General features: G+C 40.5%; 1 protein-coding gene across 1 annotated transcript; it reads left to right on the plus strand.

Annotated features, from left to right (window-relative positions):
• Window positions 1–27482: 27482 nt before the first annotated feature.
• On the plus strand, window positions 27483–107385 carry WDR44 (WD repeat domain 44). The gene is made up of 20 exons (XM_030304953.2): window positions 27483–27948; window positions 55882–55915; window positions 62565–62639; window positions 67358–67994; window positions 68487–68617; window positions 69954–70049; window positions 72159–72295; window positions 73330–73413; window positions 76805–76911; window positions 77885–78036; window positions 80262–80400; window positions 81743–81807; window positions 92277–92390; window positions 96229–96351; window positions 100377–100568; window positions 100751–100852; window positions 101073–101188; window positions 102046–102173; window positions 103183–103317; window positions 106252–107385. The coding sequence occupies exons 1-20, from the start codon at window positions 27872–27874 to the stop codon at window positions 106344–106346; spliced, it is 2739 nt and encodes a 912-aa protein (XP_030160813.1). The 5' UTR covers window positions 27483–27871; the 3' UTR covers window positions 106347–107385.
• Window positions 107386–142010: the final 34625 nt, after the last annotated feature.

A 142010-nucleotide genomic window follows, 5' to 3' on the forward strand; every position in this document is an offset into this window, starting at 1 on the left:
CTGTTTCCTCTACCAGAAATGTCTCTTCTCCTTCTCCTTTTCCATCTAAAAAAATTATACCCGTACTTCAGAGTTCAGCTCAAATGTCAACCTTTCTGACTCAGCATAAAGCAGAAATAATCATTTCCTCCTCCAAGCTACTGTATTTCTTAATACATATAGTTCTTTTATTTAAAGTTTATTTCTTGGGGTGCCTGGATGGCTCAGTCGGTTAAGTGTCCAACTTCGGCTCAGGTCATGATCTCATGGTTCATGAGTTCAAGCCCCACATCAGGCTCTGTGCTGACAGCTCCGAGCCTGGAGTCTGCTTCAGATTCTGGGTCTCTCTCTCTCTCTCTCTCTCTCTCTCTCTCTGCCCCTCCGCAACTCATGCTCTGTCTCTCTCTCTCTAAAAAATAAATAAAAACATCTAAAAAGATTTTAAGTTTATTTCTTGTTTTTAGTAATCTCTACTCCCAATATTGGACTCAAACCCACGACCCCCAGATCAAGAGTCACATGCACTGAGTGCCTGGCACCTCTGAGTCAGCCAGGCACCTCTGTACATATAATTCTTATAGCATCTACTACATGGTACCGTCGTTGGTTGAATTTAAGAACCATTACCCACTATTTGTGAATTCCTCAAGAGCAGGAACTTCATCTTATTTGCATCTGTATCTCCAATTAGATACCTAAATATTGAAGACCCTAATTAGTAGTTTGTTAAATTAGATTGAAGGGAGGGATAACAGTAAGAATAGAAAGGAGGAGGTATGTGTTATAACAATGGGTAAAGACCAAATCAAGAGAAATTTCTGAACAAAAGTAGTGAGAGGGAAGAAAGGAGTTTGCAGAAAATCGAGGATGATTAAGGTTTTGAACCTGAATGGCTAGAACACTTGAGTCATTTGAACCCAAATAACAGAAATAAAGAAAAAGCGCTAGGGATGGGTTTGGGCAGGTTTGGGCAATCAGGATGTACTTTGATTTTGGACATGCTAAGCTCAAGGTCCCAGGAAATATCCAGGGCACCTGGGTGGCTCAGGTGGTTAAGCATCTGACTTGATCTCAGGGCCCATGATGGGCATAGAGCTTACTTAAAAATAATACTGGGGGGCGCCTGGGTGGCGCAGTCGGTTAAGCGTCCGACTTCAGCCAGGTCACGATCTCGCGGTCCGTGAGTTCGAGCCCCGCGTCAGGCTCTGGGCTGATGGCTCGGAGCCTGGAGCCTGTTTCCGATTCTGTGTCTCCCTCTCTCTCTGCCCCTCCCCCGTTCATGCTCTGTCTCTCTCTGTCCCAAAAATAAATAAACGTTGAAAAAAAAAAATAATACTAGGGGCATCTGGGTGGCTCAGTTGGTTAAATATCTGACTCTGGATTTCAGCTGAGGTCATGATCACACAGTTTGTGAGATCGAGCCCCACATCAGTCTCCACGCTGATAGCACGGAGCCTGCTTGGGATTCTTTCTCCTCTCTCTCTGTCCCTCTCTCCCACTGACTTGTGCTCTCTCTCTCTCTCTCTCAAAATAAATATTTATTTAAAAATAATAAAAATACCTCAAAAATTAAAAATAGGACTTCCCTACAACCCAGCAATAGCACTACTAGGAATTTATCCAAAGGATACAGGAGTGCTGATGTATAGGGGCACATGTACCCCAATGTTTATAGCAGCACTTTCAACAGTAGCCAAATTGTGGAAAGAGCCTAAATGTCCATCAAGTGATGAATGGATAAAGAAGATGTGGCTTATATATACATTGGAATACTACTTGGCAATGAGAAAGAATGAAATCTGGCCATTTGCAGCAACGTGGATGGAGCCGGAAGGTATTATGCTGAGTGAAATAAGCTAGTCAGAGAAGGACAGATATCCTATGTTTTCACTCATATGTGGATCTTGAGAAACTGAACAGAAGACCATGGGGGAAGGGAAGGGGAAAAAATAGTTTCAAACAGAAAGGGAGGAAGGCAAACCATAAGAGACTCTTGAATGCAGAGAACAAACTGAGGGCTGATGGGGAGGGGGGCAGGGGAGGCGGGAAATGGGTGATGGCCATTGAGGCGGGCACTTGTTGGGACGAGCACTGGGTGTTGTATGGAAGCGATGAACCACGGGAATCTACCCCAAAAACAAGAGCACGCTGTACACACTGTATGTTAGCCAATTTGACAATAAATTATACTAAATAAATAAATAATAATTTATGAATTTATTATTTATAATTAATTTTCAATACTTTTAAATAAAGAAAAATAATTTAAAAATAAAATGCAAGAAATGCAAGCTTAACAGGATTAAGTGACAAGGAAAAAAAATATCCATTTCCACCCCATTTATCTAAATAAAAAATTAAAAGAAGGAAAAAGATTAGTGCTAAATATTGGAAAGAGACAACTTATTTGTTGACAATATGATGACCTAACTTGAAAAGTACAACATAAAAACTAATAAAATTTCGGGAGTCAAGATAAAAGATGAATACACAAAAATCAATTTCTTTCAGTATAATAATAACTAGAAAATGCAATGAAAAAACATATTCTTGACAATAACAAAACTATAAAATGCTTAGAAAAACTGTGCAACACAGATATCAAGAAAACCATAAAGGGGCACCTGGATAGCTCAGTTGGTTAAGCATCTGACTTCGGTTCAGGTCATGATCTCACAGTTGGTGGGTTTGAGCCCCGCGTCCGGCTCTGTGCTGACAGCTCAGAGCCTGGTGCCTGCTTCAGATTCTGTGTCTGTCTTTCTGCCCCTCCCCTGCTCATGTTCTGTCTCTCTCTCTCTCTCTCTCTCTCTCTCTCTCAAATATAAATAAACATTAAAACATTTTTAAAAAGGGGCGCCTGGGTGGCTCAGTCCCTTAAGCGGCCGACTTCGGCTCAGGTCATGATCTCACAGTCCATGAGTTCGAGCCCCACGTCGGGATCTGTGCTGACAGCTCAGAGAGAGCCTGAAGCCTGCTCCTGTTTCTGTGTCTCCCTCTCTCTCTGCCCCTCCCCCATTCACACTCTCTCTCTGCCTTTCAAAAATGAATGTTAAAAAAAATGTTTTTTTTAATTAAAAAAAAAAGAAATAGGAAAAGCTTTCTAATGCAACTAACAAAACAAAGGGGCTATAAAGTGAACAATAACAAAAAAAAAAAAAACCCTATAGTGGCTCTTGGGTAAGTCAGTTGGTAGAGCATATGGCTCTTGATCTCAGGGTCATGAGTTTGAGCACCACATTGGGTGTCAAAATTACATTTAGAAAATGTTTTTTTAAATAAGTCTGACTGCAAACAAATTTAAAATTCTATAAGAACTGACAGAATAAACAAAAATCAAGTATTGTTATTAAAAAAACTAATAAATGCAAATGGGAGAAAATATATTTACAAATTAAAGGATTAAAATACTTAAAAAATATTTTTCTCAAAGCAATAGGAAAAGATCATCCAAGAGAAAATAGTCAAACAGGTAATTCAAAGATGAGAATGGGTGCCTGGGTGCCTCAATCAGTTAAGGGTCTGACACTTGATTTCAGCTCAGGTCATGATCTCAAGGTCATGAGATTGAGCCCCACGTGGGGCTCCAAGCTGGCCGTGGAACCTACTTAATATTCTCTCTCTCTCCCTCTGCCCCTGTCCCCCAGTCACCCTCTCCCTCTACAAAAAATTAAAAAGAATAAAAAGAAACAAAAAAGGGGCACCTGGGTGGCTCAGTCAGTTAAGCATCTGACTCTTGATTTTGGCTGAGGCCATGATCTCACCGTTTGTGACTTGAAGCCCCACCTGGGACTCTGTCAAGACAGCACAGAGACTGATTGGGATTCTCTCTCTCTCTCTCTCTCTCTCTCGCTCTCGCTCTCTCTCTCTCTCTCTCTTTCTGCTCCTCCTCACTCACTCTCTCTCTCTCTCTCAAAATAAATAAACTTGAAAAAAGAAAATAAACAAATTTGGGGGCACCTGGGTGGCTCAGTCGGTTAAGCATCCAACTTCAGCTCAGTTCATGATCTCATGGTTCGTGAGTTCGAGCCCTGAGTCGGGCTATGTGCTGACAGCTCAGAGCCTGTAGCCTGCTACGGATTCTGTGTCTCCCTCTCGCTCTCTGTCCCTGTCCCTCCCCTGCTTATGCTCTGTTTCTCTTTCTCAAAAATAAACAAACATTAAACAAAAAAAGAAAATAAAATTTAAAAAAAGAAAAAAGAAAAAAGAAAAGAAAGAAAACAATCAAATGCTTGTTAATATTCAGTGGTACAGATGAGGGTGTGGAGAAATGGACTCTTTTATTTTGAAGTTTATTTATTTATTTTGAGAGAGAGAAAGCACATACCCAAGCAGGGAAAGGGCAGAGAGAGGGGGACAGAGGATCTGAAGCCTAAACATCTTTAAAAAAAAAAAGAAAGAAAGAAAAGGAAAAGAAAAAAAGAAACCAACATGCAGATCAGTATTTTTGGTATGGTTTTGTGCTCACTTCAGTAGCACATATATTATACTAAAAATGGCACGACTTTATTTATTTAAAAAAAAAATAGGGGCACCTGGCTGGCTCAGTCAGTAGAGCATGAGACTCTTGACCTTGGGGTTGTGAGTTTGAGCCCCTTGTTGTGTGTACAGATTACCAAAAAATAAAATCTGTGTAATTATTTTTTTAGTTAAAAAATTTTTTTTCCTTAAAAATAAAATCTTAAGACTGGGTGCCTGGGTGGCTGAGTTGGTTAAACGTCCAACTTTAGCTCAGGTCATGATCTCGAGATTTGTGGGCTCGAGCCCCACATCAGGCTCTGTGCTGACAGCTCAGAGCCTGGTGCCTGCTTCCAATTCTGTCTCCCTCTTTGCCCCTCCCTCATCATGTTCTGTGTGTGTGTCTCTCTCTCTCAAAAGTAAATAAACGTTACAAAAAAATTAAAAGAATAAAATCTTAAGAAATAAAAATTTAAAAACTATATGTTTGTTTATAGACAGAAATAAATAACATGTACATAAATGTTAAATATATGGTTTTTTTGAATATTTATTTTTGAGAGAGAGAGGAAAAGAAAGAGCATGCAGGGAAGAGGCAGAGAGAGAGGGAGACAGAGGATCCCAAGTGCGCTCCATGCTAGCAGCAGAGAGCCACATGCGGGGCTCAGACTCATGAAGGGTGAGACCACGAGCTGAGCCGAAGTTGGATGCGTAACCGACTGAGCCACCCTGGTGTCCCTCTGTATGCTTTTATTAAACTGTTTTCTGTTTTTTATTTTTTGTTTTTTGTTTTTTTGAGAGAGAGAGTACAAGCAGGGGACGGGCAGGGAGAGAGGGAGAGAGAGAGAATCCCAAGCAGGCTCTGCAGTGTCAGCTTGGAGCCTGATGCAGGGCTGGAACCCACGAACCGTAAGATCAGGACCTGAATCTCAGTCGGATGATTAACCAACTGAGCCACATGGGCACCCCCCTATATATGGTGCTTTTCCATATGCTTTTTTTCTATATGTTTTTCCTTCAAAATATTTTTCTATGCTTTTATCTATAGGTACAAATATATGCTTTTTATATGCTTTTATATATGTATAAAGATAAAATACATATATATGATATATGCATTTAGGTACTAAAAAACATATTAAAAAACCATCTATGTGTACACGTATAATAATAAAATACGTACACATATATAAAACTGTTTTGAAGGAAACTGTAAACTGTTGTGGTCCCCTCTTGTTGGGGCAGGTGACCAGGGAGCAGCTGGAGGAAGGCTAACAATTATAACATTTAACTTCTGCATTATTTGAATCTTCATAAGCATGTATCTGAAAATATCTTGCATAGTTGTGATATAAAATGTTCATGCGTGCATAGCTGGTGGGGAAATTTTTACCAAAAACATATATCTGATAATGCTTCATTTAGTATAGCTTTGACCGGGACCTCTTTCAAGAGTAATCCAGATTCGTTTTGTCAAAGCAGATTGTGGATAACATGGGCTCACAATCACAAAATGGTATTATCTCTGACTCCACTTCCTCTGCTCTGCAGAAGTTATAAATAACCCTTCTTAAGTTCTTCCCAGATACTTCTGGCAGTACATCCCCAGAGGCCATGTCACATATGCTCTGTAAATGAGTCTGCTTTGCTGCCGTGTGGCTGCCATTTTTCTCCAGTAACGATGTCTCCTGTTTCTTCCGTGCCCAAGAGTGGCTCGTGTGCTCAGAATGCCCACGAAGGCTGATGTCTGAGCTGATGAGCTGATGTCTGAGCTGGAGGCCCCTATGCTGGTTGTCAAAGACACTGACGGTACCGTCGCCAAAAGAGCTCCCGTCCTCAAGAATGCCACTGCCAATGCCGCTGGCACCGTCGCCATCATCTCGACACATCTCTTGCCCTCACCCCTATGTCCCATTTGTCTATAAGTCATACGGATTCAACCTCTAAGACATATCTCAAATATGCCGGCTTTTTTTTTCCAGGTCCACTATTATTATCCTGACTCAGGCCACCACCGTATCTTTATTTCTGTTATTGCAAATACCCTACTGACTGGTCTCCCCGTTTCCATTCTTATGCCCATCCAATATATTTTCCACAACTGTAGTAAGAATGATCCTTTAAAATATAAATTAGGTTTATGGGGCACCTGGGTGGCTCAGTTGGTTAAGCGTCCGACTTCAGCTCAGGTGATGATCTTGCTTTGTGGGTTCGAGCCCCACGTTGGGCTCTGGGCTGATGGTTCAGAGCCTTGAACCTGCTTCAGATTCTGTGTCCCCCTCTCTCTCTGCCCCTCCTCTGCTTATGCTCTGTCTCTCAAAAATAAATAATTTTTTTTAAAAAAACAACAATATATGTTAGGTTTTATCAATTCCTTGCTCATAACCATTCAGTGACTTTCCATCATGCTTAGATTAAAATTCAGACTTAAGGGGCACCTGGGTGGCTTAGTCGGTTAAGCGTCCAACTCTTTTTTTTTTCAATATATGAAATTTATTGTCAAATTGGTTTCCATACAACACCCAGTGCTCATCCCAAAAGGTGCCCTCCTCAATACCCATCACCCACCCTCCCCTCCCTCCCACCCCCCATCCACCCTCAGTTTGTTCTCAGTTTTTAAGAGTCTCTTATGCTTTGGCTCTCTCCCTCTCTAACCTCTTTTTTTTTTCTTTCCCCTCCCCCATGGGTTTCTGTTAAGTTTCTCAGGATCCACATAAGAGTGAAACCATATGGTATCTGTCTTTCTCTGTATGGCTTATTTCACTTAGCATCACACTCTCCAGTTCCATCCACGTAAGCGTCCAACTCTTGATTTCTGTTCAGGTCATGGTCTCATGGTTCATGAGTTCAAGCCCTACATCGGTCTCTGTGCGATCAGCTTGGGATTCTCTCCCTCTCTCTCTCTCTCTCTCTCTCTCTCTCTCTCTCAAAATAAGTAAATAAACTTAAGAAAATATTCAGACTTAACAATAACAAACAAAAAAATTCAGACTTTACTATGGCTGACTAGATTGTACATGATCTGGCTCCCGACTATCATTAGAACCTCATCTTGTGCCGCTCTTGCCCTCAGTCAATCTGGTCCAGCCACACTGCCTCCTTTCTGTTCCTCAAACATGCCAAGCTTCTCCTGCCTTTGGGTCATTATAGTTGCCATTGCCCCTGCCTAGAATGTTCTTCTCCCTGTATTTCATATGGCTGCCTCCTTCTTGTCATTCACACATTACTTTAAATGTCCCCTCTGCAAAGAGCAACCTCCCTGACCTACCAAATCAAATAGACACTCATTCTCTATTATACCACTCTATTTTAATATCTTGCATAGTGCTTCTCACCACCTGACATTTTGTTAATCCATCCCCACCAACAAAACTACTAGAATCCATGATCCCAGAGAGAAAGAACCTTGTCAGTCCTGTTCGCCACTGTATCCGTAGCACCTAGACTAGTGTCTAGTTCCTAGTACAGGCTCTCAATAAAATTTTGCTGGAGGAATTACGATCACCAATACTGCCAGTGGCGTTGCCAATGCCAAAGCTGTTAACTCCTCACGTTCTTACTATCCTACGGAGTTTTATTTTTTTCTAAGATTTTATTTTTTTACGTACTCCCTACACCCGACGTGGGGCTCGAACTTACAACCTCAAGATCAAGCGTTGCATGCTCTACCAACTGACCAGCCAGGCGCCCCCTATCCTACTGAGTTTTAGAGGACACTATTATTTTAGCTTTTACTCTTTTGTAGCTCCTTAGACCCAGGTCTCCAGTATGGCGATTCAGACATGGCCACAGGTAGGACTCCCTGGGGGCTGAACCCAGGGGCAATTTGATTGGTAGACCCATGTGGCATCCAGCACCCAGAACCGCTCCTCCTCTCCTGCTTCAGCCGAGATTCTTGACTCAACCCTGTGTATCAATATGCTCTCATCTTCCAGGGCAGCACTTCTCAATCTTGGCTGCATGAAGAATTACCCGAGGAAGTTTAATAAATATCAACGCCTGTCCGGGTATCACCCTCAGTTTCTGATTAATTGGTCTGGGATGCATCGTGGGCATCAGAATTGTTTTTTAAGCACTCCAAGTGATTCTGATGTGCAGCCAAAGGTGACAACCGCTGCTGTAGAATTATTTCACGGTGCCTGGGTGGCTCAGTTGGTTAAGCGTCTGACTTGGGCTCAGGTCATCATCTCGCAGTTCACCGGTTCAAGCCCTGCATTGGGCTCTGTGCTGACAGCTCAGAGCCTGGAGTCTGCTTTGGATTCTGTGTCTCCCTCTCTCTCTGCCCCTCTCCCACTCATGCTCTGTCTCTCTCTCTCTCTCTGAAATAAATAAAAACACTAAAAAAATAAAAAATAAATTATTTCATGGAGGACCCTCTGATTTCTCACCTAAATAGATTCCTGGTAGGAAACCACAAGTCCTTTGACTCTCTCCAAATTAGGGCAAATAACTTCAGGCTCCATCTGAGACCCTTGCTGCATAGATGTACCACCAGGCACTAATACTGGAATCTTCCTACGAGAATATTTTGAGCAAACCAGGGTTCTGGATATCCATTTCACGATCACATTAATTGAAGCGACACACTTTTTAAAAATGTAGTGTGTGCAGGGCACCTGGGTGGCTCAGTCAGTTAAGCGTCCAACTCTTGGTTTCAGATCAGGTCATGATCTTGTGGTTTGTGAGTTCGAGCCCCGCATTGGGCTCTCTGATATCAGCACAGAGCCCGCTTGGGATCCTCTGTCCCCGTTTCTTTCTGCCCCTCCCCCATTAGCACTGTCTCAGTCTCTCTCAGGATAAATGAATAAACTTTAAAAAAATGATAATAATAAAAATAATAAAACCAAAAAGCTGACCACAATCATGACAGTCCCCTGCTTAAAACACTTCAGTGGCTCCATGGATAATAAATATCTCTTGAGGGCCTCTTAAGACCTGGTGCTTGCCTACTTTTTCAAACACATCCTTCGTAGCCCCTTCTCTACACACTAAGATCTGACGTCTCCAACCTTGCAGGTCCCCTATCTGTGCCTTGGCAAGTGCTATTTTCTCTGCCTATAAGGCCTTCCTCTTCTTTCTAACCTGGTGAACTACACAATCTTCAAAATTCAGCTACAGAGTTTCCTCTCTTTTCCGGGTATCTGGACATCAGAATGGTTCACGGTTCTCCGGGTGATTCTGATCTGTATCCAAGGTTGCGAACCACTTCTACCATATATCTCTAACGCTACTCTGTGTTTCAACCAGTTTTTTGCGTATTTGTCCTCCTTTCTAAACTCTAAGGTCTTTGAGGGAATAAACCATGTCTTACTCAATTTAATCCTATGGAGAATAAATGAATGAGTGAATAAATCTTATCAGGAATGTAAAAACAACAAGTTTCCATTAATGTTTTTGTTTAAGTAGGCTTCTCTCCCAATGTGGGGCTTGAACTCATGACCCTGAGTTCAAGAGTTACATGCTCTAGGGGGGCGCCTGGGTGGCGCAGTCAGTTAAGCGTCCGACTTCAGCCAGGTCACGATCTCGTGGTCCGTGAGTTCGAGCCCCGCGTCAGGCTCTGGGCTGATGGCTCAGGGCCTGGAGCCTGTTTCCGATTCTGTGTCTCCCTCTCTCTCTGCCCTTCCCCCGTTCATGCTCTGTCTCTCTCTGTCCCCAAAAAAATAAATAAACGTTGAAAAAAAAATTAAAAAAAAAAAAAGAGTTACATGCTCTAGGGGCGCCTGGGTGGCTCAGCTGGTTGAGCATCCGACTCTTGGTTTCAGCTCAGGTCATGATCTCAGGGTTTGTGAGTTCAAGCCCCATGTCAGGCTCACAGAGCCTGCTTGGGATTTCTTTCTCCCTCTCTCTCTGCCCCTCCCCGACTTGCTCACTCGCTCTCTCTCTCTCTCTCAAAAACTAAATAAACATAAAAAATTTAAAAAAATAGAGCTGCATGCTCTACCAATCCCCTCCATTAATATTTTTGTTATAACCACATACAGTTCTCTTTTGTAAAAATATGATGCAGGGGCGCCTAGGTGGCTCAGTCGCTTAGGTGTCCAACTCTTGACTTTGGCTCAGGTCATGATCTCAAGGTGCAGAGCCTGCTTGGGATTCTCTGTCTCCCTCTCTCTCTCTCTGCCCTTCCCCTGCTCATGCTCTCTCTCTCTCTCTCAAAAATAAACAAACTTAAAAATATATATTTAAAATATGTTGCAACGTTACCTTGTAAGCGTGCAAGAATTGTCTTGCTGATGTGGACTAACTATTGTTACTTGCGTAAAGAATGTGATTGTCCTCACTAAAAACTACCTCAACCTGCTGAAAGATAGAGCCATAATAACTCTAGCTCCCTGAAATAATGTATTATAAAACCATTGTAGGTAAATTAATAAATCTCTTCAGAGGATATTTATAATTCTAGCTAGTCCTATTTTGTGGGGATAGATTTACTACTGGCATATGCAGCAACATTCCAAGACACAGAGTGCAATGAAGCCACCTAAAATTTTCTTTTTTAGATAGAACTTGATCCTGGGACCAAGGACAATTTATCCCCAGAGCAGCTTCCCTAGATGCCTTCACTACGCCATCACATTCTTATCAACAGCTGCTGAGCTAAAAAGTCCCGAGGACAGCTCAGCCAACCCAGCCCAAAGAACCTGAAGATATTTCTGGGATTAGAAGATAGTTGAGAGACCATGGAAATAGAAGACATCTGTTGATGTCATTCCACAACAAAGAAGATACCAGAAAACTTGGGCCTTTACCCCAGGTAGGGGTGCCTACCCATGATTTGGAGGTCTCTGGCCATGGGGAAATGTGAAGGTCTGACCTGAGCTGGGTCTTAATCTGCACCCTGCATTGACAGGGGTGTCCTATTAAAGGACCCTCTCAACTCCTTTCACCTTACCTGACATACATAGGGTATTTATGGACCAGGACCATTATCCCTTTCTGAGCGAACAGGGACCTGAATATTTGATAAGGCCATCATATACGCAGAAGCGTAATCTAAAGCAACCGATGGCCTGAAGGCTCATTGTTCCTTCAGCTCTAGTCTCAGGATGACTGCTTGGAGACAAAAATGGCAAACATTCTTCCTCTTCTCAGGACTTAAAGGGTGAGCATCTTGTTCTTCAACCGAAAGGTCTACTGGGGTTGCTGATGGGATGAAATGCACCCGGATGCCTTCTAGCTGGGGTCCTCCTTTCTCTACTGACCAGCTCCCTTGGTCTATTCCAGACACAAGTAAACTTAAAGCACTAAGAGGAAGATCAGGGGGAAAGCGATTTACATTTGTAGCGATGGAAAAGTATTGCTCAACTTTGCAACAGCTTGAACTACTGACTAGGTCCTTCCAGTAGTCATGGTAACATTCCCTAGAGTCCAGAGGATTCACAATAGTCAGTAGACCCTGACCTTGCAGTCTAGTTTTTCTAATTAATTTTCCCTACTTTCACCTCCCAATCTCAGATTACAATATAAGCTCTTTGGTCTTTTGAGAAGCAAAGTCCTTTGTTATCTGGCCTTCAACAGACATGGTTTTGGGCTTTGGGAGTGAAACAGCACTAATTTCCTGACCACCTTTCAACACCCACAGGGCTTAGTTTCCTTCTGGCTGCTCCCAGGATGTCCTGTTTCTATCTCCTCCTCCCTGCTTGTGACAGAGGCCCTGATCCCACATTGTTCCAATCCCTGAGCTCAGGATTATAGCATCCTAAATGGTCTGCAGTTTCTGTCTGTTTTCTCTCTCCAGGCTGACTCCCTGGCTGCTGTGCCATCCAGTTTCCATCATATATTTTTACTCAGCTCTTTTTTTTAAATTTTTTAAAAAGTTTTATTTATATTTGAGAGGCAGAAAGAGAGAGACAGAGCATGACAAGGGAAGGGGCGGAGAGAGAAGGAGACACAGAATCCGAAGCAGGCTCCAGGCTCCGAGCTGTCAGCACAGAGCCCGACGCGGGGCTCGAACTCACGGGCCGCGAGATCATGACCTGAGCCGAAGTTGGACGCTCAACCGACTGAGCCACCAAGGGGCCCCTGAAATTTTTATTTTTAAAATCAGTTTCAATCAGATCAAACCTCCACACTTGCTAGGCAGGGAGAATGGATGCTCACTTTCCACCCAAACAGTGATTGATCCCCTTTCTGCAATTCTCCAGTGCAGAAAGCGTCCTCTTCAGGACCTGTCGCTGGTAGTAGTTACAACACACTACCCGATTCAGGACCTCAAACATCCTTATTTTTTTCAAAGACACTCTAAATCTGGGGGGTGCCTGGGTAGCTCAGTCAGTGAAGCGTCTCACTCTTGATTTTTGCTCAGGTCCTGATCTCACGGTTTGTGGGATCGAGCCTGGCGTCAGGTCCTGCACTGACAGTGCGAAGCCTGCTTGGGATTTTCTCTCTCCCTCTCCCTTTCTGCCCCTCCCCTGCTGACACACACTCTCTCTTAAAATAAATAAATAAACTTTAAAAAAAAAAAGACACTATAAGTCTGGTAACAACACATTCACCGCAACAACTATATAACAGCCTAATCAATATAAACCCAAAGGCAAAGCTCCTGTACAGTTTCACTTTTTGCCTGAAAGACTGCCTCCATGACAATTCTACCAGAACTTAATCCACCTAGCCAAATCCCTATCTTTCTTTTTGTAATTTTTTTAATTTATTTTTTTAAAGTAATCTCTTCACCCAAGTGGGGTTCGAACTCACAACCCCGAGATCCAGAGTCACGTGCTCCACTGACAAAGCCAGCCGGGCGCCTCATCAAATCGCTGTCTTTCTGTGCAGCAGAATTGAACTGAGGTATCATAGCAGCAGAGATGACCGAAGAAATACTTCCAGTATAGCACATCTTAAAATGATAGATGAGAAAGAAACAGAGAGAAAGAGAGAGGGGACAGATAGACAGTTTCCTTTTAAATGCAGGGCTGATGGTTGAGATGGTGGGAAAACAAGAGCCAGTAGGAATATGTCAGTGCTAATCCAGAGGAAAAAAAAGGAAGCTCTAAAGCTGGCATTTACCTTGGGATAGCTACTGGTTCTTAGCAACACTAGGGAATAGTTTTAATGGGCCAATCAAGGGCAAGGGACAAAAGAAACAAATCCAGGGGTCGAGGCTAGGTTATAAGTTGAATCAGGTACACAGCATCTCCCTCCTTCTCTGCTCAAAGTCACATCCCTAAAGATGACGCCTTTAATGGATGAACAGGGCCAAAAAAAACAAAAAACAAAAAACAAAACAACAAAAAAAAACACTACCCAGAGGCAGATGATAGAGATATGTGCTTGTCTTGGTTTGTGCTCTGCTGGGTAGAGAAGAAGAAGGAGAAGGAGAAGGAGGAGGGGGAGGGGGAGAGGGAGGGGGACAGGGAGGAGAAGGTGGAGAAGGAGGAGGAGGAGACGAAGAAGAAAAAGGAGAAGAAGAAAAAGAGAGAGAGAGAGAGAGAGAGAAATTCCCTTTAGACATCATAACCTCAAACCTGTACTCAGGCATGCTTGGGTCCAGAATTCACATTACCTATATGGCCAAAACACCTCATACCAGAAATTTAGCTTAAAATAGGTCTGTATTGGCAGTATGGTTGACCCTTGAACAACACAGGTTTTAATTCCATGGGTCCTTGGGGCACTTGGGTGGCTTAGTTAAGTGACCGACTTCAGCTCAGGTCATGATCTCATGGTCTGTGAGTTCAAGCCCCGCATTGGGCTCTGTACTGACAGGTGAGTCTGGAGCCTGCTTCAGGTTCTGTGTCTCCTTCTCTCTCTCTGGCCCTCCCCTGCTCGTATTCTGTCTCCCTCTCTCCCCAAAATAAATAAACGTTAATTGCATGGGTCCACTTACATGCAGATTTCTTCAATAAATACAGTATAGTACTATAAATGTACTTTTCTTCCTTATGATTTTCTTTTTCTTTTTTTTTTTTTTCTTTTTGCAAGCTCTATGCCCAATGTGGGACTTGAATTCACAACCCCAAGATCAAGAGTCACATGCTCAACCTACTGAGCCAGGCAGGTGCTTCTCTTCTGATTTCCTTAACATTTTCTTTTCTCTAATTTACTTGACTGTAAAATACAGTATATGAGACATGTAACATACGAGATATGTGTTAATCAGCTGTTTATGGTATCAGTAAGACTTCTGTTTGACAGCAAATTATTAGTTCACTTTTTGGGGAGTCAAAAGTCATACAGAGTTTTGACCGCAGAGGGGGTTGGCATCCCTAACCCCCACGTTGTTCAAGGGCCAAATGGATTTCCAAGTTACTAGTAGGAGTAAGTGCACCTCTTTTCTGGAAGAATTCACTTCAAACCCAGATCTCAAAGAATCTCCAAAGAGAAGGTTACAATAAAGGTGTGCTCACAAATAAATATCACATACACACAAGGACAAAAATGAAGGACACGTTAAAACATATAAAGGATATAATGAGAGGGGCGCCTCAGTGACTCAGTCGGTTAAGTGTCCGACTCTTGATTTCAACTCAGGTCATGATCTCACGGTTCCCAAGTTCAAGATCCATGTCAGGCTCTGCACTAACAGTGCGGAGCCCCCTTAGGATTTTCTCTCTCTCTCTCTCTCTTCCCCTCCCTTCCTTATGCTGTCTCTGTCTCTCTCAAAATAAATAAATAAATGACTTAAAAAAAATAAAGGATATAATGAGAAGGGCCAAAATGCATCTAATGGGAGTTCTAGAAGGAAATATTAGACAATAAGAGAGAGGGGGTGCCTGGATTGCTCAGTGGGTAGAACATGTGACTCTTGACCTTGGGGTTGTGAGTTCAGGCCCCCGTTGGGTATAGAGATTTTTTTTTAGATTATTTTTTAAAGATTAAAAAAAAGCAGAAGAGAGACAATATATAATAGATAATGGCTGAGCACATTCCACAATTAGTGAAATAAACAAACCCTCAGATTTAGGCCACATTTACGTAGCAACCTTCCTCTGTCTACTAAACTGAATAGGATAAGGCCAACCCTTCATTTACCTATGTGAGGTACCCAGTCATGTCTCATCCCCAAAAGGAGCAAAGGACAATTAGTGGAGTTGCTTGAATAAGCCTCATGTGTTTTTGTTTGTTTGTTTGTGTTTGTGTTGTTTTCTTTTTTTCAGAATGCTAGAACTGAGATTATGTATAGTCAACGTGACCGTTCCTTCAGAGTCCGAAGTGATATCTGGTAGGTGAGCTCTGTTAATTCTAACTCTGCAATTTCCAAAAGGAAAAGCAGAAATAAAAGTATGTATTTTGGTGAGATATACTAGTGAAAGCATACATTGAAAAGCCAGGTTCAGGGGCACCTGGGTGGCTCAGTCGGTTAGGTGTTCGACTCTTGATTTAGGCTCAAGACATGATCTCACAGTTCTTAGGTTCCAGCCCCGCATTGGGGCTCCAAAGTGACAGCGTGGAGCCTGCTTGGGATTCTCTCTCTCCCTCTCTCTGCTCCTCCTGTGCACTCTCTCTCTCTCTCTCTCAAAAATAAACTTAAAAAAAAAAAAAAAGCCAGCTTCACCTAAGTTCAAATTCTGACCCTGCTACTGTGCTTCAGGTCTCCACCTATAAAATAAAAATAAAAGCACAGTGGGTGCGGAGGTTGGAAAATTGAATGATTGAGATAAAATGTTAATTGCTAGCCAGAACATTGGTACAGAACAAATGACTATTCTCTTTTCACCCCCCATTTCTCTTCTTAGGTCATGACTTTCAAACTTTTTACCCAAGACCGAGGCCAGATCAAACATTAGTTTTTGTGGGTCTTTTTTTTTTTTTTTTACTTTTTTTTCTTTCTTTCTTTTTTTTTTAAATGTAAGCTCTACCCCCAACATAGAGCTTCCACTCACAACCCTGAGATCAAGAGTTGCATGCTCCACAGATAACCTGTTTAAAATTATCTACTCTTGACAAAATGATCATTTGGGGTATAAAACTTTGTTAGAAAATTTGAAAAGCTAAAATTATATCTACTGTTTCTCAACCTAAACATCTATGTGGGCAAACTGGGTCTAAGGATTGAAGAGATAATGACAAACCAGAACAGCCAGCCAATGAGACTCAGGTGGACAGGAGAACTGAAGCAGGCGAAAGGATGTGGCAGGGCAAGCTAGACTTGAAGTCCATAACTTAGCACTAGTCAGGGAACATAGGAAGACTGTGGTCAAGGCTTCTCCAAAACTAGAAAAGGCTGATGTCCAGAAGTTTAGGCTTCAAAGATAAGGAACGTAAGCAAAAGCCGTAAATGAAAAGCTAGAGATTTAGTTATTCAGAGGCTGAGCAATGACCAGGGGAAGCCCCATTCCCAGATGATCTAGGTCACATATGCCAGATTCCAGGAGCAGGGTACTGAAGCTATAAGTCAGAGCTCAGATCAAGAGCGTAGATGACAGGATGAATAGCCCAACCCAGAAGGACTAGGCCATACCATTGTTAACCCACTACATGGCACAATGCCTGGTGCACAGTAAGCCCTTAATAAATACTTGTTGAGTGAATGAATGGATGATCAAGCAACCACAGTGAAGTCTGATAACAATACTGGGAGGTCAGTAGTAAGAGTAACATTGAAACTAAGCCCAAATTCTGAATGCAAGCAGGTTCGTGCGATGGTAAAAGACCAGAGAAGCAGGGGATCAGACAGTCCCTAACGCCACATGGGTAGCAGGATTACTAGGCTCTGGATACTTTGCAAATGGAGTTGAATCTGGGGTGTGGTCTGTCTGTGAGTGTATGTGAAGCAAGATATTTCTTTCATATTTTAAATGCATGTTAAGTTACTTTTTCTAAATTCACTGTTTTTCTCTTCTGTTAAATTATACCTTAATGTTCATTCCAGTGTTACATTTATTCCCAAGTACACTCAAACCTTTCAGAAAGCAAACAAGCATCTGTTGATGAATTATACTTGTTTTACCATGACCTACTTAGATCTGTCCTTTTTTTTTTTTTTTTTTTTTAAGATATTATTTTCGGGTGCCTGGGTGGCTCAGTCGGTTGAGCGTCCGGCTTCGGCTCAGGTCATGATCTCACAGCTCGTGAGTTCGAGCCCCGCGTCGGGCTCTGTGCTGACAGCTCAGAGCCTGGAGCCTGCTTCGAATTCTGTGTCTCCCTCTCTCTCTGCTCCTCCCCTGCTCATGCTCTGTCTCTCTCTCTCTCCTTCAGAAATAAATAAAAACACTAAAAAAAAAGATATTACTTTCAAGTGATCTCTACACCCAATCGTGGGGCTCAAACTTACAACCAAAATCGAGTCACATGCCCCACCGACTGAGCCAGCCAGGCGCCCCTTCCCTGTGATAGTTTTTATTACTTCATAACAAATTACCCACAAATTAGTGGCTTTAAAAAATACAAATTCCGGTTGTTGGCAGAGTTCAGTCCCCTGGACCACAAGACCGAGGTCTCTGATTCCTCACGGACTATCAGCAGGGGACCATTCTCAGTTCCTAGAGGCCACATTCCACACCTCATACGCAGTTCACAGCCTGTTTGCCTTCCTCCAGGCCAGCCTGAGTGCCTTTCTCTGACTTCCTCTTCCCCACCAGCCAGAGAAAACTCTGCCTTTACAGGGCTCATGTGATGAGGTCAAATCCACCTGTATAATCTCCCCTATCTTAGGGTCAACTGATTTTGGACTTTAATGAAATCTGCCAAATCCCTTCCCAGCGGCACCTAGATTAGTGTTGAATTGAGTAACTGGGAGGGACGGTGAGTACACTAGAAGCTAGGAAATCTTGGGGTCTATCTTAAATTTCTGCCTACTACAACTCCCAATGTTGAGATGTACTCATTTCGATTAAGAATAGCATTACAAAATGAAAAAAAAAAAAGAAAAGAAAAGAAATGTCAACCAATTGCTTTAATTTTTTTGTTGCCATATTATGGTTTCAGACACTTCACTCTTTAACATGGCTCAGTTGCTACAGGGTAGTAAAACTACAGCAAACTCTGGGGAGATAATGAATAAAATAAAAGTGTGACCTTAGACTCAAATCTTGACCACTAAATGTGAGCTGTGAAACGTTGGGCAAGTTGCTCAACTCGTCTAAACCTGTTTCCATGCTTAGAAAATAGTATATTCCTCATATGTTATAATGATTAAGTGAAATAATATATTCAAAGCCCTTAATAAGGTACCTAGCAGTAACTTAATGATAGCAATTATTGTTATTTTATTATCATTGAATGATATAAGAGATGTGAAGCTGTCTCAGAAAGTATAAAGAGCTATTCTAATGTAATATATTATTACTAGGTACACACACAAAGAGCATACCGTTAGACAAGTGTTCCATATATAGGTGGACATGTTTAGTATGTATACCTATTATCCCATATTTAATTAACATACATTTGTGCATTTGAAATTCCCATTTGTTTTTGTCTCTGAACACATTTAGTGTAAATACATCAGTGTCTATTCTCAAAATAAAAAATATAAAGAGGACTGATAACCATCTTTAAATAGATTAAAAGGTTGTATATGGATTTAGTAGCCAGAATTATAATCAGTGGATGTAAATTACAAATGCAGATTTGGGGTGGGGGTGGGGGGCGCCTGGCTGGCTGAGTCAGAAGAGCATGCGACTCTTGATCTCAGGGTTGTGAGTTCGAGCCCCACGCTGAGTATAAAGATTACTTAAATAAATAAAACTTAAAAAAAAAAAAGAAATGCAGATGCAGATTTGGGCTAAATGCAATGAAGAAATTTGTTAACATTCATCAAAAAGCGGATGAGGTAGGGGAGCCTGGCCAGCTCAGTCAGTAGAACATACAACTCTTGATCTTGGGGTCATGAGTTTGAGCCTCATGTTCAGCAGAGATTAGTTAACAAATAAAATAAAGTAAAAACAATAGTTAAAAAAAAAAAAAAAAGTGTATCGGGTAAATAGTAAGCGCCAGGTCCCTGAATGACCATTTATCAGGGAAACTTCTAAAAGGAATTCATATATCAGAAGTGCAGTTTGGACTCGTGACCTTTAAAGTCCCTTCTAATTGTAAGAGTCCATGAAATTTTAGTTGTTGCTGTTGAGTGTGTATGTGTACCTGCACACGTGTGTATTAGCCTGATGACTGATATTGTTATACAAATGTTTGCCATTCAATTCAGTGTTAGCAATTAAAAATATATGTAAAAGGAGCACCTGGGTGGCTCAGTCGGTTAAGCGTCTGACTTCGGCTCAGTTCATGATCTCGTGGTTCATGAGTTCGAGCCCTGAGTCGGGCTCTGTGCTGACAGCTCAGAGCCTGGAGCCTGCTTTGGATTCTGTGTGTGTGTCTCTCTCTCTGCCCCTCCCTCCTCATGCTCTGTCTCTCTCAAAAATAAACGTTAAAAAATTTTTTTTAAATATATGTAATGTCACAGGAGAAAAACAAAAATATCTCTAGTTTTTGAGCTGAAATAATTTTTTGAAGCATAAAGTTCATATGTCTTTATTTATCCCTGTTTAGATCAGGCCATATATATTGCTTATTGTTTTGCAAAACAAAATCACGGTTAGTTCATAAGTGAACCTCTAATATTATCCTTTCCTCTAGAAGCTTCACATCAGTCCATCATTTCATAGTTACTTTGGAAATTCCCATTACCATTCTCTGTGTGTCAGGCCTGCAGTGCAAAAAAATAGTACTTTTTATTGGTAGATTAACTACATTTCAAGATTTCCTTTGTGGGTATTTTGTCCAAGTTCAGCTTCTTAGTGGTACTTACTGAAATGTTCCAGAAGCTAACAATAGGCCCGGGACTCGTACTCATGTACCATATAGGGAATGAATCTCAGGTCTTTATTTTGTATTTAAGTCTACCTTGTATATGATTGGTTATATATTTTCTTTTACTATTCTCTCTCATTTAAATTTTTTTTTTAACGTTTATTTATTTTTGAGACAGAGAGAGACAGAGCATGAACAGGGGAGGAGCAGAGAGAGAGGGAGACACAGAATCTGAAACAGGCTCCAGGCTCCGAGCTGTCAGCACAGAGCCCGACGCGGGGCTTGAACTCACGGACCGTGAGATCATGACCTGAGCCGAAGTCGGACGCTTAACCGACCAAGCCACCCAGGTGCCCCTATTCTCTCTCATTTAAAAAGTAATATGGGATGCCTGGCTGGCTCAGCTGGTGGAGCATGTGACTCTGGATCTCAGGATTGTGAGTTCAAGCCCCCCTTTGGGTATAGAGATTAGTTAAAAATAAAATCTAGAAGCACCTGGGTGGCTCAGTTGGTTAAGCATCTAACTTCAGTTTAGGTCATGATCTCACTGTCTGTGAGTTCGAGCCCTAGAGTCTGGCTCTGTACTGACAGCTCAGAGCCTGGAGCCTACTTCTGATTCTGTGTCTCCCTCTCTCTCTGCCCCTCTCCCACTCACACTCTGTCTCTCTCTCAAAAATAAACATTAAATTTTTTTTAAATAAAATCTAAAAAAATAAAAAAATTACAGAAAAAGTAGTACATATTCACTGTAGAAAACTCAATCATCATATGAAGGTACAAATAAGGCACACACCTCATTATTTTAATCAGCAGCCAAACACAATCACCATCAATCATTTGTGAACATTCTTCCAGAATTCTCTGTGCTTATATACACATATACACAGATAAATGATTTTACATAAATGGGATTATTCCACATGCAGTATTTCATAACATCTGTTTTCATTTAACACATCGTGAGCTTTTGTCATGTCGAAGAGTACAGAGACTGAACCATTAACAACTGGGGTTAGCACATTGTTCCTGTCTGCTGGTAACTCTCTTTCGGACAAAAACAACCATGGCATATTCTATGTGGTCCTGGAATACTCACAGTAGTCTCTCCCCACTTGGTGTGTAGCAGGGAATTGGCTGACCCAGGCCTCACAAAGAAGAGTTCTCCTTGTCCTTAGCTAGAGGAATCTCCTGAGGCCAATCAACATCATCTCTCAGATTTAATATAGGACCGCAGGGGAAAAGAAAGTCTCGCTTCCTTTGGGATTGACAATTATTAAGACATTATAAACCAGAGCTGCCTGCAGCCCTCTTCACTGACTTCAAGAAGGAAGCTGTCTGCGACAGGAAAGTTGAAGCCAGTGCACAAAAAGCAGCAGAGATCAGCAAAGATGAGAGATGGACGTAAGAGAGAAGTGATATATTGGACCCTGGATCCAGCCACGCCGAAAGCTACTTCATCTGGACTACAGTTAGTGCTGCTAGGCGGTGACATATGCTTTCCTCACAATCACTTACTGCACAAAGTTGTTCAATAAAAACCCCAGGGTTTACGTGGAAAATGAGGCTACGAGTACAACATTCAAAAACTTTAGATATAGAGATGTTAAATTACTATATTGTACGCCTGAAGCTAACATAGCACTGTATGTCAACTGTATTCAAATAAAAAAGTTTTTTAAAAACCATACCAAGAAAATACTATGTGTTTATGAAAACAGAATAATACCTAACTACTCTTTAAACCACCCCCCAAAAGCCAAAAAAATAAAAACAAAAACTGTTGTCAGTGACATGCACGCAAAAAGATACAAACCTAATAAAAATGGTAGCAGTTTTACGCCTATTAAATGATCACAAAAGAAATACTGAAATAAATATGGCACTTTATTTTATTTTTTTTTTAAGTTTATTTATTTGAGAGAGACAGAGCAGGGTGGGGGTGGGGTAGAGAGAGAAGGAGGCAGAGAATCCCAAGCAGGCTCCTCAGTGCCAGCCCAGAGCCGGATGCGGGGCTGGAACCCACGAAACCGCGAGATCACAACCTGAGCCAAACCCAGGAGTCAGATGCTGAACCGACTGAGCCACCCAGGTGCCCCTATGGCACTCTATTTTAAAAAAGGCCTGAGGTTTGCTTCGTGCGGAAATGGGTCGGGGCTTGTGAGTTCTTGTGAAGTGATAGGAGAGCGATCTGAAATCAGACCCTGACAGAAAGTCGTAACACTTTGATATGGATGGGTGGGACTCAAACACATCCGACGAGCTGAAGCAGATGGCAGTTGTCTGAGGTACGTGCGTGTGTATTTTGCGCATTCCTATGTGACTTGATTCAGCTGGGTGTAGTTTTCTGCTTTCACCTAGTGCTCCTGGCTGGCAGAATCACACGTAAGGAAATGCAAAATGCACCTTATGCTCAAATTGCTCTCTAATATATTAATCACAAAGGAACAGACAAGTGGTAGAGCAGTCTGTATTTGATTGTGCAAATGAATAAATTCCCTTTTTGTGTTTCAGATAATCCCAGTTAGTTTTATTCCAGCGTCCCGAACAGTAATACGTGCATGGCTACTTAGTATTCTATTACATAATAATAACACAATTTAAATCCTGAACAGGCTTTTCTGCATCTCTTAACAAATTTCAGACCAGCTTTCTCTACTTTCAGCTCTTGTGTGCTCAGAGGTCGAAAATTCATTTTAATATTAAGACAAACAAAACATTATTAAGAAGGTGGTATGGGCCTAAAAAATATATAAAGAGTCCAAAGCCAAATAGAATTTTTTTTTAATATTTACCATCATAATCTGGAACACAGCTGACCTCTCAAACATAATTGAAGGTTGATGATTACAGAATTTCATCTTGCCCCTGAGAAATTTTGACCAGTTTCAGAATGATTTTCTTTGATGGATTCTGACACTTCAAAATCCATAAAAACTCTCATGGAGATTATAATATTAAATCAGTTCACATCAATATTGTTTCTCAAATCATCTAACCCTGTATATAAATCATCTAACCCTGTATATAAAAGGTTTTTCCCTGGGGCTCCCGGGTGGCTCAGTCGGTTGAGCATCTGACTTCAGCTCAGGTTATGAGCTAACGGGTTGTGGGTTTGAGTCTCACGTTGGGCTCTGTGGTGACAGCTCAGAGCCTGGAGCCTGCTTCAGAGTCTCTCTCTCTCTCTCTCTCTCTCTCTCTCTCTCTCTCTCTTTCTGCCCCTCCCCCACTCCGTCTCCCCCCAACCTCAAAAATAAATAAGCATTACAATATTTTTTAATTAAAAAATAATAAAGAAATGTTAAAAAAAATTAAAGGAAAAAAGTTTTTCCCTGAGTTATCACTTTAGCTCTTGTTTGTAACAAAAGTCTATGCCCATGACAGTCTGGTCACTGATATTCCCAGTGATTACCCTTGAGGTTGCAGAAAAATTGGCCCCAAGTACACTGCCAGTTTGTATTATTCTTGCCAAGAGAAGAGAGTAAGCATCCCACAGACAAAGTGCTCCATACACTGGTTTGGGAACTCTCACCTCTGGAACTCCTAAGTAGAGTTTATGCTGTACAGAAAAGGAGGCATGAAAAGTTTCCACTAGGCCTGTGTAGTTTTTAAAGTCACTAGGAACGAGCCAGGTGGGAAAAGGTTTTATCCTCATTCTTATCTGTATATATGATTTTGTGGCATTATACAATTCCGTCGTGAAACAAATTCAAATAACCATTTAATACGCGTGTGTTTTCAGTTCTGAGATACCTTAGAAAATAGTATCCCATGGACCAAAGGTAGGCACAATTTTCTGCAAGGAGCCTAATCGGAAATATTTTAGGCTTTGTAGGCCATACAGTCTCTGTCCCAACTACTCAACTCCACCCTAAAAGCAGACAGACAGTACAGAGACAAATGAGCCTGGCTGTGTTCCAATAAAACTTTACAGTAGCCCTCCTTTATCCATGGGGGCTATGTTCTAGCCCTGGACCCTGCCGTGCCTGAAGCTACACATAGTCCCAAACCCTATATATACTATGTTTTTCCCTATCCATACATACCTATGAAAAGTACAATTTATAGGGCCACCTGAGTGGCTCAAGCATCTGGCTCTTGATTTCAGCTCAGGTCACAATCTTACGGATCATGAGTTCGAGCCCCATGTTAGGCTCTGTGCTGACAGCATGGAGCCTACTTGGGATTCTCTCTCTCTCTCTCTCTCTCTCTCTCTCTCTCTGCTTCCCCTCTGCCTGCTCTCTCTCTCTCTCAAAATAAGTAAAAATAAACTTTAAAAAAGTATAAATTAGGCACAGTAAAATATTAACAATAACTAATAATAAAATAGGATAATTGTAACAACATACTGTAATAAAACTTATGTGAATACGGTCTATCTCAAAATATGCTGTTGTACTGTACTCACCCCTTTTTGTGGTGACATGAAATGACAAAATGCCTGTGTGATGAAATAGAGTGAGGTAAATGATGTAGGTATTCTGATGTACCGTTAGAAGATACGTCAGGAGGACCATCTGCTTCTGAACCACAGTTGATCTCGGGCAACTGAAGCTGCAGAAAGCGAAATAACGATAAGGGGGAATTGCTGTGTTTGCAAAAACAGACGGTGGGACAGATTTGTCCAGTGCACCATAATTTGCGAACTCCTGCTTTGGACCAACAGCCTTCAATTTTTTTTAACGGCTCCTTGGGGCAGTCTCTGGCACCTCAGGGAAGGCCATGCAGGCAGGGACCTGGACTACTCCTGCTTCAACTGGAGCAGTTATTATTTTTATGAGAAGTACACTTTTGCATGGAATTAAGTTTGATGAAAAAGTTTCATTTCTAGGAGTGCCTGGGTGGCTCAGTCAGTTGAGAGCCCAACTCTTGATTTCAACTCAGGTCATAAGCTCATGGTTTGTGACATGGAGTCCCACGTTGGGCTTCGTGCGGACAGCAGAGCCTGCTTGGGATTCTCTCCCTCGCTCTCTCTCTCTCTGCCCCTCCACCCCTATCAAAATGGATAAATAAACTTAAAAAAAAATAAGTTTCAGTTCTAATAAGGAGAAAAGCCTTAAAACTACTGCCTTGTACTAGACCTAAAATCTGCTGCTTTAAAACTTTAGATGATTCAGCCAAAACATCTCTTAAAATTATGACACGTGGGGCTGGGGAGGAGGGGAGAGGAGGGGCTTGGCTGGCTCAGTTGGTGGAGGGTGTGACTCTTGATCTCAAGGTGGTGAGTTGGAGCCCCCAGCTGGGTGTAGAAATTGCTTCAAATCTTATAAAAATATTGTGACATGCAGTACACATGTGTTTTCGTGTTACCAGAAATTCACTTTCTCACATAACTGATAAAAAGCATTTAAACCGACAACTTTAATACCTCTAAGAATGTTATCACCTAATCATTTCTCCACTCTTGACTTTTTCGAAGTATAATGTTAAGGTACCTTAAAAGGTCCAAGAGAGAGAGAGAGAAAAAGAAGGTCCAAGAGAGGTGATATGGTAAAATGGTGTGGTGAAAAAAGATACCAAATTAGGAATCCATATTTGGATCCATTGCTAGATTGTGAGCTCCTGGAAGACAGGAACTAAATTGTCTTCATCCTTTTTTTTTTTTTTTTAAGTAATCTCTGCACCCAAGGTGGGGCTCAAAGTCATGACCCCAAGATCAAGAGCCACATGCTCTACCGACAGAGCCAACCAGGCACCCCAACGCCAAACTTAATTTTTAAGGCAAACATAAATTCACTATTAGATGACTAGGAAGAGAATAAATTCAGGTAGTTTATTTACTTTTATCTTTCCAAACTCCATAAGGAAAAAAGCGTATCTTTCCTAGTGAGCAACAAAAGAAAAAGTATTCGGAGATACAGTTTTCTATCCGGGAAGTTAACATGTTTAAAACACATAAAAGCTAATAATTACTAGATCGTGACAAAAGTCACATCCTCACAAGGACCCAGAAATCCCTTGTCTGCAATTTTGAAATCCAAAAAGCTCTGGAAACTAAAAATTTTGTTTTGTAGTTTTAGTAACTTATTTGATAGTCTAATTGATCTAACCTAAACTTATTTGGCCGTAGTTTCTGACCTGAACTGAATGAGGCTATTTACTGGTATTCCTTTACCCCGTATCAATAATCATGTGGCTTACGGCAAAAAATATTACTGTATTTGAATATGCAGTGTTTCCCCGAACTCCCTGGGACGTTACAGAAGTGACAGTGTATGGCATTCGGTTTTACTCAAGTAAGGCAGGCAACGCCAGGTCTTTTCCTGGTTGCATTACAAACAGAAATTTAGAACCCCATTCTAGACTCTAAGGGCATGCACCCAGACCCAATCCGGTCTTTCCCGGGTGCCATCTTGAGCAGTTAGCTGAGCCTGTGCTAACAGGTCTGAGAGCCTTCCTGTCGTGACATCAATGGGAAACAAATGTGTTTCAGCGCTCTTAGAGAAGAAAGTCAATGTTTTCACTTTGGTGGTCAATGACCCGTTAAGAAAGACCACCTTGGTCTGTGAAAAAATACTTTTCTATTTTCATCGCTGGACATTGGGCAATCGAGGGTCAGAATGGAGCTACTAGCTCTTAGCTTTGCAACGGTCTCTGTTCAATATATATTTACCACTTGACTGATGCACACCTTGGCCAGTCTGTAAGAATTTCTCTCACGTTAAGTGTGGGTGGCAACAAATATTCGGAGAGAAAGAGTAACTGGAGGCCTTACGTCGGCGCAGCTCCAGCAACAAATCCATCATTACTCCACGAAACTGGCACACTCCCCAAGTAGCTCTCATGGACCCCACCCTCTGGCCGGCAGGGTCGTATCTAGGGATCTCAATTAGAAATCTTGTAGTACCTAGGGCAGGTTATTTCCGAAACGCTAGAGGTGATGGACTTGCCTATGTCCTAGAGGTGGTGGGATATCCTGGGCTTGGATACCTTAAGACGACGTAAATGCTGATGACACAATGCCAGCGTCTCCCGACAGCATTTCCTCACAAGGGAAAAAAAAGGACTCAACACCACCCCTCTGAAGATGCCCGTCTTTGCATCTGCCGAGTTAGGGGACGAGTCGATCTGTACGACCCCACCCACGTCGGGCGCTCTCCCTCAGAACCGAGGCACCACGCCGCCCCTGCGCAGGTTCTCGGCTCCTCCCTTCAGGAGGCTCTTCTCCGCCCCCCTCCGCTACTTCCGGCCCTCGCCGAACGCGCTCAACGCGCTTGCGCCGTTTTGATAGGCCTCTCGGGTGGAAGAAATCTGAGCGCCGCCGCTCTGGAACCGCCCCCGCCTTCTCTTCGCCCCGCCCACGCTTTCACCGGCCCCTCCCGAAATCTCGCGAGGTTAGGTGCGCGTCCGTATTTTGCGGGCAACTGGCTCTCCCAGCTGCTGTAATTGCTGCTGCGGGAGAAATTGGAGCTGCTGTCGTCGGCGAGCCCGCCCTCCCCCACAGAGAGCCACCGCCTCTTCTCTCGCTCTCCTTGTACACCTATCGCCGGGAGCGGCGGCAGCAACAGTCCCTGGACCCACCGCCGCCTACTCAGGCTGCCGCTCGGCCGGTCATCCTCGCAGCCCGGCAGCTGACGGCGGCCCCTTGCCCCTCACCGGCTCCTCACTCTAGATAGTCCGCTCCGTCCCTGTCCTCGCCCGGGACCCACCTCCCCACGGTCTCGCCGGGGTGGAGGACGACGAGGAGGAGACGAAAGTCACCCTCCCTCCAGGCGGCGTCGGCCCCCTCACCCGCGGGTGTGTCCTATAAATGGCGTCGGAAAGCGACACCGAGGAATTCTTTGATGCCCCCGAAGATGTGCACCTAGGGGGCGGCGACCCTGTGGGGTAAGTCACTGGAGCTACGGCCCAGAAGCCGGGCGCTCCAGTCCCCCAGCTTCCCCCGTGCCTCCCCACCGCACCCCTCCCGGGTCCCGCTGTGTCCGCCACCGCTGCTCCTCGGTGTCTCGCTCGGGCACTTCAGAGGGACTCGGGGGAGGGGGAATCGCCCACCTCGGCCAAACCCCCTCCATTCCCTGGGCGAGCGGTCCCTGGGGCTACGGAGCCCCTTTCTCGTCTCGTCCGGCTTTCTTCGAGGTGGGACAGTTTACGTGCCCGAGAGCCGGCGATCTGTATTGGTGGGGTTCCGCGCTTTACCTTTGAAACATCCGTTTTGGCCTTGGGGACCACAGATTAAAGGAGAAATTGCATTTCTCGTTTGTTTTTTTCTGGTGCCGCTAACTTGCCTGTTCGTTTCAGAGGTGGCCGTAACTGTTCGCCGTCCTCTTTTCGTTGCCCAGAAAGAGAAGGAGCGGGGGGAAGGTTGGGTATTTACTTCGGGGAGTCCTCTAGCTGATGTACTCTAGATCAACAGTGTTTTATTAAAATAGCACCTTACGGCGAGGCAAAGGAAATCGAAGACGAGGTCCTTCCCATTCGGGAGAACGCTGTCTTAAAAGGGGAGCCGGACGCAATTGTACACAACCGGCTACAGAGATACAAACAAGTGCTGAGTAATCTGGTGGTTGGAAGGAGAGCCACAGCTTTGTGTTATTTATCTAATTCTGCAAGATGTTTTAGTGATGATTAGTATGGGAGATTCTGAGTAAGGAAGTGCAGTAGTTGGAATGCTCCGCTTGCCTGGGACTTGCTCTTACCCACTCCTCCTCTTCTCAAAGTTGAAACGGGATTTAAAGCTATTTCGCCGAACTCTTCTGCGGGCTTGTGTGGAAGTAGAGGCAGGGAAATATATTTTCGTGCTGTAAGAACTTGAGAATTGGTGAACTTCGTATGTTAGTGTAAGTAGACGCTGTATGGTTACAGGCGTTGATCTGCCTTCAATTCTCAAGCTTACCCCCATGGAAGAAATACCATGTTTGCTGCAAATCAAGTTATTTGTACTTTCTAGAAGACATTCGAAAGCCTAATATATATTATATATGATATATACCCAAAGAGTTACAGCACGAAAATCAGAAATGTTCATTGGTAGGTCGCAGATGTGTTTCCACCAACCTTCCTATCACTATTAAAAGATTTTTGGGTGGCAGTGGCCAATCTTGAGATGGCACGGAGTCTCCTTCAAGTTCAGTATCTGAAACAAGCTCATCGCTAGACAGTGGAGGATTGAAAATACTTTTGGATTTCCAAATACATTGGATACCCTCAAAATTCTGTTTTTGTGCTTTTCCCCTCAAAGTAAGGAACTGTTGATTTAGGTTAAATGACAGACCTTTTGAATGTGTGTGGAGTGGGGGGAGGAAATAACAATCTATGTATATGATTGTAATCAATTTAGAAATATGTGAGTATTGTTTCTTTTCAATGAACGAAACATTTAATTTTGAAGGACAGTTATATCAGGAGTGTATATTATCTAGCTTAGTACCTGGCACAAAGGAAGAACTCAAATGTCCATTCCCTTCTCCTTCCTTTCTTGGAGTTAACAAATTTAACTTCACACGGTGCTTACTTTGGGAGGAAGTATGCAGAACTTGGAGCTGTTTAACTTATTTGAACCCAGTGAGTCATCTTGATAGAATTAATAGAATCACTTCTTGCCTCTTGGGATAATAGAGCTTCTCAAGCACTTTGATCCTTCTGTAGTAGGTGAAAAGTAAAAACGTCTTTTGGGATCCGCCCTTCTAATTTTGACTCTATAACCTGTCCAAATATTCAACGTGTTGAGCTGTATGGATAAAACTATGGTGTCAGTCTGTGAATTGCACGGTTTCATTCTGTATTCGTGGGGGAAATTTGGAAGAGAATTAGACTCATCTGGAGAATTGAATCTGAAAAGAACTAGCAGTACTGGGAGGACTGAAAAAGGTTGGCATCATTAACATTTCCTCTATCCTTTGTGACAGGTTTTGTCTTTTGCATAACGTACTGTGAAGGGATTTGGCCGGGTAACTAACAACCTAGAAATGCAGTGAGAAATCTTGATTTGTGGAAACAGATGGTGTCACTGGATATCTGGTTATCAGAAATGCCTTCTGTCCCTTGATAGGAATTGGAGTGGCACACCGTGCAAACTCTAAGAGGTTAACAGACTGAGTTTGCAAACTAAGAAATGTTCCTTGCTGTTGGGTGTGCCACAGTACACAGACCATTTCATGAAATTTAGTGAACTGATTAGGCAGTCGAGAGTTATCTCATATGTTTTGTTAATCAGAATCCAAATACACAGTCCGTTTCCTAAAATTGATTTATTTCTTCTGTTCCCCTCCAGTGGTATCTTCAACTTTGTTGTTCTAGTCTTGGAAAGCAAATTTAGTAAGTTAAAAATCAGCCCTGCTTTTTAATAGACAGACTTCATTCTAGTCCAGCCTACTTTTCCACAGTGGCAGATCATCTCCGCTTGCCCAGCTTTGCAATATGCACCACATTTGTAAAGCTTTCTTTTGAGTGATATTTTAGCTCAGGTTTCCTTGTTCTCTCTTTTTATATATGAGGAACCTTAGGCTTCAGAGAGGTTAATGAATTGGCCTATGAGACACACAGCTTTGTAAGTGACAGCTAGGATTTGAAGCCAGTTCTTCAGACTCCTAGTCCAGTATTTTTTTTTTTTTTTTTTTTTTTGCAGTATATCATAGCTGCCTCACATTGTGTGTGTGTGTGTGTGTGTGTGTGTGTGTGTCTGTGTCTGTCTGTCTGTCTGTCTAGAGGCGGGGGTGGGGCGGGGATATCTTCTTCTAAGAGATTCTGGAGTAAATTGCTTTAGGACCAGCTTGCTGAATTGAACTGATGCATCTGTTTAAAAGCAGCAGCCTGCTTTTTGGTTCTCTTGACTAGAAATTTCCACTTTCTCTTTCAGGAATGTGTATTTTGTTGTATCAGATAAGAATTTAATAAGATCCTAGCATGTTACAGGTAGAAGGGGCATACAGTTAACTTTCTTCATATAAAATATTGTGAAAACCAAAGCCTAAAGAGGGGAAATGACTTGTCCAAGGTGCCACAGCAAATTAATGTCAATGAGGACTGGAATCCAGGTCAGTCTCACAGTCTAGCTTTCTTTTTGCTACTACGCTGTCTTTTGATAAAGCAGGAAAGGGAGGAGGAAGTGAGGTATAGTAGAAAAAAAGCCCTGGACTCTGAGTCATTTCATTTCCTCATCTTTAAATTGAGATTACACTCTGAGAACTCCTCCAACTCTAAAAGTCTGTCATCGTGTTGAGGTTTAATAGTGTGCTTTTATTGATAAGCTTTTTTTCTTGGGAAATCTTTCCATGATTTTTTAAAAAAGTTTTTAGTTTAGCAGACTTGATGATATTTGGTACATGATTCAAGACCCATTGATTTTAAGTTAAATGTTTACTGGGTAAATTATATATAAGATGAATGCTCCTGCTAGTTTGTGTGGATTATACATACATACACATACTAAAGGCTGGCAGTGAGAACATGTTATGAAAATAAATGTGACATTTTGAGCATTCTTTCTTTATTTTTTTTTTTTAATGGCAACCAAAATATTTTTGAGGCCTTGGAAGGAAGGATAGAATGGTTGACATTTTTAGAATAGGAAAGGATCAGAGATCATTCAGTCCAGCCCTCCCATTTAACTGTGAAAGAGAAAAGGAGGCTCAGTGAGGGAAGGCAACACATGCTAATTAGTAGCAGACTTGAAACTAGAACCCAAGTCTCCTGATTCCTCATTTATACCATGTTGCCTTGTCTGTGGAAGGAGGGAAAATACTGCTAGCTATCCCTGCTCTAGGTTACTGGCCCTTACCCTGTTAGTGGGATCTTAAGATGGTCTGTCTCCCTTGATTCTGTTTTTTCATGCCCTGCTGTCAGAGGACATTGACTGTTCTGTCTAGGATTCTAACTTTTGCCCACTAATTTTCTCCAAATCAGGATGAAAACAGGTGGCAGAAAGGTTGATCTAAGAACAGTGGTTGTTATTTAGTTCAGTTTCAGGAGTCTAGTTAGGAAGAAAGAAAAAAAAAAAGGAATCTAGTTAGTATTAACCCCAGTCTATCTTCTTTTTTTTTTTTTTTTTTTTTTTTTAGAGAGAGAGAGAGAGTGAAGGGGAGAGGGGTAGAGCGAGAGAGCGAGAGCGAGAGCGAGAGAGAATCTTAAGCAGACTCCACACTCAGCTCAGAGTCCGATGTGGAGCTCTATCCCAGGACCCTGGGATCATGACCTGTGTCAAAATCAAGAGTTGGACACTCAACTAATTGAGCCACCCAGGTGACCCTTTTTTTTTTTTTTTTTCTTTTTTAAAGTAGGCTCCTTGCCCAATGTGGGGCTTGAACTCAGGACCCTGGGATCAAGAGTTGCATGCTCTACCAGCTGAACCAGGCAGGAGCCCCACCAGTCTATCATTTTAGATTGAAGTAATGGTGAAATCTTGATTTTTAAATGATGAGAACTGAGATCAAACTGTCCTGAAGAATAGTTCAGTCTAAAAGCAACAAGTTGCATAGCTGCCTTTGTTGAAACGCAGCTTCTCACTTTACTTAAGCATCAGAAACATTTCTTTCTGAGAGAAAATTGATACAAGTTTCAATAAAAAAATTTGTGCAGTATGGGTTACTTTAGGAAAGATTCCTTAAAAATGGCTGTTCATGGGTTGGCATTTAATCAGATTATATTTATAAATCATGGATTATATTTGATTGCTTTTGACTTTGTGGGTTGATAGAAATATATTTGTAAATGCTGTTTATCACACCCACGTAACATTATATTGAGGTGGGGAGGGGGACCTACATATAAGGTAAATTCAGGCTCTAAATTTAGTGGCCTCCAACTATCAATTGGTGACTCATGGAGGTAGAACAGTCTGTATTAGTATGGCAATTTGGGGACTCAATTTGAATCTGTACAAACTCCTATTAACTGAAAACTTTACTCCGTTCTTGTGATAACTGCATAAAATAGGGTAGATAAAATTTGATTTTTAAAATCTTGAAAGCCTACATACTTGTAGGATGGTGACAATTCAGTTGTAGCCCTACAGAACAGAAAATGATTTCTAATTATTGGTATTTGAGACCTAAGTGTGTAACCTATACACTCCACAACCATCCATGTGTTCTCTTCATTGTTTTAACTTTAGATAAAGTCGAGTGAATTTGCTAGGAAAGCCCCTTGAAGACACTGTTTGTTTCCTCCTCATACTCTGCCCACAATTCTGGTAATTACTTCCGGGGTAGTGTAGGTGGAGGAAGGGTTTGGTTGATGGGGGTAGTGGTGATTGAGGTAGAGGTAGTGAATAGAGACCCAAGTTAAAAGGCTGCTTCCTGGAGTATAGATAACTGAGATAAGACAAAGCACACCAGTTACTATGGTTTTACATTCACACCTACATAGTGGGAATTAAATAATCCTTTTTGTAAGAGATTAATATCCCATAAGAAATAACCTCAAACAAAATTTAAAGTAACAAAAATTGTAGGTACTTTATGATATCCTCCTGACGTCTAAATTGAATTGATAAATAACCTACATTTCTGTTTTCTACCCAGAGTTAAACTGATTTCTACAAACGTTCACAAAGTCTGTTCCCCTCTAGCTGTCTGTCAAATTATGCAGCTAAACAGCTAAACCTTTAATTGGGTGCTTTCCTTACTCTTCAGAGCAGAACCCTATTCTTCAAACTGAGCGGTCTTTGTGTTAGTTTGTCATCTCGTGATTCAAAATTGAAGAAAAAGCACGTGAGACATAGTGTGGGCCTCATACCTGATGGCAATCCCAATGTTTTCCCCAGTCAGTATACAAATTTATCTTGGTTACCATAGCAACCAGCCTATCAGTTATTCTTCTAGCTCTTTTGCCTTCTCTCAGCTACTAGGATTACCATATAATCAGGTTCTGCTAAAGCTCTTCAGGTCTTAGCATTTTATTACCAGCTGCAGCTGTCTGGCAGTTTACAGTTTGGCATTACAACAGGGTCAATTAGTTTTAAGTCCACAAAACCTTTTTGTCTCCAAACATTTTAAGCATACAGAATTTAACAAGAATGCATTTAGGGAACGGTTCCTCATACTCCTGTTCTCAGTTCCATTGTTAGTCATTGTCTTGAAGATTGAGTACATTGCACAACTGACATCCGATGGCCATCCTTTTGTGATACAAGCTAGAATAAATTTCAAGATCAAGAGTGACCATTTAAGAAATGTATTTGTAAATGTGATTTTAGACTTGGTATCATCACACACTAAATGAAGTGACCCAAAAGCACCTTGATTTATCAGCAGCTACCAAATAAGTAATCTGGCTTCTAACAAAAATGATCTCTGTACGTTGTAGAAAGAATGTTTAGCCCTTATATTAATTCATTCTAATTTGAGAAAAATTGTTTAGAAATTTAATAGGAAGGGTTATCTTTCCTTTGCAGCCTTGGAATAAACAGGAAAATTCTGAAAGGTAAAGACTGAATTATTATATGGGTCTTTATAATAGAAGTCTTCATATTTACTTGACAAGTACATTTTTTATCTCTTAAAAACCTCAGAATTCATGAAAATAAAATAGTTTTGAACCATAAGACTTTACTTGTCTTGCTAAAAATAAGGATATTGAAGGGGCGCCTGGTTGGCTCAGTCAATAGAGCATGCAACTCTTAATCTTGGGGTCGTGAGTTGCAGCCCCACATTGGGCATAGAGTTTACTTTGAAAAAGAAGAAGCAGCAGCGGGGAGGGGTGTGCCTGGATGACTCAGTCAGGTGAGCGACCGACTCTTGATCTCAGCTCAGGTTTTGATCTCAGGGTTGTGAGTTCAAGCCCCAGGCTCAATGCTGGGTATGGACCCTACTTAAAACAAAAATAAACAAAAAAATATATTGAAGAAATATTTAGGATATATAAACTGCTGGTATTTGTGTTAGTGTTTGTCTTTGGTGCTCATGCTTGTTAATATTGTAGGGTGTAGTAGTGACTTCTAAATATGCACAATTAATCTCTGACATTAAGTGACATAATCACTATGATTTAGTAAATAGTATCCATTTCCATACATAACGATAAATAATCTTTTAAAAATCAAAGTAGAATTTTAGTCTTAAGATTTTTTGTGTGTGTGTGTGTGTGTGTGGGTGGCTCCTGGGTGGCTCAGTCAGTTGAGTGTACGACTTTGGCTCAGGTCATGGTCTCACAGATCGTGAGTTCGAGCCCTGCGTCAGGCTCTGTCAGAGCCTGGAGCCTGCTTCGGATTCTATTTCTCCCTCTCTCTTTGCCCCTTCCCCGCTCATGCGTTCTCTCTCTCTCTCTGTCCCTCTGTCTCAAAAATAAATAAACATTAAAAAAAATTTTTTTTTAATTTAAAAAAAGATTTTTTTTTTTTTTTTACTTTTCAAAGTGTGTTTATCTTTTTATTTTTTTTTTTTTAGAGAGAGTGCGCGTGCGTGTGTGTGTGCACGGAGGAGGAGAGAGAAAATCTTAAGCAGGCAACACTGGGCTCAATCCCATGATCCTGGGATCATGACCTGAGCCAAAATCAAGAGTTGGACGCTCAACCTACGGAGCCACCCAGACGTCCCAAGTGTTTATCTTGTTAAATAAAAGATTATTTTGTAAGACTGTAAGTTTATGAAATGATTAAATCTTCCTGGTTTGAATTTTTATTGAAATTGTGATTAGAACGGTTTCATTTTAAGACTTGTGTATCCTAATCAAAACTGTGGTTAAATTCTGCTAATGCTCCAAGGAGAACTTTATTTTAGTTGCACAAATAGATTTAGGGGCAGTGAAAGGTTTACTTTCTCCATGGGGCCCCAATCCTTAACATTTTTAGAAAGAAGGAGGTGGGCAGGGGGGAGAGAAAATGTGTTGTTGTTTTTTTTTTTTTTAAAAAGGCCAAGCGTGAAGCATAAAATTTTTGGAAGCTTCTGACAGAAAATTTTAACAATACTTTCCAGTAGGCAGCCTGTACAGAGCAAGCCATACCTGTATAAAACCTACTTGACCATTACTAATTGTCACAGACTATTCCAGTACAAATTCATTGAACTGTGGGCATTCTTACAGGTCAGACTTTCTAGAGAACCAGTAAATAGAATGTAGAGCTGTATTCAAACCCACTGGTTACTAAATAGGCTCAAAAGAAGAGGTGGGAGTGTTTTTTCTGGCATTGCTCTTGAACTGGAAAAACTAGCCATGGATGAACTTAATATCCATAGTTCTCTTTTAAATTTGTTCCTGAAAGTCTGTTTAAATTGACTGAGGAGAATCCTCAGGGAGACTGAGGGAATCCTCTTTCTGGTTATTAACAGTACTATTAACAATTTGTGTGTTTTTTAAAAAATCTCCTTTAAAATACACTTATCTACTCATGTCAAACTGAAATGGCAGGTTGTTTGAACATTTCTGCAGGCTCAATTCTACTCCACTTACTCCCAGCTGTCTCCTTCCTCGATTACCCAATGTCATCAGTACAGAGATTCAATAACTTATTGTCTGTCCCTTAAAACTGAGAAGGGACCATGATGGCTGAAATATAATGGGTGTATCTTTGAGAACAAGCAAGGGAAAGATTGGTTAAATTGGATATTGTAAATACATTGGTAAGTGGGATTGGTTAGCATCGCAGGTGAGGGTAGTTCATTGGGTTAGTGGAAGGTAAGTGAGCAGAATGAATAAATAGGTAGCTTGATAAAACTAGTACCTTTGTGGGGTGCCCGGCTGGCTCAGTCGGAGGAGCATACGACTCTTGATCTTGAGGTTCTGAGTTTGAGCCCCACATTGGGTGTAGAGATTACTAAAAAAAAAATAATAATAAACAAAAAAAAAAAAACAACCCCACTAACACCTTTGTGAGTGAAAGTGAGTAGGTTTGTCAATATTTTGCAATTGGTATTTTGACTTTCTTGGATTGGCTTTAGAGATTGTGGCTAATGACTGAGATCAGTTGTTTTTCCTTTAAGTGAACTTTACTATCCCTCTTTTGTTCCACGTCATAGCTCTTAGCTATTGACTTCTAACCTTTGCCTTATTTCCCAGTATAGAGAGATGTCCACAGCTGATGTGTAGTAGTGAAAGAAAGGTCTAGATGGTGATAGGATGGTGAGTAGGCATGCTCTGTGGTGTTCCACTTCTCTTCACATTTTCTTCTACTTTTGAACTTCCTGGTTCTCTCAAATCTGTACTCCCACCCCCACACCAGTTCCTATTAAGAGCAAAGAGGGAGGAAATGGAGGGGGCTGAGGCAAGGACAGTGGTTTGGATTTATGGAACCCTTGTAACTTGAGGACGCCCTGTACTCAGCAAATATTAAATGTTAACAGTGAAGCCTTAGGAGGTGTTTCCAGTTATCCCATAGCCATATCGATTCCTTGTTACCAACTGTTTCTTCCAGGGATGAATATGTTCACAGCAAGAAAGAAGTATTATGTTGTTACTTGTAAAGAATGGTAATGCCATACTCTCTACCAATGTCGGGCATTAGTTTTCAAAGTACTTTTGGTTACATTATCTCTTCTGATTATCCTGCAGTTCTGTGAAACAGAAGGACAATTTTTGTGAGACAGGTAGGACAATTATTACCCTAATTTTGCAAATAAAACTCATCTCAGGGTAGATAAGGGCCAGCCAGCAAAAGTGGAGCTTTACCACTTTGTGGTAATTAAGATGATGGTTTTGAACGAAGACATAAAACATTAGGTTTTGCCCTACTTTTCTTTTCTAAACTATAAACATTTGTGATGTTAAGTTTTAAATGTGAATTATTAGAATGATGAGACTAACTCTTCTGCTGTTTGGGTATGTATAATTCATTTAAAACAATGAAAAGTATATATATAATTTTTTTAAATGTTTATTTACTTTTGAGAGAGATAGAGTGCGAGTGGAGGAGGGGCAGAAAGGGAGGGAGACACAGAATCAGAAGCAGGCTCCAGGCTCTGAGCCCTAGGCATAGAGCCCGATGGGGCCTCGAACTCACAAACCATGACCTGAGCCAAAGTCAGATGCTTAACCGACTGAGCCACCCCGGCGCCACTACAAAGTATATTTTTAATGTTTATTTATTTTGAGAGAGACAGAGCCAGTGTGAGTAGGGGAGGGGCAGAGAGAGAGACTCTGAAGCAGGCTCCATGCTCAGAAGGTAGGCTGCTGCGGAGCTTGATCCCACCACCTGGGAAATCATGACCTGAGCCGAAATCAAGAGTTAGAGGCTTAACTGACTGAGACACCTAGGCGTCCCCCCAAAAGCAATATATATATTTTAAGTTTATTTGTTTATTTTGAAAGAGAGAAAGAGCCAGTATGAGAGGGGCAGGGAGAGAGAGAATCCCAAACAGGCTCCATGCTCAGCCCAGAGCCTGACTCGGGGCTCAATCTCACGAATTGGGAGATCATGACCTGAACCGAAATCAAGAGTCGAACACTTAAGCAACTGAGCCACCCAGGCGCCCCAAAAAGCAGTATTTTTAATGTTCTTTTTAAGCGCTGATGGAATTGATTATGGTTACAGTAGCTAGGTCAGAAAATGACCTTGCTACTGAAAGCGCTGGAATCCCAGATACTGCTACTGCATTTCAAAGGGTATGTTCTTTGTTCCTAAGGGAAAACCCCTCAAGATGTGAGCCAGTGCTGATGGGGCTTCTGTGTTCTGTGCCTCATCAAAACGTCTTGATCCTGGATTTTTTTTTCCTGTATTTGTTTTGTAGATTGTTGTCAGTTGTTTATTTAGGCCACGGTTTTGTGGCTTTCTTTCTTTCTTTCTTTCTTTTTCTTCTCCTTTTTTTTTTTTTTTTTAGCATAACTGATTCATATTTTTGGCTACAAGCCACTAATTGGAAACACCATGTTTTGTTTTGTTTTTCTTCCCCTTCAAAGGTGTGTTTTAGCAGTCACAATGAATGCATGTGGTAGTTATTAATATTTTCCACCTAATCAAACCTCTTCTGGCTGTCAAATTAATGGGAAAAATGCATTCATAGTAGCTAAGTAATTACAAAAACTACATTGTCAGTAATTACTATTTAGGCTATAAATAAGATTGAATAGCCTTTTTTATAATCAATAATAAACTTGCCACTCAGAATGTTTTACATAGGTAAGCATTCTAGGTAATTTGAGATTTTTCTAGAGTGTTTATCAAGTATTTAATACATATTTCATTAAAGAATGCAGAAGTAGAAATTCAGATACGTAAAGCATGGTAATCAAATTTATAAAATAAAATGCTTGGGATGCCTGGCTGGCTCAGTCGGTTAAGCGTCCAACTTCAGCTCAGGTCATGATCTCACGGTTCTTGGGTTCGAGCCCCAAGTCAGGCTCTGTGCTTGCTGACAGCTTCGGATTCTGTGTCTTTCTCTCTGCCCCTCCCCCACTCACACCCTGTCTCTCTGTCTCTCAAAAGTGAATAAATGTTAAAAAAATTTTTTAAATAGGGGCGCCTGGGTGGCGCAGTTGGTTAAGCGTCCGACTTCAGCCAGGTCACGATCTCGCGGTCCGTGAGTTCGAGCCCCGCGTCAGGCTCTGGGCTGATGGCTCAGAGCCTGGAGCCTGTTTCCGATTCTGTGTCTCCCTCTCTCTCTGCCCCTCCCCCGTTCATGCTCTGTCTCTCTCTGTCCCAAAAAAATAAATAAAATTTGAAAAAAAAAAATTTTTTTAAATAAAATGCTTAATATTAAATGTACAGAAATATGTTCATTTTTCTATTATTCATGATATGGAGGGAGAACATGAATAATTAAAAGCTACCACTTATACCAAAACCTCAGTTCAGTCATTAGTTTACAACTTCCTTTCCCATCAAACCTTTTATCACAGCAGTAATTTTTTTTTTTAATTTTAAAAATAAATGGTTTGCTTTGATTTATTTTTTTGTTTGTTTTGTTCCTCTGCCCATCTTTGGTGTTGAGCAGTAAACTCAGAAGGAGAAAAGCAAAGGATCTCAAAGTCTGAGTAATCAGTTCACTGATTATAGAATTTATTTATGTAAAGTTTTTAAAGAGGGGGTTGTGACAGATTCTTCAGAGCTCTAATTTTTATATAGGGTGACCTTAGAAGTTATTGGCATTTACTTTTTTTTTTTTAAGTAAGCTCGATGCCCACCATTCAACTTGAACTCATGACTCCGAGATCAAGAGTCCCATGCTCCACCTACTGAGCCAGCCAGGCACCCGGGGCATTTACTTTTTAAGATTAGTACACTATAGGGTGTTTTAGATAATTTACAGAATCATATTAGCACATTAACTTGATAACACTTCTGATACAGCCTGTAGTCCAACCTCTTGTTTACTTTTTAAAAAATAAGTTAAAAGTGATTTAGCATGACTGCATTAGTATTGACTTCTCCAGGCAGTCATAAATTTAGTTACCTGTTTCTGTTATGATTTTACTAAAAATTACTTTTTTTTTTTTTTTAAGCAGCCTCCACGCTGGGCATAGAGCCCATCACAGCGCATGAACTCACGACCCTGAGATCAAGACATGAGCTGAGATCAAGAGTCAGACGCTTAATAGACTAAGCCACCCAGGCGCCCCTAAAAATTACTTTTTTTTCCTAGTTGAATTTAGAGAGAGAGAGCAAGAGAGGGGGGCAGAAGCAGAGAGAGAGAGAGAATTTCAAGCAGGGTCCACACTCAGTGAGGGAGCCTGACACAGGGCTTGATCTCACAACTGCAAGATCATGATCTGAGCCAAAATCAAGAGTCAGATGCTTAACCGACTGAGCCACCCAGGCACCCTTTACAAATTACTTTAAGTCATTAATAGATATGATTTTTAACTAACCCCCTTTAATAAATTGGGACATTGTGAAATAGATGTCTTCTCCTGGAGTTATTGTTTTAATGTGGGTATTTATTGAATGGCTGTAAATGTGCAAAGTAGAATGTTTTTAGTTTAGAATTTTTGAGCGGGCCCAGGGAATGGATATGCTTTTCTGTTATTTTTGTCAGTAAATAGATTATCAAGATATTCCTTCAGGAATATGGCATAAAACTACATAAATTATGTAAATCAATTTTGAAAAATCAAGTTGTCATTTTAGACAATACACACAGTTGCTTAAGAGTCTATTTTTAAAGTTTGTAATTACTTTATATGTGACTAGATTTATATTTCTTCATGAGGTTTTATTTTATTAAAGATCATTTATAAATAGTGCCACAAAACTTGCTTTCAAAAAACAGCCATTGTGCCAAATTTTTCACCATCTATTCCCATTAATGTCATTGACAAAATAGTTATTAGGTATTTTAGATACATTGTTCTTGGCTTTCATAGTATTTAAAACATAAAATGGCCTTTCAAAGAATACTAGAAGTAGTAATTCACATCTTGAGGGATTCAGTTAATTCCTTATTTGATAATTATAAGTACGTTCTTGGCTTTTTATTAATCTTGTTAATAAGTCAGTATTACCATGTATCTAGGGAAATATGAATGAGTCCTATTTTCAACTGCCTAGTGAAAACATGACATGATAGGTTATACTAGGAAAATAAGACTTGTGATTGCTTAGCACTTATGTTTTTCCTGCTATTCCTAGGCTTTTCAGGTTTAGTTGGGATTGTCACTTTTGGTAGTAGCCAACTTAAAATAGAGCTCTGAGAATGGATGTGATACTGTCATAAATGATTTGATTTTGAAAAGCTAGCAAATGATTCTCTCTTAGATCCTATTTCTTTAATTTGAGGACTGTTGTTAGTTCAAGGTGTTACTTGACTTCCACTTTCTATGGGTGACTTCATTACTTCACATATGATTAATAAAATGTCCCATAAGAATGTAACTAATAAAATCCGTAAATACACTTCAATACCAACGAACAGTATTGCATACCAAATTTTAAAAACTATGCACTTAGAGCAAGATTTAAAAAATAAAACAGGGGGTGCCTGGGTAGCTCAGTCGGTTAACAGCGACCAACTTCAGCTCAGGTCACGATCTCGTGGTCCGTGAGTTCGAGCCCCGCATCCGGCTCTGGGCTGATGGCTCAGAGCCTGGAGCCTGCTTCCGATTCTGTGTCTCCCTCTCTCTCTGCCCCTCCCCGTTCATGCTCTGTCTCTCTCTGTCTCAAAAATAAAATAAAAACGTTAAAAAAAAATTTTTTTAAATAAAACAGTATCTTATCTAAATTTGAACTGTTTTCCATTTTTGTTCAACCTGGGGTTTGGGTTTTGTTTTAGTTTTTGGCTTTGTGTTTGATGTTGTTTTTCTGCCTGGCCTTAGTGGGTAGAAAATCTTTATGTCAGGGTGTTTTAATCACCAGAACCCTTCTGATTCATAATTTAGATTTAGCACTTTCGTGTTGATCTCAGTTTCCCCTAAGCAAACTATTTCCTATTCAGTTGACTGGGCTTTAGAAAGCAAAACTCTTCTGATTACCTGCTTACTCTAATGACCGGCTAAGGCCTTATCTATGCTCATATCCTGTTCACCTCAAGGGCCTTAGATTCTCTAGCACCTTCTTTGTACAGGAAAGCTGTTCTCTGTTCTGTGGATTCAGTTTCTTGACAAACTGTTGAGCCTCATCTTTTTCGTTTTCCTGATGGCAAAGGCAAAAAAAAGAAAAAAAAGAGGAGGATAAAAACAAAATCAAGCTATAGAGTAATTCTCTGTTGGCCCCTGGTAGTCACCTTGCTAGAAGAACAGTGTTTTCCAGGCTAGCAGCTTTATTCCAGCTGACTGACTCTACTCCCTCCTTCTATGTCGTTGCCTCTTTTTACCCTTTAGGAGCCTGTCAGGAATTTTGCAACCTGACAAGAGGCTTCTTCAGAGCCAACCACCTTTTTTTTCTCAGAGCCTAAAAAAAGGTGCGTCCTCTTACTGACAGAAAAATACTTCGTTCGTCTGTTTTTCTGTGTGCTGCCAAATTGTTTTGGTATATTCTTTTCACCCAGTACAGTAAGAAGTCTGGAAACACGAATGTGAAGTGTGAGATTGCTTTTAATACTCTGTGTACTTTAGGAGGTGGGTCTTTGAGCTCCTCGTTGTTCAGTTGACCGTGAAGCAGGTGGCAGATGTAGGTTTAGTTTGCACTCTTCTTCCTGCCTGCTCTCAGAAGGCTTACAGATTGTGTTTGTTTGTTTTTCAGATAACCCTCAGGTAAGAGGTAAAGAAACACCAAGCCCAAAAGGCAGAAGGATCTGTCTGTAGCTAAAGGGTGAGACACTAGAGGTAGGATGGTTTATGGGATCTGGCTCTTTGAAACCATACAAACGCAGTGTTCTTTTCTAAAGTAGACTTAAGCACTTGCTACGTGATTTTAAGGCCTGATTACCCTAAAGCCATAGCACACGAGTGATGAAGATTTAAGTTGAAAATTGGAAAAGGTGATCCAGTGATTGGAGAGAAACCACTTGCTGCAGCTCTGATAAACCAAGACTCCTATACAGTCAGACATTTCAATACCTGGTTCCAAAAGATGAGCTTTGTGGTTAGTAAGCCAGGCAAAAGAGTGCATGTTACTAGCTTCTGTTTGGGGAATCTAATCTATGTAGGTTCTTAATACACACCTGTATTGATTGCATCTGAAATATTTCTGGTATCCCTTTTTGTAAAGTGAAGCGTGTCCTGAAGTGGTTTTGTGTATATGGTAACTGAATCCCTTTATTTATTTAAAAGAAAGTTTTTGAATGTTTATTTTGGAGAGGGAGAGAGCGAGAATGAGGATCTGAAGCAGGCTCTGTGCTGACAGCAGGGAGCCCGATGCGGGGCTGAACTCACAAACCGTTAGATCATGACCTGAACCAAACTGGGACGCTTAAACGACTGAACTACCCAAATGCCCCTCTTTATGTATTTTGAAAGGTTTTATTTTTTAAAGTAATCTCTGCACCCAACATGGGGCTCAAACTCATGACCCCTAGATCAAGAATCACATGCTCCACCCACCGAGCTACCCAGGTGCCCCTTGAATCCCTTTTTAATGACAACATCATTTTAATTGATATTTATCTAGAAAGTTGGCTTGATGTTTATTTAACCTATATAGGTTAACCTCATTTTGAACATACTGAGGACAGCTTACAAATGATATGAATATGTTTACATAATGGTTATAAGTCAATTTACATATCTAGAGAATTTGGTTTTTTGGAGAGGGGACAGTCCAAGCCAACATAATTAAGCTATTAATATACCTTCCTATTCTTCACCGAGTGTTTTTGAAAAATGTACTTAACTGCATATATGCAGTGGTATTTGCATTTGGGCATACACACTGAACGCACTGTCTGGGAAAGCTTTGAATTCACACATGTGCAAATTATTTTTTTTCTGGTCAGTGAACACTGTTGAATACTTAGATGAATGTTTATACAATGACATTGGCCATGCAGTTCTTCCCGCTTTGTCCCTTTATCACATAGCAACAGATCATAGGATTAATTGTCCACTTAATTAACTTGGGTGTGGGGTAGGGTTGCCTGATAAAATACAGGACTCCCAGTGAAATTCCAATTTTAGATAAGCATTTAATATTGAAAGTGTATTTGTTGTTTATCTGAAATTGGAATTTAACTGGGCAGCCTGTACTTCTGGTTGCTAAATCTGGCATCCCTTGGTGGGGGAGAAGCAGAAGACTGGTGGGTATGGGCACACTTAGGAGACTTAAATACAACTGGAGTGTGCAGTGATAAAAGGTAGCCTTTACTCTGACAGGAATACTAAGATTTTTGAGTGCAATGTTTAGGGTCCAACACTTTTTTCTTTGGAAGTGCATCAGTGAAAACAAAGCTCAGAAATAACAAAACTTAACAATACATTGTTCAGGGATACCTTATCTTTTTAAAATGATAAAGTAAGGGAACAATAAATCAAATCTGGGCTACCGGTTCCCTTTAAGAGAAAGGCAGCAGATGGAATAGGGCAACACAGTAGCTGTCCTAGTCTTCATGCTATTCTCATTGTCAGGTAAGATGGTGAATCACAGTTCATTTTGTTTGTTATGCTTCATAGTTACATGTATGTGCTGCATATCAAATATAAAATATCAGTTTAAGAGTTAAAATATAGGTTGCAATGAAAACATCAGACTACCTGCAAAGTTTCACTGCCTGTACTTACCAAAATAAATCCCAGATCCCCCAAATAAAGAGGTATTTATTTCTTCCTTGTCTTCATCAGGTTAGCATCCTTAGTTCTGTATATCATTCTACTTGGTTTCTAGAACATTCACCAAATTGGTTTTTCTCTTGCAGATATGTTCTCTTTCATCAGTGTTCCTCTTCAAATGTGTTCTTATCGGTGAGAAGTAGAGCAGAATCAAACCACTCCCCTTGCCCTGGCCATAATAGTTCCTCAGATTACACCAGCTATTTCAGCAGCCATATCACAGCCTTTGCTGTGTCTGAGCAATCAACAGAAATACCTAAATGTTTTTACGTTGTTTGCTGTTAAGTTGTATATCCCCAATCATTCATTTTATATTTATCCCCACTCCATTGCATTCTGTTAAGACTGGCTTATTGTTGTAAACTCTTAAAATATTTGTGGGTGCTGTCAGCTAGTATATTCTCTATGCTTCCCAACTTTGTGTCATCTGCCAATTAGGTAGATATGCCAGCAGTGTCCACATTCAAGACATTAATAAGAATAAGTAGGATAGGGGCACCTGACTGGCTCAGTCATAGAGGGTGTGACTCTTGATCTTGGAGTTATAAGTTCGAGCCTCACATTGGGTGTAGAGATTACTTAAAAATAAAAAATAAAAAAAATCTTAAAAAAATAAAATAAGTAGGATAGAGTACAGTAGAAATTATTTGATAGTTCCTTATGGTTTTTTATTGATGCATTAATCAGCATACTTTGAGTAATGTTCAATCAGTTACAAACCCACCTAAGTGTATTCTAGCTTAACATCTCCTTGTTACTATCCTTGTCTAAAAGGATATTATTGTGAGGGACCTGGCTGGCTCAGTCAGTGGAGCATGTGACTCTTGATCTCAAAGTTGTGAGTTTGAGGCTCACTTGGGTGTAGAGATGACTTAAAAATAAAATCTTTGGGGTGCCTGGGTGGGTCAGTTGGTTAAATGTTTGACTTCGGCTCAGGTCATGATCTCGCAGTTTGTGGGTTCGAGCCCCGCGTTGGGCGCCACACCGACAGCTCAGAGCCTGGAGCCTACTTCAGATTCTGTGTCTCCCTCTCTCTCTGCCCCTCCCCTGCTCATGCTCTGCCTCTCTCTCACAAATAAAAATAAGTAAATAAAAAATCTTTTTTTTTTTAAAGAGGATATCGGTGAGAATATTATAAAATTGAGTGCTTAAATCCAAATTTTTTTCACGTGTGTACAGTATTCCCTTTATATTCTAAGCCAGTTACCCTATCAAAAAAAGCAATTAGGTTAATCTTGTATGACAGGCTTTCTGTGAATGCTTACTGACTCTTTTTTTAAAACTAGGTTTTTGTTTTTGTTTCTTTTTTAGGTTTGTTTATTATTTATTTTGAGGGAGAGAGCACATGTGCAAGCAGGAGAGAGGGAGACAGAGCTTGATCTCAGAAACTGTGAGATCATGACCTGAGCTGAAATCCAGAGTCTGGACACTTAACCCACTGAGCCACCTAAGGTGTCCTGAATGCTTACTGACTCTTAATGATTATCTTACCCATGCCTAGGGCCCTTAAACCATTTAACAGTGTGCTTAAGAATTTTGCTTGGAAATGGGGTGCCTGGGTGGCTTAGTCTGTTAAGTGTGCAACTTCGGCTCAGGTCATGATTTCGCAGTTTGTGAGTTCGAGCCACACGTCGGGCTCTGTGCTGCCTGCTCACAACCTGGAGCCTGCTTCCAATTCTGTGTCTCCATCTCCCTCTCTCAGCCCCTACCCTGCTCACGTTCTGTCTCTCTCTCAAAAATAAACAAACATTAAAAAAAAATTTTTTTTTTTTTGCTTGGGATTGACATCAAGCAAATCTGCTTATAGTTTTTAGCATTTACCTGCTTTCCATTATTGACTATTGAGTGTTTTTCTCATTTTCCTCTTCTATCCTACCTGATTCTTTAAAGGCTTTAGGTAGGGAGGAAGCTGTGTACATTCTTAGGGTATGCTGGGATATAATTTGTCTGGGACGGGAGAACTGAACTCATTTAGATTATCTAGGTACTTTTATCTCCTTGAATGCTTTGGGATTCAGTTTCCTCATTACAATTTGTTTTTCCTTTTCTGGTTTGACTATCGGTAATCTTCACTAGAAAAAAAAGAATTGGAGCAGCCTTTTATATTATACTATTTGTCTACATGTAAACAGACCCGCACCTTTTGTTGTTCTTGTTCTGAATATAAATTAAAATAAAGGAAAGCTGTGTCTGGAATTTTTTTTAATCCGAGCACATTCTAAGCACCAGTCTTTCTGATATTGTTCTTATAGGTGTTTGCAGTTTTCTTTGGGTATGTGCGCATTCCATCCCTCCAGCCTCTTGTGAAGGTTTTGCTTTAAAATATTTTTTATGATGTGACATGGTGGAGATGCAACCAACAAAATTCAGACCATGAGAATTTCTACAGGATGGACGACCTCATTTCTTTGTTTGCTGTTGTTTGTTTGGGTGTTTTTTTAAAGACTATATTTTTAAAGCAGTTACAGGTTCGCAGCCAAATTGAAAGGAAGGTACAGAGATTCCCCATTTACCTCCTCCCGTGCACACATGCAGAGCCTCCCACATTACCAGCATCCTCTGCCAGAGTGGTACACTTGTTACCCATTGAGGAGTCTACATTGACGCATCATAATCACCCATGCATAGTCCGTAGTTTGCCATAGAGTTCACACTTGGTGTTGTACATTCTACTGGTTTGGACAAATGTAGGACGGGTATCCCCCATTACAGTATCATACTGAATAGTTTCACTGCCCTAAAAATCCTCTTCAGGATGAATAAACTGGTTCTTCAACACATGAATAGCAAGAAATAAAAGAGATTGAAGGGGAACCTACTGATTGAGAGAGACGTAGCAACTGATTGTAACACGTGAACCTTATTTGGATATTAATTGAAATGAACCAACTGTAAAAAATACTTGAGACAATCTGGGCAGTATGAATTGTGTATCAAAGTATGAATCATGACTGTGTATAATAAGGTATTGTTAAATTGGTAATAGTGTTGTGGTTATGTCTTAAAAAATATCTTTTTTAGATACGTATGACATTTTTATGGGTAAAAATAAAACAATTTCTGGGATTTGCTTCAAAATAATATGGCAAGGGTGTGGAGGGAAGAGTATTGATATTGATCATTATTGAACATGGGTGATATGTTGTACATGTGGGTTCATAATATTATTCTCCCAATTTTGTGTATGTTTGAAATGGCCACAATTAAAAGTTGGAAAAACTCCCCCAGAATATATTTTTATGGCCACAGTCCTTGTTACTAGCAGATTCAGGACTAAAACACAGATCTCCTGATTCCAGCTCTCAGTTTTTGTTTGTTTTTTTTTTCTTTTTACTATGTAGCTAAGCTTAATAGTCCTTCTACTTCCAAATTGATGTCATGTTGCCCTTTCAGTCTCTGGGATCCCCAAATCTTCCCTGGGAAATTTGTGGTGGTATTTTAGGTACTCAAGGCTTTAATAAATGGCCAGTTTTACTTGATTGGCTACCTACCCATGTGAAACCATGAAGGGTTTTTAGAATTATTAGGGTGAGTTCACAGGCTGCATGAGTTGTTAAAATCCGAAAAGAGACTTGAGTCCAAGTCCTAACTAAGTAGGCCTTTGATCTTAGCTTAAGCTCTAGGAGGGTGGGGATCCTGTCGGCCTTGTTCACTGTTTTACACGTAGTGCCTAGCACAATGCTGGTACATGGTAAGCAGTAGGTAAAGGTTGAATGAATGGATTCATTTAACCATTCATTTAACCTTATTTAGCTTCTTTTCCTCACATGTGAAATGAGATTGTTGGTCTAAATGGTTGGTTTGTTTTTTGTTTTTAAGATTTTATTTTTAAGTAATCTCTACACCCAACGTGGGACTTGAACTTACACAACCCGGAGATCAAGAGTCGCATGCTCTACCCACTGAGCCAGCCAGGTGCCCCGGTCTAAATGGTTCTTAAGCTTCCTTCAAACACTTAAAAAAATTATTCTTCCTTTCTGATTTTTTAAAGTCCTTTTAGAATTTTGAGAGGGATTACTGTAAATTTTTTTGATGCTAGGTAACATCAATAGATAGGATACTCACTTCCGACACCTGTGACAGAAAACCCCACAGTTATGGGGCATCCAGATCTCTTGAAAATAGCCTAGTGCTATGCATTTTCTGTGAGATTGAGTTTGTTTTTTTAAAGTAAATGAGTACTGTTCTCGACATTACCAGAGAGTCAGGTTTAGCAAGTTCCAAAGTCAAGCTAAGAGGGTTAATAAAACGTGTTGCTTGCGTATTTGTTAGCGTTCACTGAAATTGTATTGAATGCAGTATTATTTTGTCAGAGTTTTGTGCTTCCTGTGGAAACTTGGTGGGCAACCTTTTAGGTAAGTTGCGGTTATTGTCATCAGATCCAAATCCAGGACCTACCTTTGGATCAGTGAACTTATTATTCTAATGAAATTTTGCTTGAGGTATGTGAAGGCTATCGCTGGATCAGGTCAGAGTGTATAAAAGAAAAACAATTCGTATACTGTCTTGCAGAATCCACAAAGCAATGTTTTGAAGCCACGTAAATTTTAAAAATAATGAATGTTGTGCAGACATTAAAATGAATTGGTTCTGAACACAAATACCCTAGCTGCAAAAGGAAAACTAATTAAAATGCTAAATGGATAGGGACTCTGAGAAAGCATCTGTCACACATTATTTTATATTCAAACATGAGCTTTGTTAGTATAAACTCAACATAACGAGTACATGAAAATAACTGTCTTTTAGAAACTAAGGTATAATGAATTAAGATATTCTATCTGGGGGCGCCTGGGTGGCGCAGTCGGTTAAGCGTCCGACTTCAGCCAGGTCACGATCTCGCGGTCCAGGAGTTCGAGCCCCGCGTCAGGTTCTGGGCTGATGGCTCAGAGCCTGGAGCCTGTTTCTGATTCTGTGTCTCCCTCTCTCTCTGCCCCTCCCCCGTTCATGCTCTGTCTCTCTCTGTCCCAAAAATAAATAAACGTTGAAAAAAAAAAAAAAAAAGATATTCTATCTGTATTGTAAGTTACTGAAGTACAAATTTGAAAATTGCTTTTATATTCAAAACCTGAGTGGAAACCACACTAAAAATAATTTTAATATTTGATCTGTAAGCCGTATAGGGTGTTTTTTTTTTTTTTAGCAGAATACCGATACTTTTTTAAAGCAGATTGTATTTTGAAGCTGTTTTAGAAATTGCTTGTTTTTCATGTTTAATAGTACAATTGGTAGACATGTTTTCAGTTTCAGAAACTGCTGCAAAAATCAAAGATTTTCTGTGTTTGTAACTAGTATTCGTATGTTGGAAGTTTTTCTTACACTATTAGGTAATCAAGGAAGTTTAGCCCTTTATATTTTTGCTCAACTTCATAAGAAGCACGTTTATTATTTGAATTAAGCTTTGCCAGATATTTAAATGTGTTGAAAATATTTCATTTAAAAATACCCTACAATAAAAACTTTTCAAATGAAAAAATGAACTTTTGAAGCTCTCATTTTGGTTTCTTAAGTTTTATTTAAGTGGGGTATACCACCAATACTTAAATATGTCTACCTGTTACTTCAGAGTTTCTTTTCTTTTCTTCCTCTTTTTTTTTTTTTTTTTTTTTTTTTTTTTAAAGTAGGCTCTATACCTTAACATGGAGCTTGAACTCCTGACCCTGAGATTGAGAGTTGCATGTTTTACCTACTGAGCCAGCCAGGTGCCCCATTTCAGAGTTTCTTCAAAATTTCTCTTGTGTGGGGTGCAATAAAAGTTATTTTATGTAGGCATTTGGACTTTTTCTGGGAAAAATTACTGACCTTAACCTGTAAACAGGAGGAATCTAATTTGCTATAATTAGTATCTACAGAAATCTTGAAGGACTATTTTTCTACTTAACTACGTGTATCAAAGTATTACTGGGCATTTCAGGATGTATGTGTGTTGGATTATGTCAGTGTTTCCTACAATTTTTCTCAATTTAAGGGATATCAGAGATATAAAATTTAGATCATTAATCATGGTATAAATTAACACCTTCACTCTCAAACTAATGAAGGGTCTTAAAATTTTCTAAAATTATGGGAAGTCTAAAAACTCATGCTTAAAGGTCATGTAGCTAGTTGGTTGGGAAAACCTAGAATAGAACTTAATTTTCTTGACCTCTAGATGCCCATTTCTCCTGTCTCCAAACTTGAACATGAATAGTTGTTTTCTTTAGGCACATAATCACCTTGAAATAGTATAATGTTCTTATCTCTACTTTGAAGTCAGAGACTGAGAAACAGAGAAGACTTGAGTGGTTGTCCAGGGATACCAAAGATTAGTGACACCTTGCTTACCTGACAGCCACTTCTTTGGTAATAGATTCTCCAGTACAGCTGAAAATAAGAAATAATCACTTAAACAGCCCCTGACCAATCAAACAATGTGCCATGAAGTCCACAGTAAAGTCGTGTAAAAATTTTTTCACGGGAGACTTTTACTGAGAATCTCTGGATTCTTCCTTTACCGTACAATTCCATTTTTAAAAACCTGGTTTCCCAGCTCAACGCAGATTAGAAGCAAAAATTAGAAAGGGAGGGAAGCTTTTAAAGACAGGCACATGGCCAACTGGAAGAAGTGACCAATTAAAGTGACCACTTAAATTGAGGAAAGTGATGCAAAAATTGAGGAAAGTGATGTAAAACACAGACATTCCAGGCATAATAGCCTGGGGTCCTGTAGTGTGAAGGCAAATAAATTCCCTGCAAATAAATGTCTCTGGAGGGCATTACTATATTAAAACATAGTGTGGTATTTGAGCATAATTACTCCAGGTCAGTAAGAAAGGGAAAATTGTATATCCTTTGTTTAAGAAGGTATTTGCAAGGGAAAGATTACTGGAAGGGCAAGGCTTAGCCTATAATGTACTTATTTACAAGCTGCTTTTGAAATGGAAATTCAAAAATAATTAAAATACTTTCAGAAGTTTGGCACTAAAAGAGAAGCTTCATCACTCTTGAACTTTTATATATGGAGCATTTCATTATTTTATTCCCTAGCAGTGCCAAATCAATTAGGTGTTAATTGTAGTTGTTAAAGGCAGATCAGGATTCAGAGCCTTTGACTTAGTCTAGTCCAACCCAAGAAGCAGCACTAATTGCCTTTACTTTGGTGTTCATAGCGCCAATTATAGTATTTTCATAATCATCATCTTTTAAGACCTTGCCCGGAAACGAGGCAATATTGCAAAGTATTTGAGAGAGTGGGCTCTTAGAGTCAGACTGCCTGGGGTCAGATTCTGGCCCTACAATTTACTAGCAGTGCAATTTAGGTGACCTAATCTGACCCAAGCCTCAAATGTTTTGTTGTGTATAATAGGGAACGTAATAACACTACCTCATAGGAAAGTTGTGAGGACAAAAGAAGTTAAAACTAAGTCAAGTCTTAGCAAGGTTTTGGGCACATGCTTAATAAAAGATGGCCATTGTTTCGTTATTATTATAATGCCCCATTAGGAATACTTCCTGTGGGAATACTAAATTATGATTTACTGTTTCTTAGGGTGAAACGCATTGTTCCTTTCTCATCTTGGTACATGATACAAATCATACACGTTGTTTTAGCCAACTTTACAAATTATAAATACGCTTTCACTTTTTACTAGATGCCAGTGTTCTATAAATGGATCAAAAAAATGTGTCACAAAAGAATCCTGGTCATATAGGCTACCCCTATTAAAGACAATTTTAGGCTTGATTAGCCTAGAAGAAGCTGTTTTACTGCCTATCAAGATCATAACAACTTTGTAACATTTAAAATATGTCTCAAACATGACTGTCTTTTGTTATTAGTTTTTTGTTTAATGCCATCACAAAATCTAAGCCGGATCCCATTTTAATCACCAGCTCAATATAATCTGGTTTTTCTCGTATTCCCTGTTGGTAGGTGGACTGGAATTTGACAGCCTGTAGGGTATCTTTTCTGTGTTTAAGAAATTGGTCTCAGTCTCCCCACTACCAACAGACTGCCAAAGTACCTTAGAGAAACTTGCTGAAGGTCCTCATTTGTGAATTTCGATGAAGCAATTCGAAGCTGCTGAAGAAACTACCACTTACTGTGTGTGCCCCATGTGCTCTCATTTAATGCTTACAGAAAGGTCTATGAAGTAGAGTGCTTTTACCCTGTTTTACAGAGGAGATTGAGGCTTGGACAAATTAAGTGATTTCATCAAGATCACACATAGAGTAAATGGTAGGAAGAATATTTAATTTAAGCAGGGGCCATATGCTTGAAAGCTCTTGCTCTTTTCACTATGTCCCCTTAGCTCTCAAAAATAATAAATTTTATAGTTTGTACATGCATAGGTAAAGCCCTGTTAGCACCAATCTAGAATATTTCCATGTGTGTCAACAATTAGTCCATAATTTAGACCCTGTGAATCAATAGCCAAAAAGTGCCCTTTATTAAATGTTACATACAAGAGATAAATGTAGTTCCCCATTCTGTGTGTGTTTTTCTTTTTTTGACAGCTAAAAAAAAAAACTGGTCAGGGGCGCCTGAGTGGCTCAGTTGATTAAGCGTCTTTTTTCTTTTTTTTTAATTTTTAAATGTTTCTTTATTTTGACAGAGAGCGAGCAGGGGAGGGACAGAGAGAGAGGGAGACACAAAATCATGACCTGAGCCAAAATCAAGAATCAAACACTTTTTTTTTTTCTTTTCTTTTTTTAAATCAGAGTAGCTTTGGTCCTAATCACCCCTGGATAAAGAGTATTTTGTTATATAGCAGTACTGTATAGGTATGCCAGGGAAGCCAAGTAATTGGGAATATATTTTTCATTTCTGCAAATTGTCCTTTGTCAACATGAAATTATATTGTCTGGGCACTATATGGTTAAATGGTCAGCACTATTTTATATAGCTACCTTTTGTTTTGTTTTGTTTTGTTTTGTTTTAGAGAGAGAGAACATGAGCCAGGGAAAGGGGCAGAGGGTGAAAGAGTCTTAAGCAGGCTCTATGCTCTCGATGTGGGGTTCGATCCCATGACCCTGGGATTATAACTTGAGCCGAAATCAAGAGTCAGATGCTTAACCGACTGTGCAGCCCAGGTGCCCCTACTACCTTTTTGTTTTTTAAACGAGCTTTAAAAACCTCCTAAACTAGAATTATGTTTTTATTCATCTTCATATCTGTAGTCCCTGGTACATAGTAGATATTCCATAAGTGTTTGTTGAATAAAGGGTAAGTAAGACCAAAATAATTAAGTGACCAAAATAATTTTTTTATCACACTAAGTTTTGATTAGAAGTTCAAGATTGCTACAGCAAATATGGATTACTCAGTTTGCCATTTGAAGAGCATGGTAGTTGAACTTGATGCTTCTCTTGGTTTATCCCCTAAATATGTGACTTTGGGGAAACTCATTTAACCTCTGGGCACCTCTGTTTCTTTATCTGTAAAAAGAGGCGATCTGATTTGATAATGTTGAAGATGCCTTTCAAAATAAAGTATCATCTGTAATCATTACATTTTACAAAAAAGTTTTAGAAATGACGTATTAATATTCATTTAAAAGTGTTTCTTACTGGGGCACCTGGGTGGCTCAGTTGGTTAAGAGTCTGACTTTGGCCTAGGTCATGATCTTGCCCTTCCCAAGTTCACCCCGCATCCGGCTCTGTGCTGACAGCTCAGAGCCTGGAGCCTGCTTCAGATTCTGTGTCTCCTTCTCTCTCTGCCCCTCCCCCACTCACACTCTGTCTCTCTCTCAAAAATAAACACTAAAAAAATTTTTTGAAAAAAAGGAATAGTTTTGCTCTAGTAGATAAATGAGCTACAAACAAAAATGGGTACCTCTCTTCAAAAGCAGAGTAACTGTCTAATGCGTATCAAACTTTCCATCTACACTACAAATCAAAGAACTGCAATTAAGATGATAATGAGATACTTTCCTTGTCAAATTTGTAAAGATTTTCAAAATAACACTCATTTTTGGCGGGGGTATTAAGAAACAGGCACTCAGAGCAGTGAGAGTATAAACTGGTACAACTGTTCTGAAGGGCGCTTTGAAAGTTTCTCAAAATGCTGAAAAATATGTATACTTTTGACCTGCAATTCCACTTTTAGAAAATTTATTTTAAGGAAATTTATCATGGGGGCACCTGGGTGGCTCAGTCGGTTAAGCATCCAGCTCTTGATTTCGACTCCAGTCATGATCTCACAGTTCTGTGGGATCATCAGGCTCCGTGCTGACGGCATAGAGCCTGCTTGGGATTCTCTCTCTCTCAAAATAAATACACTTAAAAAAAATTATCATGGAAGAGCACACAATTTTATTTATGAAGGATGCTTATTTTAAAGTTTATTTATTTATTTTGAAAGAGAAGGAGGGAGGGAGAGAATCCTAAAAGTGCGCTCTGTGCAGAGCTGGATATAGGGCTCGAACTCACGAACCACGAGATCATTACCTGAGCCAAAACCAAGAGACGCTTAACCGACTGAGCCACCCAGGTGCCCCAATTTTATTTACAAGGATGTTTGTTATAGTATTATACATCATATGTATATGGGAAGACAAAAGGTACATACTCAAATCCCTAGATCGTAGGATTAGAGGTCACTTTAATTTTCTTCTCTCTTTTTTATGTTTTCTACATTTTCTATGTGCACAGAAGACTTTTTTCAATCACAAAGTATATAAGTGTTTTAAAATGTGGGCTTGTCTTTAATAAGTGTATAGATGTATTTCCCTTCTTGCCTCCACTATTCAATACCTCCTTCCTTTTATTTCTATACAGGTCTCCAGGAAAGGTTGGGATTTCAACATTAAAGGTAAGCTGTGTTTTCTGAGAATTCTATTTCTACAAATTGTGTATACTTTTCACTCATTTTTCTATTTTATGTAAATTTTCTTGCTTTTCTGTTGCTTATTATTTTTGTTAAATAGTATTGTCACTGTATCTTACTAGGTGTGGTTGGGTGCTCTAGAAATAACAAATATTGTGCTATGAGGAAAAGGATTGTACGTTTTTTAGATTTCCACTAATTTCCATTTGTTTTATAATGTTTAGAATAAAAGAACACTATAAAATACGTGTGTGTTAATTGAAAAAGTAATACTTGCATGACAAAAATGTGGAATAACCAAAATACTTTTATACTTCTTATGGGCACATGCATTGGTATCATCATTATATATAAAAAGCAATCCCAGCTTTATATCCAAGCAAAGAAGTTTGGTGTTGAGACATTATGAGATACTGTGCCAATGAGAGCCATTTTAAGGCCAAGAACATCACCCAACAGAACTATTTATGTCAAAGAGTACATACTGTTTGTGTATGTGTATGTATGTATGTATATATAATCTCAAATGTGCCGAATTTTTTTTTTTCTACCAGTATTCTTACCTTCTATTTATACACGTTGGATACCGATCTTTTTGATAATTGTGGCATGTTCATGTGGCATCCTCTACAGCAGTAGATATGAATGAATTCATTACGTACAATGCCATGGATGAATTCAGCACCATAGCGTTGAGTGGGGGAAAAGAACAAGTCACAGTAAGATACATACAGTAATACTCCATTTATATTAAGTTCAAAACCATGTAAAATTAAAGAATATATTCTTTAAAGATACAAACATAGTAAAACTATAAAGAACAGCAAGGGAATAATAAACACAAAGTTTGAAGGTATCAGTCATCTCTCAGGGAGAAAGAATGTAATGAAGATGGAGAAGGGTATTTAAGAGATTGGAAGCTAATGGTAATGTTCTTTTTCTTAAACTGAATGCTTAAGGAGAATTAGTTCTTCTATTTTATAAAAATTTACTTGTATTTGATAAAAACAATTTTTAAAAATAATGCGTGGACATGGTGAAAATTTGTCTAGTACAAAAAGTAGATGGTTGAAAATGTAGCTTCCCTCCCATTCCTCATCCGCCACTTCCCAATCCCCATATCCAGAGACAATTGCTGTTTATGCTTGTAGGTTTTAAGAGCCACTTAGCTCTAAGATGTTTTTAGGTTGTAACAAACAGGTTTGGGAAATTTACTTTATCTCAGTAATTATAGATTGTGCTTAACTTGAATAAAGTTAGAAAATATACATATTTAGTAAATAAACATGCAGTTGGATAGTGTTCGTTTTTACTTTTCACTTTGAAATAATTATAGATACAAGAAGCTGCAAACATAGTACAGAGAACTCCTGTGTATCTTTCACCCATTTCACCCAGTGGTTATATCTTAATTATAGTACAATATCTCAATTATAGTACAATATCAAAACCAGAAATTTGACATTGGTACGATATGAGTGTATAGTTCTGCTTCAGTTTATTATATATGTATATTTGTGTAACTGCCACCACAGAATGGAGGTCTATTTCATCACCGCAAAGCTCTCCCTTGAGCTATGTACCCTTTTATAAAAGTCACACCCGCCATCTACCTCAAATCATCCCTAACCTCAGGCAGCCCGTAAGCTCTTTTCCATTTCTGTAATGTTGTCATTTGAGAATGTCCTATAACTTCATATAGTGTGTGACTTTTTGAGATTGGCTCAAAGGATTGAGATCCAAGTCGTTGCGTGTTATCAACGGTTTATTCCTTTGTATTGTTAAATGGTAGTCTGTGGTGTGAATGTACTCTATTGAATGCATATCATGTATAGCAGCATACCTATTGATATTTTAAGCAATCCAAAGAAAATTTTGATGATTTGTAGAATCAAAATAGATGATTTTTGATGATTTGTAGAATAGAATAAACTTGAAGTGCCACAACGAGTTTGGAAGGGGAAGGGAAGATAGAACAATCATGAGAGCACAGGTACCTGGTGTATCAGGGAAAAGTTTCAGGGAAGAGGTAGAACTTGTGCCTGGCTTTGAAAATTGGGAGAAATCTGCATAGGCAGAGAAAAACTGGGAAAGCATTGTATGTTAGGCAGTAGCATGAGCTCATCACGATGCAAAGGTATAGAATTTGCTGGGAGCATTGAAAGACTGGCGTGACCCATGTAAACGTTTCAGTGGTAAAATGATGGAGAAGTAAAGTGGGACCAGATTTCGATCAACCTTGAATGTCAGGTTAAGAACTCTGGGCTTTAAGGGGCGCCTGGGTGGCGCAGCCGGTTAAAGCGTCCGACTTCAGCCAGGTCACGATCTTGCGGTCCGTGAGTTCGAGCCCCGCATCAGGCTCTGGGCTGATGGCTCAGAGCCTGGAGCCTGTTTCCGATTCTGTGTCTCCCTCTCTCTCTGCCCCTCCCCCGTTCATGCTCTGTCTCTCTCTGTCCCAAAAATAAATAAACGTTGAAAAAAAAAAAAAGAGAAAGAATCTAGCTTTAAAAAAAAAAAAAAAAAGAACTCTGGGCTTTAAAATTTTGAAGCAAGACATTTTAAAAGTCAGGTTTTATACGTCTTACACTTGTGCTCTTCAGAGTTTTGTTTTGTTTTGTTTTGTTTTTTTATGGAGCAATTAATGGAAAGATAAGTGGTGGAAGGGTGGGAGACAGTTTGGAGGGAAGAGACTAAGTGCAGAGAGCTGTTAAGAGGCAGTTAGAATGTCAAGACTTGAGACTTGGACAAAGGGATCACATTGATAGGAATCGGTGGATGGACATGACCACTATTTAAGAGTTGTTTCTTGTTTTTTTGTTTGTTTTTGTTTTTTAACTTTTCTCAGCAAAAAAGAGTAGAGATCACATCTCTAAAACGTTTTTTTAAAATTTCATTTTTGGGGCACCTGGCTGGCTCAGTCGGAAGAGCATGGGACTCTTGATCTCAGGGTCTTGAGTTTGAGCCCCACGTTGAGGGTAGAAATTACTAAAATAAAAAAAAAAAGGCAATAAGTAAATTTTTAAAAATAAATAAAATTTCACTTTAGTCACTGTTAATACCTTCCCATTCCTCACTACTAAAAACTAGAAGTGACCTGAATTTTTTAATAACTAGCATTTTTATTTTATTTTATTTTTTAATGAGTTTTTGTAAGTTTGATTAAACATTCTCTACACCCAACACGGGGCTTGAACTCAGAGCCCTGAGATCAAGAGCTGCATGCTCCACCAACTAAGCCAGCCAGATGCCTCAATAACTAACATTTTTAGCTTACTCTTCTTTAGTAAATAATAATGAAGATTTCCTTCAGCGTAGATTACTTTTGTACAAATGATTTGTGAAAATGATTAGTCTTTTGTTGGATGTGCTTATTAAAATTAAAAGCTCTAGTCATAGAACTGAATACTGTGAGGAGGGTCCACGCAGCTCTCTAATATCCAACAGACGTGGAGGGAAACCGTGGTGTGAATGGCTAGAAATTGAATGATCTACCATACCTTTTAAGGACGTGTGTTTCTGAGGTTGTGATCGGCAGGGGTTCAAGAAACCACCTAATGGTGGGAAGCTGGGATTTAGTAGGCCCTGTGCTTTAGTAATGGGGCAGGCCCATCTCCAGAAGGAGGTGATAAGTGAGGAGTGTGTGCAGTCTAAGCTGGTGTTGGTTGTCTGCAGGCACATTTTTGGCTTCCATTGTTTCATCTCCCAAGCCTGATCAAGATGCTAGGGGAAGGACCTGGACCTTACACACCACTGAGAGTCATAGATGACTATATAAACCCCAAATTAGGTTTTACTGAGAAATCTTCTGATTAACTTCTCTGGAGATTAGATCCTCTGGTAGGTGCCATATCACTCCATTAAACTTGTGACTTAATCACAGTTTACCTTATAGAGGTTGATACCTTTCAAAGGTTCAAAGTCCAGGAGAGTTTTGTTAAAGCCAAGTAAGATAGAAGTGCAATCGCTGCTTAGCTTGGCAGTTTTTTTTTTTGTGTTTGTTTTTGAGAGTGGGGTGGAGCAGAGAGAGAGAGGGGGACAGAGGATCCAAAGCAGGCTCTGTAGTGCCAGGAGAGAGCCCAATGCAGGACTCGAACTCATGACCTGAGATCATGACCTGAGCCAAAGTCGGACACGTAACCAACTGAGCCACCCAGGTGCCCCACTGCTTGGCAGTTTTGATCAGTGTGAGAATGTTAATCTGTGACCCTTGTAAATACTTAATTAAAACAAATTAAATCGAGGTACAGGAATTATGAGTGTGTATTTTTGCTTTGGTTAACTTAGGAAACATACCCATGGGATTATGTTGTGCAGTGCTTCCGATTTTCCTATTAATAAACAATTATTGGAGGATAATTGGATAAATATACTTAATTCATACGACAGCTGAAGGTGTTTCTCTAATATTCATTAACTGTTCTTAATGACCATCAGCTTTCAAGTATTCTCTCTCCCTGGTCTTGTCAAGATTATCTTACTAATTGGTTTTGATTAGAGTTGTTCTTTTTTAGTTTAAAACCAGGATTTGATTAAAGGATATGTAAACTTAAGATATGTGTATTTACTGAAGAAAAGCCAGAGGCATGTGTTATTCAGCATTCATTTAGCAAATGGTTACTTTTGCCCAGCACTCTTTTAGGTACTGGCTGTGCAGTGGTAGACAGAAAAAGTCTCTGTTCTCATAGAGCTTACGTTTTAGTGGGGCAGGGAAGAGACAAAAAAAATAAATAAACAAACAAGTAAACAAGGTTGTTGCAGATGGTGATAACTGCAATGAAGAAACAGAAAATATGATAATGTGATAGAAAGTTAAGCAGGTAAGGCTATTTTAAGGTGGTTAGGGAAAGCGTTTTTTGTTTGTTTGTTTGTTTGTTTGTTTGTTTGTTTTAATGTAGGCTTCAGACCCAGCGCAGAGAGTCCTCTGTAAGGCTTGAACTCATGACCCTGAGATCAAGACCTGAGATGAGATCAAGAGTCAGACAGATGCTTAACCAACTGAGCCACCCAGGCACCCTTTTCTAAAAACACTTGAGCTATCGCTCTAAGGATGGTAAAGAACCATCCAGTTGGCCAAAATGTAATTGTGGGGTTGTGGTGGACAAGGGAGGTGAGAAATATAGATGTCAAAGATGTAGGCCCTCATGGGTTGTGATAGTTTGGGTTTTACCTGACACTTAAAATTCCATGAAACAGCCTTTAAGCTTGAAGATATCAGAAGTTCTACATAAATTTCTCTAGCACATTAAATCTTCAGCATTATATTGATCTGGAGTAATTTTATCACGGCACCGATCATGATCATATCCTAATACTTGTATAAGTGCTACCTTGATACTTACATACATCCTTATGTGCCTTAGGTTGCTTATCTGTCAAAAATGGTTATAGTGACCTTTTTTAACTCTATGTTGTGTATAAAAATTATGAAAAGTTTTTTTTCTTAGTGTTGTTAGTAGCACTCAAATTGCTATACTTTTGTAAATGTAGTGACAATTTAGGATGGAGATAAATACTATGCTACATTTGCAAATGTACGATTGTCTTGTTTTACCAGAATTTTTTTCCAGCAGAAAAACTGTATCCATTTCTACCGTCTCTGACCTCCCAAATATATATATATATGTACGTATGTGTATATGAATGTATACGTAGATATATATGTATTTTTGGTGGGTTTAATTTTTTTCATCTCTTACTGTTTGGGGGGACTTGATTTAACTTCTTGTCTTGATTGCTTTCATCTAAAACATGTAGAGCTTTTAAGAAAACTATTCTCTGAATGTGGTTTTCTGCATTATGTACTTTTATATTTATGCATATTTATGGAGCAATACTCTGGGAAAAAGAACAATTCTGACTCAACCCTTTGTTTAAATCCTGAAACCTTTTAAGCTTCAGAGGTACTTGGTAGTTCTTATCTTCCGGTATGGTTTTTAATGTTAAAAAGAGGGGCACTTTTAAAGGAAAATATCTGATTGCTGTACAAAAATAGAAAATTGCTGATTGGTAACCTTACACAAATCAGATTGTCCCAGTTGACATAAAATCTCTGGGCCGTCTTCAGTATACAAACATCTAAGCTCTATGGGCCTTTGCTTTATCAATGCTGTATTTTCTAATTTGTACCCATCTTAAAAAGAATTTTAATGTTTTTAAATTTATTTTTGAGGGAGAGAGAGAGAGAGAGAGGGAGACAGACGATCCGAAGTGGGCTCCACGCTAAAGAACAGAGAGCCCGAGGGGCGCCTGGGTGGCGCAGTCGGTTAAGCGTCCGACTTCAGCCAGGTCACGATCTCGCGGTCCGGGAGTTCGAGCCCCGCGTCGGGCTCTGGGCTGACGGCTCGGAGCCTGGAGCCTGTTTCCGATTCTGTGTCTCCCTCTCTCTCTGCCCCTCCCCCGTTCATGCTCTGTCTCTCTCTGTCCCAAAAATAAATAAACGTTGAAAAAAAAAAATTTAAAAAAAAAAAAAAAAAAGAACAGAGAGCCCGATGTGGGGCTTGAACCCACACACTGTGAGATTATGACCTGAGCTGAAGTTGGCCGCTTAACCGACTGAGCCACTCAGGCGCCCCTTAAACAGAATTTTAAAGAAAGGAAGTCATCATTTGGTCTCTGCTTTTTCTTTTTAATGTAGGAAACTGAGAACACTGCATACAAAATTGGAAATGAGTCTCCTGTACAAGAATTGAAACAAGATGTGTCTAAAAAGGTTAGTAAGATATAATGTCAGTATTAGTTTAACAGATATTCTATTTATATGATATATTTAAAGTGGAAAAGTTTTCTATATTCTTTTAGTATAGTGCTGTGTACTTGCTGGATGTTCAGTAAATGTTCTTTGAATCTTGAGTTTCTGATTGAAGACACATCAGGCTTTTTAGAGGTCATTTTATAATCGAACTAATCAATAATTTTTCCTTGAGACTATTTAGAAAAATGTAATGTGTTTTTATTTTTTATGCTTGTATTTGTATTAGAATAAGCTGTTCTTAGAGGCCATTATCAGAACAACTATTCTTTTTTTTTTTTTTAAGTTTATTTATTTTGAGAGAGAGAGAGATCGGGGGAGGGGCAGAGGGTGAGGTAGAGAGAGAACCCGCGCTGTCAGCACAGAGCCCAACGCAGGGCTCCATCTCACAAAGCATGAGATCGTGACCTGAGCCGAGATCAAGAGTTGGACGCTTAACTGACTGAGCCCCCCAGGCGCCCCAGAACAGCTCTTCTTGAGGTTACTACCAAGAGGTAAAGGTATTGAAACGCTCAGTGCAACAAATCCTGATGTCTTTATGAGTTAGAGGTTATAAGAAATCATTACTCTGATAGTGCCTTCAATACCTTTTATAGAATTGATGCTTTAAAGCTTCAGAGTTTGGGGGCGCCTGGGTGGCTCAGTCGGTTGAGCATCTTACTTCAGCTCAGGTCATTATCTCACAGTCTGTGAGTTCAAGCCCCACATCAGGCTTTATGCTGACAGCCCAGGCTGGAGCCTGCTTCTAATTCTGTGTCTCCCTCTCTCTGTACCCTTCCCTGCTTGTGCTCTGTCTCTCTCCCATAAATAAATAAACAGTAAAAAAAAAAAAAAAAAGAAAAGAAAAGAAAAGCTTCAGAGTTTGGTTTACTAGAAGGGACAGAACACAAGATAAAAATTTTGACCACGGGTAGTTCACAGTATCAGGATAAAACCCAAGGAGAAAGGATGCTGTGTGTTTGTTCAGTTATGTTACTTTGAGTATTTTCTGTGCCCCTGGCCCCGTTCTAGCCAGTGGGTTTCTGGAGACCAGCAAAATGACACATTCTCTATCCCAGAGTTTCTCAACAGTGACACTTTGGGCTGAATAATTTTTTTTTTTTTTTTTTTGTAGTAGGCTTCACGCCCAGCGTGGAGCCCAACACAGGGCTTGAACTCACAACCTTAAGATCAAGACCTGAGCTGAGATCAAGATGCTTAACTGCCTAAGCCACCCAGGCGCCCCTAGGCTGAATAATTCTTTGTTGCAGAGGGAAGGGGAGACTATTCTATGCGTTGTAGGATATTTAGCAGCATTCCTGGCTTCTACCCACTAGATATCAATAGATTCCTCCCTACCCCCACTCCATCACAACAATTAAAAATGTCTTACAAACATCACCAAATGTCTGGGGAAGAGTGTGGGGGCAAAATCACCCCCCAGTGAAGATCCATTGTTCTACCCTTATGGAATTTATAAATTTAATGGACTCCATATTTCAATAGTGATCATACTTCCCCCCTTAAAAGGAATTTTTTTGGGAGAAACGTATTGTGTATCAGCATAAGTAAGATATGAGCAATACCCTTTTTTTTCTGTTTAAATCAGAAATTGTCCACAGTTCTACATTGTAACAAACAGCCATCTTAATTTTTCAGCATTCCTTTCTGGTTCTCACCCATTTGCATGCCTTTTTTTTTTTTTTTACCTAATTGTAGTGTAGATAGAATTTTATATTTTACCTTTTCCTCTTGCCATTATTACTTTTCATCATATTTCATCACACAGTCTTAATACTCAGTTTTTATTTCATGTGTCAGTTTCTATCAAGCAAATATATTACAATGTATCTAGCCCATTTTTATTGTTGAAAACTTGGAACGTTTCTGTGTTTTCCACTAGTTTTCTTTTCCTTTTTAAGAATTTTTTCTTAGGATGCAAATGGGTAACTAATAGTGGCCAAAAAATGATTTTTAAGTAGTTTAGAAACTTAGAAACTGAAAAACATAGTAAACACTGGAGAGGTTGAGTGAGGCTCAAGACTAGGTCTCACTTTTTAAGCTCTAGTTTTTTCGATCAATTTAGGTATCACATATGAATGATAAAGGCTGTGGGATACACACTGCTCCAGGCACGACACAATCCCTGTCCCCAGTAGTTTACATTTTAGTAGAGGAAATTAGATAAACACAAAACTGAATGTAAAAAGTGTTCAAGTAGACTTACAAACTATTATAAGAACAGAAAGGGAGACTTTACTTCCTGCTTGAGGATAGGAATGAGGAAGACTTCATGGAGGAAGTAACATCTAAGCTGGTTCTCGATGAATGAATAAGATTTGGGCAGGCAAAGATGGGAGTTGAAAGTCATAACCAAAGGCATGGAGAAACGTGCAGCATGTTTGCAGATGAGAATAGAGACCAAAGTCCCGGCCAAATTATGGGAATGCCTCTTATGTCATACTAACACATCTGGTTTCTATTGTACAGTCTCTGGAAAAGCAGTGAGTTTTTTGAAGCAGGGAGGTGATAGGAAGCCAACAGTTGCCTTAGCACGATCATCTCCATTGTTGGTCTTAATCCTCACTGTTCTCTGGGTCTTTCCCCTATTTGCTACCTCCTGAAGCAGAGCTTGGGACTGTTAGTAGGTGCTATGGGGGCATATCAGGAGGAAGACAACACGGGCTTTATTTTTCAAGAGCTACTTGTCTGCCATGGAGAAAGTATTTATGTAGAGCTAACCCATATACCACCTTGTGTTTATATTATAGTTCACACTGTAGTGAACGGTAAGAAGGGTAGAGTTCAGTCAAGGGAGAAATTGTTCTCATATAAGGGATTAGAGAAGACCTGTGATTTTTAACCTTGTTTTAACCCCTCTTCTGGTGTCAGTCTTTCCATTTTGCATAGTGATTATTTCAGACCTTTACAGTCATCTCACATTCACTGTGCCCACTTATATCCTTCTCACTTTCAGCAGATAAGCTGCTTCATGTACACATTAGAGACTAAGAAGCCTGGGGGCGCCTGGGTGGCTCAGTAGGTTAAGTGTCCGACTTCGGCTCAGGTCATGATCTCACAGCTCATGAGTTCGAGCCCCGCGTCGGGCTCTGTGCTGACAGCTCGGAGCCTGGAGCCTGCTTCACATTCTGTGTCTCTCCCTCTCTCTCTGCCCCTCCCGTGCTTGCTCTTTTTCTCTCTCTCTCTCTCTCTCAAAAATAAACATTAGAAAAAAAAAACCCACTAGATTTTTGAGAAAAACCTGGATTTCAGTTTTGACTTTGTAGTTTACTAGCTGTGGGGCGTTGGACAAAATTCTTAATGGCTTTACCCCAGATTCTTGTTTCCGTAGAAGGGAGATAATCCAGCTACGTCAAAGCCTATGTGATGATTAAATGGGAAATACGTGTACTGGTCTAATACACAAGAGACCCTCTTTCCCTTCTTCTCCAGAACTTTGTTATCTTACTTTCCATTGGCTCCTTCCACTCAGCTTATAAAAGTGCTGGGTCACTTTCTTGCAGCTTCTTCCGCTTACAGCCAAGCTTTGGGAAAACCTACATCGTGCTGGCTATCTCTGTGTTGTTCACCTCTTATTCTTTCTTCAACCCGCTGGCTTCTGTTATCACTAGGGTACTCAGCGCTCAGTAACCCCCTAATTGACAAAGTAGGTGGACTCTAGTTAATATCCCTCTGGTAAAAGTGTGGTAGGATGAGGATAAAAATGTGAAGGTTGAGACCAATTAATGTGTGGACCGTGCTGGGAAATCAGGGAGGAATATTGTTGAGCAGCAGTCATATCCAGTTGAAGTCAGCGTGAATTTGTGGTACGCCACACTAGGATGGTTCTGTGACACGTTCTGTTAACTTTCTGGAGCCAAGGAATTGAGAAAGCGGATGTCATCCATGGTTGGGCCTGGTGGAAAGATAAGTAAGTGGACTGGGAGTTTTTAAGTGGTAATAATGACAGCGCTGGATAGAGAACATCTTTGTTTCCAAATGTTAGAAGATATAGAAACCCTGTCTGTATTTTTCAGCTACAGGCAAGAAATAAAAGGGAAAAAAGCAAAGTGAGCTGAGTGTTTGAACCCTTTTTGTAGTCCTACTGTTTCTCTGAATATTGGAGTATTAGGTGTAGTTTGTTTAAGAATGTTAATCTCTCTGCACCTGCTGGCTTTTTCTGTCATAGGCTTAAGTTCAGAACTAAACAGTTTGAACTCTTGCACTAGGTGGTTTTGATTCTCATGGTTTTGTTAACTAGGCTCAAAGCAACAGGTTGTTACTAAAACTAACTTGGCATAAATATGTACGTGCACTAGGACGTTAAGAGTGTGAATGTAAATGTAGGTTTGAACTTTACAGGGTTGGTTGAACTGTTGTGATTATACCTACTAACGGATTCCCTTCTGTAATGGTTTAAGAGTACAGATTCCAGAACCAAACTCCCTGGAGTTTTACCAGCTTCATCACTTACTAGCTCTGTGACCCCAGACAAGTCACTTGATCCCTCTATGCTCTGTTCCTTCATTTGTATAATGACATTAAGAGTGCTATCTCATATGGTTATTGTGAAGATTAAAATGTGTAAAGTGTTAAGAACATGCCCTGGCACATACTAAGTACTATGTAAATGATTAGCTGTTATTATGTTCTTATAAATAGCTTCATTTTTTAAAAGCTGCTTTTGAACCTTTCACCAGATTATTGAAAGTATTATTGAGGAGAGTCAGAAAGTACTACAGCTTGAAGATGACTCTTCGGATTCCAAAGGAAAAGGACACTCTGATCAGGCTACTGCCAGTCCTGTTGGAGCTGGATCAGATCTTAGCAACATACCTGGACTGTTAGCCATAGATCAAGTCCTGCAGGAAGATTCCAAAAAGGCAGAGAGTCAAAATGCAATAGAAGAAACTGAATTAGAATCGAATAGATGTTTTCCTTCTGATGACACCTGTGAGAAGTCAATAGATGAAATCACGAAGTTAACTGAAATAAGTTCAGCTGAGCAGCATACCGTGCCTGAAAGCGAAGCAGAAGTATTGAACAAGGAAGCCGTGGAAGTCAAAGGAAGTGATGTTCTAGAACCTGTGTCCTCAAACTCTTTATCTACTAAAGATTTTGCTGCCATGGAAGAAGTGGCTCCTGCCAAACCCCCAAGACAACTTACTCCGGAACCTGATATAGTGGCTAGTACAAAGAAGCCTGTTCCGGCACGCCCTCCCCCTCCAACTAATTTCCCACCTCCTAGACCCCCACCTCCATCTCGACCTGCTCCGCCACCAAGAAAAAAGAAAAGCGAATTGGAGTTTGAGGCCCTTAAAACACCTGATCTAGATGGCAAGTATTAACTGAGAAATAACTTTTGGTGGGGAGATTTTGGAGTTGAAACTATTTAACTTTCCAATTTTATTTCAGTTTATACTATATACAACCATGTTGATGACCATGACCAAGTTCTAAAAGTTATTTTAGTAATTAAAAGTGACAGTGTTTTACATTGGTAGTAAGTTACATTACTATACTCGAACAGAACATTTCAGCAGACTTCAAACTTTGAAATCCGTTTCCATTGGGGACTTAAGATTTGCATTCAAGACTTAGATCTCTTCATGTGTAAGTTGTATAGCTTTGAAGAATTTAAATAACTTGTTTGAACCCTGGTGTCCCCATATATAAGATGAGAATTATAAAACCACTTTCCTCGTGGGATTGTCGTAAGAATCAGACAAAGGTTAAAGCACTTTTCAAGCTATATATAAGGTCCTGTATAAATAGTAGTTGTTGCCATTGTCATCATCATCATTATTATTATCATCATCATCATTGCAGTTCCCAAAGAGAATATTACATCTGATACTCTCCTAAGTACGAACATGGCTTCAGAGAATACAGTCAAGGATTCTCAGCCTTCTCTTGATTTGGCGAGTGCTACCAGTGGAGATAAAATAGTTACTGCTCAGGTTGGTGAATTCATGTTGTATTTGATATAAGCGTTAACAATTTTCTGCAGCTGGCTGGCTTGTTGCTTTTTGAGCCTTCTTTCTTCAGGCAAAATTATTTCCTTGTCCCTAAACCTGGCTTTCTTCTGTCCCTTTGCCAGCTCTGCTACTGCATAGCTCGGTGATCCGAGCAAAGCTATATTAATATCTGAGTTTCAGATGGCCCGTGGATAGGATGAGGGGAAAACCTTCCCTGAAGGTGTCTTAAAGGATGAAATGAGCTAATGTGTGCCAAGCACCTGGCATTCAGTAGACAATTAAAATAACGAAAGAATGCTGCATTTTGTGATATTATTGTAATACTAATAAACATCAACTACAGTCTTCATTTACCTGACCTATAGTGGTCAAAGTTATTTATAATTGTGGTCAAGTTACAATTTCCTTTATATAATCATGAACAAAAACTTCATGTACTAGGCTATATATCCATATATGAGGCAATAGAAAGGACCTGATGGCATGTATATTTACCATGGCCAGTTTCTGGGACTCAAGGCTTACTTATGTGGTAGCTGTGGTTGGGGCAGGTTAGCAGACTCGGAGATACAGCACTTCGGTCTTGTCATAGCCTTAGAGCAAAGACTGGCAATCGCCTGTTTTTATAGGATCCCCAAACTGAGAATGGTCTTTACATTTTTTTTTAAGTTTATTTACTTTGAGAGAGACAGAGTGAGCAGAGGAGGGGCAGAGAGAGAGAGAGAGAGGGAGAGAGAGAATTCTAAGTAGGCTCTATACTGACAGCGTGGAGCCCGACGAGGGGCTCGAACCCACAAACCATGATATCATGACGAGCCGAAACCAAGAGTCAGACGTTCAACTGACTCCAGTCTTTACATTTTTAAAGAGCTGTTTAAAAAAAAAAAAAAAAAAAGAATACATGACAGAAACTACATATGAAACAAAAAGCCTAAAATATTTACTATCTGGCTCTTTACAGAAAAAGTTTGCCAGCCCCTGCCTTTGAGATATGCGCACGTATAGCCCTGATTAATGGCATTGTTAGTGCTGGCATTCTCCTAGTAGAGAACTGCTTTTGGGTCAGGTTCAAATAGAACATCTATTTGCTTTCAAGACTACTAAGACATTATTTCATGGGCAGCAATGGTTTTGATACCTAATGTTTTTCAGCATGCTGGGAATAATAAAGGACTGAAATGGAGTGTTTCATTTAAATTTTCAGTAGCCTCCATTATCTGAATTATGGAATTCTTTAGAACTGTGTGTGGTAATGAATAATTGAGTATTTATAGAAATTGACTCCATCTACTTTCTATTTATGAAATTATAATTTTAGGAAAATGGAAAAGCACCTGATGGGCAGACCATAGCAGGTGAAGTGATGGGCCCTCAGAGACCTAGATCCAACTCTGGGAGAGAGCTTACTGATGAGGTATAATTAGATTTTTTTGTTGTTGTTCTTAAAACCATAAAATACAAAAATCATAATGAGAAGTTGAAGAAGTTATTGAGATGAATGGTGGTGATGGTTGCACAGCATTGTGAATGTGCTTAATGCTACTGAACTATACAACGAACTATATGACTATACAACGATGGTTAAAATGGTAAATTTTATATTGTGTGTATTTTACCAGGATTAAAATTTTTTTAAGTTTATTGCCGTTAAGCAAAAACATATGTAGAAGAAAAAATGAAAATTGATGATTTTCTTAGGTTAATGTTTATTTCTTTTTGAGACAGAGAGACAGAGCATGAGGGGAGGAGGGGTAGAGGGAGAGGGAGAGACCCAGAATCCAAAGCAGGCTCCAGGCTCTGAGCTGTCGGCACAGAGCCTGACGTGGGGCTCAAACTCACAAACTGTGAGATCATGACTTGAGCTGAAGTCGGACGCTTAACCGACCGAGCCACCCAGGCGCCCCATGATGATATTCTTAGTTTAAAAGATTATTTATTTATGTGTTTATTTTTAAGTGAACTCTACACCCAACATAGGGCTCAAAGTCACAACCCCAAGATCAAGAGTCGCATCCTCTACTGACTGGTGCCCCATTTTTGTTTCTTTAATATGCTAGGGTTTGCAACTGTAACTTAAACTTGCCTTTTTATATAATTATGATAGAATAAATGTGTTGAAAACAAGGCTCAAGTTTTATAGCAAGTGGGCTTAAAAAGAACTTGATGTTAATTATAGTTATATGTTTTTATACTTGTTAGGTAATATACAGTACAGACTCAGTGCTTCTTACCATTAAAATTTAGTATACATCTTTTGGCCAATTTATTCCGAATGAAGTTTGGAAGCAAAATCTGAGTGTCCACGTGTCTTTTCTTTTCAAGTTTATTTATGTTGAGAAAGAGAGAGAGTGCGGGGGAGGGGGCAGACAGCGAGGAAGAGAATCCCAAGCAGGCTCCTTGCTGTCAGTGCAGCGCCTGATGCGGGGCTCGAGCTCACAAACCGCGAGATCATGACCTGAGCTGAAATCAGGAGTCAGATGCTTAACCAACTGAGCTACCCAGGCGCCCCTCTTTTCTTCTTTTTGAAGATTTTTTTTTTTTAATTTTTAAGTTTAAGTAGTCTCTACAACCAGCGTGGGGCTCAGACTCACAAGCCTGAGATCAAGAGCCACATGCTCCACTGACTGAGCCGGCCAGGCGCTCCAGTTTTCATTTCATTTAAACACATTTTAAAAACCTATTGTACTTTGGAAAGCAGTTTGGCAGTTCGTCAAAATATTAGACATTGAGTTACCGTGACCTAGCAATTCCACTCCTCTGTATACACCAAAGAGAAATGAAAACCTATGTCCACACACAAAATTCATAATAGCCAAAGTGTGGAAGCAACACAAACGTTCATCGCTCATGAATGGATAAATAAAATGTGGTATATCCTATCCATGTGGACTATTTTCTTTTAATTTTTTTAAAATTAACATCCAAGTCAGTTAGCATCCAGTGTGATAATGATTTCAGGAGAATCCAGTCATTGATTCATCCCCTACATATAGCACCCAGTGCTCATCCGAACAAGGGCACGTGGCACTTCTTTTTGGCAATTAAAAAGAGTGAAGTTCTGAAACATGCTGCAATGTGGATGAACCTTAAAAATATGGTCCTAAGTGAAAGAAGCCCGTCACGGAAGACCACGTACTGTATGTTTTGATTTATATGAAGTGTCCAGAATAGGCAAACCACGGAGACAAAATCAGATTGGTGGTTTCCAGGGGCTGGGAGGAGAGGGGAATGAGGTATGCTGTCTAATGGGCATGGGGTTTCTTTTTGAGGTAGTGGAAATGCTCTAAACTTAAATAATGGTGATGGTTGCATAACTCCGATTTTACTCAAAATCATTGAACTGTATATACTTTAAATGAGTGTGTTTTGCAGTGTGTGAATTGTGTCTCACTGAAAAAGTTGAAAAGTATTGTACACGGTACTGAAGGTATCCAGAAAGTCCTTAGCTTAAATGTTTGAGGATTTCGTAGACTCAAAAAGATAATTAAATTATAGGTCCTCTTGGTGTTCTTCGTTACCTCAGGAAATTTTAGCCAGTGTCATGATTAAAAACCTGGATACTGGCGAAGAAATCCCTTTGAGTCTTGCAGAAGAGAAACTGCCAACAGGTATCAATCCCCTCACTCTGCACATCATGAGAAGAACTAAGGAATATGTAAGGTATGGGCTATTGTTATTATTTATTCATAGTATTTTGGAGTGGTGAAGATTTCTCTGTTTATGAACTCTAACAGACCCTAATGTGGTTTCATTCAATCTTCTTTTTTTTAATTTGGAATTAAAATAGAGTTAGTTGATGTATGTATTCTTCAACATTGTTCTCTCTTAAGACCATGCAGTTATTTAGAGACAATAGTATATATCTTAAATCTCATAGTATTTGGTTTCTCTTATGTATTTTTTTAAATGTTGATTTATTTATTTTTGAGAGAGACAGAGCGCATGCGCCAGCAGGAGAGAGGCAGAGAGAGAAGGAGACGCACAATCCCAAGCAGGCTTTGTGCTGTCAGTGCAGAGCCAGACACGGGGCTCGAACTCACTAACTGTGAGATCGTGACCTGAGCCAAAATCAAGTTGGATGCTTAACTGACTGAACCACTCAGGCGCTCCTTGGTTTCTCTTTTAAAATGATGTATATAATACTAGAGACATTATTGAAACATGTTGAAGGTAAAAAGCCATGCAGAATGAACACCTGGTGTTCTGAAACCTTGCTTTAAGGGCCACAGATTTTAAAAGTAATTGTATTATCTTTGTAGGTCAGAAAATGGCTTCAGTGTAAGGGGATTGACTTTACTGTGCAGTATATGTAGATCGAAGGAATAATTATTTTGAAAGCAAATCTTAATAAAGTGTAATACATGATGTGCCTGAAGAGTTAGGAGAAAGTTAATTTGTCATTTCTGTGCAGCAGGTTTTGTCCAGCAAAAAGGCTCATTGGTAGTAGGTTTTCCATAAGTTCCTAAATTGCTTTCACTTGCATTTTGTACATTATACCATGCTTAAAGATTCTATTTGATCTCTCAAGTCTAACTTCTCAGGATCATCATTTAAATGAAACTTACAAAAAGTATGTTAACAGTCTTTTTTTTTTTTCTTATTCCGAGTATCTGAGTATATAGTAAGTATCCATAAGACGTTTGAGGTGATGGGGAAATGTCTTCTCTTACAATGATTTCTTCCCCTTCTTGTAGTAATGACGCAGCACAGTCAGATGACGAAGAGAAGTTGCAGTCTCAAACAACAGATACTGATGGTGGAAGGTTAAAACAGAAAACGTGAGTTACAGTGCATCCTTTTTCTTTATTCCAAGCTTTTATTTAAAAATTATGAGAATCGCCATGCTTATTTATTGAGTGAGTGAGTGAGTGAGTGAGTACACGTGAGCGGGGGGAGGGACAGAGAAAGAGGGAGAGAAAGAATCCCAAGCAGACTCCTCCCTGTCAGACAGAGCAAAGCCTGACCAGGCTCGATCCCACAAACTGTGAGATCGTGACCTGAGCCGAAATCAAGGGTCGGACACTTAACCGACAGAGCCACCCGGGCGCCCCTGCCCTACTGCTTTCAGTCTATGTCCCATCTAGTGTATATGTCTGTCTGCCACCACCACTTCCTACCCCCAGCCAATGGATGACGAATTACTTGGGGCTGTATTATTGGTCATTTCTATAGTATCTGAGAAATACTAAATGATCAGTAAATTTTGCATCATGCCTGGATTATTTTTCTGACAGTAGATATGAGAAGTGTTCATAGAGGCACATGATTGTCCTTGAAGTTGCTCTCAAATCCTATTTGTTTTTCTAAACCCAACACAATTTTTCCTAACTTCTCCAGTTCATAGTAAATTTGCTTGTCTCAATTTCAGTGGCACCTATGGTCTACGTAACTTACATTTCCCCTTTATTTTATTTTAAATTGTTTTCTAATTTTAAAAAACGAGATAAATGGGGGCTAAATAACTAAATCATATGTTGCAAAAGGATTGTGATCATGCCATCCCTCTGTTTCCCTCGCAAACGTCAAGACAATGGTGGACATGTAGATTTTGCTTCATTATATACCAGTCACTTATTTGACAATAATTCAGTCTATGGTCCAAAGCAAATTCTCCACTCTAGTCTGATCTTTTCCTAGTGTGGAAAGAAAGCATTGAGAATTCTTCAAAAAGATTTACCCACAGTGCAGGGACAGGATGAAAGCTCAGGTGTCTGGAACTTGGTTGTCAGCAATGGCAACTAACAGGAATAGGAAAATTAGGAATTATGAAGGAGATAGGTAAACATCCAGGAGAGCTGTCACTTACTCCATTCATTTAAGCTCATTATTTTTCTTTTTTCTTTTTTTTTTTAATTTTTAAAAAATGTTTATTTATTTGAGAGAGAAGTGCCCCAAAGCTCATTAGTTTTCCAAAAGAAAAGCTCCTTAGGTTTATTCAAAGCCACTGTACTTACTTTTTACATAATTTTTTAATATCTGGTCATCTGGTTCATCTGAGCTCCCGGCAAAATAGAAGTAGCAAACTGTGACAGCAGGTAAGTCGACACATAAGAATGTCAGGTCATGGGGTGCCTGGGTGGCTCAGTCGGTTAAGCGTCCGACTTCAGCTCAGGTCATGATCTCACGGTTCATGGGTTCGAGCCCGACATAGGACTCTGCGCTGACAGCTCGGAGCCTGAAGCCTGCTTCGGATTCTGTGTCTCCCTCTCTCTCTGTTCCTCCCCTGCTTGTGCTCTGCCTCTCTCTCTCTCTCTCTCTCTCAAAAATAAACATTAAAAAAAAAAAAAAAGAATGTCAGGTCATATTTTGATTGCAAGGAGCACCTGGGTGGCTCAGTCTGTTAAATGCCTGATTTTGGCTCAGGTCACAATCTCATAGTTAGTGAGATTGAGCCCCGCATCAGGCTTTGTGCTGGCAGTGTGGAGCCTGCTTAGGATTCTCTCTCTTCCTCTCTTTCTCTCTGCCCCTTCCCTGCTTGTGTTCTCTCTCTCAAAATAAATAAACATTTCAAAAAATAAATAGAGGAAAATGGAAAATGAAAGCCTTTCATACTTTTACCCCCAGAAATAATCTGTGTTAATAATTAGGTGTATTCTCCATACAATGTTTTCCCTCACAAAAGTGGAAATAATACTGTGCGTATGGCTTGTCGGCTTGCTTCTTTTGTCCCCCCCCCTTTTTTTAAGTAGGCTCCATGCCCAATGTGGGGCTTGAACTCACGACCCTGAGATGCACTACTGACTGAGCCAGCCAAGCACCCCTGTTGGCTTGCTTTTTTAAAATCTCTAATTGTAATGGACATATCTTCATATCAGTACCAATAGTAAATTTATTGTATTCTTTTTATCAGTCAGATATGGGGGTTCAGTGCTGCAGACACCATCGTTAAGAAGACAATCTTAGTCTCTGCCCTCATAGAGCTTCCAGTTAAATAAGGGAAATAGATACTAAATATAATTACACAGATAAATCTAACTACATTTGTGTAGTAACTGCAGTAAAAGAAATGTATGGGGTACTCTGGGAGTATAAAACAGGAAAACCTGCTCTAAAGAGTCAAGGAGGGCTTTTGTGAGAAATCTCTACTTTCTACACTTTGTTAATAATGCTGTAGTGGACATCTTTGTATATGTAGCTTAGCAAGTCTTTCAGATACTGTCCTTAATATCATGAGCTCCCATGAATTGGTAAAAATTTACTCCTGTAAATTTTGCCTTGGTTTTAGATATCATTTATGTACTGTGCTTTGTTTTTTATAATCTTAATGTATGAAATTTGAGACCAAGATTATTTAAAAAGCAATAAATAAGTCCTATTTATGGAAGTGTGAGATGCATACTTGCATTACATTGTGTTTGGGAATACCTCCTGGGAAAGCTCATCCTGACTGTATTGCTTTCAAACACCCATACTGAAAGAGAAGAGATAAAGGGCCATCAGAGGGTACCAAACATCCTATTCTGTAAATAAATACCTCTTTATAGCTTATTTTTATTGATAAAATGTGTTTTTAAGGATTATGCTTTAAAGCTGTCTTCTCAAAGCAATTCTCATTGCAGATTCATGGCCTCACCCCAGACCCTCTAAATCAGATGATCTACAGATGGATCTCAAGTTCATGCACTTTATTTATTTTTTTTTTAATTTTTTTTAACGTTTATTTGTTTTTGAGACAGAGAGAGACAGAGCATGAATGGGGGAGGGTCAGAGAGAGGGAGACACAGAATCTGAAACAGGCTCCAGGCTCTGAGCTGTCAGCACAGAGCCCGACACGGGGCTCGAACTCACAGACCGCGAGATCATGACCTGAGCTGAAGTCGGACGCTTAACTGACTGAGCCACCCAGGCGCCCCAAGTTCATGCACTTTAAACACTCTCCTCCCACTCCATCCCCACCAATTCATTATTCACCATTGAAAAGCCAGTACTCTTAGAGTATGATATTGTACGTTGGGAAGAAGTGTCTGTATTTTCTTTGTAGTCATATTGGCTTCTATATATTTATTCCATAGACAAGGGATAGAGGAACTCAAAGACCTACTATTTACGTTAAAAAGAAGTTATTTCAAAATATATACTTGTCACAGCTAATAAGATTATCTGTGAATTGTTGAATTTTTACAGTTAGTTAATAAGAAATAATTTTGTTGTTTTTGTAATTTTGGTAAGGACTCAACTAAAGAAGTTCTTAGGAAAATCAGTAAAGAGAGCAAAGCACCTTGCAGAGGAATATGGTGAACGTGCTGTAAATAAAGTTAAAAGCGTTAGAGACGAAGGTAAGTGAAATAGAACATTGCAACTGAATATTTAAATGATTTGTAATTGTCCAAATTTAGCCTGTAGTTTATAAGAAACATTCTATTTTGTTGAAAGTAATAAGCCTTTATAGCTAACACCTTAGCATTTCAGTAAGTCATGTTACTCTAGATATCTATCACTTAATTTTATGAACAGGAAGAAAAAGAAATTTGTGCATCTTAAACATGAATTTGTACATACTTTGTGGCAACCTGGAAGAGTTGTAATAATCAGTTGTAAACTAGTTATGTGAGGCTATTTAATTTTTTTTTTAATGTTTATTTACTTTTGAGACAGAGTGAAAGAGAGACAGAGGCATGAGCGGGGTGGGGCAGAGAGAGGGAGACACAGAATCCAAAGCAGGCTCCAGGCTCTGAGCTATCAGCACAGAGCCCGATGCGGGGCTCGAACTCATGAACCGCGAGATAATTACCTGAGCTGAAGTCAGATGCTCAACGGACTGAGCTACCCAGGTGCCCCAAGGCTATTTAGTTTTTGTAAACATTTTCAAAATTAGGTAAATTTTCTTAATTGCACAGATCTTAACTTCCTGTGCCTTTGTTGTACTCATTTGCTTTATTTAATAAGCACTAACATAGTAGTTATTTTGTGCCAGTGTTCTAAGCATTTTCACCTATATTAACTCATTTAATCTTCATAAAAGCCCTAAGAGGTACGTACTGTTATTACCCCCTTTTATAGATGAGAAAACCGAGGCACAAAAAGGTCCAGTGCTATAGCTGTGGTCATACAGATGATAAATGACAAAGCTGGATTTGGACCTAGACAATCTGGCACCAGATTCCGTGCTCTTGACTAATATGCTATTTAGTAATAGATTTTGCTTTCCCATTTAATGAATTTTCTTAGTAAACAATGAATATGAAAATATGATAGTAGCTATATATCTATGTTAGCTAGTGATGATCTCTATATTGCTTTTCTGTTCAGTGTTTCATACTGATCAAGATGATCCTTCATCGAGTGATGATGAAGGAATGCCATACACGAGACCAGTCAAATTCAAAGCAGCGCATGGTTTCAAAGGACCTTATGATTTTGATCAGATCAAAGTGGTGCAAGATCTTAGTGGTGAGCATATGGTAAGAAACGTTTATATTTTTCACGATTCTGTTTTCATTGAGAGGAGTACTTTGGCTTCTATAAAGGCAATCTCTTGTTATATATGTAATTTTTCTAAACTGACTCAAGAAGAATAAATTGATATTAACATGATTTGATGACTTCAGAGTCTCTCTCCAAATTACTGTTCAAGAAGGGAACGTTATTGAATAAGTCAACTCTAAGCTCGTATCTTTAATAAAGCTATGTAAAGGTACCAAATTTGAAAGAGTTAGATTTACCAGGTGGTCTATCACACTTTGGAAGACATTTAAAATGTTCCCTGGGTATATTTTAAATAATTAACAAATATTTCAGTAGTTCGATGTATTTTGTAAGATGGTGGCTAAAACCAGGAGAGAGAGGTACAAGTTTTCTATAAGAGTTAAAATGTACCAATGATATTGCAGTTACCCCTTAAAAATGCTAGGAACACAGGGAAGGTGGTACTGAACTCAGAATTGGACAGATGATGCTATGTCTCCTTGATCAGGGAATCTATGTATCTATTTAGATTTTAAATCTAAAATTTGGCTTAATTGGAACCATAAACCATCAGATGGCAGCCAGATTGGAATTTAAACTTTGGTGCTTATAATCTACATATGAAATGTTTGACTTGATTATAGTCATGTCCTTAAGGAACTGATGAATTTTTTTGTACTGTTTTAATTCGCTTTCATTACTTCCAGTTTTAAGTAAAATCTCATTGTAGTAGGTTCCAAGTAACAAATTTTTTTTTTTTTACAAATTTTTTAATATACTTGAATTTTGTGGAAATCAGTGTTATTCCAGTAAATGAGCTGTTGCCTCTAACTTGGAAAATCTTTTTTTTTTTTTTAAGGGAGGAGTATTTTTTTTTTTAAGTTTATTTATTATTAAGTGATCTTTATATCCAACACGGGGCTGTGACTCACGATCCTGAGACCAAGCGTCGCATGCTCTCCCAACTGAGTCAGCCAGGCACCCCATAACTTAGATAATCTTTTTGTTCTGCATAGGTATGTGTTGTAATAGTAGACATAACAGTATTTCTTGTAATAGCGTTTGGCTTTTCCAATTTAAGGGTTTATATTCGTTAACCACCCCCCAACACACAAACACATACACACACACCCACACTCCACTATTGTTAGCAGTATCAGGGAATTCTAGCCATATTCTCTGAAACCTTGTTTCTGGGGGGAAAAAAACAGGAATGAGACCACAGCATTCCAATACTTATAAATGCCCAGTGCCATGAGGGTCCCTGCTAAGGTGGCCCTTACATTTCCCTCAGCCTTGAGCAGGAGTGCTAGTGCTAGCCTGAGGGCTCTGCCTCTTCCGATCCCACTTCCCCCTTATGTTCAGCTAGGAGACTGAGATCCCAAACTAAGACCTGTGGGTTTTTTTTAATGTTTATTTATTTATTTCGAGAGAGAAAGAATATCCCACATGGGGTCCACGCTGAGAGCCCAGAGCCCAACATGGGGCTCGATCTTATGAACCATGAGATCATGACCTGAGCCAAAATCAAGAGTCAGACGCTTAACCTACTGAGCTACCCAGGCGTCCCAGGATTTGTTTTTACAGTGATTCGTGGCCACCTCACAACTCCATTTCCATTAATATGTGGATATGGCTTGGGGCTTTGAAGTTGTTAGTTTAGGTTATGGTAAATTACTCTTTTATCCCGCCTTTCTCCTAAAAGTTCCTCTTTGTGCTGTTGTAGCATCATTGGACTATTGGCCTTAAGTGGTGTTAGTAATGTGAGCCTTACCTTAGTATGTATAATTTAGCATAATTCCTTACTTTGGCTTAAAAATAATGTTTCAGCTCTTAGGGGCATGTGGATGGCTCAGTCAGTAGAGCATGCAACTTGATCTCAGGTTTGTAAGTTCAAGCCCTATGTTGGGTGTAGAGATTACTTAAAAATAAAACCTGAGGGGTGCCTGGGTGTCTCAGTCGGTTAAGTGTCCAACTCTTCGTTTTGGCTCAGGTCGTGATCTCACTCCATGAATGAGTGAGACCCATGATCAGGTCGTGGGATTGAGCCCCACATCTGGCTGTGTGCTGACTATGTGGAGCCTGCTTGGGATTCTCTGTCTCCCTCTTCTCTCTGCCCCCCCCCCAAAATAAATAAACTTAAAAAAAATAATAAAATCTGAAAGAAAATAACGTTTCAACTTTTAAAGTAATAACTTTGAGCCTTCCTTTCTTTTCATAGGGAGCCGTTTGGACCATGAAATTTTCTCACTGTGGCCGATTACTTGCCTCAGCTGGACAAGACAATGTAGTGAGAATATGGGCCTTAAAAAATGCTTTTGACTATTTCAACAATATGCGAATGAAATACAATACTGAAGGTATTTTTCACTTATTTGTGGGCTTTAAAACTCTAGAGACATCTGGTATTTTTACATTTTAGGTATAATGCTCTTCTATCTGGCAACCATTTGCAGCAATCACTACTTTTCATAATAGCCACAAACCCAAAAGTAGACAGAAGTCAACACCAAAAAATCATCTAAATCCCCTGAAAAACGCTACCACGAAGTTTTTGACTTGATCCCTTTTGAGGCGTAGCGCAGGGTTTATTTCATCAACCATTGGGAACAAGGTTACTTGGTGTCCCCTGGCAACCTTTAGTTCTATCCTGGATTAAAATGAAAGACCTGATAACTCTAGAAAAAGAAAGAGAATAATAATATCCATCCAATAATAAAGATAAAGGAGACATAGCCATGAAAAGCAAATGTGATTTGTCGTACATCGAAGGGTATATGAAAAGTTAAATGGAAAAGAGAAACTTCAGAGAGTGATGTATGTACATAATGATTACAACTGTGAAATCTTTCTGTATATTGGTAACTTATCAGGAACGTATGTAGAATCGATGTAAATAGAAGCTTTATGTTTATGGGATTCTTTTCTCATAATTACATAACTCCAATACATTTTCTCCACAAACCTGTCCCTTCCCCAGTCAACTAAGGCTGAAACAAGAAATTGAGGGATGGGAGAAAGGAGAATCAGTGGCCATGGGCTGGAGTATAGAGTATATTTGAAGCACCAATTTGAGGAACATAGAAACCCAGGGAGATCCACTAAACTGGCAAACGAGGCCCTGTACACTTTCGTAGCCCTGTGGGTATTGCTTGCATTATGTTATGATACATAATTGAAGATGATAACGGGTTGGCAAAAAGTTGAACTATGTTTACGATACATTTCTTTTATTGCCCTGCCTGGAACAGAAAGACTAAGTGGCCCTCAAGACTTCTACTAACCTAGACCCTTTGTGCCCCTTTATTGTTCATCTTTGTATTCTCTACGAATAATGAGGATTTAACAGTATTTTATTAAATTGGGACTATGGCTTATAAAGATTTTTTGATTAAAAGTGATAAAAACAATATTTTGGTGTCTAACGAGTCAACGCTTCATTTATTTTGAAAATGTATTTTCTCAGAGCACCTGGCTGGCTCAGTCAGTAGAGCCTGCAACTCTTGATCTCAGGGTCGAGAGTTCGAGCCCCACATTAGGCATGGAGCCTATTTTTAAAAAATGTGTTTTTTCAGAATGTTACATTCTACAACTATTAATTAGGTGTTACTATGTCATTATTTCTGATTGATGTTGTGTGTGTGTGTGTGTGTGTGTGTGTGTGTGTATACATATGCCTTTTTATAATTATGTTGTTTTCAGGACGTGTGTCTCCATCACCTTCTCAGGAAAGTCTGAATTCATCAAAGTCTGATACAGATACAGGGGTATGTTCTTTATTTAATAGTTACTAATATAATTTGATTTGTTTCCCATGAAGTACCTTATCGTCTATTAGAAATTGTAGTTTATGAAAGCACTTAATTTAAAATTAAGATATGTTAGAAACAAAAGTTTTTTCTATTAGAATTAGTAAATGAAAATTTGTGATATTTAAAAGTTGTCATACAGTGAATGATACTACTCAAGCTACCAAACTACCAATGTTAACTTAAATAAAACAAAATCCCCTCCCCTCAAATCCATGTTAGAATTTAAAAAAATAATGGATACTGAGTAAGGGGTGATTAAGAAAAGAAAAAAAGATACTAAACTATTTAGATTTTTCTACCTTTTTGGTTTAATAAATGCTTTATCACACTTTCAGGTACTTTAAAATATCTTGATTTTCATTTGGTCTCAGAGCTGGAAGGTCAAATATAACCAATTTTAAACCTAAAAAGCAGAATGGAAGGATTATTATTCTGAGCTCTTCCCTGTGCTTCGTGTGTATTGATCTACACAGGAATGATACAAAGAACCTAAAATGTCCACCTGCTCAGCAGTATTTTCCTGGGGTCTCATTGGCTCTGTAGTGTTTGACACTATTCCCCACTCTAAACTTACTCTTCTCAGCTTTCTATGGTTCTGTTTTCCCTCGTTCTCTTCCTATATGCATGCTGTCTCTTCCTCTTCCTCCCACTTAAATGTTGCTGTTTCTCAGGGGTGTGTCCTTGGCCATCCTCATTTGACATATTCATTCATTGCCTCCAGTCCTGAACTGGCTTTACCTTCATAATTCCTGTTTCCTTTTCATAGCTGTATGGTTTTTAAACAAGGATGAGATCTTATTGGGCATGCTGCCCTTTTCACATAACAATATATAGAGAGTCTTGGGGTGCCTGGGTGGCTCAGTCGGTTAAGCGTCCGACTTCGGCTCAGGTCATGATCTCACGTTGTGAGTTCAAGCCCTGCATCAGGCTCTGTGCTGACAGCTCAGAGCCTGGAGCCTGCTTGGGATTCTGTGTCTCCCTCTCTCTCTGTTCCTCCCCTGCTCGCACTCTTGTCTCTCTCTCTCTCAAAAATAAAGGTTAAAAAAAACCCACAATATATAGAGAATCTCTCCATCAGCATATTCACCACGCACATCAATGAATAGGTCTCAAACTGAAGTCCCTCAACAAATGTTCTTTGACTGCTTGTTACGTGTGCCAGATACTGCTAGATTCTGCAAATCCAGTGAGACCTAGTCTTTGGCCTCAAGGGCTATGGTGACTAGTGAAATAGTATATACCCACAGTTCTAGTATCGGATGGGAATACTCTTCAGAGGGTACCACACAAGTATAGGAGGTATCCTTATGAATCAGCGCGTGAGGAAAAGCTTTCTGGAGGCTTTGTGAGTGAGCCAGGAGTTAACTGTGTGAGAGAAGGAAGGAAGGGGTTCATCAGAGCGAATAGCGAGTGCCAAGGCCTGGAGGCCACAACAGCATGGCACGTGAACGGTGCTACCACAATTCCAAGCGGCTACAGCAGACTGGGCCTGTGTGAGAGTTGGAGGAGAGGCGGGCAGGGTTAGGATTTTACATGACCTTTTGTGTGTTAAGACATTTGGACTTTGTCCTGCAGGCTGCTGGGGGAACAGGGGTTTGAAGGATTTCGATCAGGAGCTTAATTAAAATGTTCAGATTTTTGCGGCACCTGGGTGGCTCGGTCAGTTAAGCATCTGACTTCGGCTCAGGTCAAGATCTCACAACTCATGAGTTCAAGCCCCACATCGGGCTCTGTGCCGACAGCTCAGAACCTGGAGCCTGCTTCACATTCCGTGTCTCCCCTCTCTCTGCCCCTCCCCCATTCTCGCTCGCTTGCTCTCTGTCTCTCAAAAATAAACACTGAAAAATTTTTTTTTAATGTTGAGATTTTTGTTTCAGAAAGAGCATTCTGGTAGCGCTGGAAAGGATTGATTAGATCGGGGCTCCAGGCTAGAGACAGGGAGACCACCTAAGAGGTTACCAACCCAGGAGAGAAACAGTACTTCGATTATGAAGCAGTGGGTCTAGAAACCGTAAAGATGAGCTGAATTTGAGAGATGTGAAAGAAGTCGGACCTCTGGCACTAGGTGACCGACTAGGTGGGGAGGCAGATGGTAGCCGAGGATGAGTGTCAGCTGTCTGGATTGGATAACTGGCTAGGTGTTGAATGGTCACTTATGGAAATATTTGTATTACCTACCCACAACCCTGCCTCTCTCTTTTGAGCCGCCTTTTTTTTTTTTTCAGTTTTTCATCTTTTTTTTTTTAAGTTTATTTATTTATTTTTGAGAGAGAGAGAGCAAGCAGGGGAGGGACAGAGAGAAAGAATCCCAAGCAGGCTCTGCACTGTCAGCACTGAGCCCAACATGGGGCTCGAACCCACGAACTGTGAGATCATGACCTGAGTCAAAATCAGTTAACCAACTGAGCCACACAGGTGCCCTTTGTGAGCCTTCTTTAATGGCATTACCATCCATAAGTTCCTTTTCTAACTCAGTCAGAAAATACTCCATTACTTATTTTTTTCCTTACCCACATATGAAATTAGTTATAAATTTCTTTTTTTTTTTTTCAACGTTTTTTTTGTTTTTTTGTTTTTTTTTTTTTTGGGACAGAGAGAGACAGAGCATGAACGGGGGAGGGGCAGAGAGAGAGGGAGACACAGAATCGGAAACAGGCTTCAGGCTCCGAGCCATCAGCCCAGAGCCTGACGCGGGGCTCGAACTCACGGACCGCGAGATCGTGACCTGGCTGAAGTCGGACGCTTAACCGACTGCGCCACCCAGGCGCCCCAAAATTAGTTATAAATTTCTATCCACTCTTCCTCCACCTACAAATGCCCATGGAATCCGTCCCCTCGTTCCCCGTTGTCACTCATGTTATCTAGGTCCTGAATACCCATTTAAATGTTTGCTGTAGCCTCCTAATTGCTTTTCTGGTCTGTACCCAGTTCATTTTCTCTGCTGTCCCCAGCTTTTTGTCAAAATAATAGATCTGATGCCATTTTGTGGTTTAAAACCTTCCAGTGGCTCCTTGTCACCTGCAGGATAAGGTCCTTCCTGATCTTGCCTCATCTTACCTTTTTAACTCCGCTCTAATTCCCTGGTGCCTATGTATCCTACTTGCCATACCGAACGTAGGTCTGTCCTTACCCTACGGTATCTGTCACTCCCGTGCCTTCGTCTTTGGGGTCTGCTTTGCCGACAGCGCCCTCCCTGCCCCCTTTCCTCACGGGGCTGAGCCCAGCTCATCCTTCGGGATTCAGTTCACACACACACACACACACAAGGATTCAGTTCAAATCTCTTATTTTCTTCTCTTATTATCTTCCTTGAATCAAGCAGGCAAAATTGTCCCTGATTTGTGTTCTGACAGAACATTACAGGTCCTTTGACACTGTTATTACTTACCAGTTTGTCTCACTGGTTAGACTCTAGGCTGATTTAAGGCAAAAAAGCGTACTTCCCGGATTTTAGTGTCCTTGGAACCTGACCTGGTGCCTTACTGTGGTGGGCCCGAATCGGTGTTGGATTCCTGCTTCTGTGCTTCGTTCCTGTCCTCCTTTATCTGGATGCCTGCGGTGCTCCCTTCTTTCTATTCAAAGCTTGCCCAGTCTTCAAGGCCTACTTCCTTCATGAAGCTTTCCCTGACTAATGTAGCGGTACAAATTTTAACCACTTTGCTTTAGGGAAAAGGGTTTGCTTTTATTAGTTTAATTCCCCATAAGGTTTCCAGACATTGACGACCACTAAAAACGGGAACTATTTGCACCGTCTTGTGTTATGCTTATTTCAACAACCCTACTGATAGACTTCCTTAACTATGTCCATCCACCGCACCCCATCCCCCAAAAGACCTAAGTAACTCCCAATCTTGTTTGAAAACAGTCCTTTTAAATAAGGAGTGTAGTATTTCTTTGACACCAAAGTAGTGACCCCTGGAGTACTGTGCTTTTTTCCTGTGGTAGTGGAGTAGCATTTGTATCTGTTGTCTTCAGGAAAAGATTGGTGCTCCTTCACTTTGGTCATTCTATTTGGAGACCGTTAGAAGGATCCTCTACTTCACATGCCTTTGGAGTGTGGTATCTGCTATTATCTTTGAACCTAGCGTTAGCTGCAGTGAGGGGCAGTATACACGGCGTAGCTTATTCATTTATTTATTTTCCTAATGTGTGTGTTCTTTCCTCTTTTCTCATGATAGTGATATATTTATTTTTCCACCTGCATCCTCATTTTCGTTAGCATTCATGTAAAATAGAATACCTAAAAGTACCTATTGTACAGTTGGGCATACAGACCAGCACACCCAAGGTCACGGACCTGCTCATTGGTCATGCCATGCCTAGAATTCTGCCTCTTATGCTCTCCATTCCTGTTGATTTTCAAAAGTAGCTCAGCTGAAGTAAGGAAGAAAGGAAGAAGGCATGCCTCATTTGCTCCATTATGCTAGAGATTTTGTAAAATTTCTCCTTGACACTAGGTGTTGTAACTATGCAGTTTACTTAGAAATTGGTGCTTTTCTTGGGTTAAATCTATGTTTGGTGTGCTTGATTAGTGGAACATTAGTATGGGTGTTCTAGCATTTAACTGCTGCTTTGAATCTTTCAGAGATTGTAGGGGAGGAAAAAATTCACTCTACTCTCTGAGGTTCTGCAGCCAGGGTTTTGCAGCTAGGATCCGTGAATAACCTGACAAAAGACAGATTCTTAGGAGAAACAGTTTATTATACATGCATATGGAGGCCCTCATAGAAGAATAGTGAATACCTAAAGAAGCAGTTAGACCCAGGGGCTCATACATCATTTTGACAAAAGCAGTAAGTTTGTGGAGAAGTGACAACACAAAGGAGGTGAGGGGTTGGGCTTTAGGTATAGTAAATTGTGACCAGGTGAAAATCTTGGGGGAAACTAATGGAAGATGAAGATTATTTAGTACTGTCTCCAGAGGTAAGCTTTATTCTCCCATTCCTGGCAAAGAAGAGGTGAAGGGGAGGTACCTTCACAAAGAGAATTTCATGCTCTGCTTTCAGGTAGAAGCGGGGAGAGCAGATACCTTTTCTTGTGTCTGTTTCTTTTCAGTTGCCTTCAGCTCAAAATAATCTTTATGCAAAGGGAATATTTGAGGTCACACAATCTGATCTCCTTCAAGATTATTTGGACATAAAACTTGGATTAAGGGGGGGTGAGAGGTAATTTTTGTGAAATTGTACATGTATAGCATTTTATTAAAAATATGCATTGGTTTAGCTTTGGTTCAGTCAACAACAATTATTACCTTTCTACAGTGTGTTAGGCACTGAAAATATAAAGGAGCCATGGACAGTTCCTGTCAAGGAGCTCTGTGTGGCAAAAAAACGGTATCAATGGTGATAATATATGTCCAAAGCAGAATTAAGTATCATTTTCCCTAGATAGCCCCTCCTTTGATAGTGTACTTGATGTCAGTTAATTAACACCCGTATCTTCCCCGAGTTAGAAACTGTGTTCACTGTTTAGTCTTCTCTCCCTTCAACGTTTGCTCATTCATCAAATCCCGCCCACTTGATCTCAGAAATGTCTTTGGAATCTGGCCATTCCTTTCATTTCCACTGTTATAATCTGGGCCTTTATCTCTTACTTGGACCGTGATAGTTATTCTCCCAGATTCCAGTCTTTCATCCTCATTGCTAACAGAATTACTTTCCTATAAAACACATCTGATCATGTTCCTTTCCTGTTTAAGTACTGCTTTTAGTTCTCTCTTTTTTTCCTACAGATTTAAGTCCAAATTCCTTAGCTTGGCTCAGTCTTTCAGAGATCAGCCTGACCTCAGCTGTCATTGTTATTTTTCACCCTTCCCTCTCGCAAACCTTATGTTCTGAACTCACTCGGTTGTGCATTGTTGCCCCAACAAAAATGTCAAACCCTTTGTTGATCGCGTATATTTACTATTCGCCTTTGCCTGGCCAATTCGTTTAAGAGTCAAGTCTCCTCGCTTGAGGATTTCTTGCTTTGCCCAGTGCATAATTATTCATATACTCCCTCACTGTCCTCATGATACCTTGCTCATATTTCTTTTAAAGGCACTCACTATATAATACATCAATTTATGTAACAACAGCTAACATTTTATGAGCCCTTATTCTGTGCCATGTACTTTGCTAAGTGCAGTTGATATCTTATCTCGTTTAACCTCACAATAGCCCTGGTACTGTTGTGAGGTACTGTTAAGAGTCCTGTTTTACAGATGAGGAAGGCTGAGAGATGTTAAGCAACTCACCGGTTTCACACAGGTGGTATATCGCGTCAGAATTAGAACCCATCTCTGACCTGTCTTGGGAAAAACTTATGCTGTTAACCATTATGCTCCACTGATTGTCATTGTAAGGTCTAGCACTGTGTCTTCATTTAGTCCATAAATATTTATTGAGGGCTTACTGTGTATTAATCAGTGTTGTAGGAAATCGAGGATATATAGTAGTGAGCAAAAGAGACAAAAATATCTTTTGTGAAGCTTAAATTTTAGTGGTGGGAGACAGAGAAACAAAATACATAGTTTTGTGATTATTAGAAAGTGGTAAGTTTCATAGATGAAAATAAAGCAGATAAAGTGAGGTAACAGGGAATAAATAAGGTGGGTGAGCAAAGCTTCACCCAGAGGTGGTCATTTGAGCAGAATCTGAAAGAAGTGAGGGAGTGATCATGTGGCTGTCTTGTATTCCAGGTAGAGGGAATGGCAAATGAGTTCTGGTGTGTTCCAGAAACAGCATTGTTGGGGGGATGGGGGATGGGTGAAATAGGTGATGGGGATAAAGGAGTCACTTGTTGTGATGAGCACCGAGTGATGTATGGAACTGTTGAATTATTGTACACCTGAAACTAATATAACACGGTATGTTAACTAACTGGAATTAAAATAAAAACTTAAAAAGCCAAAAAAAAACAAAAAAAAACCATCAAGAGCATTGAGGCCTGAGTAGCCAGAGCTAGTGAGCGAGGGGGGAAGGTAGTAGAAAATGAAGTCACAGGGGTGCCTGGGTGGCTCAGTTGGTTGAATGGGCTGACTTCAGCTCAGGTCATGATCTCGAGCTTGGTGAGTTCGAGCCCCGCATCGCACTCTGTGCTGACAGCTCAGAGCCTGGAGTCTGCTTTGGATTCTGTGTCTCCCTCTCTCTCTGCCCCTCCCCAGCTCACACTCTGTCTCTCTATCTCTCTCAAAAATAGACATTAAAAAATGTATTTTTTAATTAAAAGAAAAGAAAAAATGAAGTCACAAGAGGTGTGGAGGGGCAGTCGATTTGCAAGCCAATGCAAAGACTGTGCCTTTTACTCTGAGAAAGATGGAAGCCGGTGAAGGGTCTTTGAACAGAGAATATGACATAATCTGATATATTGTAAAAGGTTCCTTCTGGCTTTTAAATACTGAGACTAGATTATAAGAAGGTAAGAAGTGTCTTATTTTGTTATCTCAGATAATTAACACAGTTATCTGGTATATAGTCAATGTAATAAATATCAAAAGGCTTACAAGTTTTCACAGCAGTCCAGCTTTAAAATGACATTTTTAGATAACCAGGATATTTGAATATGGATTAGACATTAGATGATACGAATGATATTTTTTAGGTGTGATAATGGCATGGTAGTTATATTTAAAAGAGCGCTTATTAGTTGGAAATACATAAAGCCCATGAGCATTTACTGGTAACAACAGTGTTTAGGTCTTGCTTTAAGTGTTCCAGCAAAAATAAACAAAACTTAAAAGTGGGAGAGTGCTAAAACAACATGAGTAAGATACTGATAATCATTAAAGCAGGTGATGTATGTATGGGTTTGTTATACCATTTATTACATTATTCTGTTTCAGTGTATGTTTGAAATGGCCATAATAAAGTTTTATATATGTTTATATGGAGATATAAATATATGGTGATTTAGAGGATCTAAATCTCTCTCTAGGTGTAGATATCTATAGAGATATATACATATAGATAAAATACATTTTACTTGCTGATTCTACCATTAATAATTCTACCTTTAAAAACCTATCAGAAAGAAATCACCAGATAGGGGTACGTGGCTGACTTAGTCGGTAGAACATATGACTCTTGATCTGGGGGTTGTGAGTTCAAGCCCCACATTAGGTGTAGAGATTACTTAAAAATAAAATCTTTGGGAAAAAATGCTAAATTATTACTAGTAGTCATCTCTAGGTGGTAGGATTTTAGGTCATTTTTATTTGATTCCTTAATACTTCTCTGTATTTCTAAAATTTTCTTTAGTAAATAGGCCTGCTTTTATTAAAACAAATAACAGAAGATGCTGTTAAAGTCTCAGGTTTAAACCTTTTGACCATAATACCTTCTGTATTAAGATAAATAATAAAATCGGAGTAAAGGTTTATGTTCCAGGATGTTCACTGAATTGCCGTTTATGCTAGCAAAAAGTTGGAGATGTCTAAATGACCAACAAGTCGGAGCGTGATTAAATTATGGCACATGCATATGCAGCTAGTAAATGTTTTCAGAGAGTGAAATACCTAGGATGCTCATGGTATAATAAAAAGAAGACAGTGAATCTTGTGCACAGTGATTTCAGTGAATGTTTTTTTACAACGGAAAGATGAAGGCAATCAAAATGTTAGCAGATTGTTGTTTTAGTTTCTCTACTTCCCGTGCTTTCTCAGCAGTCTCTATTGGGCATGTATTTACAGTCAAAGAATTTATTTAAGTCATTTGGAAAGACATAAAGAATATAAGGAGAAGAAACGGGACATTTGAGGAGAAAAATAAGATCTGGAATCACTGCTAGAGGAATTCTGTGGAGAAGTTCCTGAAATGGAAGTGATTCTTAAGCAGAATGCTGAATTTTATGCAAGAGGGCAGGCCCGTTGGGTGTTCTGTATTCGAGGCGCCCTCGCTAGGCTGGCAGCACAGTTCGAGGGCGCGGCTGGAGTCCTGCAGGAGTGGGAGTGCCTGGCGGAAGGTCAGGGCATGGGTTGCGGCTGCTCTGCCTGCACAGAGGATAGGAGGAGGTTTTTATTATACACCGTAAAGTTCTAGACACACAGTAGCGGTAGTTTTTATCCGTTCTCATGGCCACCGTCCTAGTTTAAGCCCTCATTGTGTTAGGTACACTTTACTGACGGCCCTTCCTGCCTCCGCTCTTTCTCCATGCCGTCTGTTACCTTCTTGCCCAGCTTCCTCTTTCTGAAGCGCCAGTCACCTCGTGTGATTTTTTTTTCTTTTCAGAAACCTGTGCTGGCTCTCCCCATCGCCTTAGAATGTTTGCACTTTTAAGCCGCAAATCCGAGGCTCTTTACAGTCTGTTCCCAGAGTACCCGTCCGCTCTAATCCCACGCCGTGTCTGCACACACTCTTCCTCCGTCCCCGTCATCCCGCCCCCTTCCGTAAATACGCACAGCTTATCGCTAAGAGCCCCATGTTTTGGCTCAGGCTACATCCTCTACAACATTTGAGGGGCGATCTCTGAACTTATAGTTGTATTTCTGCTTTGGTTCTGCTGTTTACAGGTGGCTGTGTGTCCTCTAATATGTTATCCTGACCTCTCTGAGCCTCAGGTTTTTTTTCTTAATTTCTTCATCTTCGTAATGTTAATATACCTCCTTGACAGAGTCATTAGGATTCATTCAGGTAATGAATACAAAAGCATGTTGTAAACTAAATGCGTGGCACACATGTATGGCATTATTTTCTACCTACCTCTGTCAGGATGCTTTTGACTTCAAATAACAGAAATCCAACTGAAAATGGCTTAAACAATGAGGAAGCAAGTCTGGAGGTAAGGCGGTTCCAGGGTTGGTTAATTGCACAGCTCAGTAATGTCGTCAGGGTTCTACCATCCTCCTGCTTTGCTCTTGGTCTGCCTTTCTTGGGTCTGTTCCCCTCATGGTGGTAAGATGGCAACTACAGTCTCAGGTGTCACACGGACAGCAGTGTTCAGAGGCAGGAGCGTCCCTTTAGTGTGGCCCTTTTTAAGAGTGAGGACATCTTTGTAGAAACGTCCCCCTATCTTCCCCCTCACTCCCCTCAATAAACTTGCCCTCCTGCCTAATTGACAAAAATGGTAGCACATGCCCATGCCCAAACCAGTCTTCACTGGGAAAGGGAATGAGCTCATCGTGATTAGCTCAGACCAAGCATGATTCACACCCTGGGGCTGGCTCCCACCTCTCCTGAGGGAACAGATGCTCAGAAAAGGACAAGGCAGGGGCTCTGTTAGGGAGGGAAAGATGGTGACAGCACAGTGTCTTCAGGGACGATCGTGTTTCATTAGGACAGGGAGGCGAATAAGCGATCAGTAGGAGGTTCATCGTAAAGGGGAGTTTGTTTTCGGTAGATCGAGATTTCAGTCAGGCAGCATACAGAATGCCGAGAGAACGGATGGGGTGGGATGAGTACGAAGCCTTTGTTTCTCCACTTTTAACATTTGTCTTTGTGTCTAAATAGGTGTGCGGTGGAGCCGACGAAGACCCTGATGATAAAAATGCACCATTTCGGCAGCGGCCGTTTTGCAAATACAAAGGACACACTGCTGATCTCCTTGATCTTTCATGGTCCAAAGTAAGAAATTCTTAGTCGAAGTGTGTATGAATTCTATGTAACTATGACTTTAGGATAAAAACAAATGTTTTATCTGTACGATTGTCACACTGTCGAGTGATTGTATTTACTTCCTGGAAGTTATCGATTAAAAGAGGAGAAACATCAAAAAAAAAAGAAAGAAAGAAACATCACATTAGGCAAATAAGAAAATGTTTATATTAACAGTTTCTGTCTGGATCTGTCTACATACTTGTATTTTTTACTTCTTTTACAAAGTAATTTTGCAAAGTATTCTCTGCAAAATGGATACGACTTTCGACTTTCGCTGCAAAGGTGAAGTCCGATTTATCTGATCAGGACTGCTTTGGCTAATCTGCTATATTTGTTAAATCATTAAGTTTGCAAATATATGAATCTTTGATAAGGCATCGTTTTATGTTTTCTTTTTTCCTTAGAGCAAAATTATTTCAGAAGTAGAGGGCCTATTTTGCCACGGAACAAATATCTGAGCAGTTTTGCAAAAATTTAAAGATACTTCAAATTTTATTGAACATGTTTAAAGCATGAAACAGTGTTTTGAATTTTTGCGTAATACCTTACCCTTCCTTCGTATTAAAATTTGTCAGTAATCAGGATCTAAAATATATTTAGAATGGGGGGGGAGTAATATTGAAAAGCCTTAAACTGAGAAAAGTCAACGGAGTAAACGGAATACTATTAGAGATACCAGTGTTGCCCACATATTTTCACTGTGTCAGGAGAACCTCACGTACCACAAAGTTACTGCTGGTTTCCTTAGGCGAGTCAGGCTTTCTCAGAGCTCCAGCTTTGAATCACTCCATTTCTGAATTGCTACTCCTGCCATACTTGTTTACATGTTCTGGATGCTTTTCAAAAACCATCTGTCATAATGTCTTTCTCTAACTCGGAAGAAGCTTAGACCTCACCTGGTAGTCTGGTTTTAAACTGAGCCCTGATTGTGTCTTTATACTCCTCCCCAACCCTGTGTGAAATCTGAGTTGTCAGAGATGGAAATCTAAAGTGTCCTTAATCTGATAATCATATTCATCTGGGATAAGAAGTACAAAGCACGTAATTGGGAACCTTGCACTCCTTTTATTTTCTTAAAGCAACCCAATATTTTGTATGGGGTGTAATGCTGACTGGAAGAAATTAGATCTCCATTGACCACTTATCCGTCAGGGTTCTCCAGAGTCACACACCCAAGAGAACATATATGCATAAGGACATTTATTTTAGGGAATTGGATCGCTCAGTTGTGGGTGTAGCCAAGTTGAAATCTGTAGGGCAGTCTGGCAGGCTAGAAATTCAGCAGGAGTCACTCTGGGATCATAAGGCAGAATTTCTTCTCCAGGAAACTTTTTTGTTCTTAAGGCCTTCATCTGTCTGTCTGGATGTTCTTCTCTTTAACTTTCTTTTTTACCTGTTTACTCATGCATATTTCTAGGTATTATTTACAACAGGATTGTAAGACATTCCAGAGTAGGGACCAGATTTTATTTTACTGTTGTTTCTCTTCAGGATCTAGCATAATCAGTATTTATAGTGGGTTTTCTACGTGTTGAAGACTTACTTTGTGCCAGGTAATGAGAATTACCTTGTTAATTCTTACAGTAACCTGTGAGGTAGATGGTATTTCATTTTGCTTAAAAAAATTTTTTTTCACGTTTATTTTTGAGAGAGAGAGAGAGAGAGAGAGACAGAGTGTGAGTGAGGGAGGGGCAGAAAGAGGGAGACACAGAATCCGAAGCAGGCTCCAAGCTCTGAGCTATCAGCACAGAGCCCGACGCAGGGCTCGAACTCATGGACTGTGAGATCATGACCTGAGCTGAAGTCAGACGCTTAACTGACTGAGCCACCCAGGTGCCCCTATGGTACTTCATTTTGTAGTTGAGGAGGCTGGGTCTCTGACCCATCTGACACCACAAAACTAGTTATAGGTAGAACTTAGGTTTGAATCTAATTTCTTTGACTTCTGAAGATCATGAAATTCAAGAAAATTACTTAATTTCACTTATTCAATAAGTATTTACTGAACAGAACTTCGCATAGTGAAACACGTCTTAGCATGTCTCTAGTGTCTTCACTTTTAGGGATGTTTTCATATTTCTTTCATATGCTTAAAGCAATGGACTATTGCAAGAATCGAATAAAATCAACTTAATGAGCAAACCATAGATTTAGGGAATTTTTTTTTTAATATTTCATTTATTCTTGAGAGAGAGAGACAGAGCACGAGCAGGGGAGGGCACAATCTGAAGCAGGCTCCAGGCTCCGAGCTGTCAGCACAGAGCCCGATGCAGGGCTCAAACCCAAGAACCGTGAGATCATGACTGAGCCGAAGTCGGACACTTTACCGACTGAGCCACCCAGGTGCCCCAGGGCTTTTTTTTTAAGTTTATTTATTTATTTTGAGAGAGAGAGAGAGAGAACATGCACGAACAGCAGAGGGGCAGAGAGAGACGGAGAGAGAGAATCCTAAGCAGGCTCTGCACTGTCAGCATGGAGCTTGATGTGGGACTCGAACTTTTAAGAACCATGAGATCATGACCTGAACCAAAATAGTCAGACGCTTACCCAACTGGCACCCCTCAAAGTTCAATTTTTTAATTGTACGTTTCATGATCTATTTAAAAACAGGCATACCACACAAAGTGTACACTTTTAAAACTAGCCCCAAATAGCATTTATTTATCATTGCAGTACCTATCTAAATCAGTATTTGCACTCAGTCTTCTTACATTCAGAGATTAAAGATTGCTTATTACTTTTAGTAGATGACAAAGCATCTTGTGGCTTTTTGTTTAAACATGTGTTCTACTTAACCACTCTGCAGAAGAGTGTAGTGGTTAGAGTCTGGACCTAAGGGCAGACTACGTAGGTTTAAATCTCAGTTTTGCCACCAATGAGCTATGTAGTCTTCGACAAATTATTTAGCATCTGTGCCTCAGTGTTCTCATTTGTAAAAGGGGATAATCATATACCTACCTCATAATATAGTGTTAAGAACAGTCTTTAGCACATTGCAAGTATTCAATAAATGTCATCATTACTTTGGTTTGTTTAGCACCTTTAGGCATACCAAAGAATAGTGTCTCATTTGGGCTTCCTCGTTCAGTATAACTCACAGTTCTCTTCTTAAATAGATTATGTTGAAAAGTTAAAGAATTTCTGCCAGCTGAAGCATTTGATAGATAAATGTTTGGTTCCTGGGTGATGGGGCCATCACAATGCCTAAAGCAGTTACACTACCCTCTTTTACCTTTGAAAATTCTATGATCTATTCTGAGACGTTTGACGATTTCTCTTCTCTCATTTTCTTGCCTGTGGTGTGACAGGTGCACAGTAATTTTTCATTTGCATGCTGCATTATAGGGTAATCTTTTTGAAGGCATTTTAAGTGACAATTAGGGAATTCTGGGGAGTTAAAATTTGCCAGCATCGCCAATGTCAGGGTAACTGAACTGAAGTGACAATCAAATGAATAGATGCCTTGTATTCATAGCTAAGTTTCCGTATATGCGGACTATAATAAGTAAGATACACCTTAGTCCTCTCTTAGTGCCTAGCAGATTTTTTTTTTTACCTAGATCATAAGATTCTAATTTCAGAACAGGTAATACAGAAAAGTCTTAGAATCGAAAGAATACGGTATTTAACTGGGAAAAAATGGGATCTTCCAAATGAAATGGGTAATCTTTTTGTTCTTTCTGATGCTAGATATAGCAATAACAAAACTATTGAGATACATAAAGCCAAAAGTTTGCTTTTATTATTGTGTACGTAGTATTTTTTTCATAGGGTGATAAAATGATCAATGTCAATTTCTCAATAGAATTACTTCCTGCTTTCTTCTTCGATGGATAAAACAGTCAGGTTATGGCACATTTCCAGAAGAGAATGCCTTTGCTGTTTTCAACATATAGATTTTGTCACTGCCATAGCTTTCCATCCAAGAGTAAGTAATTGTTTATGTATTTTTTTTTGTTGTACTATAAGGAAGGTGAGGGAACCTGGCTTCTCTGGAGGACAGTTGGACTACAGGAAAAAAAAAAAATTATTAACAGCCACATAGTTAAGGACAACTTAATTTAGTGTTTCATTTTGTTTAGAAAGGAAATATTTTGTTAATCTGTATTAGAAGAACTGGAAGTGTTATGGTCCAACTATAAGAATGAAAAGTCATCCCAAATCTTTAATAAGACATGCAGGGTATAAATAAAGAACTAAAGTATCCTATTAAAGGTGAGAGAGATTAGAGACGGAGGAAGAAGAGGAGACAGCAGGTGAATAAATAAGAGGGAAGCATATAGGCAAGAATAGTGGGAGGAGTAGGGTGGGAAGAGACAAAGAGGAAAAGGTTGAAAGAGGCAAAGACCAAAATTCATTATAAGATATACTGAATTCCTGTGTAATGTCTGGAAATACAGTGTGTGTGTGTTTGCAGGAGGGGTTTGTGTGTTTTTTTGTTTTGTTTTTTATTTTTTTAGTAAGCTCTACGCCCAATGTGGGGCTTGAACTCACCACCCTGAGATCAAGAGTCACATTACTCTACCGACTGAGCCAGCCAGGCTCCCTGGAAATATTGTTAATCTTTTTATTAATTAATTTATTTTTAAATTTCTTTTTTTAACATTTATTTATTTTTGAGACACAGAGCAGGAGCAGGGGAGGGGCAGAGAGAGAGGGAGACACAGACACTGAAGCAGGCTCCAGGCTCTGAGCCATCAGCACAGAGCCCAGTGTGGGGCTTGGACTCACAAACCATGAGACCGTGACCTGAGCCGAAGTTGGACGCTCAACCGACTGAGCCACCCAGGCGCCCCTGGAAATACTATTAATCTTGAGATCCATCCTTATTCATTTTCAGTGTAGAAAATCCCTATCTTTCCTCTGAAAAGGAAGTATTTCGTACGATTTCAACCAAAGGAGGAAAATTCATCATGGAATTGCTGACCTATCTTATGTTTTTGTAGGATAGAACCACCAAATGAGTAAGGCTTTAATTACGTTTTGCTCTTTGCAACTAGAAGCACAAGAGGAGTCCTGTGTGGTGTCACTCCACTAGCTAGATCGAACTAAATGGAGGCCTTGAGCTGACCTGACTTGCCCTCCCCTACGTGGATGTGTGAATCAACATTTCTATTCATGTCCTCATCTCTGTATGTTTAACACCCGTTGTCATTTTAATGCAACATTTCGGTTATATTCACATTTCTTCCCCTTTTTTCCCAGATTAGGAGAGGACTTTTTTTCTTCCTCAGTATAATTTCCCTCCCTGGGCAGGTTTATGATATGGAGACAGTAATAATTTTGAACCCTTAGAAGACTTTGGTTAAGACCTTTGGCAAATTAAAAATATTTCATCTGTGTTGATACCTTATCCGTTTTGACCATCAAGCTTTTTGAGGCTTCTTTCAGAATAACACCCCCATCCTGTCATCCAAGGGTGCAACAAAAGAATGGCTTTATTCCTGTCCACAACTGTGAGCAAAGTCCTTCCCTCACCTCTATTTTAACTATAATGTGTCAGGATGGAAAGAGAGAGGTATTGGGTGGTGATGGTTATCTATGTAGTACTTTTTATTAAGGTTCCTCTCTAGCCAGTAGTTTTTCTATTCTTTTATTTGGTTTCTATTTTGGAAACTAAAAAGCCCTAATTCTAAAAATCTACAGATCTGAAGGATTTTTAAGAGGGGCTAAGGGAAGGATGGTGTGGTGTTGACATTTTCTTAGGAAACGTGACTCTCTTATGTAATGTTACCTGGAAGGAGGGTAGCAGAATTACAAAAGAAATAGTAAAATGAAGATAACACATGCACACACATGCACACACACACATGTACACACACACGCGCACACACATATATATGCATGTATGTAAATAAAATTCTGAATTATAAGACCAAGATGAAGTATTTTTACTTGTTCTGCTCTTCTACTGGTAGACATTGAGCAGAGCCTACTCTACCATAGCCATAAAGGTGTCCAATCTGCGTAGATTGTTCTTGACAGGCCCTGGGGTGGGTAAAAATAATAGCCTTGAGCAGAGAAGGGAATGTTTCTTGTTTTGGCATCCCAATTATTTTACTCTTAATTCTTATGTTATCAAAAATTAGACCAGTTTAGTTTAGTGGTAGGCCTGGTTTAGTTTAGAGCAGGGTTTCTCACCCTCGGCACTGTTGACATTCTGGGCTGGATAATTCTTTGTTGTAGAGGGAAGAAAGTCCTGTGCATCTCAGAATGTTTAACCTCTACCCAGTAGATGCCAGTAGCCCCCCACCCCCAAGTTGTGACAGTCAGAAATGTCTCCAGACATTGCTTGTTGTCCCCTGTGGAGCCAAAGTGCCCCCTGTTGAGAACCCCTGCTTTGAGACTGAGAATTTGAATACTGAAGTGATTTCCTACTGACACCCTGTCAAAGTTCCCACATAAATAACTGGTTCTGTGGGCTAACCGGCATTACTCTTCTATCCAAGTATTTACATGTATCCCAGAGGGAGGAGGAGGATGTGAACAAACGTATCATTACAGGATAGTTTTTACCCAGGCCTGCTCCTTGAAGTCCCTACCTGACTCCCTCCCAACCACACCCCCCCCACCAGGAAAGTCCCTGGTTAAATAAATTGGAGAACACTACATACTTAATCCCTCCTTTGGAGACTGAGAACGCATGTTAACTGAGAATCCTCTTTAACTTTCTGGAACCCAGAATGTCTCAAACTTACTTGAACCATTCTCCTACACAATATACACTCTAAACACATTATCCATTAACATCCATACCTTGAGAAAAGCAGTTTGAGGATATGATAAAGCAATTAGAAAGTCCTATTTCCAAAGTGAATACTGAAGTTTCTAATTGGTTTTTTTTTTTTTAATTTTTTAATGTCTATTCATTTTGACAGAGAGAGTGAGACAGAGTGTGAGCAGGGGAAGGGCAGAGAGAGAGGGAGACACAGAATCCGAAGCAGGCTCCAGGCTCTGAGCTGGCAGCACAGAGCCCGATGTGGGGCTCCAACTCACGAACCGCGAGATCACGACCCGAGCTGAAGTTGGACGCTTAACCGACTGAGCCACCCAGGCGCCCCTCTAATTGTTATTCTTAGTGAATAAAATAATGTTTGCTTGAGGGCGCCTGGCTGTCTCAGTCGGTGGACTGTATGACTTTTTTTTTTTTTTTTTAATTTTAGAGAAAAAGCAGGGGGGGGGGGGGAGAGATAGAAGCAGGTTCCATGCTGAGCCCAATCCCACAATCCTAGGATCATGACCTGAGCTGATATCAAGAGTTGGATGCTCAACCGAGCCCTCTTTTTTTTTTTAAGTTTATTTATTTTGAGAGAGAGAGCATGCCTGAGCAGGGGAGAGGCAGAGAGACAGAGAGGGAGAGAATCCCAAGCAGGCTCCACACCGTCAGCGCAGAACCCATTGCAGGGCCCGAACCCACAAACTGTGAGATCGTGACCTGAGCCGAAATCAAGAGTCAGACGCTCAACCAAATGAGCCACCTGGGTGCCCCTCAACCAACCGAGCCCTCTTGATCTCCTCAGGGTTTGAATTCAGGCTCTACGTTGAGTGAGATTACTTAAAAATCTTAAAAATCTTAAAAAAATAATAATAATAATGCTTGAAGAATAATATTTTTTCAATGGGATCTACATTTTTTTTAATAATTTTTTTTAATGTTTATTTATTTTTGAGAGAGAGACAGCACAAGCAGGGGAGGGGCAGAGAGAGAGGGGGGACAGAAGGTCCAAAGCAGGCTCTGTGCAGGCAATGGAGAGCCCAACGCGAGGCTTGAACTTAGGAGCCATGAGATCATGACCTGAGACGAAGTCAGACACTCAACCGACTGAGTCACCCAGGCGCCTCAGGATCTACATATTTTCAACATTATTTCCTAATAGGCTTTATGTTTTGATTCACTAATGAATTTTTCTTGATCTGGTAAAACGAAAGCTTTTTCTTTTGCCACATTTTTAGGATGACAGGTATTTTCTGAGTGGGTCATTGGATGGAAAGCTCCGCCTTTGGAACATACCTGACAAAAAAGTGGCTTTGTGGAATGAAGTAGACGGTCAAACAAAATTGATCACAGCTGCGAATTTCTGTCAGAATGGCAAATACGCAGTAATTGGGACATATGATGGCAGATGTATTTTCTATGATACCGAGGTAAATGATTATCTTGTATAAATTACATAATGGAATACTTAGTGGTTTTATATAAACTTGGTGTATCCTCTCTGGGCTTTATAAATTGGGGCAAATAATACCGTGTCTGTCTACAAGTTGGATCAGATGATCTTTGAGGTTTCTTCTTATTCTCATGTTTTAAATTTGTGATTTCTTTTTAGCATTTGAAATACCACACACAAATACATGTCCGATCTACCAGAGGACGCAACAAAGTTGGAAGAAAAATTACTGGCATTGAACCTTTACCCGGAGAAAATAAGGTAATAAGTATTCAAAACCATCTCTCTTCACACTATATATAGACTCCTGAAAACTCTTACTACCTTGGCTTAAGAATATATTTTCTCTCATGTGAAATACAGCATTTTGTAGTTGTGAGGTATATTCTCACTATATATGTGTACGTAATACCGTTTTTGGTTATACCTTAACGTAGATTAAAAGATGATATTTTTAACTTTTTCTTTAATTTATTTTTAGATACTGGTAACCTCAAATGACTCCAGAATCAGACTATATGATCTTAGAGATTTGTCACTGTCCATGAAGTATAAGGGTTATGTCAACAGTAGCAGCCAGATCAAAGCAAGTTTCAGGTAAATCGGCAATGAAAAATTCCCAAAAGAGATAGACTATTTCTCCCCTGCTCCCATATTTTCTTTGATCTGTGCCTTATGTTTAGTTTCTTCGCACTTTTACAACTGCTGTCTCTTGTTATTATCATTCAGTACTTACCTTATCCACCTGTTTAGTAGATACAGTTAGAATTGCCCCTATTCTGCTGTCAAAGAAACCCAGACTCAGAAAATTAAGTAACTGGTCTAAAGTCACTGGTTAGTGGCAGCGCTAGGATTAGAAGACTCCCAGCTCTGGAATTTGTGCATCTGTACTTTATTATGTAAGCTTTTTAAGAGGAAGTTTATCTGCCACCCACCCATGGTCTTTATCCTTTTAGGTACTGAAGCTAATAAAGCATTTTAACACCCTAAAGTACAGTATCCTGTATTTACGCCTTTGCATGACAGTATTATTTGAACTCTTAATTTGGGGTCTGGAGACTCTCCTGGAAGAACTGCCTCTTCTTCCTTACAGCCCTCTTTCTTTCAGCCCTTTTCTTCACGGTTCTCCTTTCTTCTTGAATTACCCAGTAATTACCGGGAAATGTAACTGGTAAAGCATTCTCCTCTCTTTCCTGTCTCACGTGGGCGTTTCTCCCAGTGTGGGTTAGCTAGCAGCACAGTTACCTAGAGCTTTAACGAAAATCCTCACGCCTCTGGCCTCTGTGTCAAACCTGCACGTTCGGATCCTCTGGAGTGAGACTAGGAGTCTATATTTCAACAAGCTCTCTCAGGTGTTTGCTTAGGTGTTTTCAAGGAAGAAGCACTCATAGAGGGAAACTTAAAAAAAAAAAAAAATTCAAACTGAGGTTTTTTTCTTTCTTTCCCAAATCTAGCCATGATTTTAGTTACCTTGTCAGTGGCTCAGAAGATAAGTATGTTTATATCTGGAGTACTTACCATGACCTCAGCAAGTTTACTTCAGTCAGGAGAGACCGTAATGACTTTTGGGAAGGTATTAAAGGTAAGTAAATGCCTACTTTTGTGTGACTTCTTAAGCGAATAAAGTTCAAGTGGAGGTGTACTATGAGTAAATTTGTGTAGGCCTTGTTTCAGAGACAGTTTGGCAGTTATAACCGCTTTTGCTTTGTATTCGGCTTTGTTTGATTTCTCCATACCAAGGAAGAACCTATACTTGTCTAAAATTTGGGAGGTCATGGAATCTCAGAATTTGTACAGGCATACCTCATTTTTTTGTGCTTCGCCAATACTGCGTTTTTTACAAATTGGGAGGTTTTTTTCAACAGCATTTGCTCACTTTGTGTCTCTCTGTCACATTGTGGTCATTCTTGTAATATTTCAAACTTTTGTTATATTTGCTATGGTGAACTGATGAGTGATTATGACTCACTGAAAGCTCAGATAATGGTTACTACTTTTTAGCATTAAGTATTTTTTAATTAAGGTATGTACAGTGTTTTTGTAAACCTAATTCTGTTGTATGTTAATAGACTAAGTACATGTAGACATATTTTTTTATATGCACTGGGAAGCCAAAAAAAATCATTTGACTTGCTTTATTGTGATATTTGCTTTATTACAATCGTCTGGAACAAAACCTGCAATATCTCTGAGGTACACTTGTATGAGGTATTTTTTTTTTTAGAATATCCTTTTGTTTTGTTTTTTCAGTGTTTGAGAGAGAGAGAGAGCACGCACGCACAAGCGGGGAGAGGCGGGGGGGGGGGGGGGGGGGAAGAGAGAGAGAATGAATCCCAAGTAGGCTCCACACTGTCTGTGCAGAGTCTGACGCAGGGCTTGATCCCTTGAACTGTGGGATCATGACCTGATCTGAAATCAAGAGTCAGCTGCTTAGCCGACTGAGCCACCCAGGTACCCCTACTTTTGGGATATTTTATTTTAAAGGATATTAACATAAACATACACTATTATATTTTTTGCATATGACACTTTTTGTCTTGATGTTTAGAATCAAATTTATGAGTTAATCTGAAGTAAATTTTTTTCCCCAGCACATAATGCAGTTGTTACGTCGGCCATCTTTGCTCCAAACCCAAGTTTGATGTTGTCTTTGGATGTGCAATCTGAAAAGTCAGAAGGGAACGAAAAAGGTGAAGACGCCGAAGTTTTGGATACCATGCCCTCTGGTAGGTACTCCTATTTTGTTTGTCCTACATTTTCTCTAGCCAGCACTCAGTAGTCTCATTGACCTACATCGGGTATTATGAGGTTTTCATGAGTACAAAGAATACTTCTTATTTACAACGTGATGGTTGTATCCCTTTGTGACTATTTCAGTAACCTATTGCTTGCAAGTTTTACTTCATTTAAATTTATCTGGGAATTAAAAATGAAAATTTTGAAAGTTCGTAATTTTTTTACGGGCAGTTGTTTCCCTTGGAGAAATGCTAACAAGGCATACAAATACAAAATTTCTTTATTATCTGCCTCTTCTAGTAGACTGTCCTCTCTGAGAACAGAGACTTGTTATGTCCTGTGTATTGTTGGACTGCCGGGGCCTAGCACAGCGTTTGCCTGCTTCTACTTGGTCCTAATAAGCATGTGTTGAACAAATGAATTAAACCAAAATGAAAGCAGTGCTTTTTCTACTTGCCACAAATTTATAGCTTTGTAACTTCTCAGATACATAGCTATTTACAAGCCTTTGCTTTCCTGCGATTTGCAGCATACGCCTAGAGAAATGAGGAGTAATTCCAGTTATATAAAATGATCAGATTAGGAAGTGAAAAGAAACCATCAACAAGTAGTATTCGGTGCCAATTATATAAAAATGGTCCCTGCTAGTCCTTAAGTGTATGGTGAGACCGTTTAAATTTGGACTAGTTGTTAACAAATCTGTATTATTAAGACGAGTTCCAGAATAGTTTATTAAATCCCTTTGTTGTTCTATGGCCTACAACTAGGCCTTTTAGAGACTTTTGCAGACACAACAGAAGATACAGTGCACAAACGGGGCTTCTTAAAGTATTTGAATACTTCAGAGTTCTCAAGTATTTTTACTTCATTTAATCTCAGGTCGTTTCCCTTGTGGTGTCACTGCACGGTGCACTGCACAGAATACAGTATTTCTTCTGTCTGTAAGAGCAGGGATCAACTTCAGCCTAGTACTCCCTTCAGTCACAAGATTTAAAAAGACACCAAGTCAGGATTACCTTTACTAAACCGCCTGTTTGAAAATATTTTTTTTCTTTTTCTTTTGTCTTTTTTTTTTTTTTCTCTGAATCAGATCTGGCATTCTCTTTTAAGGCATTTGGGGTTTTTTCTTCTTTTTTTTTCTCTCCCAGTAATACCTTTTTATAGAAACTCTATACAACTCCTGTATACATTTCACTGAAATCTCTGGCTTTTTTTTTTTTTTAATGTTTATTTGTTGAGAGAGGGCAGGATAGGAGCAGAGAGAGAGAATCCCAAGCAGGCTCTGCACTGTCAGCGCAGAGCCTGATACGGGGCTCAAACTCCTGAACCGTGAGATCATGACCTGAGCCCACATCAAGAGTCCCGACACTTAACTGACTGAGCAACTACCCAGGCACCCCGAAAAAGTTTTTAAAAAAACTTTTCAAAACTGCACCATATTGGGGCACCCGGGTGGCCCAGTTGGTTTAAGTGTCCTACTCTTGATCTCAGCTCAGGTCTTGACCTCAGGTTCATGAGTTCAAGCCGTGCATTGGGCTCTGTGGGAGCATGAAGCCAACTTTAAAAAAAAAAAAACAAAAAAAAAAAACTGCACCATATTAACAAGGTTCAGTTAACTCACTGGGTCCTTTCTAAAAAGGCACAACTTTTAATGTGTCGTACTCAGATTTTGTTTGCCGTTCTGTACCTATTGAGGTAAAATCTAAGAATAAACCCTGAAACTCGTGGTATAAAATCATAAAATATATCTGATTGCCCTCTCTATTTCTGACATAGTTGGCAATTTACACTTCATTTTTCCTCATGTAGAAAATAGTGACAATACCTAGTTTATAAGGTTGTAATAAAAACTAAAAAGAACGTATAATATATAAAGTGTCTAGCAAAATGCCTGGTGCGTAGACCAGTCATCTTCATTATTGTCATATCTTATAAAGCATTTATCTGTACATGACGAATTATTTTTTCTCTAGCCTTTCTCATGTCTCATATCTCAAGTCCTTTGCTGCTGCTACTGCCGCATGGGACAACTTTGAGATACGCCAAAGGGTGGTAAGGAATGTTCACAGGCTTAGGATGTGTTTTTAGCAAATCTAAATGAAGCCATTTGGTCTTAACTCGTTCTGTGCACAACTTTCCAATTAAAGTTTAGATTATTTTCTTCCTTATTAATCAATACTTCATAAATCTACGGTTTTTGCCTATGCATAGTAGAGTGGAGAATTTTGTTTGTTAAATGCTTTTTACGGCAAATAAGAGGTAAGCGTTTTGCCATTCAGCATAGCTACCTAGCTCTCCAGTACAAACCATAGAGGCAAAAAGTCTCTGTCAGCATTCCCAGAGCGATCGTATGTACTTCATTTCATGGCAATTTCAGTATGTCTGCCCGACAGTGAACCTCACTGTCAACCTCATTAGAGACCCCTGTTAGCAACACACTTACCCAGCTGATCCCATGCTGCCAGCGTTCCATTTCTGGGGCTGAATCACACACTAGCCTCTTGCCCTGAAGTGAAGCATGGGGCAGTTTCGAAGCCTCTGCTGCCTGGCAGTAAATCCAGGCACCCAGCCCCTAGCGACTCTAATCCCCCAGCCAGGGAAAGACCAGCTAAGATATGGTAAGGGGAAGTGAGCCTCACAGAGGAGGAGAGGTACAGGAGAGTGAAAGGACTACAGGAGCGAGCTAGAAAAGAAAGACCATGGGGCTCCTGGCTGGCCTAGTCAATAGAGCGTGTGACTCTTGATCCTTGGGGTTGTGAGTTCGAGCCCCATGTTGGGTGAAGAGATTACTTAAAATCTTGAAATAAAAAAAAAAAAGACAAAACGTGGGGAAAAGGTGTGGGATCATGAGCGTGTGACACTTATAATGGCAGGCTCTATATTCCTTTAAAATCAACTAAAAACTTTTTTTTTATGCTTTTAAGGTATTCTGAAGACAGATAATACAGAAGTTCTTCTTTCTGCTGACTTCACTGGAGCTATCAAAGTGTTTATTAACAAAAGGAAAAATGTATCTTAATTTGAAATGACATTTAAAATAAACATATCAGTAAGTTTCTATATGTATCAGAACTGAAAAAAAATGTACTGTTTCAGGCTAACATTTTTTTTTTAATTTTTATTGGAAGTTGTTCAAATATAATATATTTTTTGAGAGGCAGTGTTAATGAGCTCTAAACCCTGGACTGATAGATTAGAAAGAAATGTGGCTAGAATAACATTGCCAAACATTAGGCTTTATGTTTCGTTATATTTGTGTTTTTGTTATATAATTGTGAACATGCACAGGTTTCTGCATGAAAATATATTAATATATTAATCACATGTGTGTGCCTTTTGGTTACATGCACTAAATCTAACAGAGTTAAATTATTTCAGTGGCCCTTTTGGCCCCTTACAGGGAGGGGGGGAGTCTTGTTTCTAGCTTAAACAATTTCTTTTGCACAGAATTTCATTTTTCAGAGAAGTGGTATTGACTGAGTTACTGTTTTGAAAATGTTATACAGGTTTTCAATAGGTCAACAACCATGTGTAAATGGTTTTTATAAATTTCTCAATTTGGAGACAAGATTTTTTTTGTGGTCTAAATTGTGGACTTAGGGTTCTTTTCTTTGTATGTATATATACATAATTTTTCTTTCTCTTTTTTTCTTTTTTTTTCTTTTTGCCTTTTTCTTTGTTCTTTTTTTTTCTTTGTTCTTTTTTTTTTTTGCCACACTGGAGCACAATGTTTCTATGTAAAGGATTCTTTTCATTCTTTATCCATGAGCACCAGGCTTTGCTCACTTAAAAAAATTAAGCCGCATTAAGGAGTGAGTCTTCTTTTTTACAATAATGTAAAAATGAACTGTTTACATTTTTTTAAAGCATTGTAGTTTTAAAAATTAAGCTGTTCTGTTTTGTGTTGTTGAATTTGAAAGCCTTTGTAAATATTGATATAATGTACCAATGAAATAACATCTGGGGCAATGGAACCCTGATCATGTTGTTGATGGTTAGCATATGTTTCTGAAAATTAAATATGTATATTAAAAGTTGGTCGCCAAACACTTGTTAAATATGTGACTTTATTTTCTGATGACTTTGGTAAAGTGAGCAATGTAAGAAAAACAAGGTCTTGTTTTATGCTTTGATTTTTAGCAAGCAGAAGGTCAGATTTTAGACCCCGTTATAATGCATTGGCTACATACCTTTAAGAAACATAATAGTTTTTTTTCTATTTCTGAATAAGAGTTCATCTGAACATCTATGTGTTCTTTATTGCATTTGTTTTCGGTATCTACGTGAGAAGCCAGGGAGCCATGATCCTATCCTTATCAATGAGCATGGTCTTGGAGTGTTCTGGATATTCTAGTTTGCCTTGGTTTCCACTCCCCCCGCCCCCCGTGCTGCTTTCCTCCTCTTTCCGGAGTTATTCTCTCCTCCCTCCCGGCCCTCTCTGCTCACTCTTCTGTACTCTGCCTGAAACATGGAGCTGTTATCCCACTGGCTTGCTAACCAGTCAGTGTCTTTAGTCTCCAGATCTAGGTGGCAGTAGGACGGTCTAGTGTTTCAAAGAGCTTGATGTCTTCAACTCTTCAAGGCAGCTTGGTTTTCACTGACTTCTGCCTGAGGACTTGTAGTCCACTGTGGTGCTAATCGTTAAAACTGCAGATGATTGGGATGTTGCCGTATGAATACTTCCTGGTAGGTTTTATGTGGTTTCTGAAGCAAAAAGGCAAAAAATAGTTGGGATGCAAGTTTGAGAGAGTAACACTGACATAGCTCAGTTTAGTTTTTAGAATGTTTGCTATCACTACATAAATACACTGCAGGTTTACAAATCACAAAGTGAATTTGAAAACAGAATCAAGATGTATACAAAGAGGGGTGCCTGGGAGGCTCAGTTGGCTAAGCATCCGACTCTTGGTTTTGGCTAAGGTCATAATCTCACTGTTTTTGAGTTCGAGCCCTGCATCGGGCTTTGGTTTGGCAGCACAAATCCTTTGTCTTCCTCTCTCTCTGCCCCTCCCCACTTGCTCTCTCTGTCTCTGTCTGAAAAATAAATAAAAATTAATTTTTTTTTTGTTTAGGGCGCCTGGGTGGCTCAGTCTGTTGAGCATCTGACTTAAGTTCAGGTCACCATCTCGCAGTTCGTGAGTTCGAGCCCCGTGTTGGGCTCTGGGCTGACAGCTCAGAATGTGGAGGCTGCTTTGAATTCTGTCTCCCTCTCTCTGCCCCTCCCCAGCTCGTGCGTGCTCACGCGCGCGCTCTCTCTCAAATAGATAAATAAATAGATAGATAAATAAATATTAAAAAATTTTTTGTTTAAAGAACAAGATGTATACAAAGAAAAACTGAATGATATTTTTCCCTAAAATGAGGATTAGAAACTCACTGTAATAAGTGGTGTGGTATAAGAAAGAGCACAGATTCTTTTAAAAAAAATTTTTTTTAAGGTTTATTTTTGAGAGAGAGAGACAGACAGGGCACAAGTGGGGAAAGGGCAGAGAGAGAGGGGGAGACACAGAATCCAAAGCAGGCTCCAGGCTCTAAGCTGTCAGCACTGAATGCGACATGCGGCTCAAACTCATGAACTGCCAGATCATGACCTGAGCCAAAGTCAGATGGAAAGAGCACAGATTCTAGACTCAGATAAACTTAGATTTGGTTTCCTCTATTAGTACATTCCTTGAGTAAGTTATTTATCCTGTATTAATTTCTACTTATCTGTACTATGAGAACACTTAACTGAAATTGTAAGATTTGCTGAGAAATCATGTGTGTGTAAAGCTTGGTGTCTAGCCAGTAGATGTAGTCAACAAATGTATATTTCTCACTGTCTTTCCCAAATCCCTGGGTGCCCTCTGGACCCTCCTTGGCCCAAAAACAGCATATAGAAACGCTTTCTAAACATTGAGAGTTCACGGATGCATAGCATTTGAGAGATTGACATAAGGTACCAACATTCTTTGTTTCGCCAAGTTGACATTTTTTAAAGCCATCTACCATCACCTCTTCAGAAAAGAGAACATTTTAATACTAAGAAAAAAGTTAAGTACAGTCTTCTTGGAGCAGTGAACAATCTTTTAAAGTGAATAAACCTAGCTTCTGAAGAAAGCAACCATATTCCCTTATTTTCCCATTTCTCCTGTGAAAATTTCATCATGGCCTTGATGTGGCAGAATGAGAACATCTGTGCTAGACAAACAAGTTTAAAAGCACATTTTATCAAAAGCTCTTTGAAAGTCATATTGAGCTTTTTTCTCTCTCTCTTGTTTACCTTAATTGGGATTCCAGTATGAATGACAACATAATTTAGCATACCACTTTCTCCGATCTTCAAGTTATACGGCTGGGCAGTGACTTTTTATTCTTTGAAATGCATGTTTAACATTAATATATTGTCCCTCAAATTCCAATTTCAGTTGTATGATTTTGAGAATCAGAGACCAGATATCCCCACTTGTGAAAAAGAATCAAATCATCAGAATTTTATTAGTTTTTATTTATTTATTTATTTTGAGAGGGAGAGAGTGCGAGCGGGCAAGCAGGCAAGAGGGAAAGGGAGACGGAATCCCAAGCAGGCTCTGCACTGTCAGCGCCGAGCCCCACCCGGGTCTCAAACCCATGAACCCGTGAGATCATAACCTGAGCCGAAATCAAGTGTCAGACGCTTAACCAACTGAGCCACCCAGGTGCCGCAATCGGAATATTTTTAAATAATTACTATGGGGATTCAAGGTAAAGACATGTTTGGGATTTAATGTTTCCATAACTTGTCAAAAGAAAAACATGCCCAGTTTCGCCGGTTTCTAGCTCTCTGACTTACTAATTCATTAAGCAGATGTTTACTGAGCACCTACTGTATGCAGAGCACTGCTGGGACTAGAGAAGAATAAGGCAGCATTCCTGTGCCAGAAGAGCTCACGATCTGGTGGAGAAGATGCCCACAGAAACAAGTAAGAGGCTTGGAAGTGTCTTGTGCCTGTGGCCCTAGAAATGCCCCTTCTCATCCTAACCCCTGTCTGTTCTCCCCCTCCTAGTAACTCGTGGCAGCCAGTTGATGTCAGGCCAATCTTTGTTCACCTGATATTACGAGCAGCGAGGAGAATATGGGTAAATATTACGAGCAACGAGGAGAATATGGGTAACAGAGTTTAAAAGTAAGCCATAGGTGAGGCAGAGAAGTGGAGTACCTCCATGGCATCATTTTTCCTGGCCTCTAGTCCTCTCCTCCCAGCCTAAAATCTTTGTCTGTTATTTCCCAAGACATCTTCACTGTCTTCTGCTTTGAGCTAACTCCTGCTTAATAGCTCCCCTCTCCTCAACTGCTCTCCTGTTCCCTTCAGTTCTGAAGCCTTGCCTGTTTTGTTTTGTTTTGTTCCATTTTGTTGTCCAGATTTGAGTCATCTATGCTCCTGGGGAACCCAGGCTCCCCTTGTTAACCACAGCCACTTTTCTGCTATAGATTCATGCATATGAAATACATTCAGATTGACACAGCAGGGCCAGTGGGAAGAGGGGTCGAGAGGGGTAGGAGTGTGGACATGAAGGGAGAGATATATTGCAAAGTCCCAAACAAATCAAATGCCATCATGCGGTGGGTGGTCCAAGCAGATAGAGTTTGCTCATACCTCCAGCTACCCTGCGTTATATTTTTTTAAGTTTGTTTATTTATTTTGAGAGACAGCATGAACAGGGAAGGGGCAGAGTGAGAGAGGGAGAGAAAGAGACTCCCAGGCAGGCTCTACTCTTGTCAGTGCAGAACCCAATGTGGGGCTTGAACCCACAAACTGTGAGATCATGACCCGAGCTGAAGTCAGACGCTTAACTGACTGAGCCACCCAGGTGCCTTTACACTATTTTAAATAAAATTTTTATTGTGGAATAACTTTAAAGTATAGTCTGCTCATCTTGGAGAAGTGAACAATCTATTAAAGTGAATAAACCTAGCTTCTGAAAAAAAAATAACCATATTCCCTTCTTTTCCAATTTCTCCTGTGAAAATTTCATCATGGCCTTGATGTGGCAGGATGAGAACATCTGTGCTAGACAAACAATTAGATTTACAAAAAAAGTTGCAAGGAAAATAGAGAATCCCCATGTACTCTTTTCTCAGCTTCCCCTAACGTTAACGTCTTCCATTAATTACCATGGCGCGTTAGTCAAAGCTAAGAAACCGATCCTAGTACATTACTGTGAAGTCCAGACTATTCAACCTGCACAGTTTTTCCACTAGTGTCCTTTTTCAGTTCTAAGATCCAATCTAGAATATCATAGTGCATTTAGGCACATTATGCTTTCTTCATTTAAATAAACGTTTAACTTTAGAACAGTTTTAGATTTTGAGAAAAAGTTTGCAAAGAGTTCTCAAGTATCTCCTGCACCACTTTGTCAATTGCCAACGTCTTACATTACTGTGGTGCATTTTTTGCGTTAAAAAACCAACATTGGTACAATACTGTTAACTCTATGCTTTATTCAGATTTCACTAGTTTTTAACCTCATGTTCTTTTTCTGTTCTGGGATCTCATCCAGGATATGATATTACATGTCTTTGTCAGGTCTTCTTACGCTCCTCTTGGCTATTACGGTTTTTCAGATTCTTCATGCCTTTGATTACCTCAACAGTTCTGAGAAGTACTGGTCAAGTATTTTGTTGAATGTCCGTGGGTTTGGGTTTGTCCGATATTTTTCTCCTGATTCGACTCGGTGTATGGACTTCCGGGGAGGAAGATCACAGAGGTAAATTGCTATTTTCATTACATCACTTTAAGGGATACATACTATCAGCCTGACTTACCAGCTGGCTGAGGTAGTGTTTGGCAGGTTTCTCCACTATCAACTTAATTTTTTTTCTTTCTATAAATCTACTCTTTGGAAATGAATCCCTAAGCACAGGCCAAACTCTAAGGGTGGGGAGGAGTTAAAGCCCACCTCCTTGAGGGGCAAGTAGCTATACCACTTACGGGGCACTGCTGTGGGTGAGAGGTAGGTCTCTTCTCCCTCAATTTATTTAGTACCCAACCCTTTATTTATGTTAGCGTGAGCTTGTGGGTATTTAAGCTTTGAGTTGCAAACCAGTACTGTATATTATTTTGCTGTTCCACTTCTTCCAGCCTTAGCAATTAAGAATTCTTTCAAGGTGGCTTCTGTGTCCCATTGATATCTCATCCTTTTTTTTTTTCTTTTTTTTTTTTTTTGAGCACTTTCTGTTACTCCAAGATGCTCTGGGCTCATCTTGTATACTTCTCAAGGAGCACTCATTCCTTTTATTGGAGAGGGATATTAGAAACCAAGATCTGGGTGGTAGGTTTGCTCAGTGCCACGAGGTGTCATTTGTCTTAGGCTTTCTCAGCTGGCAGAGCAAAGAAATAAATGTATGTGTACTAATAACTGTATATACAAATAACTAGAAATATTTCTGTGTAACCGTCAATATTTGATTAAATATGAATTCTTATTGATGTCTCTGACTCATCCATTAATACATGCATCATTCTAGTTTTCTCTTCTTGCTTACCAATAATCTTCTCCAACCGTGAGGAACCTGGTTCCCACCATTTACTCTCCATTTACTTATTCAATCCCAGCATAACACATTCTACAGTTTGAGAATTGCTAGCCCATAGCCCCATGAGAAACAACTTTACCAACTGGAAGTACAGTTTTTACATATAGTTCTTTATCTTTGGTGTCGTAATTACTGGTCACAACACTGTTTTCGAAAGTTACTTAGGTCAGTGCCTTTTTTCCCCCACCCCCAGTATCTTTTTTTTTTTTTTTTAAGTTTATTTATTTTTGAGAAAGAGAGAGGGGGGAGACACAGAATCTGAAGAAGGCCCCAGGCTCCGAGCTGTCAGCACGGAGCCCAACACAGGGCTGGGACTCGGGAACGGCGAGATCATGACCTGAGCCGAAGTCGGACGCTTCAACAACAGCCACCCAGGCGCCCCCAGTATCTTTGAAATATTAGAGTAAATTATCTGTCCCTCTAATAAAATCTATCGGGGTTTGTTGATGTACATAGCCATCCTTATTTAGTAAGTGAGCAGTGGCATTTTCCTGTGGACCACTTCCTGGCTTGCTTTCAGATGCTTAGCATTTTCTAAAGCAGTTTTACAGTTCCATCCTGTTACTGCACTGGGGTTTCTCACTCATTCGGCAGACAAGAATGATAATTCCGTTAAGGCTATCTTTACATGATTAAAGGGGTCATCTTCAGATTTTCTTACCTCAATCCCAAACCATTTATGGAGAGAGAGGGGATATATATATGTATATTTGTATATATGTAATTTTTGTGTAAAGAATACATTTATATAAAGAATGTCAGCTTAAAGTAGAAACCCACTTCTCTAATTCAACATGCAAGCAGGTATTGATTATACCTTGTATATATGTAAGCAGTATTCTGAGTTATCAAAGAGCAAACATTTGGCAGTATATACTTTAGTGTCATCTTGAAGAATTAGTAATTCATTAGAAGATAGGAAAGCCTTTCTTTCAAAGAAAGTCCTTTCTAAGTTATGAATGCCTTCATTCTCTCTTGATGAAAAGACATGGAAGTGTAGCCATTGTAATGGACACTTTAAAAATTGAGTATATTGTTTGTTGGGATTCTTGCTGTGCATCTTCATAGAGGCCAGCCTGACAGCCTGTAATTCAGTTGCAAAGGACTCTGCCTGCATTCATTTGCTAGGTCTGTCCTAACACACATTTGTTAAACAACACAGATTTGTTTTCTCACAGTTCTAGAGGCTAGAAGTCCAAAGTCAAGATGTTGGCAGGTTTGTTTTCTTCTGAGGCCTCTCTCCTTGGTTTGCAGATGGCCGCCCTCATGCTGCCTCTTCACACGGTCATCTCTCTGCGCACATGTGTCCCTGTCGTCTCTCTTTATGTCCTAATCTCCACTTCTTAAAAGGACCCCAGTAAAATTGGATTAAGCCTCACCTTAAGGCCTCACTTTAACTTAATCACCTCTTTATTTATTTGTTTATTTTTGAGAGAGAGAGACAATCCCAAGCAGGCTCCACACTCAGCCTCAGCACAGAGCATGGGGCTCGATCTTAACAACCATGAGATCGTGACGTGAGCTGAAATCAAGAGTTGACTCTTAACTGAGTCACCCGAGTGCCCCCTCATCACTTCTTTAAAGGCCCTATCTCCAGATAGAGTCACATTCTAAGGTATTGGGGATTAGGGCTTCAACATACAGATTTGGGGGCCACATAATTCAGTCCATAACACTGCCCTAACAACAGCCATTTTATTTAAAATGAATCTAGGGGTGCCTGGGTGGCTCAGTAGGTTAGGTGTCCAACTTCAGCCTAGGTCATGATCTTGCGGTTCGTGAGTTCGAGCCTTGCATCAGGCTCTGTGCTGACAGCTTGGAGCCTGGAGCCTGCTTCAGATTCTGTGTCTCCCTCTCTCTCTGCCCCTCCCCTGCTCATGCTCTGTCTCTCTCTGTCTCTAAAAAATAAATGTAAAGAAAAAAATTTTTTAAATGCATCTAAAAATGATAAAACTGTAGTAACAAGACGAAACACAGGGAAATTAGAACTACTACAGCCCTTGCCTGTTTTTTCAGGCCCTGTGTTTATGTAAAAAAATTTTTTAATGTTTTTTTTTGTTTGTTTGTTTTTTTCAGAGAGAGAGAAAGAGCCAGAGTGTGATCAGGGAAGGGGCAGAGAGAGAGGGAGACGCAGAATCGGAAGCAGGCTCCAGGCTCTGAGCTGTCAGCACAGAGCCCGACATGGGGCTCGAACTCGCGGACAATAAGATCATGACCTGAGCTGAAGTCGAATGCTTAACTGACTGAGCCACCCAGGTGCCCCCAGGCCCTGTGTTTAGAGTTATACATGAAATCCATCTAAAACAGTCTCAAATATGAAGCAAATTGACAGCGTCGAATAGAATATCAGGGCTTATGTGTTTATATGTATACATATATATACATATATATGTATATATATATACATGCACACACAGTTGGCCCTTGAATAACATGGGAACACAAGTTTGAACTGAGCATGTCCACTTATAAGTAGATTTTTCTTCTTTAAAGGTTTTTTTCTTTTTTTTTTTTAAGTAATCTGTACAGGGGTGCCTGGGTGGCTCAGTCGGTTGAGCGTCCGACTTTGGCTCGGGTCATGATCTAGTAGTTTGTGGGTTCGAGTCCCATGTCGGGCTCTGTGCTGACAGCTCAGAGCCTGGAGCCTGCTTCGGATTCTGTGTCTCCTCCTCTCTCTGACCCTCCCATGCTCATGCTTTGTCTCTCTCTGTCTCTCAATAATAAACGTTAAGAAAAAATTTTTTTAAGTAATCTCTACACACAAAGTGGGGCTCGAACTCACAACCCTGAGATCAAGAGTCACATGTTCTACCAAGCAAGCCAGCCAGGCACCCATATAAGCAGACTTTTTGTTTTGTTTTGTTTTGGTAAATATAATATAGTATGATAAATGTATGTTCCTTATGACTTTCTTAACATTTTCTTTTTTGTAGCTTACTTCATTGAGAGAATACAGTATATAATACGTGTCACATAGAAAATATGTGTTATGAATGCCTTTTTGTTTGTTGTTTTAGAGAGAGTGTGCATGTGTGAGCTGGGGGGAGGGACAGAGAGAGAGAGAGAGAGAGAGAGAGAGAGAGGGAGAGAGAGAATCTCAAGCAGGTTAGGTTCCATGCCCAGCGTGGAGCCCAGTGTGGAGCTGGATCTCACAACCCTGGGATCATGACCTGAGCTGAAATCAAGAATTGGATGCTCAACCGACTAGGCCACCCAGGTGCCCCTAGAAAATATGTGTTAATTAACTATTTATGTTATCAGTAAGGCTTCCAGCCAATAGTAACCTATTAGTAGTTAATTGTTAGGGAGTCAAAAGTTGCAAGTGGATCTTTGACCACATGGGGGTTTGGCACCCCTAATCCCTACATTGTTCAAGTGTCAACTGTGTGTGTGTATGGTGTTTACGCATATACAGATACTAAAATAAATGTCTAAAATCTAAAGTCATTCCTTCTCATGCACTTGTAAACATTTTTATTGGTATATAATTCACATACCATAAAACCCACTTAGTGTACAATTCAATAGTCTTGGGTGTGTAATCATCACCACCAAGTTTAGAATATTTTCATCACGCCCAGAAGAAATCCTGTACCCATACCCATCGCTCCCCACTTCCCAGTTCCATTCACCCAGCCCCAGCCCCACTAATCTAGTTCTGTCTCCATGGATTTGCTTATTCTAGACATATCATATAAGTGGAATCCTAAAATGTGTGTTCTTTTGTCTCTGGCTCTTTTCACTTAATATTTTCATCCATATCTTATCTTATTTCAGTACTCCGTTCCATTTCTAAACAATATTCCATTTACATTTAGTTTACGCATCAGTTGATGGACATTCCCATCTTTGGCTACTATGAGTAGTAATGTGTTGAACATTTGTGTACAGCTTTTTGTGTGGACATTTGTTTTCAGTTCTCTTGGGTATATACCTAGGAATAGAATTGCTAGGTCATATGGTACTCTTTTTAATTTTTGAGGAACTGCCATTCTTCAATGGCTGCATCAGTTTGCATTTCTACTAGCAGTGTGTATGGGTTCCAATTTCTCCACATCCTCAACACTGGTTATTGTCCATTTTTTTAATTACAGCCATTCTACTGGGTGTGAAGTCCATTGTCATTGTGGTTTTGATCTGCATTTCTCTAGTGACTAATCATGTTGAGCATCTTTTCATGTGCTTGCTCAGCATTTGTAGATTTTTGGGAAAATGTCTATTCAAATCATTTGCCCATTTTTATTATTATTTTTTTAACGTATATTTATTTATCTTGAGAGAGAGAAACCACAAGTGGGGGAGGGGCAGAGAGAGGGAGAGAGAATCCCAAGCAGGCTCCCTGCTCAGTGTGCAGCCGGACACGGGGCTCAATCCCACAACCAAGTTATCATGACCTGAGCTAAAATCAAGAGTCGATTTCTTAACCGACTGAGCCACCCAGACGGCTCTGTCCATTTTTAAATTGAATTATTTTTCTTTTTGTTATTGACTCGTAAGAGTACTTTATATATTCTGGATACAAATCCCTTATCAGATATACGATTTGCAAATATTTTCTCCAATTCTAGCAAACTACTGTCTAATTCAACTGGAGATTTATTCCTCCGTTTTCTTATAAAAGTCTTACGGTTTTTTACCTCTTACATTTAGGTCTCTGATCCACTTTCACTTAATTTTTATGTATGTTAGAAGGAAAGAGTCCAATTTGATTCTCGGGTATGTGGATATCCACTTGTGGCATCATTTCCCGAAAAGATTCTTTCCCCATTGAATTGCTTTGACATCCTTTGCGAAAGTCACTTGACTTCCCAGTACCGAACTGTCATAATTCCTGCACCTGTGTAATAACTTTTGCAATTGGGAACCATGAGACCTCCATCTTTGTTTCTCCCTTTCCAAGTTCTTTTAGCTCTTCTGGGTCACTTGCATTTCCATATAAATTTGAGGGTCAGCTTGGTGATTTCTGCAGAAACTTTTGGTATCTCATGGGAAAAGTAATCCTAATTTCTCTGACGAAACATATTTTTGATGTATTTCTGAAGGGCTCATCGGAACTTCAAAAGTCTGTGTGAACCCAGTTTGAAGCAGCTGGTTGAGGCTAAAACAACACAGGAAAATTTCAAAGCAAATAATTTTCAGATAATCACCTGGGTTGCCTTCAACCATTTATAATATATACACTTTGGATCTTGGAAACTCATGAAAGAGTTACAATTATGACTTCAATCATTTTGCTGCATAGTTTCTGAGTTCCTACTATACCAGGTAATGTAAAGGATAGAAAGATAATAAGGCATCAAAAGTCCCAGCCAGAACACCCTTCATTAATACAAAGCTTTCCCACTATTAGAATTGTTAATAAAGCTTCTTCAGATTAACGCAAGGGCATAAACAGCGTGAAGATCTGTCACACATTTACTCAACTTTCAGTTTTGTGGGAAACCTAAATCTTAGGAGGATTTGGTAAAAATCTATAGAGAAGCCATGACTTAAGGATTATTTACATGCAGGGGCGCCTGGGTGGCTCAGTCAGTTAAGTGTCTGAATTTGGCTCAGGTCATGATCTCACGGGTTCGGGAGTTCAAGCCCCAGCCTGCTTCTGATCCTGTCCCCTTCTCTCTCTGCCCCTCCCCCACTCATTCTCTCTCGGTCACTGGCTCTCTCTCTTGCGCTCTTTCTCTCTCTCTCAAAGTAAATAAACTTTTTTTAAAAAGTTTAAAAATAAATTCCAAAAAAAAAAAAAGGTTTATTTACATGCAAACAATTACCCTCAGGGCAGCAGCACCTGTGGGAGCAGAGTTGGGGTCTATATGCTGATTGCTGGCTGGGACTAGCAGCCAGGCTTAGACGTTAGAGAGGGTTCAGCTGCTGGCATACCAGATCTGTAAGCTGACACAAATTTATAAGAAATCCCTTTTAGGGGCGCCTGGGTGGCGCAGTCGGTTGAGCGTCCGACTTCAGCCGGGTCGCGATCTCGCGCTCCGGGAGTTCGAGCCCCGCGTCGGGCTCCGGGCTGACGGCTCGGAGCCTGGAGCCCGTTTCCGGTGCTGTGTCTCCCTCTCTCTCTGCCCCTCGCCCGTTCATGCTCTGTCTCTCTCTCTCTCTCTCTCTGTCAAAAATAAATAAACATTAAAAAAAATTAAAAAAAAAAAAAAAGAGTCGTATACTCTCCTGACTGAGCCAGCCAGGCACCCCTACCTATCTTTTTAAAAAACGTTGGGGGCGCCTGGGTGGCTCAGTCCGTTAAGCGGCCGACTTCAGCCAGGTCACGATCTCGCGGTCCGGGAGTTCGAGCCCCGCGTCGGGCTCTGGGCTGACGGCTCGGAGCCTGGAGCCCGTTTCCGGTTCTGTGTCTCCCTCTCTCTCTGCCCCTCCCCCGTTCATGCTCTGTCTCTCTCTGGCCCACAAAATAAATAAACGTGGAAAAAAAAAAAATTTTAAGAAATCCCTTTTAACTTAAAATTTTATTTATTTTACTGTAATACTTGCTCAAGGCAGAAAACCTGACCTATTCCAAAGAGTATAAATAATCCCCCGTAATCCCGTAATTCAGAGATAACCAGTACTAACATTTTGGTGTATTTAACTTGATGCATATATATCTTTTAGAGCTTATACAGTTATACACTAATTTGAATAATATTCATGCTACATATAGGCAGTTTCCATTTTTTCTGGTGTACAAATGTTCCGTCATACGAACACAGGCTAAGCAATCTATCCAACATCCAGGATTTACCTGTATTTTATCACTGTGGGTAACAATGGGAGATACGGAGGTAAATATCTTTGTCAGAATTTCTAATTATTGACTTAAGATGGCAGATTTTTTAAATGAAAACATAAAACATGAACTCTTAAGGATAAGCAGTATCATAGATGACAACGATCTTCTGCACAGAAATTGGGAGCCCCAGTTTATAGTCCTGGTTCTGGTAGCTTTGTAACTTCAGGACAGTTAGATAATTCTCTGAGAACAGGGGAAGCAAACCATGAGTCTCTCTCTCTCTCTCTCTCTCTCTCTCTCTCTCTCTCTTTTTAACGTTTATCTGTTTTTGAGAGAGAGCGTGAGTGGGGGAGGGGCAGAGAGCAAGGGGGACAGAGGATCTGAAGTGGACTCTGCCCTGATGGCAGGGAGCCTGATGCGGGGCTCAAACTCACAACCGCGAGATCATGACCTGAGCCAAAGTCGGACACTCAACCGACTGAGCCACCCAGGGGCCCCAAACCATGAGACTCTTAAGGAGAGAGAACAAACTGAGGGTTGATGGAGAGAAGTAGGCAGGGGGATGGGCTAGATGGGTGATAGAGGAGGGCACTTATGATGAGCACTGGGTGTTGTATCTGAGTCTCCTGAAACCACTTTACACCATATCTTCACTAAACTAGAAGTTGAATAAAAATTTGGGAAACGGGCGCCTGGGTGGCTCAGTCGGTTGAGCGTCCGACTTCAGCTCAGGTCACGATCTCACGGTCCGTCGGGCTCTGGGCTGATGGCTCAGAGCCTGGAGCCTGCTTCCGATTCTATGCCTCCTTCTCTCTCTGCCCCTCCCCCATTCATGCTCTGTCTCTCTCTGTCTCAAAAATCAATAAACATTAAAAAAAATTTTTTAAAAATTTGGGAAACAAATAAAAATGCAATAATTCTCTGAGAGCCTAATAAAATGAGGTACTTAAATTTTTTTTCAGCTTTATTCATTTATTTTGAGAGATACAGAGCACAAGTGGGGGAGGGGTAGAGAGGGGAGAGCAGAGAGGAATCCCAAGCAGGCTCCGTGCTGCCAGCACAGAGCCCGACTCGGGCCTTGAACTCACATAGCAGCCAGATCGTGACCTGAGCCAAAACCAAGAGTCAGACGCTTAACCGACCGAGCCACCCAGGTGCCCCTAAAATGAGGTATTTAGATTATTAAGATTCCTTCTAACTCTAATGGTCCATGTACTTGTCCACATTCCATCCATCAGAGGCATTGTAGCTAAGGATTTACCCACCTTCATTTATTTACTCCTCAGATACTATGGAGGACTTGTGCCATGCAAGGCACTCACAGCCTTGTGAGTCACAGCCACGTGAACAGTCTGTTGAAGTCACCCCTGGGAGCTCGTTTCCCAAGATGGGATTCCTGGCAACAGAACTGACTGATGGGAGAAGTTGGGTAGGTAACAGAATCGGCTCACCTCTCCCCACATGTCTAGGAGGTCAGCCACCGCATCCAGGGATATCACTCCCCCCGCCTTTGTTATACTTCCATAGCCTCGTCTGTCTGGGTCTTAAGGTGTTTCACCCTGGGAAGGACTAACTAGTTTAGTTGAGCAAAAAGAAAAATAGGGCGCTGGGAAAACGTTGGAAGATACCAAGAAGGAAGAAAGGGAAGCAGATGTGGGAGCTGGGAATGGCAACTAGGAATCCCATCGGGGCCAAAGCCCATCACCTGTCTCATCCAGCTGCCAGGACAGGTCCGGCTTTGTGCTGTTAATGCCTTTTTTTTTTTTTTTTTTTTGAGTATAGTTGACACAGTATTACATTAGTTTCAGGTGTACAACACAGTGATTTGACAAGTTTGTACCTTATGCTCTGTTCACGAGTGTAGCTACCATCTGTCCCGTTACATCGCTATTACAGTATCACTGACTGTCTTCCCTGTGCTGTGCCTTTTATTCCCGTGATTTATTCATTCCATAACTGGAAACGTGTATCTCCTGCTCGCTTTCCCCCTTTTGCCCCCCCCCCCGCCCCCCGTCTGGCAACCATCAGTTTGCTCTCTGTATGTATAGGTCTGGCTCTGCTTCTGGTTTGTGTATCCACTGGTTTTTGTTCTTAGTGTCTTGATGTTCATGCTGACGTTATAACTTCTGACCGGGGGCACCAAAATGGCACAATCGGTGACCGAGTTCTACCCCTAGGATTTCTAATTAGAACTGACGATGCTCCAAATCAGAAGCATTTTCCCTAATGTTTTTTCCCCAAACACAAAGGCTTAGATTTTCACCATCCCTAGTTGGGGGTGGGGGGTGGGGAGGAATATCGCAGCAGATGGCAGATGGCAGTGCTTTGCTTCTCCTGGGACCAGACCAAACGGAGGGAACCGAAACACAGGGATGAACGGCATTAGTCTGCTGGACGCCAAAACAAACTTCATGTATATTTTAGGGAACCATGAAACTAACCTAAGTTATTTACAAAACCGAGGGTTTAGTAGAAGCAATGTAAACCAGGGGCGCCTGGGTGGCTCAGTCGGTTAAGCATCCAACTTCAGCTCAGGTCATGATTTCATAGTTCATGAGTTCGAGCCCCGTGTCAGGCTCTGTGCTGACAGCTCAGAGCCTGGAGCCTGCTTCGGATTCTTTGTCTCTCTCTCTCTCTCTCTCTCTGCTCCTCCCCTGCTGGCTCTCTGTTTCTCTCTCTCTCTCAAAAATAAATAAAAACATTAAAAAAAAAAAAAAAGGCAGTGCCAACCAGAACTAAACCCATTTTCTTAAAACGTTGACGTTGAGTAAAACTTAACTATTAAAATAATGGCCAAAGAGAACTTCAGTTGAGTCTCGCTTGGGAAAGTCAGAGTCCAGAATCAGGAGAGTCTTCTAAGAGGTGAGTTTTGGATGAGGCAAAAAAGAAAGGCACACCACTTGGTCTGCGTGGAGCCCAACACAGGGCTCGATCCCATGAACTGTGAGATCATGACCTGAGCTGAAACCAAGAGTTAGACACCGAATTGACTAAGCTACCCAGGTGCCCCAGAAAGGTACACTTGGTCTATGAGGCCAGCGAGGTGCAGACTGCACAGGCAGCAATGGGTCTGGAAGGTGCTGGAAAGTCCTAAAACCCCCTGGGAGTCAAGCTGAATTACATACAGAAGCCAGAAGAGAATCATTCCACTTCCTTGTTGGTCATTATGGATTTACCCATAGAATGCATATGGAAGTTGACCGCAGGGCCTTCTAACCATGAGGTGCTCAACAAATGTCCCATCTGAATTGTGTCTGCTGCGTTGCACAGTACAACGTGGAAAGGGTTAGAGTAACGGGAGAGAGATTGGAAATTATGTGTCACTTCCCTGGTTCGATTTTTCCTTGACAGGAGCATTCACTAAATCAAAGCAATAAACCATTAGAGGCTGGGTCCCGTCAGCCAAGCTCTCATGCATCTCCATTAGGGAAAGGGTTTATTTTAAGCTTATAAATATAAACAATTACATGAAAGCATTTCACTCTCATGCATTCATGTCAAGAACAGGACATTTTGTTTCTCCTTTTTCCAGCTCCTCTCCCTTCAGTCTGATGGGGCAGTCCTTCTCAAATTGTGGTCTGTCTGGTTGGCCCGCCATCCTCAGAAGCACCTGGGAGCCCGTGAAACATGCAGACCCTCGGGTCACACTGATTCAGAATTAGGGGGGAGGGTCAGGAATCGATTCTGAAAACCTTTCTAGAAGACCGTTTGGACCCTTGAGTTTAAGAATTCCTGAGGCGCGCCTGGGTGGCTCAGTCGGTTAAGTGTCCAACTTCCGCTCAGGTCACAATCTCGCAGTTCATGAGTTCATGCCCCGCATCGGGTTCTGTGCTGACAGCTCGGAGCCCGGAGCCTGCTTCGGGTTCTGTGTCTCCCTCTCTCTCTGCCCCGCCCCCACTCATGCTCCGTCTCGCTCAAAAATAAATAAACATTAAAATTTTTAAAAATGATAAATCTCTAAGAAAAAAAAAAATCCCTGAGCTAGGAGGGGTGCCCAGGTGCCTCAATCTGTTAAGCATCTGACTCTTGATTTCAGATCAGGTCATGATCTCACGGTTCGTGGGATCAAGCCCTGCGTCGGGCTCTGTGCTGACAATGCACAGCCTGCTGGGGATTGTCTTCCTCTCTCTCTGCCCCTCCCCTGCTCATTCTCTCTCTCTCTCTCTCTCTCTCTCTCTCTCTCTCTCTCTCTCTCTCTCAAAATAAATAAATAAAAAGGATGGGTTTTGCCAGTGACCAACATCCACCCATTGCCATTGGTTTGTTCACTCCTCGGGGGTCACACAGAACCCACGAGGCAGCTATTTTAGCCTCAGTCAGAGTCCTGCTCTAGACCTTGAGCTAAGAAAGAAGGCCACAGGTGGTTGGGTATGTGTGTATGCCTGCAGCCCACAGGCAGGCTGTCCTCTGCATCTCAAACTCTAGCCCAGGAGACCCTGAGTGCCAAGCACGGAAAACCTGCGTCATGTGGGGAAGGAGGGGGGGAGGGCAGCTTAGAATGCAGAGTCCTGGGCCGTGCCCCAAACCTCCTGAATCAGAATCACGGGGAGCCAGGCCCCGGAACGTACATATTGACAAACTCACCAAGCAATTCTGATAAGCACCAAAATCTGAGAACCCCTGGGTTGCCACCGCTGTAAAGATAAGTACACATACCTGCGAGGGTGCGCAAAGACCTTCCAAGGCAAGTATGGGCACAAATAGTGTCAGAGGAATCAATTTCCAGACTCTGCACTTCCAGATGTTTTCAGGCTTCCTAAAATCCATCCGCCTGAGGAAGAGGCAGCATGCAGAACCTCCTTTCCTGTGTCCCCTTTCTTGAGTGCCTGTGGCTCCCTTGAGAGACAAAAGAAAATCCTCCTTCTCATCCAGCCCAAAACTTACTGCGGGGACTGCCCCCAGGGTATAAAAACCTCCTAGACAGAAACAGACAATTCAAACGACTGGGCCTGGGGCTCAGAAAATGAGTGACTACAACAGGGAAGCAGGAACTCTGGTAGGGGCACCTGGCTGGCTCATGAGACTCTTGATCTCAGCATTGTGAGTTCGAGCCCCATGTTGGGTGTAGAGCCTTCTTAAAAAAAAAAAAAAAAGTACTTTGAGGAGCGCCTGGGTGGCGCTCGGTTGAGCGCCCGACTTCAGGTCAGGATCTCACAGTTCGTGAGTTCGAGCCCCGCATCAGGCTTGCTCCTGTCAGTGCAGAGCCTGCTTTGGATCCTCTGTCCCCGCCCCCTCCCTGCCCCTCCCCCACTTGCGCTCTCTCTCTCTGTCTCTCTCTCAAAAATTAATAAACATTAAAAAAATTAACTTTGATAATCGATCACTGCTATTCTTTGTATATACTTGGAAAGGAGTCAAAGAATTGAGTGGCATTGCTATAGCAAAATTGTCATCTACTTAAAATTGTGAATAAGGTTCTTCAGTGTTTACATCTGTAAAAGGAAAGAAAAGTAGGAATAAAATTGAGGCAGAACCCTGTCTCCTTTTAGCAGTAAGAAATAGTCATCCACAGAAATATGAACTAATTACATATGGTCCCATACACCTCATTTAAACTTTTCTTTTTTAATGTTTATTTATGTTTGAGAGAGGGAGCGTGAGTTGGGGAGGGGCAGAGAGAGAGTGAGAGAGCGAGGAACTGAGGATCTGAAGGGCTCAAACTCACAAACCATGAGATCACGACCTGAGCCGAAGTCAGACGCTTAACTAACTGAGCTCCCTACCCAGGCAACCCCATACTTCCAACAAAAATTTGCTTCTCATGTTTAATAATTATTGGATAAATTATTTATTTTTCATTTTTTAGAAAGAGCACGAGCAGGGGAGAGGGTCAGAGGGAGAGAGAGAGAGAATCTTAAGCAGTCTCCACGCTCATCACACAGCCCAACGCGGGGCTCGATCCCACGAACCGTGAGATCATGACCTGAGCTGAAATCAAGAGTTGGACGCTCAACCGACCGAGCCTGAGCCACGCAGGTGCCCCTTGGTTAAAACCGTTGCATTTATATCGATCACGTGTGTAGTAACAAAACTGTAAGGCTAACTTGATTCAGAAGAGAAGTGTTAAACATTCAGAGCTTTGTGGTCACAGGAAATGAAAAATACAAGTTTAATGTGCGTATCTAGATTGGCTGCAGAGAAGGATGACAGGATGATCAATAGAGACACTTTCAAGAATAAAAATATATTACATTAGGATACAAATCTGAGGTAAGAGGAATGGAAGTACAGTAGTTCCCCCTTATCCATGGGGGATATGTCCCAAGACCCCCAGTCGATGCCTGAAAACGCAGATACTGCTACTGAACCCCTTATATACTATTTTTTCCTATACACATATGCCTATGATAAAGTTTAATTTATTAATTAGGCACAGTAAGAGATGAACAGCAATAATAAACTAGAACGATTATGATAATATACTCCAATAAAAGTTACGTGAATGTGGTCTTTCAAATTATCTCATGGCCCTGCCCTCACCCCTCTCCCTGCGACAACGTGAGATCGTAGAGCATCTACGTGACAAGACGAAGGGAGGGGAATGATGTCGGCACTGTGGCGTAGCCTTAGGCTGCTATCAACCATCTGAAGACATGTCAGAAGAAGGATCACCTGTTTCCGGACTGTGGCTGGCCATGGGTGATTGAAACCACAGATAAGGAGGGACTACTGTCTACATTCAAGGAGAAAAGAGAACCATTGTTTTCAACTGTTAAAAGAGGAGCTTGCCTATGTGTTTTTGAAGGACATGGTGGTGACTGTAAATTGTTATGGTATGAATCTATGGTGTATGAAATGCATCTTAATAAAGCTGTTATTAAAAAAATAATTGCGGAGGGGGGGCATCTGGGTGGCTCAGTCGGTTGACCATCTGTCTCTTGATTTCAGCTCAGGTCGTGATCTCATGGTTCGTGGGACTGAGCCCCGCATTGGGCTCTGGGCTGATAGCTCGGAGCCTGCTTGGGATTCCCTCTCTACCCCTTCCCCCATGCGTATTTTCTCTCTCTCTCTCTCTCAAAATAAATAAATAAATTTTTTAAAAAATAAAAAAAAATTGGGAATTGGTATTTTGGAATAACTACTGACTGCCCCCCTCTTCCTAAAAATGAATTTCTTTTTTTTTTTTTGCAATGTTTTTATTTATTTTTAAGACAGAGAGAGACAGAGCATGAGTGGGGCTGAAGCAGAGAGAGAGGGAGGCACAGAATCCGAAGCAGGCTCCAGGCTCTGAGCTGTCAGCACAGAGCCAGACTCAGGGCTCGAAACCAGAACCCACAATCCGCGAGATCATAACCTGAGCCGAAGTCAGATGCATAACTGACCGAGCCACCGAGGCGTCCCTTAAGGATTTATTTAAAATGATGGTGCTTACCAGACAGCAACATATATTTTGGCTCTCTGCCATTAGCTTCATGACTGACCACATGGCTTCCTCCCTCCTGGGACCTCAGTTTCCCTATCTGCAAGAATAGAGATTGGACACAATGATATTTCAAGCCCTTCCAGGTCTAACTGGTGATTACACCACCTTAATTCACCTGGTTTGTTATTTTCCCTTCAGCAATCAGTTTTTAGGCAGTTGTATAATTTCAGCTCACCTCCACTAGAGGGTAGCCAGAGAAAGGAGATGAGGCTCGAAACAGTTACTTGTATTCTTTGCATTTAGTCCTGACCCCGCCCGCCCCCCCAGAAAAAGTTGGCAGACAAAATTGATGTTACATGGACAAAAACAAAATAGGGATTTTCTGTTGGTTTCATTTATTGTAGCTGTTAGGCTCCTAATATATTATACAAAGAGATTACAACAGGGGTGTTTTACATGATTTCCTTTTTATTCCATTTAAGGAAATCAAGAATATACCTGATTGCTGGGGCGCCTGGCCGCTTCAGTAAGAGAAGCATGTTTCTCTTGATGTTGTGAGTTTGAGCCCCACGTTGGGTTTAGAGATTACTTGAAAATAAAATCTTCGGGGGAAAAATAAAAAAACTTGATTAATAATGCTGTGTCCAGACAGTCTATCCCCAGCTAAGAAATTCAATCTTTACTGAGTCAATCTTTCCCATTCTTTTTACTGGGATTCCCAATTGAGAATTTTGATCAGGAACCTTCACTGATTTCCATTTGCTTACCACAAAAAGTTGTAGCTCTCTAGGCAACTTTCTAATCAACTTTGTGTCCCGTTACTCCCCAGAAATTATCCTGCACCCCTGAGATGCACCTTTCCATAAAAATCTCACAAACATTGCCTTGGTGTTGGCAAGACTGACCCAGGCGTGGTGTGATAGAAAGAGCTGCAAACCAGAGTCAAAAGATTTTATTGCACAGAGCTTCTTGGAAAAATGGCTGATTTCAGGGCTGGCCAAGGTAGGCACAAGACCAGTCTGGAACATACTGTTATGCCACAAATTAAGGAAGTGCTCAAAATAAACGACAGGGGTATGTCACAAGGACAGGAACCAGCTTGAAAGGGCCATTGGCCAAATCTGGGACAAACTGAGAATCACAATAATTAAGTACAGTAATAAATTATGAAACATTGGAAAAATGGAATGCCAGGGGCACCTGGGTGACTCGGTTGGTTGAGCATCTGACTCTTGATTTTGGCTCAGGTCGTGATCCCAGGGTCGTGGGTGGGATTGAGTCAGGCACCCTAGAGAGCATGGAGCCTGGTTAAGATTCTCTCTCTCTCTCTCTCTCTCTCTCTCTCTCTCTCTCCCTCTGCCCATCTCCTTGGCTCACACACTCTCTCTTAAATAAAAAAAATAGAAAGCCATGAGTCCATATCAATAAGAAACATAACTAACTAAATAAATAAAATGGAGGAGAGGGGACGAATCTTACTTAAATATTAGTCAGACAAGAATCATCAATGGCTTTTGATTAGGACTAGGATATTTGCATGGTCTTAACATATTACTCCATAAAGTACTTGCTCACTGCACAGTAAAAAGAAAAATAATGATACAGCGAAGAAATTGGACAATACCTTCACCAGGCAATCAAAATTAACACCACAAATTAACAGGTGGACATGTGTCTCCAGACGTGAGACCCTGAGAAAGACCCCCAGCGTCACCTCCGTAGTATTTCAGCTGAGAATGCATCTCCTAAATTAATCGTGAGGAAACTTCACCAAACACCAAATAAGGAAAGTTCTGTTGAAGGAAACAAACAGACAAAAGAAGAAGAAGAAGAAGAAGAAGAAGAAGAAGAAGAAGAAGAAGAAGAAGAAGAAGGGCACGAAGACTGTATTCTTCAAAAATGTCTGTGTCAGTAGAGCACGCGACTCTTGATCTCAAGGTTGTGAGTTTGAGCCCCATATTGGAGCAAAGAGATTATTGAAAACAATTAAAAAAAATAAAACCTTAAAAAGTGTCAACATAATGGGGCGCCTGGATGGCTCAGCCGGTTCAGCATCCGACTCCGGCTCAGGTCATGATCTCACGGTTCGAGTGTGGGTTCGAGCCCCACTTCGGGCTCTGTGCCGACAACTCAGAGCCTGGAGCCTGCTTCGGATTCTGTGTCTCCCTCTCTCTCTCTGCCCCTCCCCGACTCACTCTCTGTCTCTCAAAAAACATAAGATAAAACATTAAAAAAAAACTGTCAACGTCATAAAGACAAAGTAAATCTCTGGCAATGTTTCCAGATTAAGGGAGACTAAAAAGACATGACAATTAAATGCATACCTGATCCTAGGCTGGAGCCTGTATGGGTGGGGGAGATAACACCATAAAGAACATGACTGTGTCAATTGACAAAAGTGGAATACGATGATAGATTACAGAAAATTATATCAATATTAAATTTAATGACCTTGGTAACTGTACTATGGTTAAGTAAAAGAATATTGCTAGTCTTATTTCTTTTAAGATTTTATTTTTTAAAGTAATCTCTACGCCCAACGTGGGGCCCAAACTCACAACCCTGAGATCAAGAGTCACATGCTCCTCCAACTTGAGCCAGCCAGGCGTCTCCCTGTTCTTATGAAATATACACTGAAGTATTTTGGGGTAATGGGTCATAAGTTATGTGACTTATTCTCAAATGGCTCAGAAAAAAATAAGAATATGTACAGAGAGAGAGAGAGAGAAAGCAGGTACAAATGAGCTATAACAACAGCAATACGTGTTCTCTGTACCATTCTTATTTTTGCTCCTTTTCTGTAATTTTGAAATTATTTCTAAATTTAAAAGCTTAAAATAGACGATGTGGCCACGCCCCTTCGATCTCTATGACCACAGACGACATATACGAATTCACGGCAGAGGCAGCTACCGACCATCGAGCACTTACCTGCATTATCTCAGTCCCTGAGATAGTACTTGAAGAGAGGTTCGATCATGGTTCTCCAGATGAGGACACTGAGGCTCAGAGATGTTCAGCAGCTTACACGAAATCACCTAGTTATTAAGTGGCAGGGTTGAGATTTGAACACAGGTCTGACACTGATACCCCATTTCCAAAGAAGATACTAGTAATTCGTCATACTTTTTTTTTACATAGTAATTATGATATTCTAAAATATTATTTATTTAGCATTGGAATCATTTCTTTTCCGTCTTCCCCCACTGCCCACAAGGGCAGAGGTCTTGGTTTTGTTTCATGATGCATTCCCAAGCATCTGGAATAACGTCTGGCACGTAGTAAGCCCTCAGTAATGTTTTTCTTTTCTTTCTTTCTTATTATTTTTATTTTAGAGAGAGTGTACAGGAGACAGGGAGAGAGAGATGGAGAAAGGATCTTAAGCAGTCCCCACACTCGGCACAGACCCCGACACGGGGCTCGATCTCACAAATTGTGAAATCATGACCTGAGCTGAAATTGAGAGACCAGCGCTCAACCAACTGAGCCACCCACGCACGCGCCCCTCAGTAATGTTTTTCACGAAGACTTACACCTTAGGAATGCTGGGAAGATTAAAGAAGACGATGTAAATAGCACTTGATGTCCTTTGCTGTAACTTTTGAACGAGTTTGTAACTTTTGAGCAGAGGCCCCAGCAGTTCTATCAAAGCTTCCGGAGTGATGAAGATGTCTCCTCTCAGAACAAAGGTGGGAGCGCCTCGACCTTGCATGCTTGTGATCAGATAGGAAACAGTCAGGCCATAGGCACACTCTGCTTACGTTTATGAAACATCTTTTTTTTCTTTAGGCTTTTATCTATTTATCTTGCGAGAGAGAGAGCACGCGCACGTGAGTGGGGGATGGGCAGAGAGAGAGGAAGAGAGAGAGAACCCTAAGCAGGCTCCACCCTATCAGCATCGAGCCTGAGGCAGGGCTTGAACCCACAAACCATGAGATCATGAGCTGAGCTGAAATCAAGAGTCAGACGCTCAAGCAACTGAGCCACCCAGGCGCCCCCATCTCTGAAGCATCTTTTTTTTTTTTTAAACGTTTATCTATTTTTCAGAGAGACAGAGAGACAGAGCACGAGCAGGGGAGGGGCAGAGAGAAAGGGAGACACAGAATCCGAAGCAGGCTCCAGGCTCCGAGCTGTCAGCACAGAGCCCGACTCGGGGCTTGAGCCCACAAACCGTGAGATCATGACCTGAGCCGAAGTCGGATGCTTAACTGACTGAGCCACCCAGGGTCCCCATCTATGAAGCATCTTAAAGGCACTCAGTTACTGGAAAGTTTTTTACAACTTAAGACAGAATTTTAGGGGCGCCTGGGTGGCTCGGTCAGTGGAGCGTCCAACTCTTGATTTCAGCTCAGGTCATGATCTCACGGTTCGTGAGCTGGAGTCCTGCATCGCCCTCTGTGTTAACAGTGCAGAACCTGTTTGGGATTCTCTCTCTCCCTCTCTCTCTGCTCCTGCCCCACTTGTGTTTTCTCTCTCTCTCAAAAAAATAAATCAATAAACTTTAACTAAAAGACAGAATTTTAAAATATGGGTAGTTAACAATCTTTTTCAGCTCCGGGACACTGGCAAGGAAACCCTTCTTTTCCCAAAGAAGACAGATTTTCCATGCCATTGGACATGAAAATTCGATGGTAATATCCCCATTCTCAGAGCCCAAGGAAAGGTTACAAAAATACTGGGGGATTGGAAAGAGGTGGAAACTCAAGACCAGATCAAACAACATTGAGATCTCAGGCATTTCTTAGTACATTGTGCTGGTTCCACCTCAAGGAGGAAATAAACAGAAAGAATGAGAAAAAAATACATCAGCCAAACAAAAGGAAGAGGTAGGGTGTGATTTTCATGAGAACAAGGTCAGGTTTTGCTAACTACTTAATCTCAGCCCCTAGCCCAGTGCCTGGCATATAGTAGGTACTCAATAAATATTCACAAACTGGTGGACTGTCAGCTTTTGCTTAAGTAGCAGCCCCCCAAATCTCAGAGACGACAAATCTTTCTCCCTTGCTTTGCGGTTCTGCGGGCTGGCTATGGGCCTCCTAGGCTCAGTTAACCTGGCTTCTTAGGCTTGAGTTTAGGTCTGCTCCTTGATTCAGGACCCATGCCAAAGCAGAGCAGCAGGAAGCAAAAATACAGGCATACGAAAGCAAAAATACAAAAACACAACGCCTCTGAAAGCCTCTGCTCAGGACTGAGACGCTATCAACTTGGCCCATGAATATGGACCAAATGGAATTGTTGTTCAGAATAGGTCAGATGACCAAGCCCAGAGTCCATGGAATGGGGAAACACATTCCGCTTACTCCCCTGGGTGGGATGTGCTGGGAAGTTGCCCGGCAAAGGGCGCCATGTATCTTTCTTTTGTAGGGAGAAGGTAGAGAAGAGACGAGTAATCCCACATTCTGGGCACTCTTGTCCATACACCAGAGAAGAGTTGACCTGTCTGTTTATGTTATTCTGATTATAATTATTCATGCATTCACGGCTTATTTAATTAAGGCCTATCCCTTGCACACAGGGTAAGAGCTCCTTGAGGGTCGGGATGGTGTTGGGTTTGGCTCATCATTGAATTTGCAGCATCTAGAACAGTCCCTCATACATAGCAGATGCTTTTTCTTTTGTTTTGTTTTGTTTTGTTTTGTTTTGTTTTGTTGTTTTTTTAGAACAACTCAGCACCCTGGGTGGCTCAGTCTTTTGAGCATCTGACTGCTGACTTCGGTTCAGGTCGTGGTCTTTCAGTTTGTGAGATCAAGCCCTATGTCGGGCTCTTTGCTGACGGTGCACAGCCTACTTGGATTCTCTCTCTCCCTCTCTCTCTACCCCTCCCCACTCATGCTCACTCTCTCTCTCTCAATAAATAAAAAAACTAAAAAAGAAAAGAAAAGAAAATAACAATTCAACAAAATAAAATTCTGGTTTATTGTTGGATACCTAGTAGACGCTTAATTTATTAAGCATTGTTGAAATAATGGATGAATAAATAGATCTCTGTGTGTTCCATTAAGAGTTTTTACATGACCCTCCACTCCTTCTAGAATCTCAGTGTTTCACAGTGCAGCCGGAAATGCCCTGCAATCACTTCAGAGAACAAAGGTCACTGTCAGGGTTTGGAAGAAAACATTACAAAAGGACAAAGATTCATTGAAGAGATTCTAGAAGGGAAGCCTGCACGCTGGAATTTATTTAGGTCTGATTCTGCATTCATAGAATGTATCTGGAAAGCTTTGATAAGAAAGTCCTCTCTGGTGACACTTGATTTCTGGCATATATTGAGTTAAGTTGAGTAGAGATAACATTGTTGTCCAGTCTTGCACAAAAACTTTAGGACAAACCAGCTAGACAAAGAAGAAAAACTCCTCATGCAAGCTTTGAGGGGGGAAAAGAAATCATTACTGCCCATTTACTTAGTTGTATTGAATAAATCTTTTTTTCCAGTTTTATTGAAAAAATAATCGGAGTGGCTGGCTGGCTCAGTTGGTAAAGCTTGCAACTCTTGATCTCAGGGTCATGAGTTCGAGCCCCACATTGGGCATAAAGCTTGCTTTCAAAAAATAAAAAGAAAGGGGTTCCTGGGTGGCTCAGTCAGTTAAGCGTCCGACTTCAGCTCAGGTCACAATCTCGAAGTTTGTGAGTTTGAGCCCCGCGTCGGGCTCCGTGCTGACAGCTCACAGCCTGGAGCCTGCATCAGATTCTGTGTCTCCTCTCTCTCTGCCCCTCCCCTGCTCTCACTCTGCCTCTCTCAATAATAAATAAACATTAAAAAGTTTTTTTAATAAAATAAAAATAAAAAAATAATTGACATATGTCACTGTGTAATTTACAAAAAAAAATTTTTTTAATGTTTGTTTATTTTTGAGAGACAGAGTGCGGGCAGGAGAGGGGCAGAGAGAGAGGAAGCCACAGAATCCAAAGCAGGCTCCAGGCTCCGAGCTGTCAGCACAGAGCCTGACGCGGGTCTTGAACTCACGAACCGTGAGATCATGACAGGAGTCGAAGTCAAACACTTAACCGACCTTGCCACCCAGGCGCCCCTTAAGGCATATAGCATGATGGCTTCATTTACATGTATTGTGAAATGATTCCCACAATAGGTTCAGCTAACATCCATCTTCTCATATAAATGCAATAAAAAGAAAAGAGGGGCCCTGGCTGGTTCAGTTGGTAAAACATGTGACTCTGGATCTCTGGGTCATGAGTTCAAGCCCCACACTGGGGGCAGAGTTACTTAAATAAATAAATACTTCTAAATAAATAAATAAATAAATAAATAAATATCTTAAAGAAACGAATGAGGGGCGCCTGGGTGGCTCAGTCGGTTAAGCGTCTGACTTCAGCTCAGGTCACGATCTCTCGGTCCGTGAGTTCGAGCCCTGCGTCGGGCTCTGGGCTGTTGAAGGCTCAGAGTCTGGAGCTTGCTTCCGATTCTGTGTCTCCCTCTCTCTCTGCCCCTCCCCCATTCATGCTCTGTCTCTCTCTGTCTCAAAAATAAATAAAAAACGTTAAAAAAAAAAAAAGAAACGAATGAGGAAAAGGAAAAAGGAAAAAAAAAATCTCCTTGTGATGAGAACTTATAGAATTCGTTCCCTTAACAACTTTCCTATATATCATGTAGCACTGTTAGCTATTGTCACGTTGTATATTACATCCCTGGTACTCACTTATCTGATAACTGGAAGTTTGTGCGTTTTGGCCGCCTTCCTCCAATTCCCCCTTACCCTTGCCCTCAACCATAATTACAAATCCGATTTCTCTCTCTCTCTCTCTTTTTTAAAGTAAGCTCTGTGCCCAATGTGCGGCTTGAACTCACAACCCCAAGATCAAGAGTCACTCGCTCCACTGACTGAGCCAGATCAGGCGCCCCGATCTCTCTTTTTTTTTTTAACTGAAGTATAATTAACATAAAATGGCATGTTGGTTTCAGGAGTGCATACGGTACATTGATTCAACAATACTATACATTACTCATGTGTTCACGATGATAATTGTAGCCACCATACAATGTTACTACAATGTTATTAACTATATTCCCTATTGTGTACTTTTCATTTGATCTCTTTTTCTATGAGTGTGCGTTTTCTTTTTAAAAATTTTTTTAAATGTTTATTTTTGACAGAGAGAGAGAGAGAGAGAGAGAGAGAGATGGCTGGGGAGGGGCAGAGAGAGAGAGGGAGACAGAGGATCCGAAGCAGGCTCTGCTTCGGAGAGTGGAGAGCCCAACGTGGGGCTTGAACTCACAACCCCGACATCAAGCACTGCATGTTCTACCAACTGAGCCAGCCAGCTGTCCCTATGAGTTTGGGGTTTGCTCGGTTTTGTTTCGTTTTAGATTCCACGTGTAAGTGAGATCATACAGCATTTGTCTTTTGTTGTCTGACTCATTTCACGTAGCATAGTGTCTCCAAGGGTTATCCATGTCACAAATGGTAAGATTTCCTCATTTTTTTAATGGCCAAATAGTATTCCATTCTATATGTACCGCAACTTCTTTACCCACCCCCCCAAATCCATGTTTGTTATTAAATAAAACGGGTCTTATTCTCAAGTTCAACCCCCCCACCCCGGGCTCCCTACACGCAGTCGGAGATGTTCTGTGAAGAACCATATGTCTCCGATACAGGGAGAAATGGAATACTCACCTTACAGAGAAGCAAAAGTATGCCCTTCCGTGCTTCCCACATTTTCCCACAGAAATATTCCAAAGTAGAGGTGTATGAATGCTACAAGCATAAAATTTCATGAAGTCTTGGATTTTACTTTAAAAGCCCATGCACATTTTGCTTTTTACTACATAATACATCTAAGTTTGTTACAATATAAAAATACCATTTAGGGGCACCTGGGCGGCTCAATCATGTAAGCGTCTGACTCTTGATTTCGGCTCAGGTCATGATCTCACGGTTTGTGGGTTCGAGCCCCACATCAAGCTCTGCGCTCGGGATTCTCTTTCCCTCTCCCTGCTCCTCTCCAACTTCCTTGCACACGAGTGCGTGTGTGTGCACATTCTCTCTCTCTTTCTCTCTCTCTCTCTCTCTCTCTCTCAAAATAGATAAGTTTTTTTAAACTTGAAAAAAAACGCCACTTAGGGGCACTTGACTGGCTCAGTTGGCGGTACATGAGACTCCTGATCTCGGGGTTGTGATTTTAAGCCCCACATTGGGTGCTGAGATGACTTAAATATAAGATTAAAAAAATAAACATTTAAAGTTACTCATCATCTCATAAAAATGGACACTCCAAGAAGATGCATTTCGTTGCTTTACACATGACCCCATTCTTCCATAGGCTCGTTTATCTCTGTTTGAGAAACAGGCTTTTTTAATCATGATGAAGCTGTTAACCAGATTCTAATATTTAGAGCTGCCTGGCTAGGCTTTTCCACCTCATACAGGAGGGATCCCCCAGAAACGATGCCAGAAGGGAGTCAGGGGCTCCTAAACAAGTGAAAAGCAAATAATGAGACTCAATCAAAGTGAGACATTACTCCAAGGGGCTTGGGGTATTTTTCCGGGAGTTCTGTTGTGAACGGTTTTGAGAGAAGCAGTGAGCTCTTCTGCTCTTGTGTTCTCACGGCTTGACTCGGGACGTCACCTCCCATGCCTACAGAATCCCCACCCCCACGGACTGTTTACACAAGGCAAATGTGTCTGCCTGGTAAGATATAGATGGTCCAGTAGGGTTAGAGAAGAGATTTCTTTTTATGAAAGAGTAATTCTTTTTTTTCTGTTTTCAAAAATTTTTGAGTTTATTTATTCGTTTCGAGAGAGACAGAGAGATCAAGCTGGGGAGGGGCAGAGACAGAGGGAGAGAGAGAGAAAGAGAGAGAGAGAGAGAATCCCAAGCAGACTCCCCACTGTCAGCACAGAGCCCAGTGCGGGGCTCAAACCCACGAAACGCAGACCATGACCTGAGCCAAAACCAAAAGTCGGATGCTTAACCGACTGAGCCACCCAGGTGCCCCACTTTTTTTCTTTAAGATTTTATTTTTAAGTCATCTCTACACCCAACATGGGGCTCGAACTCACAACCCAAGATCAAGAGTCACACACTCCACTGACTGACCCAGCCAGGTGCTCCTACAGGAATAATTCTTATTCATTGTGTAACAAATCAAATGAAAAGTAAAAAAAAAAAAAAAAGGCAGGAAAAAATAAGCTGATGACCCAGAGCATCCCATCTTGGCAAATTTTCTTCCAGCTTTTTTCCCTGCCGTTTGTTTGTTTGTTTGTTTGTTTGTTTTTACACAATAGAGATCATACTACATATGTAAATTTTTATCTTCATTTTGTCCCTTAATATTACAGCATTTTTTGTGTCCTTAAATATTCTCCTAATGATTCCATTTAATGATTTCTAGAACAGAGTCCTGATTCCTAGAATTAGATGTTAGAGGTTTAGACTGTTGCCAGTTTTTCAATTTTCTTTTTTTTTTAATGTTTATTTTTGAGAGAGAGAGAGAGACAGAGCAAGCGGGGGAGGGGCAGAGAGAGAGGGAGACACAGAATCTGACACAGGCTCCAGGCTCCAATCGCCGTCAGCACGGAGTCTGACGCAGAAGTCGAAGCCATGAACCGTGAGATCATGACCTGAGCAGAAGTCAGATGCTTAACTGACTGAGCCACCCAGTCGTCCCTCAATTTTCTAAATAATACTTAGATGAACACCTTTGTGCACAAATTTTTGTCCACATTACAGAGTGCACACTTAGGTAAATGTTTTAGAATGGGGACTCAATATGCACATTTTTTAAAGTTTATTATTTTTTTTTATTTTGAGAGACAGAGAGAGAGAGAGAGTACTAGCAGGGGAGAGGGGCAGAAGGAGAGAGAGAATTATAAGCAGGCTCCACAGTCAGCATGGAGCCTCACTAGGGGCTTGATCCCATGACCCTACAATCATGACCTGAGCAGAAATCAAGAGTTGGATGCTTAACAGACTGAGCCACACAGGCGCCCCAAGATTTTATTTTTAAATAATCTCCCCACCGAACGTGGGGCTAGAACCCCACACCCCTGAGATCAAGAGTCGCTCCCTCCACCGCCTCAGCCAGCCAGGCGCCCCGATCAGTCAGGATTCTTAATCACAAGCAATAGAAGCTGACTCTGGAAGGTTAAGCAGGAATATGGAGTTTTTCACAGAATTGTTGGCAGGACTGGATAATCAAGTCTAAACTTCCAGAAACGATGCCTGAAACCAGGTCACTGAACAAGCTTGATGAAAAAGATATCACGGCCTAAGGAAATGGCACATTCTGGAGATGTACATATACGAGGGCTTTGAACCTCACTATAAAAAACCCCACTGCCCTACACTGTCACCAGCACCAGGAAAAAGCAGAATCTCTCCTTTCATCATCTATGTCAGCAAAAAGAGAAGCTCCACGGAGAGTCTGGTTTAATTACCACCCTCACTGTCAAATCTAAGTCTCCCGAAAGCAGGGGTGAGGTCACCTGCTTCCAGGCTAGCGCAAGAGCCTGAGAATCTGACGCAGGGCTTGGAAACTCGGAATTTCCACAAAAATAGAAATTAAGGCTGCCAGATAAAATACAGGATACTTGGTTAAGTCCACATTTCAGGGAAGCAATGAATAATAGTTAACATCCGCGCATCCCAAACATTTATGGGACATACCTACGCTTAAAAATTATTTGTGGTTTCTCTGAAATTCAAAGGTAACCAAGTGTCTTATGTTTCTATTTGCTAAACCTGGAAACGTGAACAGAAATGCTGTTCCAAAGGTGATGGGCGGCCACGAGTGAATATTTCAAACATTCCCCACACTATCACATCGCTTTACTTAAGATAAGCACCGAAGGGCGCCTGGGTGCCTCACTTGGTTGAGTGTCCGACTCTGGATTTCGGCTCAGGTCATGATCCCAGGGTCATGGGATTGAGCCCCACGTTGAGCCCCAATTCGGGCTCTGTGCTGAGCGTGGAGCCTGTTTAGGACTATCTCTCTCTCCCCTTGCCCCTCTCCCCTGCTCACACTCTCTCTCTAAACTAAATAATAATGATAATAATATTTAAAAATAAATAAATAAAAAGAAGCACCAACAATAAACAGGAATTTCTAACTCACCAGCAGTCTCACTTCAAAAAAATGTTTGCTAGTTTACGGGTAAGAAATGATATTTAATTATTGCTTTTATTTACCTTTCTTTTTTTTTTTTAATTAATTTTTTAATGTTTACTTCTTTTTGAGAGAGTGACAGAGTATGAGTCGGGGAGGGGCAGAGAGAGAGGGAGGCACAGAATCCGAAGCAGGCTCCGGGCTCGGAGCTGTCGGCACAGAGCCTGCTAGGGGGCTCGAACCCATAAAGTGAGATCATGACCTGAGCAGAAATCGGACGCTTCACCGACTGAGCCACCCAGGTGCCCCTACCTTTCTTGGATTTTTAGTGGGGCTGAACAACTTTCAATCCTTCATTATTTTTATCTCCCCCTTTGTGAACAGATCAGTCTCGTGCAAATCATTTCTCTGTTGGGGTCTTCATGCAATAAATATACTAAATATACAATAGTATACTATAAATATACTAAATATTCCTGTGTCTGGTTTATTGTTAATCTTTTAATTCATGACCCTTTTATTTACAGAGGTTTTACACGATCAGTCTCTTACTTCCTCGCCCCTGTACATAGAACAATCTTCCCCTTCTAGAGATCAGATAAATATCCACTTATATTGTCTTCTAGACTTTTATGGTTTTACTTATTTATTTTTACCCTTTAATGTCCATGGAGTGGGGTGATGATAAATAGACTTTTTTCTAAATTGTTAACCAATGGGGACGCCTGGCTGGCTCAGTCGGTGGAGCATATGACTCTTGATCTCAGTGTACTGAGTTCAAGCCCCACCATGTTGGACCTAGAGCTTACTGTTAAAAAAAAAAAAATATATATATATATATATATATATATATATATATTCAGTAGGATTCCATATACTGAGAATGACTAATCAAAAAATAAAACAGAAAAAAATCATACTCATCATAGGACAAAAGCTATTAAACAACGAGTTTTTTTGTTAAGCAAATTTAACAAAACATGTAAAACATTTCTAGTGAAAATTAGAAGATGACATTACTAAAGAGAGGTACACGTGATGTTCAGTGATGGGAAGACACAGTATCGTAAAGAGATCAATTCTCCCCCGATTGATCTATAAATTCAATACTCCAATAAAAATCCCTGCAGGTTTGTGTGTGTGTATGAAATTTGATAAGTTGGTCCTCCAGTTGTACGTAAGAGAAAAGTGTCAGTAAGTCACACATTCTTTTTTTCCCAACAATTATTTATTGAGCATTAATTATGTGCAGGGTGCAGAGATGACAGGAATAAAACACAAGATCCTGGGACTCTCATAGTTAACAAGACAAACCTGGCCTTTATCATTTAGTGGATATAAGCCTACAGATGAAAATATCTAAAGCTGAAAGAACGTGATTACAACAACACGGGATGGTTATCTAGTCAGTTGGCAGAGCAGATAATCAGCACAGATCTTTAGCTTATAAATGACTTTTCTGTCTTGTTAAGCTTTATAAGTTCAATATTTTGTTAAGACAGCCCGGCATGGTATTTGCCCTTGAACAACTTGGCACATTCTGAAGAACAATACGAGTGAATTTTTTTGTACCAGATATTGACGACTTATTATAAAGATATAGCAATGAAGACATTGTGGTATTGGCTCAGTGACAGATAAGTTTCTTTTTTGCCTTCTTTTAATTTATTTTTGAGAGAGAGAGAGAGACAGAGAGAGTATGCGTGGGGGTGGGGGCCAAGAGAGAGAGAGACACAGAATCCGAAGCGGGCTCCAGGCTCTGAGCTGTCAGCACAGAGCCCGACGTGGGGCTTGAACTCACGAACCGTGAGATCATGACCTGAGCCGAAGTCGGAGGCTTAACTGACTGAGCCACCCAGGCGCCCTGATAGATAAGCGTTTCAATGGAATGGAACAGAGAAACCAGGACAGACTCTCATATTCAGAAACTTACTACACAACTGAGCTGGCTATAAATAAGAGGAGAGACAGGATGGACTGTTCGTTATTAAATGCTTCTGGAAAAATCGGTTGTCCAAATGGAAGAGATTGATAAGGTTACATCACTAACACGCCATGCACGAAAATAAATCCCGGGATAACTAAATACTTAAATATAAAAACAGAATGTGAATGCTTTCGGAAGGAAGTCTGATAAGAACAGTCATGAGGATAAGGAGAAAAGAGAATTTTCGCAAATCGCTAGTTCATGGGAAAGGTAAGGATGGTCCTGGCTCTCCAAACTCGAGACACTTTTACACAGGTGCACAAGGAAACATGTACATCCTTCGGTAGAGAATGCGACTCTTGATCTCAGGGTTGTAGATTTGAGCCCCACGTTGAGTGTAGAGATTACTTACAAAACTAAAATCTTAAAAAATAAAAAAAAAAAAACTGGAACCAAAATTTTATTTATGTATTTATGTATTTAAAATGTATTTAAGTCATCTCTACACCCAACGTGTGGCTCGAACTCACAACCCCGAGATCAAGAGCGGCACGCTCTTCCCACGGAGCCAACCAGGCGCCCCATGGAACAAAACTTTTAGAGAAAAAAGAAAAAGAAAATCTCTGAAGCCCATATTGGAAAATATTAGGATTTGTCATGTCTGAGCTGTGATTAAATAGGCGTTTATTTTCTGATCCTTTTTTACGTGTTTGAAATATTTCACAAATCCAAAACATTTTTTTTTTTTTTTTAAAGAACCAACAAGACTGGGTGCATGTGGGTTTGAAGTCAAGAGAGGAGTCCAAGATGACTCAGGTTTCGTGTCTGGTGATGATGTCATTGATAGAAAAGGAGAAGCTGGAGAAGCTGGCTTTGTAGAAGATAAGGAGGTATATTTCGGGCACGTTCAGCTTAAAGAAACAGCAGAACATCCAGCTAAGAAACACACATTAGGATGTGAGAAGCCAGAGGTCAGGACAGGAAACTGGCCTGTGTACAGGGAGTGGCAAAGCAGAACACTGGCCCTGAAGCCCACCCTTTCACGT

This window comes from Lynx canadensis, chromosome X, assembly GCF_007474595.2.
Source record: "Lynx canadensis isolate LIC74 chromosome X, mLynCan4.pri.v2, whole genome shotgun sequence".
Classification (NCBI taxonomy): domain Eukaryota; kingdom Metazoa; phylum Chordata; class Mammalia; order Carnivora; family Felidae; genus Lynx; species Lynx canadensis.

Excerpts from the sequence above, each read along its gene's own strand:
- WDR44 (XM_030304953.2), top strand. The coding sequence starts at position 27,872 with ATGGCGTCGGAAAGCGACACCGAGGAATTCTTTGATGCCCCCGAAGAT. Across the intron at positions 62,640-67,357 it reads AACAAGATGTGTCTAAAAAG|ATTATTGAAAGTATTATTGA; the intron begins GTTAGTAAGATA and ends ACCTTTCACCAG. Across the intron at positions 92,391-96,228 it reads TTGATCTTTCATGGTCCAAA|AATTACTTCCTGCTTTCTTC; the intron begins GTAAGAAATTCT and ends ATTTCTCAATAG.